General features: G+C 39.6%; 1 protein-coding gene and 1 non-coding gene across 2 annotated transcripts; both read right to left on the reverse strand.

The window, feature by feature from the left end:
• Nucleotides 1-16,370: 16,370 nt before the first annotated feature.
• Nucleotides 16,371-76,169, reverse strand: SLC5A8 (solute carrier family 5 member 8). Its single transcript, XM_031000869.3, has 15 exons — nt 75,429-76,169; nt 70,439-70,504; nt 68,102-68,153; nt 61,061-61,128; nt 59,591-59,745; nt 56,441-56,581; nt 53,119-53,248; nt 49,862-49,950; nt 48,537-48,649; nt 45,766-45,833; nt 33,832-33,918; nt 32,230-32,435; nt 23,124-23,227; nt 19,451-19,530; nt 16,371-18,641 (listed from the first exon to the last, which is right to left on the reverse strand). Exons 1-15 carry the CDS (start codon nt 75,777-75,779, stop codon nt 18,519-18,521), a joined length of 1,833 nt encoding a protein of 610 aa, XP_030856729.2. The 5' UTR covers nt 75,780-76,169; the 3' UTR covers nt 16,371-18,518.
• LOC115930247 (U6 spliceosomal RNA) lies at nt 65,234-65,340 on the reverse strand. Its single transcript, XR_004066900.1, has one exon. It is a non-coding gene; the product is annotated as a U6 spliceosomal RNA (small nuclear RNA).
• Nucleotides 76,170-136,801: the final 60,632 nt, after the last annotated feature.

Below are 136,801 nucleotides of genomic sequence, written 5' to 3' on the forward strand. Positions count from 1 at the left end.
ACCATATGACCCAGCCATTCCACTGCTAAATATATCTCCCAAAGAACTGAAAACATATGCTCGCATAGAAACTTGTACACAAATGTTCAGATCAACATGTTTCTTAATAACCAATAAGTGGAAACAACACAAATGGTCATCAACTGATTCATGCATAAATAAAATATAGGATAGCCATACAATGGAATACAATCATATGTCACTTAACAATTGGGATACATTCTAAGAATTTAATCGTTGAGTAATTTTATCATTGTGTGAACATCATAGAGTGTATTTACACAAACTTAGATGGTATAGCCTACTACACACTTAGGCTATATGCTATATAGCCTGCTGTCCCTAGGATACAAACGTGTATAGCATGTTACTATACTGAATACTGTAGGCAACTATAACACAATGGTAAATATGTATGTACCTAAACACAGAAAAGGTAATGAGTTGCTTTATGACTGTATGATATTACAATGGCTGTGATGTCACTAGGCAATAGGAATTTTTCAACTGCATTATAATCTTATGGGACCATTGTCAAGTGTGAGGTCTGTCATTGACCAAAAGGTCATTATGTGGTGCATGATTTTATTATTAGGCCATAAAAATGAATGAAATACTGATACATGCTACATAGATGAACCTTGAAAACATTATGCTACATGAAAGGAGCCAATCACAGAGGACCACACAGAATGTAATTTTATGTATATGAAGTGTTCAGAATAGACAAATCTACAGAGACAGAAAGTAGATTAGTGGTTGCCTAGGGCTAAAGGGAGTGAATAGGACAAAATGGAGACTGAATACAAATGGATATGGGGTTTCTTTTGGGGGTAATGAAAATTTTCTAAGATCGTGGTGATAATTGTACAACTCTGTAAATACAAAAACCACTAAGTTGCACATAAATGAGTGAGTTGTATGGCATGTTAATTATGTCTCAGTAAAGCTATTATGCAAAAACAAAAATCTCTCACTGTCCTTCAGCTTTCATGTGTTCTGCTTATATTATTGTATTTTGCATGTTGCTTTGAAATTGCCATGTGTGATGGATATCTCCTCATACCTCCACAACCCAGGATTGAACAAGTTAAAAGAATCATAACAGAGAACTAGACTTTCCTGGCTGCTACAAAACCATTGAAATTCTGGGTAAAATGTCACAAAATAAACATTTTAATGCATAGTCAAATTTATAAGAATAAAAGAAAAGCTCCAATCCCAGAATTGAAAAGGAAATCAAAGCAAAGAAATGAAGCCAGGAGATGTTGAGGAATAAGTGCAGGTGTAGATCTGCTGAGTTCTTATGTTTTCATGGGAGGAAAAATGAGGTTTCTGCCTACAGAATGTAAAGAAGCTAGAACTTGATTCCAGGTATCACCAAAAGCCTGATATCTTAAAGAACTGCCTGATCACTTAAAAGGGGATTTTAAAAAGCATACCAAAAGGCTTAATTAAGTATTAAGAAAGTTTGCTTCTAGCCAACTCTTTGGATGGAAAACAAACAAAAGTTACTTGAGGCATCAAAATTTAAGCCCTGGGCTTAAGTTTTGTGCCATGGGTCTAGGATGCAAATTTATATTACGAACCTAAGAGAAAAGCCCTAACCTGAGATGATAATGTAAAATTGTTTGAAGGCCATTGAAACAACTAGGGCACAGCAAAATCTAATTTAAAACTACATAGGGACTCTTTCATTAACCACAGCCCAAGGAACTGTCGCTAGAAAAAATGCAGCCTCTTCTGAAGATAAATTCCCAGATAAAAAAGATCAACTACATAAGAAAAGGAACCACCAAGACAGAGAGTGTGCAAATGAACAAATAAAAGAACTAGCACCCCAGTAATTTCAGATAATATAACAAAATTAAGAGGTCATAAATATGCTTAAAATTATTGAAGTAATAAAATAATGATTGAAAATAATAATGAAAAAATCCAATATTATGAATTAAAGAATAGCAAATTTTGAAACAGAAGCATAACCAACTCTAGAAATGAAAAAAAGTTAAGTCACTGAAATGGAGAACTGTATGGACAAATTAATAGCAGATTAGAAACAGCTGGGAAGGGGAATGAAAGAAAATATCTGAGAAAATTGTCCAGGATGCATCACATAAATACAAAAAGATGGAAAAGATGAACCAAATTAGGAGATATGAAGGACAGGATTTAAAAGGTACAACATACATCTAACAGGAATTAAAGAGGTACAGAATAGAAAAAATATGGGAAAGGGGAAATATTCAGGCATAATACCAAAAATATTTCCAATATTAAAGGTATGACTCTAGATTGAAGAAACAAAAGTCCTAAGGAGGAAATAAAAACAAATTCATACCTAGACTCATTGTGGCAAAACTAGAGAAAAAGCACAATAAAGAGTAAATTTTAAATGCTTTCACAAAGAAAAGAGAGATTACAGTTGCCCCTTGGAACAACACAGGTTTGAACTGGAAGGTTCCACTTTTACATGGATTTTTTTTCAAATGAATGCAGATCAAAAATACACCAAAAATGAAGTATTTGCAGGAGGTGAAACTTGCATATATGGAGAGTCAACTTTTTGTATACACGAGTTCTGCAGGGCTGAATACAGGACTTGAGTATACGCAAATTTTGGTTACGTTGGGAGACCTAGAACCAATTATCCATGTATATCGAAGGCTACTGTATCTCCAAGGGATAACAACTAGGCAGACAGCAAACATCTCAACATCAGGAATAGATACTAAAAGATAATGGAAGAATATTTAAAAATGTTGGGTGAACTCTCAAACTAAAATTTGTTAACCAGATAAATTGTCATATGAGAGTTAATCTAATATTTTCAGATTAACAAATGTTCTGAAAAATTTAGCATAAAATTTGAAGTTTCTGGAAAATATTTCAGAAAAATAATATTAACAAAAACTGCAATTACTTTTGTACCAACCTAATAAAAAAAAATTAGTTCTAAGACACTCAAATACCTTCCCTTCCCACAAATAATCAGCTACTAATAGTCTATGGAACCCCAACATGAATAAAACAATAGTAGAAGGAGAAGGAGATGAGGACAATGATGAAGAAGGAGCAGAAGAAGGAGAAGAAAAGGATAAACGGAATGGTTACAAATTGCTTATGATTTTAGTATCACTAATAACTCACAGATTTAATTTATTTTATTTTTAAGAACTTCCCTAGGTTGAGAATTGCTGCTGGAACCCAGTAGGTCTGAAACTGAGCATCCTATCCTACACCAAGTTTTCTATGGTAACTACGTTTTGAATGGCTCCATGTCCACCCAAAATGCTGAAGCAGAAAAACATAAGTAATTTCTGACATCTTTCTTTCCAATAATGTACCAAGTCCTGTCAATTCAATCCTCTCACATGTATCTATCTTTCTTCATCCTCATTACCACCATCATAATCTAGGCCACCATTTTCTCTCACAAAGACTACAACACAGACTCCTAAATAGTCTCCTGATCCTCAGGCCTACTCCCTTCCACCCATCCATTCTTCACTTTATAGCTATGGTGAACTGAACTTTCAGAAATCCAAATTTGATCATATCGTACGTCTCTTCTTAACAACTCTTCAATGGTTTCTTATCCCCATAAGGATAAAGTCTAAAACCTCAAGCATGACTTCCCACAGTCTGGCTGGTGCCCATGTTATCATTCACTGTACCCTATATACATACTCTTCTTATGCACCATGATCCCTCAGTCCTCTAGGCTTTAGAACATGTGGTTCCCTTTGCCTAAACCACTTCTTCTTTTCCTTTCCTTTGCTTAGCTAATGACTATACATCTTTCAAATCTGAGCTTATTCCTCACCTAGTCAGGAAAGTATTCTATAGCTGGATTTGGTCCCTTTTTGTCCATCCCTGTTACTCCCTCGTTCGATACTTATGTCACTTAGCACTTGTTTGGATTATAGCACATGCAATGCTCCAATTGCAATACTTACCACACTGTAACAGTGAAACAGCAAAAGAACTAACATATCTAACTCCATTTTTGTTTAAGGAGCCTTTACCCATTCCTGCATGTAGGTTAGGATCATTTTAGAGCAGTGAGATAATATGCTGAATTAGTCCGTTCTCGCATTGCTATTAAATGTAAGAAACTACCTGAGACTGGGTAATTTACAAAGCAAAGAGGTTTAATCAGCTCATGATTCTGCAGGCTGTACAGAAAGCATGGCTGAGGAGGCCTCAGGAAACTCACAATCATGGCAGAAGGCAAAGAGGAAGGAGGCACATCTTACATGGCTGGAGCAGGAGGCAAAAGAGCAAAAGGGGAGGTGCTACACACTTTTAAACAACCGGATCTCATGAGAACTCATTCATTATCACAAGAACAGCAATGAGGAAGTCAGCCTCATGATCCAATCAACTTCCAGCAGGCCTCTTCTCCAACAGTAGGGATTACAATTCCACATGAAATTTGAGTGGGGACATAAATACAAACCATATCATACGCAAAGAAACAATCATGTAGTTTTTGAAACTAACTCTGTGATTAAAGGAAAAGTATGTAAACAACTATGTTTTGTTAAATATTTATAAGAGCATTGTGACCTGACCAAGGAAATAGAAGTTCTCAACCTCCTCAGACCCTTGTTGGTGCCCAGATGTCTGCAGTTGTCAGTCACCTCTTGATCCCACCCACCTTTCCTTCCCCCTGCTCTTAACATAAAAATAATCTGCAATTTGTACTGACTTAAGATGGTACTTTAGGACAACAGTTTACCATCTTCTTGGTCTGCTGGTTCTCCAAATAAACCTGCATTTCCTCCCACCAACTCTCTTCTCTCTTTATTTTAGTTTTCAAGTGGCGAGCAGGCACATCTGTGTTCAGGTTACAACACTTTACTGTAACTACTTGTATTTTGCCCATTTTCTGTATTAGACAATAAACTCAGTGATGGTAGAGATGAGTCTCTTATTTATTACAATATTACTAATATTATTGGTAATGGATGATTGGAAGACTCGACTAACTACAAGTCAACAAAGTTTCCCTAACATGAAATCTGAGAATTACACACATCTAGTCACAGGCTGGTGTCAAGACCCCAAGCATCCCTATGGAAGCAGGCTATTTTTATCACTAACCCTTATCTCATGACCAAAAGCATGTATTCCAATTTGTATTGAGTGCCTTCCATGTTCTACATCTGCTAGAGAAATTACTAAACAGAACCAGCAAAAATCCTCACCTCTTGGAGTTTTTATTTTATTGGGGAATGACATACAACAAACAAGTAAAATATTTTGTGTTCAATGATAATAGAGATGGGAGAGAAATAAAGCAAGCAAGGGGGATAGCGTGCATGGCAGAGGAAAGTTGCAATTTTAAATAGAGATCAGAGAATACCTCACCTAGAAAATGACATCTGAATAAAGACCTGTAGGAGCTGAGTGAGCCAAATGGATATTGAGTAGGGTGTTGTAAGCAATGCACATGACCATGAGGTGGGAACATGTTTTTAAGGAATGGCAAGACCTGGCGTGGAGTAATAGAGGTCAAAGAGATCATGGGACCAAGGAGTTGTAAGGCATAGATCATGCATATTCTTTAAGCAGGCAGATGCCAAAAAGAAATGGAAGTGGAAAGGACTAAGATATACATGTCTGATTCCTCTCTCTGACTTACTGATCACAAAAGTCACTTCCTGTTTACATAGGGAGAATAAGCAGGAAAGGGGCAGAGAGAGATCCAGAAAGTTACTCTAATGGACAGTTCATCCACCCGGATGGAAACATCAGGAATAGAGACTATGTGCCACCTAAGAGATAGCTGTGTACATTAATACATGTACAGTACAACAAAATGACTAGAGCCGGCGGTAAGTATAAGATCATGATCACCCATGGAATGTGTCAAGAGTTAGAGAAGTGATAGGTAAGCTGGGTTCTAACAACTGAGCAGGTGTTTTTCAAAGATCTGAGAAGTAGACAGAGGATGGGTAGCCTAGACAAAAAGGATAGCATGTAAAATAACAAGAAGGCAAGAAAATGGTGGTATATTTAGCACATATGAGAAGCTCAATGTGACAAGCCTATGTAACATGTGAAGGAGGGTACCAATAAATACTTCTGAGAAGCCCATCAGGCTAAGGGATGGGGCTTTTATTCTGTAGTCATAGAGATCTTCAAGCAGAGGAATGAATCATCAGATTCAGTTTCCAAAGAGACAACTGTGGACTGGAACAGTAGTTTTCAAAGTGTGACTCCCAGACCAGAAGCACCATCATCCTCAGGAAAATTTTGAGAAAGGTAAATTCTCAGGACCCACCTGAGAGCTGTTAAATCAGACACTCTGGGGTGAAGCCCAGCAATCTGTGTTTTAACCAGCCCCTCCAGGTGCTTCTGATGAACACTGAAGTTTAAGAAGCTCTAGAATAGAATGAGAAAAGCCCAGTGACAGACCAGATCCTAATACAGAAGAGAATAAAGATCTGGCTTTGGAAAGTTGAGGAAAGCAGGAATGGAGAGAATCCTGAATCCTTGATGCACATGTCTGAGTGGGTCTGGAGCTCCAGGAGTGAATCCCATCCATTGATATCCAGTGACCTTTGGTGGTGCAGCCTAAACAAGGGTAAGGGGTAAAAGAAGCCTTTTTAAATGAAGAAGGGAATAACAATACGTGATTGCAAAATGGGAATGAGTAACAAAGTCAACAACTTCAAAATATTCTTTCTTTGATGAATTTAAATGATGGAGACCTGATTTGACCTTCAAAGTGAAAGGTTATGCCAAATTTCCTGTATATGGAAAATCTGCATTTTGCTTAATCAAGACTTGAATAGGTAGGAAGTAAGTAGGTGCTTTAAATGAGCTGACAGACAGACAGGTGCTTTAAATGAGAGAAGTGGAAACTTCATGCTAGGGGGAACACTGGCAACTGCTTCTTTGATGATGTGGCTCCAAATTGGGTGATTGAGTATAAACATGGTCATCTTTGGCACCTAAGTTCTCTGTCTTAGTTGTCCACTTAATTTTATACTCCACAAGCAAAACTATAGCTTTGAGATATAAAATAGAAATTTAAAACTTCAAATTGATATTTTTTCAAAAGAAAGAAAAAACACTCAGGTTAAGAACTTCTGTTTCTCTTTTAAAGTCCTGATATTATCAACAATTAACTTGGACCAACTTTTAAAAGATTAAATTACCCCAATTAAAAATTGGATTGGAACAACTATTGGGTATCTGCCTAAAGGAAAAGAAGTCACTATGTCAAAAAGACACCTGTACACACATGTTTATCGCAGCACGATTCACAATTGCAAAGATATGGAATCAACCTAAGTGCCTATCAACTGATGAGTGGATAAAAAATGTGAGATATATATATGAAATGTGAGATACATATATATATATACACACATACCATGGAGTACTACTCAGGGATAAAAAAGAATGAAATAATGTCTATTGCAGCAACGTAGATGGAACCAGAGGCTATTATTCTAAGTGACGTAAGTCAGGAATGGAAAAGCAAATACCACATGTTTTCATTTGTAAGTGGGAGCTAAGCTATGAGTACACAAAGGCATACAGAGTGGTATAATGGACATTAGAGACTCAGAAGGTGGGGAGGCTGAGGAAGAGGAATGAAAAACTATCTATGCGGCACCATGTACACTACTCAGGTGACCAGTGCACTGAACCTTCACACTTCACCACTATACAATTCACCCATGTAACCAAAAACTGTACCTCTAAGGCTATTAAAATAAAATATTTTCTAATGTATTGGGACAGAAAAGTTTGTACTTTTTTGTACTTTTTATTTTTCAATACGGTGTTAATTCATTAAAAAATAAAATAGTCTTCTGTGACAAAAATTCTACATGTTTATACTTTTTGTAATCTACAGACAGCACTTAGGAATAGTCCTTTATGTTGTAAATAGGGTGGAAGTATCTTTTTGTAAAGGCTGATAAAATTAACTGTATTCAATTTGACATTTATCCCCCCAAAACAGACAACTGCAAAGAAACTTGTAGGGAGTTTAATCAGCAAGTTGAAAATTCAGATTCACAACCATGTTTTTACATTGAAATGTTCAACTTTCTCAAGCATTTCATAAACAATAAGCTCAAAACTTAGAAAAGCATACAGTGAATTTTCAGTAACTAAATGCTCATGTACTCAATAAACTCTTTGTCTATGGAAAAACTCAGAATTTCCTATAAGAATCAATACAGAGTTACTTCCCCCATCTCAACCCCCTCCCTGTTCCTTGTATTTATATCATGGATGCTCAGTTGAAAAAAAATTCAAAATCTTTACATGTATGTATTTAATATTTCCTTCATCCTAATGTGTGTCAATATCAGAAGCCATGTGGAGAATCTAAACTGTCTTAAGACTTCTTTAAATAATTATTCACAATTCTATGGTCCTTAATAATTTCATAATGCTGTGAAAATACATGGTCATTGTTCTGCATCATAACATTAGATATGCCAGTGGCATTTTCATCCTTACCTGTAGATGAGAACATTCAGATAGAATTTTCAGGCCGTTTCCCTATAGAAACACAACCAGGCTGTGTGACTTCAAGAAAATCAACCTTATTCTCCAGGGCAAGGTTTCTCAAACTCTACACTATGGACATCTTAGGCTGGATAATTTTTTGTTGTGGAGGAGGAGAGCACCCTTGCAGACCTCAGGAGATGTTTACCAGTTTCCCTAAATTCTACCTACTAGATACCACTAGCGCCATCCAAAAAGTCTCCAGACATTTCCAAACATCCCCTGAGAGGCAAAATTGTCCCCTTTGAGAACCAATGATCTGGAGAGAAAATGACTGCATAAGCAACTAATTAGATGAATGTGAATTTATGCTGTTTTACATCTTTCCTATAAAATTTTCATTTTCTATGGGGTGAATATTACTGACATATATATATTATATATGTCAAAAAATATATATATTTTTTGAGATGGAATCTCGCTCTGTTGCCCAGGCTGGAGTGCAGTGGTGTGATCTCGGCTCACCACAACCTCCACCTCCCAGGTTCAAGCGATTCTCCTGCCTCAGCCTTCCGAGTAGCTGGGACTACAGGTGTGTGCCACCATGCCCAGCTAATTTTTGTATTTTTAGTAGAGACGGGATTTCACTATGTTGGCCAGGCTGGTCTTGAACTCCTGACCTCATGATCCACCCACCTCAGCCTCCCAAATCATATTTTTCTTTAAAGTTTACATTCCCTCTATTGGAATAATCCTGCTGACTCCTGAATATATTTTACTATTTCCATGACACACATTTTTAAGAGAAGGCACTATCTCTACATCATGATATTGCAAATTAACAGCTCTATTTTTTAAAACTGGCAAATGACTTTTGTCTCAAACTTTGATTCCCAATCATATTGAAATATTAAGCAACACTATTTGAGTTAGTAAAGTGCTATTCTGGCAAAGAACTCAACCTGATCTTTTCTACTGACATTATTTCTGTGAGGTAGGTAGGAGCTTAGTGCTATGTACCGTTGTTAGAGGAGATTAGGGGTCAATTCAAGGGTATACAACTTGTCAACAGCAAAACAGACATTGACAACTTGTATGGCTTTTCCCCCACTGGTGTTTTTGTCATTCAAAATAACTAAGAGCAGCAGATTATGTAATTTAAGTGACAATGGATTAACATTTAACCCTTATTTGGTTTTATCTAAAAATTTAGAAATTAAGATAAATTATTTTGAGCTAATAATATTACATTGCTTTCTTAAGAATTCTATCAGGCATTCTCCTGTGTTTATAAAACTAAAATATTGATAGTTCTAAATGTCACAAAAATATATTCTGTCTAAAGGAAAGTGAACAAGAATGGAAACATCATGTTTCTCATTAAGAATACATGGTGTAACTCCCTGGCAATCAGGTAAGACAAAAAAATGACCTGACTTTGATTTCCAAAACTGAAGCATTTTACACACATATGCATTTAGAATTATTAAACAAATAACCATAGTTCAAAACACATTCATGTAAAACAAACATATCTTTCTACTTATTAAAACATTGTAGAAAGACTTCCCTAAATTTGATATTTGCTTACAAATACAGTGATTTAAAAATAACATATATCGAATCTGGCCACTGGGCCAAGGAATGCCCGCAGCCTGGGATTCCTCCTAAGCCGTGTCCCATCTGTGTGGGACCCCACTGAAAATCGGACTGTTCAACTCACCTGGCAGCCACTCCCAGAGCCCCTGGAACTCTGGCCCAAGGCTCTCTGACCGACTCCTTCCCAGATCTTCTCGGCTTAGCGGCTGAAGACTGACACTGCCCGATCGCCTCGGAAGCCCCCTAGACCCTCAGGGACGCCGAGCTTCGGGTAACTCTCACAGTGGAAGAAAAGCAGGAATACGAGGGGAGGAGCCAAGATGGCCGAATAGGAACAGCTCCTGTCTACAGCTCCCAGCGTGAGGGGCGCATAAGACGGGTGATTTCTGCATTTCCATCTGAGGTACCGGGTTCATCTCACTAGGGAGTGCCAGACAGTGGGCGCAGGTCAGTGGGTGCGCGCACCGTGCGCGAGCCGAAGCAGGGAGAGGCATTGCCTCACTTGGGAAGCGCAAGTGGTCAGGGAGTTCCCTTTCCGAGTCAAAGAAAGGGGTGACGGACGCACCTGGATAATCGGGCCACTCCCACCTGAATATTGCGCTTTTCCGACCGGCTTAAAAAACGGCGCACCACGAGATTATATCGCGCACCTGGCTCGGAGGGTCCTACGCCCACGGAGTCTTGCTGATTGCTAGCACAGCAGTCTGAGATCAAACTGCAAGGCGGCAGCGAGGCTGGGGGAGGGGCGCCCGCCATTGCCCAGGCTTGCTTAGGTAAACAAAGCAGCCCAGAAGCTCGAACTGGGTGGAGCCCACCACAGCTCAAGGAGGCCTGCCTGCCTCTGTAGGCTCCACCTCTGGGGGCAGGGCACAGACAAACAAAAAGACAGCAGTAACCTCTACAGACTTAAATGTCCCTGTCTGACAGCTTTGTAGAGAGCAGTGGTTCTCCCAGCACGCAGCTGGAGATCTGAGAACGGGCAGACTGCCTCCTCAAGTGGGTCCCTGACCCCCAAGCAGCCTAACTGGGAGGCACCCCCCAGCAGGGGCACACTGACACCTCACACAGCAGGGTATTCCAACAGACCTGCAGCTGAGGGTCCTGTCTGTTAGAAGGAAAACTAACAAACAGAAAGGACATCCACACCGAAAACCCATCTGTACATCACCATCATCAAAGACCAAAAGTAGATAAAACAACAAAGATGGGGAAAAAACAGAACAGAAAAACTGGAAACTCTAAAATGCAGAGCGCCTCTCCTCCTCCAAAGGAACACAGTTCCTCACCAGCAACAGAACAAAGCTGGATGGAGAATGACTTTGACGAGCTGAGAGAAGAAGGCTTCAGATCATCAAATTACTCTGAGCTATGGGAGGACATTCAAACCAAAGGCAAAGAAGTTGAAAACTTTGAAAAAAATTTAGAAGAATGTATAACTAGAATAACCAATACAGAGAAGTGCTTAAAGGAGCTGATGGAGCTGAAAACCAAGGCTCGAGAACTACGTGAAGAATGCAGAAGCCTCAGGAGCCGATGCGATCAACTGGAAGAAAGGGTATCAGCGATGGAAGATGAAATGAATGAAATGAAGCGAGAAGGGAAGTTTAGAGAAAAAAGAACAAAAAGAAATGAGCAAAGCCTCCAAGAAATATGGGACTATGTGAAAAGACCAAATCTATGTCTGATCGGTGTGCCTGAAAGTGATGGGGAGAACGGAACCAAGTTGGAAAACACTCTGCAGGATATTATCCAGGAGAACTTCCCCAATCTAGCAAGGCAGGCCAATGTTCAGATTCAGGAAATACAGAGAACGCCACAAAGATACTCCTCGAGAAGAGCAACTCCAAGACACATAATTGTCAGATTCACCAAAGTTGAAATGAAGGAAAAAATGTTAAGGGCAGCCAGAGAGAAAGGTCGGGTTACCCTCAAAGGGAAGCCCATCAGACTAACAGCGGATCTCTCGGCAGAAACCCTACAAGCCAGAAGACAGTGGGGGCCAATATGCAACATTCTTAAAGAAAAGAATTTTCAACCCAGAATTTCATATCCAGCCAAACTAAGCTTCATAAGTGAAGGAGAAATAAAATACTTTACAGACAAGCAAATGCTGAGAGATTTTGTCACCACCAGGCCTGCCCTAAAAGAGCTCCTGAAGGAAGCACTAAACATGGAAAGGAACAACCGGTACCAGCCACTGCAAAATCATGTCAAAATATAAAGACCATCGAGACTAGGAAGAAACTGCATCAACTAACGAGCAAAATCACCAGCTAACATCATAATGACAGGATCAAATTCACACATAACAATATTAACTTTAAATGTAAATGGATTAAATGCTCCAATTAAAAGACACAGACTGGCAAATTGGATAAAGAGTCAAGACCCATCAGTGTGCTGTATTCAGGAAACCCATCTCACGTGCAGAGACACACATAGGCTCAAAATAAAAGGATGGAGGAAGATCTACCAAGCAAATGGAAAACAAAAAAAGGCAGGGGTTGCAATCCTAGTCTCTGATAAAACAGACTTTAAACCAACAAAGATCAAAAGAGACAAAGAAGGCCATTACATAATGGTAAAGGGATCAATTCAACAAGAAGAGCTAACTATCCTAAATATATATGCACCCAATACAGGAGCACCCAGATTCATAAAGCAAGTCCTGAGTGACCTACAAAGAGACTTAGATCCACACATTAATAATGGGAGACTTTAACACCCCACTGTCAACATTAGACAGATCAATGAGACAGAAAGTTAACAAGGATACCCAGGAATTGAACTCAGCTCTGCACCAAACGGACCTAATAGACATCTACAGAACTCTCCACCCCAAATCAATAGAATATACATTTTTTTCAGCATCACACCACACCTATTCCAAAATTGACCACATACTTGGAAGTAAAGCTCTCCTCAGCAAATGTACAAGAACAGAGATTATAACAAACTATCTCTCAGACCACAGTGCAATCAAACTAGAACTCAGGATTAAGAATCTCACTCAAAACCCCTCAACTACATGGAAACTGAACAACCTGCTCTTGAATGACTACTGGATACATAACGAAATGAAGGCAGAAATAAAGATGTTCTTTGAAACCAACGAGAACAAAGACACAACATACCAGAATCTCTGGGACGCATTCAAAGCAGTGTGTAGAGAGAAATTTATAGCACTAAATGCCCACAAGAGAAAGCAGGAAAGATCCAAAATTGACACCCTAACATCACAATTAAAAGAACTAGAAAAGCAAGAGCAAACACATTCAAAAGCTAGCAGAAGGCAAGAAATAACTAAAATCAGAGCAGAACTGAAGGAAATAGAGACACAAAAAACCCTTCAAAAAATTAATGAATCCAGGAGCTGGTTTTTTGAAAGGATCAACAAAATTGATAGACCGCTAGCAAGACTAATAAAGAAAAAAAGAGAGAAGAATCAAATAGACGCAATAAAAAATGATAAAGGGGATATCACCACCGATCCCACAGAAATATAAACTACCATCAGAGAATACTACAAACACCTCTACGCAAATAAACTAGAAAATCTAGAAGAAATGGAGACATTCCTCAACACACACACTCTCCCAAGACTAAACCAGGAAGAAGTTGAATCTCTGAATAGACCAATAACAGGAGCTGAAATTGTGGCAATAATCAATAGTTTACCAACCAAAAAGAGTCCAGGACCAGATGGATTCACAGCCGAATTCTACCAGAGGTACAAGGAGGAACTGGTACCATTCCTTCTGAAACTATTCCAATCAATAGAAAAAGAGGGAATCCTCCCTAACTCATTTTATGAGGCCAGCATCATTCTGATACCAAAGCCGGGCAGAGACACAACCAAAAAAGATAATTTTAGACCAATATCCTTGATGAACATTGATGCAAAAATCCTCAATAAAATACTGGCAAACCGAATCCAGCAGCACATCAAAAAGCTTATCCACCATGATCAAGTGGGCTTCATCCCTGGGATGCAAGGCTGGTTCAATATACGCAAATCAATAAATGTAATCCAGCATATAAACAGAGCCAAAGACAAAAACCACATGATTATCTCAATAGATGCAGAAAAAGCCTTTGACAAAATTCAACAACGCTTCATGCTAAAAACTCTCAATAAATTAGGTATTGATGGGGCGTATTTCAAAATAATAAGAGCTATCTATGACAAACCCACAGCCAATATCATACTGAATGGGCAAAAACTGGAAGCATTCCCTTTGAAAACTGGCACAAGACAGGGATGCCCTCTCTCACCACTCCTATTCAACATAGTGTTGGAAGTTCTGGCCAGGGCAATTAGGCAGGAGAAGGAAATAAAGGGTATTCAATTAGGAAAAGAGGAAGTCAAATTGTCCCTGTTTGCAGACGACATGATTGTTTATCTAGAAAACCCCATTGTCTCAGCCCAAAATCTCCTTAAGCTGATAAGCAACTTCAGCAAAGTCTCAGGATACAAAATCAATGTACAAAAATCACAAGCATTCTTATACACCAACAACAGACAAACAGAGAGCCAAATCATGAGTGAACTCCCATTCGCAATTGCTTCAAAGAGAATAAAATACCTAGGAATCCAACTTACAAGGGATGTGAAGGACCTCTTCAAGGAGAACTACAAACCACTGCTCAAGGAAATAAAAGAGGATACAAACAAATGGAAGAAAATTCCATGCTCATGGGTAGGAAGAATCAATATCGTGAAAATGGCCATACTGCCCAAGGTAATTTACAGATTCAACGCTATCCCCATAAAGCTACCAATGACTTTCTTCACAGAATTGTAAAAAACTACTTTAAAGTTCATATGGAACCAAAAAAGAGCCCGCATCGCCAAGGCAATCCTAAGCCAAAAGAACAAAGCTGGAGGCATCACACTACCTGACTTCAAACTATACTACAAGGCTACAGTAACCAAAACAGCATGGTACTGGTACCAAAACAGAGATACAGATCAATGGAACAGAACAGAGCCCTCAGAAATAATGCCTCATATCTACAACTATCTGATCTTTGACAAACCTGAGAAAAACAAGCAATGGGGAAAGGATTCCCTATTTAATAAATGGTGCTGGGAAAACTGGCTAGCCATATGTAGAAAGCTGAAACTGGATCCCTTCCTTACACTTTATACAAAAATCAATTCAAGATGGATTAAAGACTTAAACGTTAGACCTAAAACCATAAAAACCCTAGAAGAAAACCTAGGCATTACCATTCAGGACATAGGCATGGGCAAGGACTTCATGTCCAAAACACCAAAAGCAATGGCAACAAAAGACAAAATTGACAAATGGGATCTAATTAAACTAAAGAGCTTCTGCACAGCAAAAGAAACTACCATCAGAGTGAACAGGCAACCTACAACATGGGAGAAAATTTTCGCAACCTACTCATCTGACAAAGGGCTAATATCCAGAATCTACAATGAACTCAAACAAATTTACAAGAAAAAAACAAACAACCCTATCAAAAAGTGGGCGAAGGACATGAACAGACACTTCTCAAAAGAAGACATTTATGCAGCCAAAAAACACATGAAAAAATGCTCATTATCACTGGCCATCAGAGAAATGCAAATCAAAACCACAATGAGATACCATCTCACACCAGTTAGAATGGCAATCATTAAAAAGTCAGGAAACAACAGGTGCTGGAGAGGATGTGGAGAAATAGGAACACTTTTACGCTGTTGGTGGGACTGTAAACTAGTTCAACCATTGTGGAAGTCAGTGTGGCAATTCCTCAGGGATCTAGAACTAGAAATACCATTTGACCCAGCCATCCCATTACTGGTATATACCCAAAGCACTATAAATCATGCTGCTATAAAGACACATGCACACGTATGTTTATTGCGGCATTATTCACAATAGCAAAGACTTGGAACCAACCCAAATGTCCAACGATGATAGACTGGATTAAGAAAATGTGGCACATATACACCATGGAATACTATGCAGCCATAAAAAATGATGAGTTCATGTCCTTTGTAGGGACATGGATGAAATTGGAAATCATCATTCTTAGGAAACTATCACAAGAACAGAAAACCAAACACCGCATATTCTCACTCATAGGTGGGAATTGAACAATGAGATCACATGGACACAGGAAGGGGAATATCACACTCTGGGGACTGTGGTAGGGTGGGGGGAGGGGGGAGGGATAGCATTGGGAGATATACCTAATGCTAGATGACAAGTAAGTGGGTGCAGCGCACCAGCATGGCACATGTATACATATGTAACTAACCTGCACAATGTGCACATGTACCCTAAAGCTTAAAGTATAATAAAAAAAAAAACCAGGAAAAAAAAACATATATCCACATAAGAAATATATGAATATATATAGTTAATTTATTTGTTTTATTTATTTATTTATTGAGTCAGGGCTTCATCACCCAGGGTGGAGTACAGTAGCGCAATCACAGCTCACTGCAGCCTCGACCTCCTGGCTCTAGCAATCTTCTCACCTCAGCCTCCTAAGTAGCTGAGACTACAGACACACACCACCGTGCCTGTCTAATTCTTGTATTTTTTTGTAGAGATGGAGTTTTGACACACTGCCCAGGTTTATGTAGTTAATTTTAATGTTATATAAATCTCCCTCTCTCTCTCTCTCTCTTTTTTTTTTTTTTTTCCAGAGACAAGATTTCACTCTGTTACCCAGGCTGGAGTGCAGTGGTGTAATCATAGCTCAATGCAGCCTTGAAATCCTGGACTCAAGCTATCCTCCCACCTCAGCTTCCCTAATAACTGCGACTACAAGTATGTGGCAACATGCCTAGCTAAGTTTTTTTTATTTTTATTTTTTATTTTTGTAGAGATGAGGTCTAACTATGTTTCCAGGCTGGACTTAAACTCCGGGCCTCAAGCGATCTTCCTGCCTCAGCCTCCCAAATGTTGAGATTACAAGCATAAGCCATCATGCCCAGGCTTTTTTTTTTTTTAATTTCTTAACATTGTCAGTTAGCAACCTCTAAATGTACAGGGCATGATTACCTAAATAACACGTATCAGAAAATAAGCATAAAATTATTTAATCATAAAAACATTTCTATGTATCTAAATATTGCTCTTATATTTCTAAAAAAATTGAGTTTAAAAAAGAACTTTTAAACAGTATCTAATGTGGGAACTGTACAAAAAATAAGTTATTGATGAACTCCTATAACCAAACTCTTAGCTAGGAACATAGCAAAATAAACAGCTAAGCAACTTTGAGACTGCTACTTAAAAATTTTAAAACACGGAACAAAGCATTTTTTGAGTCCAGACATTTAAAAAAACAGTAATGTTTGCTTATATAATTTAGCTCTTTAACTGGATAAATATACCAAAATTTCAAAATTTCTAGGCATATGTATCTTTAATTGACTGCAAATTAGTTGACATTCAAAAGTTCAACTTAATAGCATTAAATGTAGTCATCTAACTCCATGGAGCTTAACCATTTTGAAGAATATAATATTCTTGGATCATCAAGTCCATAAATACCTATATCAAGTATATGTTAGTACCAAGCTAATGGGAGTTCATAATTTATAGTCTGGGACTTGATAAGCCAGGATTTGGGGTGGCATGATTCACATGAGTGTCTTGAGACGTATCCAAGCCCAGGGCAATAAACAGAAAATTATGAAGACAAGCTCAGTTAGAGTGCACAACAAAACCCAAGTTGATAGGTCAGAAACTGGGCATGCAGATAAAAATTGCAGTCTAAGAAAGGCAGTATCAGCAGCCAAAGTCCAGAAACTCTAGAAAACAAGCCAAAAGGCACAAGAATTAATGAACAGCACCAAGAAGACTTTGATCATTGGGCCCATGGTCTTTCCCAGGCAGAATACTTATTGATTACCACCTTCCTGATTCAGAATCAGTTTGCAGGTTAGTATATGCCCTGGGCTGATAGGGTGATAAAAAGGAAAGATCTAGACAACACAGACCTGTTACCTCGTTGCTCCCTAAGAATGGTGTATGTGGTAGGAGGGAAAAAAGCTCTTTTCAAGATGAATTATGATTTTGGCAAACTTCCAAACTTATGTGCTAGCACCTAGGCATGGAAAATATTTTCAATAATACCCAAATTTAAGAATATACCTTTGACAATCAAATACATGTGCACATGTGTGTATTAGCCTTTCAGCATCTATGTAGTTACAATTTTCACAATTATAGCTTCATCGAAATAAAGGAAAGAGAGGGAAATGTCAATGCCAGAATTCTAAACTCCAGAGTAACATCAATTAATGATGTAGTAAATGAAGATAGTCCATACTTTGTTTTAACAAAAACTTATCCCCCAAACACTCATGATACAACACACACACACACACAAAGAAAACCTGATCCAATTGTCTTAGAAAACATATAAAATTGAAACATCATTTAAGGGTATCTAGTATCAGAACAGCTTCACAAACGAGTCCCATTGCTCTTGCCACTCTGATCTGAGTTCAATTCAATGTGGTTGAAAGCAGGATTATCAGTTCCACCATCTTCCACTGGATGCGATTTATAGCTCAAAACATGCTTCTTCTAAAAGAAAATGTTAACATGGTGATTAGGGGGAAAAAAAGAAGCTCTTCATTCATGTAATTCTAAATAATTGTTTCTACTATTTTTATTTCTCTGCATCAGCTTTCTAATCTACTGAGGGAGAGAAATATATAACAGGTATACTTCCTCAGAGGATAGAGACATATTCAACAGATACAGGTTATCAGAAGATAGATACAAAATAGCCCATCAGACAATAGATATACAACAGATTTATAATATCAGAGGATAGACAGATATAGAGAGATATACAACAGATACAGGTTATCAGAGGATAGACAGATATAGAGAGAGATACAATAGATATAGATTATCAGAAGATAGACAGATATAGAGAGATATACAACAGGTATAGCTCATCAGAGAATAGAGGGATATACAACAGATATAGGTTATCAGAGGATAAAGAGAGATAGAGAGATATACAACAGGTGTAGCTCATCAGAGAATAGAGGGATATACAACAGATATAGGTTATCAGAGGATAGAGAGATATACAGCAGATAAAGATCATCAAAGGAAAGAGGATATACAACAGATATAGCTCATCAGAGGATAGACAGATAAGCAATAGGTATAGCGTATCAGAGGATATGGAGCTATAAAACAGATATAGATCATCATAGGATAGAGAGCTATCCAACATATATAGATCATCAGATTATACAGGGTCTATACCTTCCTTGTCCATCACTTTTCCATCGAGAAACAGGTTGAGAACTAATTAGTGTTCTATCCAGGTAATAAAGCCCAGTTTCCTAACTCAAGGTAAATGAAAGCCAACTCACTTTCTTAAAAATATCAAAATTGGATAAAAAGTCCTCTTTGGTTAGTATATATCTGGGGTCTAAGTTCTGTTTTCTTCCTCCTGGAAAAAAAAATGTACATGACTTACGTTGTTAAAAAGGACACCAGTAACTACACAGAGACATTCCATTATACAGGCATTTAACTTGTTCACGTTCAACTCCACACATTCAAAAAACACAAAGAGAAAGGGAAACTTAAAAGCACTGATCACTTAGCCCGCAATTCCCCTTTCCTTAGTTAGCCCCAGGTCTTGAAAGCCTCTCACTATAAATATGAGTCTTTATATATATATATATTCTTTATATATATATATGTATCATATATATGTGTGTGAGATAGAGCTTAAATGCAAGCCAACTGCTTCATCTGGTACTCAACTAGAGAAACAGTCATCTGGCCCAATGCTGGTAGGAAAACTGGTTTAAAAGCACCCTCCATGCCATCAGTAAAATATCAAACCATCTGCCCCTGCTTCAGACAATGGAGCTGCTTTTCCCCACTTTGTTGGCTACAAATATACATGTCTATGAAGAAACGCAGGCAATTCGGAACTGCTGAATAAATTATTTAAATGAAAATTAGTATGCTGACTGAAGTTTGATCCAAATCCTCTTCTCTAAGGTTTTCTTTACAAAAAAAAAAAAAATTCTATTTTGCTTTGGTATTTTTTGTGGATCAAAGAGGATGCTTTTAAAAATTGTGTATCTCAAAGAGTGGTCCTCAAACTACCCTTCCCCAGATCATTCAAGGAATGTACTTAAAATGCAGATTCCCAGACTCTAGCCTGGACTGACCAAATTAGGACCTCTGCAGGTAGGACCCCTGAAGCCTGATTTTTATAAAATTTCCAAGAGGATCCTTATGCCCTCTAAAGTTTAAGAACCACTACTTTAGTACAAATACTAGACTTTTAATTATGGGAACCTCTGCTGTTCTGGAGATAGAATCAATTTTAAATGAATTCGTTCAATGTTATTGAGTACCTACTGTGTGCTGGAGATGCTGCTAGGTGCTAGAGAAACAGAGAAACAAAACAATCTCTGTGCCCACAGTTTGTGATCTACTTAGGAAACTATTTGCCCCCATTTTCCTGATGAAAACATAGCCTTCTGCATAGTAAAAATCAGGGGAGTGCTGAAACGCCAACCAAGTCTGTAAGGCCTGAACTCTTATGGGAGTTTTGGTATACTACGATAGGTTTTAAAGTCTGTTTCCCAGGGAGCATCAAAATTGTGTGCTTCTCATAGTTTTCAAGGTACTCACTGCTTCTGTGAAGTAGGAATAAGTTATTTGTGAAGTTAATGAAGCTGAAGTGTTTTCTATTACTGGATCCCAGTCACTGAGGTAGAGTGTTACTTATTGAAACAAAAGATATAGCTGTATATGGTTTTTCAGAATCAAAGCATTTAAAAGAAAAAAAGGAGTACTCAAAGGAGCTACTCTGATACTCCACTTTCTTTTAAAAAATGAGCTAAATAAGGACCAAAGGGCAAATAGTACAGGGAGACTGGTTAGGTGTATTCCAGATCTGAACAACTGAATAACTGCTGGGAAAAGATGAAAATCTGTCTTAAGACTGGGCATGGTGGCTCACGCCTGTAATCCCTACAATTTGGGAGACCAAGGTGGGCAGATCACCTGAGGTCAGGAGTTCGAGACCAGCCTGGCCAATATGGTGAAACCCCATCTCTATTAAAAATACAAAAATTAGCCGGGCGTGGTGGTGCGTGCCTGTAGTCCCAGCTACTCGGGAAGCTGAGGCAGAAGAATCCCTTGAACGCAGGAGGCAGAGGTTGCAGTGAGCCGAGATTGCACCACTGTACTCCAGCCTGGGCAAAAGAGCGAGATTCCATCTCAACAACAACAACAACAACAACAACAAAAATCTGTCTGAAAATATATCAAACTGGACCAAAAAAATTAATAAACCTACTGTACTGGGAATTTTATTTTTGAGAAAGAGCACAGTCCTTTTGGAAAAGAAAGAATATTTTCCAACAACTGAGAAATAATGAATAGCAACAAATTTTATAATTATAAATACAAGTGTCACAGAAGTTTGAGAGACGGTGATATCTCAGTCCCAAAAAACAGAAAATGATAGCAGGATTCTGTAAAGTGGCACAGTGCTGGCAGCTTTGTAGCATGGAGCAAACAAAGACATCAGATATCCTTGAACACGACTAGTTGTAACACATGTTGAAGGAGGCAGTTGCACCCTTCCCCTGGCGTGGCTGCTATGGATGCATACATGTGAGGGGATGTAGGGAGTCAGGGAGCCCAGCATGTTTCACCAACTCCGCGCTACCCCGGCCCCAGCACTGTGATCTCTCACCTGGGTTACTGCAATAGCCTCTTCCCTGCCCTCGTTCCCCTACAGACTATTCTCAAAATTGGATCAGAGCACTCCTTTGAGAATTATTGGAAAAGTAAGTGAAAAAATATTTCACATAGTAGACCTAAAAGACACGGAGAGGAAAAATAAGAGAGAAAAAAACGAGAAAATTAGAGGAACTGTCCATGATTCTGATTCAAATGTTTGACTAATAGGAGTTCTCAGAGAGAGAACACAGAAAATTATTAAAAATAGAAATAAAAAGGAAGAAAAGAAAACAAAAAAGAAAATGTCCAGAACTGAAGGGCATGGATCTTCAGATTGAATGGGCCCTACTGAAGGCCTAGGCCAAGGCAGTCATTGTGAAAATGGGACACACGCAAAGTGTCAGCTGGTAGCAGAGCACTGTCACAACAGCAACATAGCAAGCTAGAAAAAAATTCAGACATACTCTCAGAAAAAAGAAAAGTTCTTTTCAACCCTAGGAATTTCTACTCAAACAATCAATCAAGCATAAGATAGATTAAATAATTTTTTTCAGACACACAAAGTTTCCAAAACCTCTTCTTTTGTCTACTCATTCTTGAGAATATGCTATAGGATGTGTTTCATTCAATTAAGGGAGTAAATGAGAATGAGAAGTAATGAATATAGGCAGTAGAAAACCCAACACAGGAACAGGGGCTAAGAGAATTCATAGAATGAGGACAAAATGGAGTCCCAAGACAACCGTTCTATAGCAATCCCAGAGAGCAATTTATATACCATGTGTATCAATTTGATTTTTTAAAAATGAACACACTTTTTTAAAAAATGATAAATATCTGAAAAAAAAGCCTCCACACTATGTTTAGATATAACCTATGTATGCTTCTTTACAGTTCACAAAGAATGAATACTGGACCATGTAAAGATCACAGCATATTGGGTTATTGTAAAAATGTGTGTAAAATCCCTAACATCATAGTAGTTATGAAGTTCTTTTCAAGCATCTTATTTTTGTCTTACAGCAACTTGTGAGATGGGCAGGTCGATTATTATTGTCCTCATTTTATACATAAGAAAGCTGAGGCTCAGTGTAGCTATGTGACTTGCCCAAGTTCATGCAGCCCCTAAAGGGCAGAACCAAGATTCAAATAGAAATAAGTCTTCTGCTTTCAAGTCTAGGCCTTCAGATTTCCCATGAGTAAAATAGAAGAAATAATTAAACTAGTTGTCAATAGGATCATAGTAAAATAACATAAATAGCTATAAAACAGATACAGTAAAAACTGATATAGAGGTAAATACAACAATACTAATGTTTAGATAGTTACCTGTTGATAAACTGACAAGTATCCCCACTAATAATGTTACCAAAGTTCCAACAGTGCTGAAGTACAGATATGATAAAGAATACCAGTTATCCATCAGTGGAGTCCTAAGAGAGCAAAAACACAATGGTAAGATTTCATGTAATGCCACTAGCAACTACCAGTATATACCAGTGATTCTCGTGGCAAGGTCAAAATATAACACTTAATAATGTTTTTAATGTCATAACCTGCTGTCCTAATTTTATCTTATCAGATCAGGAATCGAAAGCAAAACTTCACCTTGACTATATACTGAAATACTTGAAGGTCATGTTTATTCATTCAATTCTGCATGATGTCCCAGGCACTGCTCTTGTGATTGGACAGTCAGCCATAAATAAGGTAGATAAACCATTTGACCCAGCAATCCCATTACTGGGTATATATCCAAAGGAAAATAAATTGTTCTACCAAAAAGACACGTGCACTTATATGTTCATCGCAGCACTATTCACAACAGCAAAGACATGCAATCAACCTAGGTGCCCATCAATGGTGGACTGGATAAAGAAAATGTGGTACATATACACCATGGAATACCATGCAGCCATGAAAAAAGAACAAAATCATGTCCTTTTCAGCAACATGGATGCAGCTGGAGGCCATTATCCAAGCAAATTAATGCAGGCACAGAAAACCAAATACCACATGTTCTCATTTATAAGTAGGAGCTAAATGTTGGGTACTTATGGACACAAAGAAGAGAACAATAGACACTGGGGACTACCAGAGGGTGAAGGGAGACAGGCAAGAGTTTACCCAAGTAAGAAACCTGCACAGGTATCTAAAATAAAAGTTGAAATTATTTTTTAAAAATAAAGTAGATAAGATTCCTGCTCACATAAAGTTTATACTCTAATGGAGAGATAAATACGATAAACAAATTAATAAATATAATAATTTCCACTAGTAGAAAGCGCTGTAAGGAAAGTAAAACAAGATGATGTGCTATTAACAGGGTGAAGAGGAAGGAACTACACTACGAGTGGTCAGAGAAAACCTTTGGGAATAAACGACATTTGAACTGAGATCTGAGAACAAAATGTTCTTGAGGAAAACATCTCAGAGACTAAACACCAGCTGACTGAGGCACAGTGAGCAAGACAGTGATTACAAGATGAAAGATAGGCAGGGGGCTTTTTGTGGGACCGGGCATGAGTTGGAATTTTACTCTACAGGCAATGGCACTCATTGCAATGTTTTAAGTGAAAGAGTAACATGAACATTCTGTGATCATTTCTACAATGATTGCTCTAGGATTCCACTTTCAGTTTTGATAGCTGCTTGATTTAGACCAATCATTCTGCTGAGAACAATGTATAAAACCTGGGGCATGGGGAGGGAGGCAGGTTTTTGAAGCTATCAGAGAGATCAAGACAATGAGAACTTGGCTGGGGCGGTGGCTCACACCTATAATCCCAGCACTTTGGGAGACCAAGGCAGGTGGATAACCTGAGGTCAGGAGTTCAAGACCAGTCTGGCCAACCTGGTGAAACCCCATCTCTACTAAAGATACAAAAATTGGCCAGGTGTGGTGGCACATGCCTGTAATCCCAGCTACTTGGGAGGCTGAGGCACAAAAATCACTTGAACCCAGAGGTGGAGGTTGCATTGAACTCGAGCCTGGGCAACAGACTGAGACTCCGTCTCAAACAAAAACAAAAACAAAATAATGAGAACTTGAGGTGACAAGAACCCAGAAAGAAGGGGAACACGTTGAGGTGAGCTAATGAAATTAAGAGAGTGTGATATTGAGCCAAAGACAGACAAAATAGAACAGAGTAGAGAATTGAGAAATAGACCCACAGAAAAATAGTTACTTGCTTAACATCGTTTTCATCGCCAGTGCATTCAATGGGGCAAAAGGGGAGTCTTTTCAATAAATGGTGTTTAGTTAACTGAGTATCCACATGGGGAAAAATAATCTTGATCACACCACCCACAGAAATCAATTCCAAAGTGGATTACACTTCCCCAATGGAAATGGTTAACAATAAAGCTTTTAAATAAAAAATTAGTGGAATATCTTTATGATTGCAGGGTAGAGACAAGGATTTCTTAAACAAGACACATAAAGGACTAACCATATAGGAAAAAACTGAGAAACAGAAATAAATTAAAATTAAGAAATTTTGACTGACAAAAAAAGTATCATTAAAAGAGTAAAAAGGTAACCCATAGAATGGGAGAAAAACATTTTCAAAACATATCTCATATCTAGAATATGTCATGAACTCCTATGTAAGTAAGAAAAAGACAGAGAATCCATTTCAAATGGACTAAAGACTTCAATAACTAAGTCGCAAAAGTAAATATCCAAATGGCCAACAAACAAATGAAAATGTATTTGACTTCATTAATCTTAAGGGAAATACAAATTAAAACCACAGCAAGCTACCAATGTAACCATCAAATATTGTAAACTTAAAAAAATCAAAACTGAATCTAGGCAATTGAAACAATTTGTATCTAGGCAACCAAAGCATCACACATTCAACCTTCAGCTGGGTGGCTCACAACCCTTGTGCTCCAGCCATAAGGAACTAGGATGATTTCCTAAGATGCCCTGATTCTTCAGTCCTTCGTGCTTTTGCACCGGTCGTTTCTTCATTCTGCGACACATACTCCTCCTTCCTTGCGACACAGATTGTGTCACTGTGCTCAGTCCTGCCACCTGACTAACTCCAGCCCATGCAATTCTCCTCTAAAAAGGTTTCCTTGACTCCAGTCAGGCAGACTTCCTCCTTCTGGCTCCCATGATATCCTGTGAATATTACTTACCACAGTGCATGTTTTAATTTATTTTCTTGTCCAATTTCCCTTCTGGTCATTTTCTTTTTTTTTTTTTTTCTTATTATACTTTAAGTTTTAGGGTACATGTGCACATTGTGCAGGTTAGTTACATATGTATACACGTGCCATGCTGGTGCGCTGCACCCACCAACTCGTCATCTAGCATTAGGTATATCTCCCAGTGCCATCCCTCCCCCCTCCCCCCACCCCACAACAGTCCCCAGAGTGTGATATTCCCCTTCCTGTGTCCATGTGATCTCATTGTTCAATTCCCACCTATGAGTGAGAATATGCGGTGTTTGGTTTTTTGTTCTTGCGATAGTTTACTGAGAATGATGGTTTCCAATTTCATCCATGTCCCTACAAAGGACATGAACTCATCATTTTTTATGGCTGCATAGTATTCCATGGTGTATATGTGCCACATTTTCTTAATCCAGTCTATCATTGTTGGACATTTGGGTTGGTTCCAAGTCTTTGCTATTGTGAATAATGCCGCAATAAACATACGTGTGCATGTGTCTTTATAGCAGCATGATTTATAGTCCTTTGGGTATATACCCAGTAATGGGATGGCTGGGTCAAATGGTATTTCTAGTTCTAGATCCCTGAGGAATCGCCACACTGACTTCCACAATGGTTGAACTAGTTTACAGTCCCACCAACAGTGTAAAAGTGTTCCTACTTCTCCACATCCTCTCCAGCACCTGTTGTTTCCTGACTTTTTAATGATTGCCATTCTAACTGGTGTGAGATGATATCTCATAGTGGTTTTGATTTGCATTTCTCTGATGGCCAGTGATGATGAGCATTTTTTCATGTGTTTTTTGGCTGCATAAATGTCTTCTTTTGAGAAGTGTCTGTTCATGTCCTTCGCCCACTTTTTGATGGGGTTGTTTGTTTTTTTCTCGTAAATTTGTTTGAGTTCATTGTAGATTCTGGATATTAGCGCTTTGTCAGATGAGTAGGTTGCGAAAATTTTCTCCCATGTTGTAGGTTGCCTGTTCACTCTGATGGTAGTTTCTTTTGCTGTGCAGAAGCTCTTTAGTTTAATTAGATCCCATTTGTCAATTTTGTCTTTTGTTGCCATTGCTTTTGGTGTTTTGGACATGAAGTCCTTGCCCACGCCTATGTCCTGAATGGTAATGCCTAGGTTTTCTTCTAGGGTTTTTATGGTTTTAGGTCTAACGTTTAAATCTTTAATCCATCTTGAATTGATTTTTGTATAAGGTGTAAGGAAGGGATCCAGTTTCAGCTTTCTACATATGGCTAGCCAGTTTTCCCAGCACCATTTATTAAATAGGGAATCCTTTCCCCATTGCTTGTTTTTCTCAGGTTTGTCAAAGATCAGATAGTTGTAGGTATGCGGCATTATTTCTGAGGGCTCTGTTCTGTTCCATTGATCTATATCTCTGTTTTGGTACCAGTACCATGCTGTTTTGGTTACTGTAGCCTTGTAGTATAGTTTGAAGTCAGGTAGTGTGATGCCTCCAGCTTTGTTCTTTTGGCTTAGGATTGACTTGGCGATGCGGGCTCTTTTTTGGTTCCATATGAACTTTAAAGTAGTTTTTTCCAATTCTGTGAAGAAAGATATTGGTAGCTTGATGGGGATGGCATTGAATCTGTAAATTACCTTGGGCAGTATGGCCATTTTCACGATATTGATTCTTCCTACCCATGAGCATGGAATGTTCTTCCATTTGTTTGTATCCTCTTTTATTTCCTTGAGCAGTGGTTTGTAGTTCTCCTTGAAGAGGTCCTTCACATCCCTTGTAAGTTGGATTCCTAGGTATTTTATTCTCTTTGAAGCAATTGTGAATGGGAGTTCACTCATGATTTGGCTCTCTGTTTGTCTGTTGTTGGTGTATAAGAATGCTTGTGATTTTTGTACATTGATTTTGTATCCTGAGACTTTGCTGAAGTTGCTTATCAGCTTAAGGAGATTTTGGGCTGAGACAATGGGGTTTTCTAGATAAACAATCATGTCGTCTGCAAACAGGGACAATTTGACTTCCTCTTTTCCTAATTGAATACCCTTTATTTCCTTCTCCTGCCTAATTGCCCTGGCCAGAACTTCCAACACTATGTTGAATAGGAGTGGTGAGAGAGGGCATCCCTGTCTTGTGCCAGTTTTCAAAGGGAATGCTTCCAGTTTTTGCCCATTCAGTATGATATTGGCTGTGGGTTTGTCATAGATAGCTCTTATTATTTTGAGATACGTCCCATCAATACCTAATTTATTGAGAGTTTTTAGCATGAAGCATTGTTGAATTTTGTCAAAGGCTTTTTCTGCATCTATTGAGATAATCATGTGGTTTTTGTCTTTGGCTCTGTTTATATGCTGGATTACATTTATTGATTTGCGTATATTGAACCAGCCTTGCATCCCAGGGATGAAGCCCACTTGATCATGGTGGATAAGCTTTTTGATGTGCTGCTGGATTCGGTTTGCCAGTATTTTATTGAGGATTTTTGCATCAATGTTCATCAAGGATATTGGTCTAAAATTCTCTTTTTTGGTTGTGTCTCTGCCCGGCTTTGGTATCAGAATGATGCTGGCCTCATAAAATGAGTTAGGGAGGATTCCCTCTTTTTCTATTGATTGGAATAGTTTCAGAAGGAATGGTACCAGTTCCTCCTTGTACCTCTGGTAGAATTCGGCTGTGAATCCATCTGGTCCTGGACTCTTTTTGGTTGGTAAACTATTGATTATTGCCACAATTTCAGCTCCTGTTATTGGTCTATTCAGAGATTCAACTTCTTCCTGGTTTAGTCTTGGGAGAGTGTATGTGTTGAGGAATGTATCCATTTCTTCTAGATTTTCTAGTTTATTTGCGTAGAGGTGTTTGTAGTATTCTCTGATGGTAGTTTGTATTTCTGTGGGATCGGTGGTGATATCCCCTTTATCATTTTTTATTGTGTCTATTTGATTCTTCTCTCTTTTTTTCGTTATTAGTCTTGCTAGCGGTCTATCAATTTTGTTGATCCTTTCAAAAAACCAGCTCCTGGATTCACTGATTTTTTGAAGGGTTTTTTGTGTCTCTATTTCCTTCAGTTCTGCTCTGATTTTAGTTATTTCTTGCCTTCTGCTAGCTTTTGAATGTGTTTGCTCTTGCTTTTCTAGTTCTTTTAATTGTGATGTTAGGGTGTCAATTTTGGATCTTTCCTGCTTTCTCTTGTGGGCATTTAGTGCTATAAATTTCCCTCTACACACTGCTTTGAATGTGTCCCAGAGATTCTGGTATGTTGTGTCTTTGTTCTCGTTGGTTTCAAAGAACATCTTTATTTCTGCCTTCATTTCGTTATGTACCCAGTAGTCATTCAGGAGCAGGTTGTTCAGTTTCCATGTAGTTGAGCGGCTTTGAGTGAGATTTTTAATCCTGAGTTCTAGTTTGATTGCACTGTGGTCTGAGAGATAGTTTGTTATAATTTCTGTTCTTTTACATTTGCTGAGGAGAGCTTTACTTCCCAGTATGTAGTCAATTTTGGAATAGGTGTGGTGTGGTGCTGAAAAAAATGTATATTCTGTTGATTTGGGGTGGAGAGTTCTGTAGATGTCTATTAGGTCTGCTTGGTGCAGAGCTGAGTTCAATTCCTGGGTATCCTTGTTGACTTTCTGTCTCGTTGATCTGTCTAATGTTGAGAGTGGGGTGTTAAAGTCTCCCATTATTAATGTGTGGGAGTCTAAGTCTCTTTGTAGGTCACTCAGGACTTGCTTTATGAATCTGGGTGCTCCTGTATTGGGTGCATATATATTTAGGATAGTTAGCTCCTCTTGTTGAATTGATCCCTTTACCATTATGTAATGGCCTTCTTTGTCTCTTTTGATCTTTGTTGGTTTAAAGTCTGTTTTATCAGAGACTAGGATTGCAACCCCTGCCTTTTTTTGTTTTCCATTTGCTTGGTAGATCTTCCTCCATCCTTTTATTTTGAGCCTATGTGTGTCTCTGCATGTGAGATGGGTTTCCTGAATACAGCACACTGATGGGTCTTGACTCTTTATCCAACTTGCCAGTCTGTGTCTTTTAATTGGAGCATTTAGTCCATTTACATTTAAAGTTAATATTGTTATGTGTGAATTTGATCCTGTCATTATGATGTTAGCTGGTGATTTTGCTCATTAGTTGATGCAGTTTCTTCCTAGTCTCGATGGTCTTTACATTTTGGCATGATTTTGCAGCAGCTGGTACCGGTTGTTCCTTTCCATGTTTAGTGCTTCCTTCAGGAGCTCTTTTAGGGCAGGCCTGGTGGTGACAAAATCTCTCAGCATTTGCTTGTCTGTAAAGTATTTTATTCCTCCTTCACTTATGAAGCTTAGTTTGGCTGGATATGAAATTCTGGGTTGAAAATTCTTTTCTTTAAGAATGTTGAATATTGGCCCCCACTGTCTTCTGGCTTGTAGGGTTTCTGCCGAGAAATCCGCTGTTAGTCTGATGGGCTTCCCTTTGAGGGTAACCCGACCTTTCTCTCTGGCTGCCCTTAACATTTTTTCCTTCATTTCATCTTTGGTGAATCTGACAATTATGTGTCTTGGAGTTGCTCTTCTCGAGGAGTATCTTTGTGGCGTTCTCTGTATTTCCTGAATCTGAATGTTGGCCTGCCTTCCTTCTGGTCATTTTCTGTGACAAGAATGACTTTCCAGATCTTCCCCTTCATCTAGCCAAACCTATGCATTCTTGAAGTAGTAGTACATCTCTGAAGTCTTCATGCTAACTTACACTCCAACTTTGTACTCACTCTTTTAACAAAAATGTATCAAGTATTTTTTATTTACTATGTCTTAGTTTTTATACTTAGCATGCTTACTGAGTTTATTGTTTTGCGTATATTTGCACATTCCCTCCTGCTAGATTAGAATTTTCTGGAAGGCAGGAAACAGTGGCTGGGAGGGAAGATTTTCTTCCATGGATACTAAATAAATGGCCAGCACAGTGCTGGGTACATAGTCCATGCTCAAAAATTCTTGTTTATTAGCTGAAATATTTGATAAGTAAACTAACATATAAAACTAATTATTACGGTACCAGGCATAGAATAAACTTCAGCTAATTTATTTGTTTCAGGAATCCAAATAACCATTTTGCCTTAGACTTTTAAGGGCAAATATTTACATAATTAGGAAAACGCTAAGCAAAATCATAAAACAAGAAGAACATCCTGTGTCTTCTCACTTAACCTTCAATTAATCTTTTCTCCCTTTCTGACTCTGATGACTCTCCCAGTCCCCTCCCATTAGTGCTTTCATGCCTGTCCAGACTGCTCTCCACATGTCCTTGCCCCTCTCTCCACAGCACCTCACCTAGTAAAACTTCCCTCAAATACGCGTCAGGCTCTGGAACTACCTTTCCATTCTACCATACACAGCTTACCTGCCTGGAACGCCCCTGGAAGTCCCACTGGCTAGCTTTCTCATAGCTGAATTCTCTCCAGAACACAAATTGCTAATAATGGCTATATGTATGATCACGTTCCTTCTCTCAGGAGTGTGTCCATTTTAAGAGGGGTATGCCATGTCTTGACCCCAAAGGTATGACTATATTGATGTCATTCCAGATAAGCTGGCACTGGGGCAATACTCTAGGGGCAATGGCATCATCTTTGCATTCCTTGAACATATTCATAGGGTTTGTGCTTTAAAGCTGGACACTTATATATCCACTAAAGAAAGTCTTGACCTCACATTCACTGTACAATAAAGCATGCCTCTGCCCACTATTTCAGTACGTTAAATCAGACAACTTTAGCATCTAGAGGCTCCAAAGTGTACTGCATGACTGAAATCTGTAGCATGAAGATCACAGCTGCAATCACTTCTAATGCTTTAAAGATTTGGAATCTTCAACTGAACAAATGGCAGTTATTTAATATGTTTAAATAATTGTAGCTTTTGGTCAGTAAAATCTATCTTTCAAAGACTATATAAGCAATATTTATTGTATAATTATGCTTTCCATTTTAAAATTTTTCCAAGACAAAGATAATTCTTCATGCATCTAAGAGCTGGTGTTTAGGAGAGTTTACACATAACAGAATTTTCTCATTAATATTTAAGTTTTCTTAGCTCTGTAGACAAGGCAGAAATTTCTAGAGAAATTATGAAAATATGACATTTTTTGTTACTGCTGCAGAAAATACTATAGCTAACCACATGGGTTTTACTCATTTCAGAATTAGGCAAAATCACAGTGTTGTAAGCAAGACAAAAAGCAAGTGGGGTTCTCTACTTGTTGCGTAAGTTTTTTAAAGTATAATATAATAAAACTTAATTCAATACCTTTGAACACTGTATATTTGAAAAACACTAGTAGTAAATGGCATTTCTGTGGTTGTCATCAAATTTGTCTCATTGTAGGTGCTGTTACAGCCTTGGATATCAAGGTGCAATGGCAATGTTCTCTCAGGAAGTGGAGGATATATTTGAGCTCCAATTCCAACCCATAGAGAAATGGCAAATCCAGCCATCAGACCAACAAGTGCTCCCTGTAAAACAAGAATGCCTTTAAAAGAAAAATAATACAATTTGCTTTGATGTCAAAATTAATACTAGAAAGCCAAGTTCAACATGGCACAAAATTATAAAACTCACAAGGGCAGAAACATTCAACGCTCTCTCCTCCCAAGATAGTGCTCAGCCCATAAAAATCTATTGAATAAATGAACAAGTGAATAAATGAATGAAAGGTATTGAGGCAGGGAGAGAAAAAGGAGTGAGAAAGGCCACTTCTAAGGAAGGCAGATAATCTGCTGGTGAAAAACCTGGACATGGTTTAAAAAAAAAAAAGATACTGTTTATGGCAGGAAGACTAGTATGTTATTCTTCTGTTACCACCCCCAGAAAAGGACATGTTAGCTTAGTCAGCTACAGCTCTTCCGGAGGAAATACACGCTGGCAACAAATGCCAAATATCAAAAGTTGATTTTTAAATACATTTTTCTAATACTTAACAAACTAATGCATTTCATCACGCAAAGAATCTAATCCAAGCTTCAACATTCTGAGGTGGACACAAACAAATCTCTTTCATTGTGATTAATTCCTACAAAAGCAGCTTTTCATATGACATTTCATTGAGGATAATAAATAATAACGACAATAGTCCTTATTGATATCTGCCTTACCAATTCCTAATGCCTTATAAGGAAAATAGAATTCCAAATGTGAAGTCAGAGTTCTATGGCTATTCTATATCTGAAGCAACTGCACATACATTATCAGTTTTTCCTGAACTACATCTTATAGCCAGACTGAACCAGTGGACTTTCTTCTGGGTTTCAGAGAAATAATTTCTAGCTCATTTATTCCAAACAAAAGTTAGCACTTCTAAGCACAGATATGTCTAGGTAGAAGAACAGAGATATTACGTCTTTCTGGAAAATATTCCCAATTATGATCACCCCTTTGGGGCTAAATCATGTTGTAGGAGCTACAGCTTTAAATGTCAGAAGTAGAAAATTCCTGGCCAAGGTGGTAAGATTGTGTTGCTTCTCTTTGCTGTTCTATGGCTATTCACAGAAATCCTAAGTCTTCTGCCCTTAAATCTCTCATCTCTGAGCCTATTGATCTCTTTTAAATCCTAGCTATTAATTTTTGAGAAGGGCAAGTAGGTAAGTGCATAAAAATGTTGCTCCTTTAGTTATATTATGAATATTTAAAATTGCCCTATATGGTTCTGGAAGTTTCCATTGAGCTTCACACATTTAGGGTCCCCATACATAGTACTTCCTTGTACACTCCACCAAAGTCAACAGAAATAATTTAAGTCATCAAGACAAGTAGCTAATGACAAATCTCAAAGGAACCAACTGAGAAAAAAGTGTAGAGCTGCTAGTATAGTTCAAAAAGTAATCCTCAAGCATATTCATTCTTTGTACTTACAATTGAGTTGGCAAAGGGAACCAAAATGCCCAAAGCGAACAGGCCCATAAGTGGTCCACCAACCATACCAAATACGCTGAGTGCTGCCTACAAAAATAATACAACGTCAGCAATTAGCAATCTCAAATCGAAACTGAAATATTTCAAAGTCATTTCATCAGGATAATGACTTAAAGTATTCAGCCTCCTCCTGAAAATCATAGTTTCAGTCATGATAGCCTTGTCACTGGAAAATAAGTCATTAGAACTTACAAGTTTCTGTATCTCAGTCTCAAGTACCCGTCTGTTTCTGCAAGTAGCCTCGAAAAAGGCCACACAACACAAAGAAGATAGAGAGGTCTGCGACAGTGGCAGTGCCTATGTGAATGTGTAAATCATGAATGATACCTCTCCTCTTAGCATTGCTCTTGCAGGTGTTTATAAATCACAGCACTCCTTCGTGCTTTGATAATCTCAAAATCCTCTCATAACTGCGGACGAGTACTGCTATGTGACCAGAGAGGAGGATGAAACCGAAACCCATCTGCCATTCCTGATTTGATTCCCTAAGGATGAAACTAGAATGAGAAATATGATTTTAAAAAGACTGATCAAATCATGTAGAAATAGATTTAAAATCTAATTAGATAACTGCAACCTTTGCTTTGATGTAGAGATACCAAATCCATGATAGTAAAAATGATTTACAGTGCAAACATCACATGAGGCAAAGCAACTAAATGAAGCTTCCAAGAGATATATGTTCCCAATAATCTAATGCCCAGTTCTTAAGAATGGACAGAACCATAAAAGAAGAGCAGGGAATCACTGGTTTGTCCAGAGAGTAAAGGGGTTTAATAGAGCAGAATGAATGAATCAAAGAGAAAATACCAAGTCAGGGAAATATTAGAGGAAATAGTGCTTCTTGTTGTCGTTGTTGTTTTAAATAGGCCTACTTCATGGAAGAAGAAAAGGATGTGGTACTGAGTAGAGAGGAGAACTAGTGTTTAAAAGGATGTGGACTCAAGGATGTGATCCTGAGTCAGTTTACACACAGTCCAGTCAGAAGGGAGATAGACTTCACTGCAAGACGTCATATGACCCACAAAGCAAGTGATGACTGTGTGATCTGTGAGCAGTTTTGGAGACATAACAAAGATACCCAAAAAAGATTTACAAGAGGAAATAAGACCTTGGCTAGAGATGAAGCAAGGATGAACTGGCTTGGAGTTATGATGACTTTGCTAGAACATGTCATTGTATATAATCAGGCCATAGCTGATATATGGAAAAAGGGGAATCAACCACAATAAGAGCTCCAGGCACTAATGCAGACTATGAAGAAAGCAAATTCTGTATGACTGGCTGTGGTTAAGGAGTGCTGGGCAGGCTTGGAGCTTCTGGATCTAATTAATTCATTCATATAATCAGGGATGAGGTCAAACTATTTTAACAACTGCTATGTCATAAACAACAACCAACCAGAATGGCCCCAAGCCTTAGGACTGAAGAAAGATCCTGGAGGACCCCTGCTTTGCCAGTATTAGCCTTTAAGTTTCTAGGTCAAGGGGAGGTCCAGGATCCCAGGGGAGCAGCCCAAGTGGCCAAGGAAATTTCAGGGAGCACTTGGGGTCATCAGATAATAGGATATTTATGAGCCTAACTACATTATTAGTTAACATTCAAGCTAAAGTTGTTAATGTCTTGCTTTGTCCTGGGCACTGCAGTAGGAACCAGATATTTGATACAGGGTTGAACAACGAAGTCATCTTCCCCACCTTCATGAATTACCGGCTATTCAGTAAAACAGACATTAAATAAATAACTGTAATACAGTTTGATAATGGAGATGATAAAGAAAGTACAAGGTGCTCTAGAAACATTTAGCAGAAAGGAATGCAAATGTATCCAGGTAATAGGAAAAGTCTCTTTAAATAACTAATGTGTTAAAATGAAAACTGAAGAATAACTAAGGCTTAGGCAGTGGACGAGGTAGAGAGGAAGGTGTTGCAGGCAGAAGGAGAAAGTCTATGCCAAGGCCTGCGTGCTGAAGACAGTGAGGTGCCCGCAGGGTTCAGGAAGAAGACACTGTTGTAAACTTTGGTCTGTCCTCTCCAGGCCCACAGCTCCACAGGAACAGGAGGGAGCTTTCCAACACAAAAATGCTCTCTAATCAGAAGAGCAAACGCCACAGGAGGTGAAAGACCCTTCAGGTAAATAAACAAATTTTTTTTAATGAAGTATTTCTACTTCTGAGAAGATAAACATAGGTTTCTCTATTGCTCCTACTAATAAAATTAAAAATCCTGACATTCCATATAAAATAAACATAAGAAGACTCTGGAAGGTGCAAAGAAGGCAGCCCGCTAGGGACCCTGGACCTGAAGAGTGGTACAGGGTGAGTTCCCTAAGTTTTCTTTTTGCTTCATGTATCCCAGCCTGAGAACTGAAGAAGCCAGCCAGCCTGGAAATGGCAACAGACACAAGCAAAAAAATAAAAAAAGATAAAAAGCCCTCACAAAATCCTGTTCTCTCTCTAGACACAGGGCCAGGAAAGGAGCAGCCTAGGCAGATAGAAAACTCTTAGACCCCAACCGCTCCATTCCATCCGAACACCACAGAATAATCTGTTCACCCCACCCACACCCATGCCAGCCTAGATTCCATCCCCCCAGACTGTCACCAGGCACCCTTTGCCTCCCTGCTGGCAATGACATGGGAGGCCTAGTGGAGAATCGGGACTTTCACCATGGCCCAGCAGTGACAAAGCCACCTCCTCCATGATGTCAGTGAATTCCACCCTGTGGTGCTCGCGTGTTTCGGGTGGTCCTAGTTAACCAGCTTCCCAGGGAAGCCTCTTCCCTTGAGTTCGCTTTGCAGCATCGTTGAGTCTTGTACACCGTCTGATGCTCATGCATTTTATTCTGGCAGTGCTCTTACCAGAAGGATAGCAGGAGCAGGATGGTGTTGTGAGCCAGATTTAGTCACAGGTCAGATGACTGACAGACCAGGAGGGTTTTCATCTAGAGACCATTCTCAGAGTTTAGGGGATCCTTCCTCCTTTCTTATACCTGTATTCAATCCAGGTCAGTTACCAGGTGTTATGTTCACAAAGAGAGATTAAGCTATGCTTGTAAGGGTAAGCTTTGTTCCAAGGTTTGTGAAAATTGCATCGTGCTGAGGTGACCTGGTCTCCTGGAAATCTGGTTGGAAATCCCCGGCCAGGTTGCTTCATACTGCTAAGTTTGACAGATAGGACTGACCCTCTGAGTTGCTTGAGTGGCCTTATGCCTATCATTAATCTTATAGCCATAATATATCTCACTGTATACCACACTCCACCCCTGACCCTGAGGGGGTCAATAATTGAGAGGCTGCCCAAGTTTGAAAGTGCGCTCCATGGTCAGTCAAATCCTGAGAAATGGATCTCTGTAGGACGGTGAGTAGGAGTTGGTGGCGCCCTTGGAAAAATCTGGAATTGAACTGTATCATCACAGAGAGGATACAGTAGATCTAGTGTCCAGCTGAGCAGTTAGGGGAGATCATGAGAATAGGGTTCGGCTGTGGCTTTGGGGCAGACTCACCAATGACGAGGGAAGAGTGGAGGACAGGTAGCGACCAAGTCTGGACGGGAAGCAATGGATGTGTGGCAGGCCAATGAAGGCGTGCCCAGCAGGCTGGAAGGTTGGCTGCTCAGTGGGTGGCCAAAATGTGGTGGAGGCTGTCAGTGACCTCAGTGCCGAGTAATCGGTGAATAGGTCTGGAGAAGCCACAGTTGGATGTGGAAAGTCAGGCCACCCGGAGTAGCAGCAAAAGAACACGGGCACACTGGGGCTTGGAAACACGATTACATGAGCAGGTAAAAGGTGCTGAATGGACTCAGTGGTAGCAGGCTTAGAGTTGCTTGATTACAGAGCAATGACAGGTGAAAATGGAACAGAAGGATAAGGAGGACACAGAACTAAGCAATTAGGTCTGGGGACACTGTGTGTGCTGAGGTGCTGTCAAAGATCCAATATCGTGATCTTGAACACGGCCCGATGAAGCCAAAGTTCAAGGTGTTGTCCATTCCAGATGGCTGTCAGGCACAGCTGGGGCACCAAGTGTCTCTACGAGGCACTGGCTGCAGAAACAGTGGTGGCCCAAGAGACCCCTAGGCAAATATACCAGTAAAGGTCTTGCCAGGGAGGGATATAGGTAGGGTGGGTGGGACATTCCAGGTGGGTCATCCTGGACACAGGGCATGAATGTTAGCAGTGAAGACATCTTCCCGAAGGTGGAAGTTGATGCTCAGCCATCCAGATGGGTGGTGGGTCAGTGGGTAGGATGACTGGGCAATATTGGTATTAAGGAGAGTTTGCAGGAATTCATGAGGCTTGCCAGACAGGAGCCAATTTGGAAGCACCCTTCAGCGTATCTGCCAGTAGAGGTCACTCTGCCCTTGTGAACAGCTGGACTGGGCCTCATCCTGTGGGTGATGGGTGTGAGAAGGCCAGGGAGAGCAGAGCCCAGTGTGAGACCTCTGGCTGCAAGGTCCTGGGTGGTGGGTAGGGAGCGAGGTGCTGTTGCGAACACTGTTGGATGGTTCTGTCTGAAAGGTGCAAAGAAGGCAGCCCGCTAGGGACCCTGGACCTGAAGAGTGGTATAGGGTGAGTTGCCTAAGTTTTCTTAGGGATTCTTAGCTATTCTTCAGCATTTTCCAGGGTGGTGAGGACCTACAGAGCTCAATTAACTTCAGGGACTTTGGCCATCAGGGCCAGGAGAGTTGGTTTGGCTTATGATGGGCTCTCCTTAAAAACATCTGTAAGCCATCGGGTGCAAGGTGGCCTGTTCCAAGGTCTCCCAGTTGTGGCCCTGTCCCATGGGAGTGGCGGCTGTGCAAACTCACTGGAGCATGCCTAAGTGCCACAGTAGCTCCCCTTCTTCCTCAGTGTACACCAGCCACCTTCAGCCCTTGATGAAAAGAGGCACATGCTGGGGGTGCTATTCGTCAGGCCTGAATAGCCGCTGCAGCGGACTGCAGGGACAGTTATGTCTACCTGCTCCACTCTGTGCCTGGATAAGCTCGACAGGGTCTTGAAATAAGGAAATGATCTTATTATCTTTAAAGATAGCCGCTGGCTGTTGTATTTGTATTTCTCGGCCCGTGAGTTGCAAAGCACTTCCTGTCAGGTACACACAGCACAGCCAGGTGGTGCATCTCTCTTTGGGTTCCTGCACCAGGTCTTTGAGCAGGCTTTGAATTTCTGTCCACATCAGGGGTGAACCTCTTCATGGACCGTATGGTGTCTAGGACACACTTCCTCATCTCAGCCAGCTGTGGAGGTGGCAGCGGCTTTCTCAGCCCAGGTGATGACTGGTGACACCTGTGGTGTGGCCAGCGGTAAGCCACCACACTCAGGATCATCATTCCACAGCTCACAGGGCTCTGGATCGACCAGGCAGAATGACACGACTCTGAGGTGAGCCTGCGTGACTTGGGCATGTTGCCTGTGGGCTGCTGCCAGCAACACTCAGCAGGCATCACAGGCTGGGGCACACCCCTTGAGAAGCCACGCTGTCTCAGCTGGAGTGCATGGTGGGCTGGGAACAGCTGCGACATGCCCTTTGATGATTCTTGTGGACTTCACTGGTGGTGTTAGTCCAAGGATCTATTGGGAAATATGCTTCTAAGTCCCTAGCTGGTGGGCAACAGCACATAACCCTTCAGCAGGTAAGCTTCACCTTTGCCTTCTTGGTCTGTGGCATCACAATGCCAAGATCCTTGGGGGCAAGGAGCAACCCTCCCACAGCAGGAGCCAGAGACACACCAGCCAGTGGTTAGCTCTTCAAGCCAGGGCATCCTCCACCTCTGCTTCCTCCTCCTTAGAGCCTGTCCCCAGTTACTGGGGACCAGAGTGGTCTTAAGAATAATTTTGGCAGGTTTTTCATGGTGGCAATTTCACAACAGAGGCACAGACAAAGTATGTAGAAGGCAGCAACAGGCCACAAAGTAAAATAAAAACTACCAGACACACTACGGAGTGTTCCAGAGGGCTTCATTTGACTTCTTGATCAGAACCAGTCCCCAGTCACCCTTTCCCAGTCCTTCCTTAGAAATGGGTGCCATTACTTACTTGCTCACTTACTTATCCTATCCTCAATGCCAGTTGTGTTCAGAGGTTGTAGGTGGACCTAGTTAACCAGCTTCCCCAGGGGCGATGTCTCCTCTTCTGTTCACTTCACATCAAAGACGAGTCTTAGGCACCATGTAATGCTTAACTGGTTTATTCTGGCAGCACTCTTAGAAGATGGATAGTGAGAATAAGCTGGTGTCATGGGCCAGATACAGTCAGGGGGTCAGATCATGAACTGACCAGAGAGTCTTCATCCAGAGACCATTGTCAGACCTTGGGGAGTCCTTCTCCCTTTCTTATATCTGTATTTAGTCCAGGTTAGTTAGCAGGTATTTCTTTCATAAAGGGTATTTAAGCTATTATTGTAAAAGTAAGCTTTGTTCTAAGGTTTATGAAAGCTGCGTCTGTGCTGAGGTGGCTTTTTTTTCCTGGAAATCCCTGAGCCAGGGTTGTAAATTCCTACATGACATGTAGTATCAGCCCTGCAAGATATTTCAGTGGGACTTATGCACTATCATTAATCTTATAGCCACAATATGTCTCATAGTATACTACACACCCCTATCCAGCATAACAAGGAGCTCCTCCCTCTGGACTTCTACCTCCACCTGAAGTGATGAGGCAGCACCCTCCTTTATGCTACTGACGTAGTGTCAGAGAAAGCTGGCTAAAACAGAAGGTAAGATTCAAAGTTTCATCACATAATATTGAAATGCCCAGGTTTCAACAGAAATTAACTTTTCATAGAAAGAACCAGGAAGATCTCAAACTAAATATAAAGATTACAGAAACTGAATTATTTGATAAAAATTTAAAACAGCCATGATTTAAAAAATGCTTTAACAATTAGAATTCACTTGAAACTAATGAAAAAATAGAGGGAAAAAATATATATACAGAGAAAAATCTCAGGGAAAAAAAGAAGATATTAGGAAGAACCAAATGAAACTGTTACTCTGAACAAATACAATAACTGAAATTAAAAATTTTAAATGAATGGGCACGACAGCAGTATAGAGGGAACAGAGAAAAAGATCAGTGAACTGAATGACAGAACAACAGAAATAACCCAAACTGAACAATAGAGAGAAATGAAATGAAGAAATATAAAATAAACTTCAGGGATCTGTAGAACTATAACAAAAAAATTTAACATTCATGTCATGAGAGTCCCAGAGGAAAAGAGAAAGAAGATGGTGTGGAAAAGTACTCAAAGAATTAATGTCTGAACTTCTCAAATTTGATAAGAGACATAAATCTCTTTCAGACTTATGAAAGAAGCTGATTCAAGATTCAAGAAGCTGAGTAACCCTAAAAAAATAGGAAAAGAAAGAAACACATGCCAAGACACATCAAAAACTCAAAAGAAGGAAATACACACCAAGATACATCATAATTAAACTTCTGAAAACTAAAGAAAAAACAAAACAAAACAAAACAAAAAAACCTGAGAGCATTCAGAAAGAGATGACTCCTTACCTGTAAGGGAAAACAATTAGAATAGTAGCAGATTTATCATCAGAAATGATAGAGACAAGAAGAAAGTAGCAAAATATTTTTTTAACTCCTGGGGAAAAAATACTAGCAACTCAGAATCATATACCCAACAAAAATATCCTTTGGGGATAAAGGGGAAACTCTAGACATTCTCAGGTGAAGGAACGCTAAAAGAATGGCTAAAAGAAGTTTTCTAAACAGAAAGGAAATGGTAGAAAGAAGGAACCACAGAACAACTCACAGGAAGGCAGAAAACAAAAAACAGAAATACCAAACAGAAAACCAAAAACTGACTCTTAAGCCCTAACATAACATACCAATAATTATATTAAATGTGAATGGTCTAAGTACACCAATGAAAAGACAGAGATTGACAGGATGGATTTTTAAAAAAGACTCAACTATGTGCTGTCTACAAAAAAACTCACTTCAAATATAGCAACATAGGTGGTTCAAAGTGACAAAATGGAAAAATATACTATGCAACCATTAATCAATGGAAAGTAGAAGTAACTATATTAATATCAAATAAATACACTTCACAGCAAAAAAATTTCTCAGAGACAGATAGGGACATTATATAATAACAAAAAGGTTAATCCTTCATTAAGACCCAATGCAGGAAGCAAAGCAAAAACTGATAGAACTAAAAGGGAAATAGACAAGTACACAATTATAGTTGAAGAATTCACCACCCCTCTCTCAACAATTGATAAAACAACCAAACAGAAAATCAGCAACCATCAACAAACAGAATGTAATTGATATTTATGGAACACTCTACCTAATAAAAAAAGAATACACATTCTTTTCAAGTGCTCATGGAACATATACCAAAATACCATATCCTAGGTTATAAAACAGACCTCAACAAGTTTAAAAGTACTGAAATCATAAAGAGTGTGTTCTCTGATCACAATAGAATCAAACTAGAAATCAATAACAGAAAGATAACAGGAAAATCTTTGAATACTTGCAAACTAAGTACCATACTTCTAAATAATCCATAAATCAAAAGAATATCTCAAAGAAAACATAAAAATACATTCAGCTGAATGTAAACAAACATACACGATGTCAAAAGTTGTGGAACACAGCTAAACTGGTGCCAAGAAGGAAATTTTCAGCAATAAATGCACATGTTAGAAAAGAGGAGGAGATTCAAATCAATAATCTAAGATCCCACCTCAAAAACAGCAAATTAAAACCCAAAGCAAGGAGAAAAGAAATCATAAAGATAAAAGTTAAAAATCAATGAGTGAAAACAGAAAAACAACACAGAAAAATCAATGAAAAAAAGAAGCTGGTTCTTTGAAAACATCAATGAAATTGACAAACCTGTAGCAAGACTGAAAAAAATAAGATACAAATTACCAATATTAGGAATGGAACAGGGGCTATCACTACAGGTCCTGCAGATATCAAAAGGATAGTACAGAACTACTATGAACAACTATACATGTATAAATTTGCAAACTTAGATAAAATGGAACAATTCCTCAAAAACATAAATTGTCACAATTCATCGAATATGAAATGGATAATTTGAATAGCTCTGTAACTATTAAGGAAATTAAATTCATAATTTTGAAACTAAAAAAAAATCCAGGCCCAGATGCTTTCCCTAGAGAATTCTACCAAATAATTAAGGAAGAATTAGCACTAATTTTAGACAATCTCTCCTAGAAAACAGAAAACAGAATCTTTCCCAATTTATTTTATGAAGCTAGTATAACCCTGCTATCAAAACCAAAGGCAGTACACACACACACACACACACACACACGCATGCATGCACACACACACACACACCACTACAGATCAATATCCTTCATGAACATAGATGTAAAAATTCTTAATAAAATATTAGCACATATAATTCAGCAATATATAAAAATAACTACACACCATGACCAAACAAGGTTTATTCCCGGTATGCAAGGCTGGTTCTGCATTGAAAAACCAATCAATGTAATCCATCCTGTAAGCAGGCTAAAGAAGAAGATCACATGATCATATAAATTGATTACAGAAAAAGCATTTGAAAAAATTCAACTCCCATTTATGGTGAAAACTCTCAGAAAAAAATAGGAATAGAGAATAGGAATAGAGAGATTCCTGTTCACATTGGGGAACTGGGTAAGGATTTCCACTCTCACTACTTCTATTCAACATGATATGGAAGTTGAAGCCAGTGCAATAAGGAAATAAAAGGCATTCATACAGATCAGAAGGAAAGAAATAAAACTGCCCCACTGGAAGATGATATGACTGTTTATGTAGAATATCTCAAGGAATATACCAAAACAAACCAAAACATAAAACAAAGAAACAAAAAATTCTCAGAACTAATAAGTGAGCTCAGCAAGGTCACAAGATTGAAGATAAATATAAACACATCAATTTTATTTCTATATTTTAGCATTGAACACATAGACATCAACATAAAAAATATGATTTGCATAGAAAAGCTAAATAAATGAAGAGACATACCATGTTCATGTTTTAGAAAATTCAACATGGTAAAGATGTCATTTCTTCTCAAATGGATAAACAGCTTTCAGGCCATCAATATTTAAGCAAGATTTTTTTTGTAGATACAGACAAGATTATCCTAGACTTCATATGGAAAGGCAAAAGAACTAGAATAGCTAAAACAATTTTGAAAAATAAGAATACAGTGGGAGGAATCGATCGACCTGATCTTGAAACTTATTTTAAAGCTGCAGTAATCAAAATAATTAAATTATAAAGCTGTGTGGTATTGGCAGAAGTACAGACACATAAATAAGTGAAAGAAAACAGATAATTCAGAAATAGACTCACACAAATATGCCTAATGGACGTTTTACGAAGGTGTAAAGGCAGGTCAATGGAAGAAAGACAGCCTTTTCAACAAATGGGGCTGGTTGCACATCCATAGAGGAAAAGAGAATGTCAACCTAAGTCTCACATTTTATACAAAATTAACTCCAAAGGGATTGTAGACTTAAATATAAAATGTAAAACTCTAAAACTCTTTGAAAAGAAACATAGAAGAAAATCTTCAAAAGCTGGGGCTAGGTAAAGTTCTTAGACTTTACACCAGAAACACAATCCATGAAAGGACAAATTGATAAACTAGACTTTATCCAAACTAAAAAAAAAAATGCACTTTGACAGACCCTGTTATGAGGATAAAAAGACAAACTACAGTGTAAGAAAATATTTGTAAACCACATCTGACCAAGAGCTAGTATACAGAATACATAAAGAACACTCAAAACTCACCAGTAAAAAAGCAAACAATTGAATTAGAACATGAGCAAAAGACATTATGAGATAATGTATGAAAGAAGATATATAGATGAAAAATAAGTCGCTGAAAAACATTTTCAACATCATTAGCCATTAGGGAAATGCAAATTAACACTACAATGAGATATCACTATATGCCTATCAGAATGGCTAATATAACAAAAAAGACACCATTAAATGCTGGAAAGAATGAGGTTTAAACTGGGCCATTTGTCTATGCTAGTGATATAAAAATGACATGCTCTGGAAAATAGTTTGGCAGTTTCTTTTAAAAGTAGACATTTAGCAATCACCTGACAGTTGCACTCCTGGGTAGTTATCCCAGGGAAATGAAGACTTATGCTCACACAAAAACCTTTATGTAATGTTTGTAACAGATTTGTTTGTAATACTCAAAAACTGGAAACAATTTAGATGTCCTTCATCAGCTGAGTAGGTAAACAAACTGTGATACATGCCTACCAGAGAATACTATCTGATAATAAAACAGGACAGATTATTGACATATGCAACAACCTGGATGAATCTCCAGGGAATTATGCCAAGTGAAAAAGGTTACATTCTATGTAATTCCATGTATGTAGCATTCTTGACCTGGTAAAATTATAGAAATGGAAAACAGATTAGTTGTTGCCAGGGATTAAGGAGGGAGTGGGGGCAGAAGGGAAGTGGTTGTGGCTACAAATGGGCAACAGCAAGGATTCTTGTAGTGATAGAAATGTTTTGTATCTTGGCTATATCAATGTCAATATATGAGTTTGATATTGTACTATCAAGATGTTACCACTGCAAGATGTTATCACTGAGGGAAACTGAGTAAAGAGTATGAGATCTGTCTGTATTATATCTCACAATTGCATGTAAATCCACAATTATCTCAAAACACAAAGTTTAATAAAAAAAAAATCAAAAAGTGTAGCCATCCCTGCCACTTGATATGTCCAGGTGTCGAGATACATTGAGAGAAGTCTGGAAGGATGGTCACATCAACATTGAAAAAAGATTTAGTGATTTATGACTTAAACCTCCAGGGGCCAGCTCTCACCTGCAACAAAGCTCCCATAAGTGACGCCAGCGCAGCCATTCCAATACACAGGGCTCCATACACCACACCTAAATGGACAACATAAAAGCCAGTGTAAAATCCACACCCAGAAGAATTAGAATTCTCAATAGAATAATCCACCACACCTTTGATTCAAAGTGGATAATATGACTGTGGTGAAGAATGGCCACACACATCAGAGCCAGTGAATAAAGGAAATGGCTATTTTCCTCTAGGATCAGCAGTGTTGCAAGAGGACAAAGCCCTTACATTGTGTCCCAGGATTAGTTACAACCGTAGGTTATATAAGTGAAGAATTCCTGGAACAAACTATAGGGATTTAAAACTAAGAACTATATTGTGTTATTAATCTAATCATCCATAAACATTTGTATATAAAGAAAGGTTCAGGTCTCTGTTTTCAGCTTGCCAAAAATAGAATACTATTCAGCTCTGCTCTGTACAAGGTGAGAGAGGGAGTAATAAACAGAAATTAGACTCTTCTGACTTTAAGCATTCATTTCCCTTGGGAAGTGGCAATGGACACTATGGGGTGTTGGACGACTTTTATCCCCCTCATAATCTCCATCAGTATCCTCAAGCCCTTCCTATTAAACTAGCAAAGAAAGGCAACTTCTGGATAAGTAGCACATCTGCCCTAATGCTAAGTTGTTTTCCCCAAACTTCTTTAAAAAAATTTTTTTTTCATAGAGACGGGGTGTCGCTATGTTGCCCAGGCTGGCCTCAAACTCCTGGGCTCAAGTGATCCTCCCACCTTGGCCTCCCAAAGTGCTAGGATTACAGGAGTGAGCCACCACGCTCAGCCCAAACTTCTTTATAAAAGTTTTCAAACCACCACTGGTGGTCAGATTGTGGAATATTTTTTTCTATTGACTTTCAGTATTTTCTAAATTTTCTCCAGGTACATGTATTACCTTTTAAATTATAGGAAATATCATGCAAAAAAACCCCTTTGTTTTAATACTGCCATTCAGCAAAAGTCACCTGAAATCAGTTGATATAATTTCCCAAATGCAAAACTCAATACACAGAAAAAAAATGAATGGGAAATTTGTCCATCATAAAATTTATGTATTCCTTATGTTATTTCTATCTTATTTTAGCATTCATGCCTTTGTTAAATGTATTCAGTAAATAATGCATCCGAATGAAAAATTTTAAATTGATTTTTTTGAAGAGTTCTCATTGCTATGATTTTTACGCCTCTCAATTTTAATGTAAATAATATTTTCAATATATTTGGTTTGATTCTCCATTTGGTAGGTTATGAATAGTCACCATTATAATTTTGGGAATTCAAAGTTATTGGAAACACATTCAAATCACCTGCCACATTCTTCTCTATGTCCTTACTGCATATACTTCAAGATTGTGATTTCATAGTACCCTTTAAAATGAATGAAAGTCTCATCTATATTAGCAGAGCTGATTTGTCATTCATCAACATCATTCCATGAGCACCAGCCAGTGCCTCCCGTTTTGTATGCATTATCTCAAAACCCAATTCTGCAAAGCATTTGTGTGCCCATTTCCTATATAGAGAAATAGAGGCTTGTATGGGTAACTGGATTTTCTCAAGGTTAACAGCTAGTATATTAACAAAGCAAGATTGGGTTTGTCTGGCTTCAAAAGCATCTATTCATCTATTCATTCTACTAAACCACACAGCTTCAATAATCCCATAATGAACCAGTCTAAAAACCCTTTAGGAAGCATTGCATCATTCTGAAATTATGTTCCAGGATTAAAATTGGGTACATAATAAAATGATGCATTGCTATTTAAATTTAGGGAAGACTGAAGGATATAAATTAAGGACTCATTCCAGGCTACAGTTGTGGCAATTTTACATAGAATTATGGCTCCTAATAGGGTATAATTTACTATTTCTTTGACAGTCTATTAATGTTATTGTGTTGAGGTTAAAGATTCTTTCTCGAAAAGGAATTTGTTAGTCATGCATTTCAAGGTGTCAAAATGAAGAATGCAGTACATTGGCAAGATTCCTTTGAGTTGGATATTACATTTGAGACATCTGGGAACTGAAGATGCTTAAACCACTCTATTCAAGCTGGTATTTAACCCCTAATGAGGCTCTACAATTGAACAGAACAGAAGTTGAGAATTTCTTGCACAAATTTATAGTTCATCTCCAGGACAGTGTACATAAGCAGACAGAACAGACAACTAAGACGAGTCAAAATTCATAACACTCTGTTTCTTTATCTTCAATTCATCTAATCTATTAATCTAATTTAATGTAATCCTCTGTAAACATTTGGGAAGTGTTTATGGGAAGACTACATAACTGAAACTGACAGTGCCTTCTTAGGTAACAGAAAAAGTGTGGCTCTTGGTTACAAACTAGGGATATTTCTTGGAACTTTGGACTACAGTTGAAAAGGAAAATAGTTGAATTTTTTTGTGTGTGTGGCTAAGAATTTTAACACAAATTTAGGATAGGACGAAGGCACAGGAAAAACGGACAGCTAAATCGGTCCCCTGGAAATTGTCCTTTGTGGTTCATTGACAATTAATTGTTTGAAGTGTCTCCCAAATCTTGATTATAGATATGGTAACATTAAACATTGATACAAACATTTTTTAAAAATCTGCATTGTCATAGGCATACATATGTGGATATCCAGTCATATTCAGAGGTCCTCTGTAGCTTCAGTGGAAAAGAATTTTTTGTGTCTCAAACAATCATCTCTCTGAGCTAAAATGGAATTATGAAAACAGAAACTTACTCATTCCTTGGGAAATCCAAGACAGAGACCTTTCTGAGAGCGATCTGAAGTAAGGTTTGATTAGATCTTCCACAGTTACTGCTGCTAAGGCATTAATACTGGAGGACACTGTGCTGTAAGGGAAAATAAAACATTTGATTTATAATATTTTACCTTTAATAATACTTTAAGTGGGAATGAGAAAGGGGGAAACAAATTGTCGCTTCTAAAACATAACCCAATTTCTACTATGCCTTTTTTTTTTTTTTTTTTTTGAGACGGAGTCTCGCACTGTCGCCCAGGCTGCAGTGCAATGGCATGATCTCGGCTCACTGCAAGCTCTGCCTCCCGGGTTCACGCCGTTCTCCTGCCTCAGCCTCCCAAGTAGCTGGGACTACAGGCGCCCACCAACACGCCTGGCTAATTTTTTGTATTTTTAGTAGAGACAGGGTTTCACTGTGTTAGCCAGGATGGTCTCAATCTCCTGACCTCATGATCCACCCGCCTCGACCTCCCAAAGTGCTGGGATTACAGGTGTGAGCCACTGCGCCAGGCTCTACTATGCTATTTTTAATAATCACAGCACTGTCTTTCTTGAAACTGTTATCATCCAAAAATGATATTCAGGCAATATCTACAGGCTTGACAGTAAAAGAGAAAGGATATGTTAGTGTTGCTTCCACTTGCAGTTAATCCTCAGTGTCTAAAAGAATCTACATAGATTACTCCCTATTCCTATGCATAACAACTTTAAAACGTATTTTTCTTTGTGCATAGAAAGGACTGTCGTAAGTCCTCCCTACCACGTGCTGTAAATATCAACAATATTAATTTCCTGAATCCCCACTAACACACACTGTACATGTTGATAATAACAATTCTCTGGAACAAACACAAGGAGAAAGGGCAATGATAGATCACAAAATGTAAGATTCTTTGGGCAGTATATATTATTCAACATGTAAATGGAAGATTTCATTCTAATTTTCCAGTTGACCACGCTTTAGCGCCATGTGTGTTTTCAATCAAGACTGTGGCACCCATTTTTGATCACCAGTGAAAGCTACCATCAACCGATCGTCATTATTGTGACCATAGAGTATCACATCATAGGAGGTATGGTGGTGTATTAGAGAGCAGGGACCTAGTTAAAAGTGGAGCCGATGACAACAGGACGCTAGTCCACAGAGATAAGTCAGACCACAGAGAGGACACATGCAGCAGATTGCCTACTTTGGGCCATCTGTGTCCGTGCCCAGAACTCCACATTATCCTGCTAAAGTATCTAATAATAAAAGAAATATCCCAACAGGAAAATCATGTGTTATTAGAGTCATAGTTCATACCTTAACGTCCCACTGTAAGCACAGGCCACAAAAAGTCCAGGAAGTCCTGGATAATCTTGCAGAATGTCCAGTACCAAATAAGGCATGAGCTGAAAAATTCCAAAATTTATTTCCAAGTACTTTCGCTACTGAATAAAATTAATGAATGCCTAGTTTATCATTTATCTTGTCTCCTTCAGTAACTGAAAGGAGTTATTCCACACAACTGAAATTTTCAAATACCTAAAATTAAACTGTTTAACTACTAACACTTAGAGAAACGAATAGCACAGTAGTTAAGTAAAGAGGCTTTGGATTCACACAGATACGGCTTTTGTAACTGAAGTTCTGAGCCTCAGTTTCCTGATCTATAAAATAGTTGTAATAATACTAACCTCATAGAGTTGCTGTAAAAGTTAATTTAGATAATTTATGTAAAACTCATAGTATAGTATACGGAATACAATAAATGCTCAAAACAAAGTAGTTGTTATTCTTGAGAATAATAAGTTGTCTCTAAGGAAATATTTGACACACCTCTGTGCTTAAGTAAGCAGCATCCACTTAACTTTACTTGATGACTCAAGGCCATTTTGTGAACTTCAGTCACTGCCCAGGACAGAAGACGTAATTTTAGGTGCATCAGGTACGAGACATAATGATGGGTGGAGAATGACTTCAGGAAATCCCTTAAACTTGCTTCTTTTAAAAAACTTCCTGATACTAACTTGCTTTTTGATAACTTATATTTTAAAAAATAAATATCAAATTAGGATAATCAAGTGTGTGACTTCAGGACTCTGTTGCATGGCAGTTTTTCTACAAAATCAGTTTCCGAATCAAAAGAGTCCTAAGTGGACAATTTTCTCGAAGAGTGTCCTCTCATTTGCTCTAAAACCTTATTGATTACTTCTCCCACAGTACAGAGTAGATGACACGTCCTATTTTATTGGCTTCCATAGCCTCTTCAATTTCATTTAACAATAGTGTGCTCATGGGATATGGAAGAACTTCCTCCACTGTTGAAAAGAAATGTTTCAACAGTAGGATTGTTTCAGTTCTTTTAGGACTGTGTTCTCCACTTTTCCAAAGCTTACTCAATCTTTATTCTCAGAAAAACGGAATAGCATTTATCCCTATATGAGATCAAGACTCAATTTTTCCAAGATATCATAAAGGTTTAACTTTAAACAATGTCCCACAAATAGCAAAAGTAGGTTCCATCTATAGTGTTATAAAAAGGTCCAAAATCCTCTATCCTATCTTCAACTTTCTCAAAAATCTGTGGTGTAATTATTTCGTATCTGAGTGGCCCCCTCAAGTATAGGTAGAACCAATGAAATAGGATTGATGGAGAGGAAAAGAGTAAAACTATATCTAGAAACCGGCCTGCTTCCTCTGGGCAAATGCCAGCAGAGCATAGAGAAACATATCCTTGCTCTCTTGAGGATCAGGGTTTTTTTTGTATTTTTTGTTTGTTTGTTTTAAGGCAGTCTCCCTCTCTCACCCAGGTTGGAGTGCAGTGGCTCGATCTCGGCTCACTGCAATCTCCACCTCCCAGGTTCAAGCAATTCTCCTGCCTCAGCCTCCTGTGTAGCTGGGATTATGGGAGCCCACCACTACGCCCGGCTAATTTTTGTATTTTTAATAGAGACGGATTTTACCATGTTGACCAGGCTGGTCTCGAACTCCTGACCTCAAGTGATTTGCCTGCCTCAGCCTTCCCAAGTGTTAAGATTACAGGCGTGAGCCACCACGACTGGGCGAGGATAAGGTTTTGACACAATCTTCCACTGTCTTATTTGCATGGTATCCCCAGTGAAGTGTTAATTGAATTAACTTGTTAACTAACACAGTCCTGGAAATATATCAGTTGGGGAGAAATCTTCACGGACTCTCTAAGCGTATGCAAGCAAGACACCCTGAATGTATTCTACAAGATGTCTCAAAGGTAGGAAGCCATTGGGATTTTTTTTTTTTTTTTGCCCAGGGTAAAGGCAAAGTATATTAAAAACTTTTTTTTAAAGTCGTTATTGTCTTCATGATACAAACTACAGACAATACAGATTGATAACAGTCACAAAATATTCTTTATTAGAGGGGATGTAACAGAAGTGTGCCTCCATCTTCATGGTAAACGTGATTCTTACCTTCTCTGAGAGAACAGAGAGGGTCTGTTTATCAAAAGGAGGGCATAAGTTAAGATAGGGTTGAGAAACAGCTCCAGGGTGTTTTTATTTTCTCGGCCCACCAAGTTGTATTTTTCTGGGAGGATGAGATGCATTTGCATCAACAGAAATTCAATCTATTTTCATTCTAATGAATCCCCTAGGAACTTGTTCCGCAAGCGAGTCTTAGAAAATAATTTTGGCAAGAACTCAGGCTTTAGGGTTGGGCAATCCTGTGTTTGAATTCTAGTTCCCCTTTTTGAAAGACAATAAATGGCACAGAGGTTCAAAGTTAGGACTCTGGTGGCAGCTTGCTTGGTTTTAAATCCTGGCTCCAGGTTACTAGCTAGTTATTCACTTAACTTCTCTAGGCCTGAGTTCTCTCATCTTTGAAAGGCAGATAATCATAGAACCTACATCAGAGGGTGACTGTGAAGATTAAAAGTTGAAATTTATATGAAGCATTATGGTAGTGCCTGGCCCATGGTGGGTATTTGATAACTGCTCATAGTTATTCTTACTTATTAGCAATGTGACCTTGGGTAAGTTATATAACCTCTCTGAGAAGCATTTCCTCATCTGTAAAATCAGGATTGCAGGGTTGTGAGAATTAAATGAAGCATGTTAAGCTCTTGGAACAGAATCTCACCACATAGTTGGTACTCAGTAAATATTCACTTGTTAGATCCATCTCTCCATCATTTAAAAAATTGGAAGATAAATTGCTTATAAATGAATGCTCTAACAAACACCCACAAAATGTTCTATAGTACAATGGTTTGTGTAGTTTAAAAAACAAACAAACAAACAAACAACAACAACAACAACAAAAAACTGTGTTCACATTCCTACTCCCAACCTTGAGCTATTCCTATTTAACACTCTACTTGATTTTTTCCTGGTATTTCCATATTTTCATTTTAGATGCAGTACTCTTCATTCTTGCTATATCTGCTGAAATAAATTCTTAACAAAGTTTTATAGAAATGTAAGATGATGACGGCATGTCCACTTTCCGTTTCTCTACAAGAATATGAATGCTCTTTCCTCTCAACTAATAAGCTTTTTGAATATTATTAATACACCTGTAAGAAAGACATGGTACTGAACCTGGTCTGGTGCAGACACTTTCTTGGCTGTCCAAGGATCACAGTCACGGTACCTGGAATATAGGGCGAGCCCACAAAACACTGAGCATGTGAGGATTGCCCAGAGTCCCACAAGATTGATGTAGAGAGACCTAAAGAAGTGAAAACAAACCAGCAAAAGACAACTGTAATTTCTGTCCCAAAGATTAGGAAACCTGTTACATGAACAAAAGAGACCCTCATGATTAGACTCAATAAATGTAGATTATCTTTTGATTATCGAAAACACTACTTATTTAATTCTAGCCTAATATTCTGCTTATGATACCAATCAATCGACAGTGTATTTGGAAATATTTGAATGGATGGGCTTTCCCCATGAAAGAGTGTATGCTCGTGGTCGGAGCTCCAGGGGCATTGTTAGCTTTAGAAAGGTACCTAGTTATGCTACTTCAGGTCTTTTTGTCATGAAATAAAGATTTTACATATGTATACATGTGCCATGCTGGTGGTATATCTCCCAATGCTATCCCTCCCCCCTCCCCCCACCCCACAACAGTCCCCAGAGTGTGATATTCCCCTTCCTGTGTCCATGTGATCTCATTGTTCAATTCCCACCTATGAGTGAGAATATGCGGTCTAACCTGCACAATGTGCACATGTACCCTAAAACTTAAAGTATAATTAAAAAAAAAAAAAAAAAAAAAAAAGAAATAAAGATTTTAATAGTCAATCGAGCATTAACTATTACTCATTTTCCTTTTAAAAGTAATGCAATTGTGAACTGCTAAACATTGTTAACATTTACACAGTAACTCATGAAACTTGTTTAAATGTTGTTTATAAGACCACACATTAAGTAGGAATGCAAATCTGTATTCCTTGGACAGGTATCTTCTCAAACAATGTTCAGCATTGTAATATACTGTGTGTGCTCCAGTAGAGAATAAAGGTTTACACACAGCACTGGAGCCAGTCCTGAGCATAAATCCTGGCTGTACCATAAGTGACCTTGGGCAAGTAATTCAACCTCTCTGATCTTCAGTTTCTTCACTGAAGTGTAGGATAGCAATGCCTATGTCACAAAGTTATAAAACTAAACGAAACAGCATATATCATATAGCATGGTACTTACACATAATAAACCCCTGTTAAATACTAGTTATTGATATTAGTGTTAATGTTATTGAATCCTATGTCTTAATAATCAGTTGAATAGTAAACATTTCTCTTGCTAAGATGGCTACATATTTTTTCCACTGGTGCTGTAGTGGACAGTGATGAGCTGCCCTAGGTGGAAAAGAGGTACCATCCCTGAAGTCATGCCTCCTTCTTCCCAACCCCCACAGGAAGTCTGCATCCAATGACAAACGGATTCAGAGGTTTAAAGGCCCAGTCCCCTCACCCTAATATGGGACTAGTCTGAAGAGCCACCCTAGCTCTAGAGCTCCCTTTGAGGCCTCTGTTCAGACTGCATTACAGTCCAGCGTCTCCCTCTCGTCAATCCTGTTTCCTTTTCTTCCCTTCTACATATAGCGATTCTCTGATAAACTCTTCCATTTAACCTCAACCTCAGAGTCTGCTTCCGGAAGAATCAAAGGTGGGTTTATCAGATTTATCCTTCTCCCTTGAATTGACTAACATTGCAGTATGTTTTGCTATTGCTAGCTCATCTCCAAATCACCAGAAAATTATGCCCAGATACTCTCTTGCCCAAACACCTCCTCTCTCTTATATATGAGTTTAATATATTGTTTTATTTCACTTTGATGCTATTCGGATTGACCACTTATTAACATCTCTTACTGTCTTTTGTCAATCAATGTCAGTAGGTCTTGGTTTTTTAGCAGGGATTCATTCTTACCATAGCATAAGTGTGAGAAGGCAGATGAAAATGAGTCCCCTGGGTTTCGAGAGTCTGCTTCATGCAGGAGATCCACTATGCTTATGGGAATTGATTTTTATCAAGAAAGCTCTAATGCTGCTATTTAAGTTATCAAGTCGGGCTTTTTGGGTTTCATGTTCCCAAGGGAAGAGAAGAAGAGCTTGTCCACAATTACTCTGGGAGAGGTATCAGCTCTAGTATAGATTTAAAAGTACAATAGACTACTCTATCTATAAATTACATTCCTCCAATATTCTGTAAAATACCAGAATTCCTAAGTTCATTTTGGGGGGATCCCATATCTGGTTATTATATCCATATTCATATAGATTTTTCACGGTGAGTTCTTCAAAGATTTAGGTAATCTCTAAACCAATTTACTCTCAATATATTGAGTTCTGACATATGACATCACAATATTTTCATTTTCTCCTTTAAATAGAAATAGAATTGTCCCTCCTTCCCTCACCCTATCCACCCTGGACTCTTATTCAATCTCCTTAGAGCTTTAAAGCCCCTAAAAGCATGTGAGCAGAGTCAGCCTATTTATCAGCACAGGGAGTGGTGAGCACTGCAGTGATGTGAGGCCTCCAGAGAAGGAACCAGCCACCATTCCACACTCTTTGCTCAAGCCAAGATGGGCTTGAGAGTTCTGGACCATCCTGTCCTTCCTACCTCTGTGCGTTCATCCAAATCATTCCACCTACCTAGAATGCCTTCCTACTCTTCTCCACCTGCCCAAATTATGATCTTTCTTTATATCCATTCTGCCAGTTCAATAGGAATCTCTCATCCATCCTCCACCTTCACATCACATCAGTTGAAGTGGAGAAAGGAACTTACATATACTAGGCCTTTACCATGCGTATGCCAAACACAGTATTTTACGACACCTCCCATGAGGTGTATAGTATTTCTTATGCTCCTTTTACAAGTTTAGAAACTGCAGCTCAAAGAGACTGCAGAATGTGCCCGGGATCACTCAAGTGGCAAATATTAGAGCAGGGTTATAAATCCATGACTGTGTCTGAAAATGAAATATAAAGCACTACATATACTCTGGAACATTTTCTCTATTGCTATATCGTTTCATGAAACTGTTACATATCTCCAGTATTATTTTATTTTTTCACATACTTGCATGTATTTTCCTAATTTGAGGTTAATTTTCTTCAGACAAAGGCCATATATATTTATCCCCCATGGGTTCTTATGCAAACAGATGTACAATAAATGCTGATTTGTTTTCATTAATAATTCCTATAAATATTTTCAAATAGCTGATTTAAAACATACAGTAACAATTTGTTCTTGGTCCTTTTGTAACCAAATATATCATTTATTTCTTGGAATTTCATGACACAAAAGACATAAAGGAGCTAAACGTGACTTATGAAAGAGTTTCCATAAAGACAACTGATGGTTATTAATGATTCATATACCACGGTGTATGACTTACAATTTTGCCTGGAATCTGCTTTTACAAGAAATATATCTCTGCACCTGGGATTGGTTGACACCGTAGATGCTGGTCCATGTGAAGGTCCCTCCTATAATAATTGTCCAGAAGGTGTGTCTTTGCAAAGGGTTAGGATTAAAACTAAATGACAAGAAACAGAAAACAAATCTGAACTATTAGCAGAGACTAAAAAAAATTCTCTTAGACTATATTTGGAAGCAAGCAATGCACATTTATATATACAACACATACATAAATATGTAAAAATTTATTAATTAATTTAAAAGGTAGAAATATTTCCAACTTAAGTTCAATGAAATAAAAAATACTATTTTCAGAGATCTGGAAATACTAGAAGAGACTGGGGGAAATGAATGTTGCAATCATTCTGAGCATTTATATAAATTGTTCTTCTGTGATCTAAGGAAACTGTCATTTAAACAAATCTGACATGATATAATCAGAGAAGAACATGAAACATAGAGAAAGAGAAAGAGAAAAACATTCCTAAGTGCACCACAGCAGAAGAGATGGCACTAAAATGAACACGAAATCAACACATTTTGTGTATAGAATTCCTCTCTTAGCACATGTAATCATAGTTCTAATCTATATTCACGTTCAACAAATCAGTCAATTAATGCAGTTTAAAGTTTTGCATTTTCTAAAAACTGCATGTCATTGTAATCGTGCTTTATTAAAATGCTGTGTGTGCAAGCTAAATACTAATAGTTTAAAGCCACTTTATGACATCATGTACGTAAGTCCAAAACACTGTCACAGAGAAAGCTCAACTTCCATGTTTGAAAGATCTTTTAATCTTTTTTACTGGAAGGAATGATTTTGTTCATCTCTGATATACAATATGAGCTAGAAAACTTTCTGCAAAGTTAGCTTTCATGGAGACTTCCTTAAAATTACGAAATTTTGCAAATTCATTTCAAATCTTATATTTGAGATCAGTTAAGTGCTCTAATTGTATGTGTATTCTGGCATTCTTACGGAAATGTGAGAGACTCTATTTCATGTCTAACACTTCATATCAAAGTGTAAGAGTTTCAAGACTGTTGACCCTTTCTCCCCAAGAGAGAGAAGCTACTATATTAGCTAACTGAAGAGACAAAAGGAGTCAGTAAGCTATCTGAGGGAAGTAGGGCAAGATTTAAAACACTCACTTTAGTGGTTTAGGCCATACAGAATACATAGGCCAATGGCAGACAACACAGAAAATACCAATACAATATCCTTCTTCTCTTCATTTATCTTAACTTGAGCAATACTTTGTCTATCATATTCTCAAAACATATCAGAATAACAAGGATACTCTTGAAAAGTATGAAACACAAATAAGGCTTTTTATTGTTACTTAATGACTTTCAAAACTAAGGTCATAAAAATGTCTAATCTTTTTTTAAAAATCTCTTACTAATGTATATAAGCTATCACTTCTGTGCTCCAATATATGTATCCTTCATATAAAGTGACAGCTATCTTGCAGAAAAATGATTGGTTCCATACCCTCTCTCCTCAGCCTGGCCTACCAGGAAGAGATTTGGGAGCAATCAAGAGTAGTCATTGGTTGTTTCCACTTCCTGGACTTCCCCTCTCCCTGTTCTGGTAAAAGCAACCCAGGTTTGCTTTGGGGAAACTACCATTTCTCCATTAAATAGCCTCAATTGATGATCAGTCAAAATATCTTGTTCTGCCCTGGCCAAGGGGTGGAACCATGGTCCAAGCTAGGCAACTAGAGACTCTTTTCCTTAGAATCTGAATCTTGAGCTAAAAGAAGGAAAGAAATATTGAAAATACTTGAAGTTGATTCACTAAAAGTTATTCCTGCAAATTAACACATTGACCCTGTCCAATTTCTGAAAAAGCTTTTTCTCAAACTTTGGTGCTTATTTTCAGAAGACCAGAAAAGAGCCACCAAGTGCAAAATGGGTTTTTTTTCTTCAAACTGCCTATTTTAAAGCGGGGCTGCGATCTCAAATAGAAGATAGGCTAGTTCAAGACAACATGGGTCCCTTTCCATATTGCAAAAGGACAACACTATTGATCCAAAACGGAAGGTGTTTTCAATATTCTTTTGAATTGTGTGATATACTTGGGATGAAATATCTAGTCTCTTCATTGTTCTTTCTTTAGGAAAACTGAATAACTGTTTAAAACATGTTACATCATGTGCTGTACTGTCATTTGAAGCATAGACTGTAACTTTCCTAGTCAATTCTCTAGAAATAATACTTCATATTAGATAATGTTCATTATATAATACATACACATACATAGAATTATAATACATAATCATAAGCTACTATGTGAATATACTATAGATTACCAGGGCAATATCAAAAGAGAAACTCTCAAAGTTGCTTAAAACAAAGAATTGTCAAAATGAAATCATTGTCTTTCAGTGTCTGTCTCTGTCTCTTTTTTTTTTTTATGGCAGGTGCTAATCCAATATGCTAGTGTTTGTCTCTTAAGAGGCTACCTTTTCTCTTTTTTTTTTTTTTTTTGAGACAGAGTCTCACTCTGTTGCACAGGCTGAGTGCAGTGGCGTGATCTCGGCTCACTGCAACCTCTGCCTCCTGGGTTCAAGCAATTATCCTGCCTCAGCTTCCCAAGCAACTGGGATTACAGGTGCCTGCCACCACACCTGGCTAATTTTTTGTATTTTTAGTAGAGATGGGGTTTCACCATGTTGGCCAGGCTGGTCTCGAACTCCTGGCCTCAGGTGATCCACCCACCTTGGCCTCCCAAAGTGCTGGGATTACAGGTGTAAGCCACTGTGCCTGGCCAGAAGCTGCCTTTTCTTAACTTTCCACTGTCTCTTTCCTTATCACCCTGTCCCATTTTTCAGCCTATTCTGGACTTTAATACCCGGAAGAAAATACTTTTTTTGCTTTAAGTCCCTTCTCAGAAGGAAACATTGCTCTAAGCACCAGGTAGCTAAGTACCATCTGACAGGTTTAATCCCTTAAAGAACAGAGGGAGGCTCCTTACATATTTACTTCTCTGCTTCAATTTGCTCTACCACATCCTTAGCAATTTGTTGGTTTGTTTTTTAATGTAAATCTACTATTTCAATAAAGAGATTATTTTTATAGAATACAAAAGATGTGTTCAGTTACCCAAGTACTAGACACTTACTTCCAGAAATTTAATCTTCCACCATCATAGGCATCATTTAAAATAGTGCTGATTCCACCTTGCATCACCACAGCCTGTATAATCACGGATGCAAATCCAGCCACCATGATCCCAACTTGAAAAACATCTGTCCAGATAACTGCTTTAAGACCACCCTTTGAGGGGAAAGTATATTAGGATTAACGCTTCTATTAGACATTATTAAGCATCTACACACTTATACACTATACTGGACAAAAATGATATAAACATGAATGTTGGCCAAGAAGTGCACTCAAGGGAAACAGTCAGGTTGGGAGAATCTTCATACAGAAGGATATATTTAAATCAAGTCTTCAAACATAAGCAGAGGCAAAGATGGAGGCTCCGCCCAGCAGAGAAAACAGCATGGGCAAAAGCATAAAGGAGTGAAACTACATGGCATGCTGAATGTGGCCAGATACATTCCACAGAATGAAGTGGAGTGGTGTTGGGAGATTGTTGGGAAGAAAAATCCGAGTCAAATTACTAGTAAATAATATGAATTTTATCCTACAGGCAGAGCTGATATTTAATTGGTTTTCACTCAGATGGTCATATCCACTGTTATATACTATAAGTGATCTGTACTAGCCACCACAAGAAATTTCCCAAGTTTCTCTATGACCTAAGCAGAACCAGCACCTGGCTGAGGGCCCCATCTTCTACAAGATCCAGCACCTAAAGGGTTAAGACATAGAGTGTCAAGGATTCCATAAGATTTTCTCACTGCTGAGGACCAGCACACATAATAATATCAGTGCCATGCCATACTGATTTTGCATATTTTGTCACCCCTACCTATAAGCAAGGGGAAGTTATCACAGATTTGTTTTTGTTTTGAGACAGGGTTTTCTTTGCCACCCAAGCTGGAGTGCAGTGGTGCAATCACAGCTCACTGCAGCCTCAAATTCCTGGGCTCAGGCGATCCTCCCACCTCAGCCTCCCGAGTAGCTGGGACTACAGGTGTATGCCACCATGCCTCTTAATTTAAAAAATTTTTTTTTGTTTTTTTGTAGAGACAGAGTCTCACTTTGTCGCCCAGGCTGGTCTCAAATTCCTGGGCTCCAGTGATCCTTCCACCTCGGCCTCCCAAGTTGCTGGTATTACAGGCGGGAGCCACTGTGCCTATGATCTATGATAGGTTTTTAAGCTGAGGAATAGTATGAGCACAAATATAATAACTTGGCAACAGTACAGATGAATCAAGAGACAAGATTAGGAACCATTGCAATGGATCAGATAAAAGAAAAAATTTCAGTTATGCTCCATTTTCTACAAAGGATCAAATTATACTACAGATTATTTCTCACACAAAAAAAGTTACACTGCAGGAGGTCGGGAATAGGAGAGTAGGTGTGGACAAACGAGATTGCAGTATACAACAACTGGAATTTTCAATTTTGCAAAGCAAGTGGGTAGAGTGAAAAGGGAAATATGTCCTGGACGTACCAGTGTGCAGTAGAATGTGCAGACCACCCCCGTTGCCACTACCGCGCCCCACAGATCAAATCCTGTGACTGTAGAAAAAAATAGAATGCATATATAATTGTGAAATATGCACAATAAAAATAATCCTCAAAAATCATCAGAGAAGGAAGCTATATCATTTATCAGGCACCTTCCTCTATACCCACTTGCCTAAAGCTAAAACTAGCTCCAGATCTCATAAATGTCTCAAAAACAAATGGAGTTTAAAATTGTATTTGATAATTTTCTACTCTCAGACACACAGATCTGACACTGGCTTAATTCAATACATGGAAAGGCGTTTATATTGTAATTAAGCTAAGAAACTCCTTGATACTGTGATGGGTATTTCTTATCTCTCTCCCGATTAGACACGGTTCAAATAAACACTCTATTTTTATGTAATGTTGCAAATACCTGAATTTGAAGATAATGTATCATACTGACAACATAATGACAATATCAAATTGCTATCACGTATAGATTCAAATGAAGACAACACGAAAGGATTCAAATGTAATCTTTATAACATTGCAGATTGCGGATCTGATTTCAGAAATTTAATAAAGGTAATGGTAATTCCTTTTTTTTTTTTTTTTTTTTTGACGAAGTCTTGCTTTGTTACCAGGCTGGAGTGCAGTGGTGTGATCTCAGCTCACTGCAATGTCCACCTCCTGGGTTCAAGCAATTCACCTGACTCAGCCTCCCGAGTAGCTGGGACTACAGGCGCACAGCACCATGCCCAGCTAATTTTTTGTATTTTTAGTAGAGACGGGTTTCACCATGTTGGACAGGATGGTCTCAATCGCCTGACTTCATGATCCACCTGCCTCAGCCTCCCAAAGTGCTGGGATTACAAGCGTGAGCCACCGCGCCTGGCTGGTAATGCTTTTTAAAAAACTTTTCAGTTCAGATGTACATGTGGAGGTTTGTTACATAGGTGAACTTGTGTCATGGGGGTTCCTTGTACAGATTATTTCATCACCCAGGTAGCAAGCCTAGTACCCATTAACCCATTTGTTGTTTTTCCTGATCCTCTCCCTCCTCCCACCTTCCACCCTCCAATAGGCCCCACTGTGTGTTGTTCTCTGTGTGTCCATGTAAACACACAATTTCCCCAGTCCTTGAAGAAGGTGTTACTAAGATATGTGCTACCAAAATGGGATCTAGATGGAGAAAAGTCTTTATAATTTGCTCCTATTTATCTAAGAAGTGGGGACTTTATTTCATTTTTTTAAAAGAAAAGAATTGTGCTTGTTTCAGCAGTACATATACTAAAATTAAAGGATAAATCAAAGCCAAAAAATTACTCCTAGGAGAGGGAGAAAACAGGGTAGAGAAGACAGAGATACAAGTCAGGCTACTTTAAACATATTTTGATGTATAGATTTCACTTTGGAACACATAAATATTCCACATAATTATAAAGTTAAATTAGAAAAAAAAACTCCTCAAAATCAATTGCAAAATGAAATAAATGGAACCTAACTGTACATCAAGTTTGTGACATTACCACACAGAGGAAACATGTCACAAAATATTTAACACAGTAATTTAACATACATTCCTACTGAGATACACCCAAGAAAAAAGAACAACAAAGAATAATATTTTTAACTGTGTTAGGCCATTATATTATTCATTATGGCTTAGAGTTGCTATTTTAAAACTATCACATCCGTGGCTCTCAATTGTGACTGCACATTAAAATCAACAGAGGAAATTTATGAAATCCTGATAACTGGGCCACTCAACAGCCTAATTAACTCAGAGTTCTGGTGATGGGGACCGAGGTATTGGTATTTTTGAAAGCCCCCCGCGCAAGTGAGTCCAATATGCAGCCAAGGCTAAAATCAGGAGGAACTTCAGGGGGCTCCGGCTGGATAAAAATGGGACAATTTGAGCATCAATAATAATACTAACGATAATGCTATGAAATAACAGCAAACCTTTAAATCCATGAGTTCTTAAGAATTTTTTAAAAATCTCAGTCACCCTTGGGGGATAGTAGGAAACCAATTTATTATTTTTAAAATTCATAAGGGGAAAAATCTGACATTTATCCTCCCTTTCCTATACAAACTATTTTTCAGAGAAAGCAAATAGTTGATAAGAGGAAGTTTCTCTTTATAGCAGTATTCCATCTAACTAATGAAGAAGAATTCACAGAACTAGAATACTCCATTTTATAAGCCTCAATGAAATAATGAATCTAGAATGATCATCAATAGCTGCTGATAATTTTTCAAATGACATTCTGGGACTCCTGAAGGAAATAAACTTATAGATACTGCCTATGAAATATGATTTCCAAAAAGTTGAAGTGGAGTCTGAAAAAGAGTCTAGATCTAACTACTACTAGTAAACTACTACCAGTTTACAAGAAATACAGAGGAATGGTGAACATTAAATGACCCCATACAGATGTAATTGTTAAACCTAGAATCTGGAAAACTGGACAGAACAAATAACCCAGTTTCTTCTGCAAATATGTTGCAATTTAAATGAAAAGGAATAGAAGGGAGATTGTAAATTTAAAAAGAGACTTTAAAAGAGCCTCACAATACATTCAGTAAAAATTGACAGAGAAATAGCAGCAATAGAAAAATCGATAATTATATTTGGAGATTTTAGCATCCTTCTCTCAGCAATTGATAGAACAAGTAAAAAAAATTCCATAAAGATATCGAAGATGTGATAACACTATTAGCCAACTAAACCTTTGACCTTATAGAACATTACATCCAAAAAGCACACAATATACATTCTTTTTGAAAGCATATGGAATGTTCAAGATAGACCTGATCCTGGGCCATAAAACAAATCCATAAATTTCAAATGATTAAAATCATATTAGTTCTCTGACCAAAGCAGTATTAATTTAGGAATAAATAACAAAAAGACATGAAAGAAAATCCTCAAATATTGAAAATTAAGCAATACACTTCTAAATAACCCATGGGCAAAAGGAATCACAGGAGAAGTTAGAAAATATTTTGAGAACTAAATAAAAACACAAGGTATCAAAATATATGGGCTGCAGATAAAGCAGTGTTTCAAAAAAATTAATAACTTTAAATGTTTGCTTTATGAAATAAGAAATATTTAAAATCAATGACCTAAGCACCTACCTTAAGAAGCTAGAAAACCCAAAGTGATTAGAAGAAAAGAAACAATGAATAGCACAAATTAATGAAATAGAAAACAAAGAAAATCAACGAGCCAAAACATTGATTCTTAGAAGAGATTTAAAACATCAATAGAATACTGGAAAGATATATCAAGATAAGAAGATAGAAAACTTATCGATATTAGGAATAATTAGAAGGGATGTCACTATAGATACTATAAACATTAAAAGCATAACAAGAGGGTATTATAGGCATCTTTATACTAATGAATTTGATAAGTTAGACCAAATGGAAGCATTCCCTAAAAAATACAATTTACCAAAACTGACCCAACAAGACTTTTAAAATATGAATAACTCTATATTTATGAAATAAACTGAGTCCATAAACCAAAATCTTTCTACAAAAACAAAGAGTAGGCCCAGATGCCTTCAGGGTGATTTCTACCAAGCATGTAAGAAATAAATACACAATTTTATATAAACTATTTCAGAAAATGGAGGAGGGAACACTTTTCAATTCATTTATGAAGCCTTATCAAAATGTTAGCAAATCGAATTCGGTAATATATAAAAAGGATAATACATTATGAGCAAGCAGCGTTTATCCCAAGAATGCAAAAATTGGTTTAATATTCAAAATTCAGTCAATGTAACTTTCCACATTAACATTACAATAAGACGGGAAAGAGAACTAAGAGCTATAAGGATTAGAAAAGAAGTAAAATTGTCACTATTCATAAACAACATGAAAATCCTAAGGGATCACCAAAAATCTGCTTGATTTAGAAAGTAAATTCAGCAAGTTCTCAGGATGGAATATCAACATATAAAAATCAGTTGTATTTTTATATACTTGCAACGAATAATTGAAAAATGAAACAATGACATTTGCAATAGCATAAAAAACATCAATTATCTAGGAATAAATCTAAGAAATAGTAAAAGACCTCAACACCCAAAGCTACAAAACATTACTAAGAGACATTTTATTTTATTTTATTATTTCTTTTCTTCCTTTTTTAAAAAATATGGAATGCTTCACAAATTTGCATATCATTTTTGTGCAAGGGCCATGCTAATATTCTCTGTATTGTTCCAGTTTTAGTATACATGCTGCCAAAGTGAGCACTAAGAGAAATTTTTAAAGGCCTAGGTAAATGAATAGATATATCATGTAATGTATTGGAAGAATATCTGCTTTTGTGAAGTGTTCAAGTCTTTGGCTCACTTTTTATTAGGTTATTTGTCTTTATTCACTTTATTATTTCAGAAGCCAATAAGCTAAGTCATAATAGTCTAATAATAAGCTAAGCCATAATAGTCATATAGAAAGTGAAAACTGAAACAACAATAAAATAATAGATAATACCCACTAGAATGACTGAAATAAAAAAGAATAATATCAAATGCTGGCAAGGATGTGGAATGACTAGAATTCTCACATATTGCATAGTGGACATGTAAAACGATATAGCCACTTGGAAAAACTGTTTGGCAATTTCTCGTAAATTTGCACATATTTCTATCCTCAGCTGGGTCCAAATAGAATTATATTTTTAATTTTATACTACATCCATGTATTTCATTTCCAATGGAAGTGAAAACAGGTGTGAAAAAGAAAAACAAAATGCACAAAACCTTTAGAAGAATGTTCTTGGCACCCTTACTTCACTATAGCCTAAAACTGGAAACAACCCAAGTCTATAACAAGAGAATGGATAAAAAAATGTTGGTAGAGGCATAAAATGAAGTACTACCAGCAAAAAAAAAAAAAAAAAAGGAATGAACTCCTGATATATATGTAGCAGCATGAATGAATCTCAAAACATTTTGCTGAGCAAAAGAAACCAGACACGAAAAGGCTCTATATGATTCCACTTATATAAAATCTAACAACAGGGAAAACTAGTTTATGGTAGCATAAGTCAGAAAATGATTTCTTGGGCCCATAGGAGATTTGTTAGAAAGACATGCAAGGAAAATTTCTGAGAGTGGATGACGGAAATAGTCTATATCTTGAGCTGGGTGGTAGTCACACAAGCTATTAGGCAACTATTAAAACTCATCCAACTGTACACTTCCCCATGCTCTGTGCATTTTATTGTATGTTAACTATACCTCAATAAAAACTAGTTTTCTCAACAGGCATCAGGTGGTCAGGAAAAAAAGAAAGAAAGAAAAACTGGTTTTCAATTTTAAAAAGCAGAAAAGGGAAACTTAAGAGACATCAACTGATTGCAATCACATAAGCTTATTTGGATCCTGATTCTTACAAACACTGAAAAAAAATCAGGGAAATGTAAACACTGACTTGATATGAAATTAAGAAATTAATATTAATATTTTAGGTACAATGATGGTATGATTATGGTTTTTAAAGTCTTTATTTCTAAAGGACATACTGAAATACAGATGAAATGACATAACATATTTGCAGCAAAATAATCTATTAGAGGTAAGGGGGAGTGAATTAAAATGGACCATGAGTTGATAAATATTAACATAGAGTGATGAATGAGCACATTAAGGGGCTCTATTCTCTCTTAGTATTTGTTTGAGGTTTTCCAAAATTTAAAAAAGAAAAAAAGAGGTTAGACCTAGAGAATGTTAATTTTCAATTCAGTTAAATAAGCTTTTTTGAGCATCTATTGCACACTAAGTTCTGTGTCTATGCCTGTACCTACAGCTTTGGTCACAGCAAAACACACAACTGACACTCTAGTCATCAAAACACCTTCACTTTCATTCTAATTTACTCTCAGGGAGTGGTTTGAGCCTGATAAGAACAGAATGCTTGATTTCTTCACAGATTAAAGTCAGTCCTCTGGTAATTCCCAGAACTGCACTTTAAAACCATAATATGTTCAATTACACTAAAGTCCTAAATAGGTAACTTATGAAGTTTATAACTCAGTTCTCGACAAATGAGATGATCCACTTGTGATGTTGGTAATACCGATGTGGAACATGCCCAGAATTCAGAGTTCAAGAGCACCTTACACATGAAGTTCCTCTTGGTAATAATACTGTTGACTTCAGAAACTTAGGTGGTAACTACTGTCATGTCTATCATAAAATCAAGAAAACGGAGTGTGGAATTAGTAGGTTTTCTTCATGTCATTTTAACCCCAGGAATTGTACCACATTCTTCCCATCACAGAGTCCACATGTCCATTTTACAAGGACGTTTTAGAGAAATTCACTTAGAATAGATAAGAATTCAAAGGGCATGGCGTTTCCCCAAAGCCTTTTGAAACTATGACTAGCATGAACGTTTGCTTCAATAAACTATCCCAGCCTCACTGCATTTATCTTCCCAAATCTAGAGAGTATAGATACTTTGTTGAGCAGCACAATCTTCCTAAATTTATTTGTAAGGGCACTACAGACATCTGTCCTTTTGTCACTAGGAGCAGTCTGATCATTCAAATCACATGGCTCTCTTTCTCTTTCATTTTGGGCCTTATTAGAAGTGTGGAGAAGAAAAGCTTTTCTCCCTGCCAGATTTTACAACAGGCCTGAGCAGAATTACAGGGAAGCTTCCTGGAGATGGGCTCCAGGTTATAGATTCACAGGAGCGGATGCCGTCAATCCTGACTTTGGCTACAGGGAGCTTTAATTCTAAAGGAGTGAATGAGCTGATGGGCACATCCCAGAGAAGTACCACCTGGAGAAGTCCACCTCTGTGGTCTACAGACACTTTGGAGCTGTCCATCCAAAAACCCAAAGAAGCTAGTGTAGACACTGAACCCATCCTGCCCCGCTAAGTAAAGCTGATGCAGGTTACTAGAAGCATTCCTCCATCTCCCCATCTCCCCAAGGAGAAAATAAGGCTTGTTGAAAGTGAACCCCAAAATGTGAGTTACCTAACTGGCAACTCTAAAATGTACCTTGATTCAAAGCCAGGGCAGGGGCATAAATAACAATTCCAGTATATAGAATCTAGGGGGGAGAAAGAAAGCCAAATGAATTATATGAATTATAAAATTCATGAATTACGTCTGAGTTATAAAATATTGATTGTTTTCCCATAACTTCAATTATGACTTAAAACAACAGTTTCAAAACACCTAATAAAATTTGTTTGTAACTTGCAATATATTTAAGTAAAGTTGACTCTTCTGTTTACGGTATGACCGGTCATAAGTTACAAATATTTTTTTGTGACCGGCTTATGTAAAAATACAGACTTTTATATGGTGCTTAGTGCAAATGGTCACTGATCCACCAACTCAAGCTTGAAATAAAATTTCCTACATCTAAAATAATTAGAAAAAAATAAAGAATAATAATATAAAAGAGGATGACCCCTCAATTATGTCTTCAAACGGTTAATCCCTGCATAATTAATCAGGAAAATAGTAAAAATTTGGAAAACCTATTTCTAAACTTTTACTGTTCATAAATTAAACAAAAGTATAAATTTGCACTAAAAAAATCCTGAAAGCCAATGAAAACCACATTCAATCTTTTTAATGTTATTCATTATTTTCATTCATACACTTAACTATTTATTGATCTGGGGTACAGTAGTGAGTAAGATAAATACAGTCTTTTTCTCAAAATATAATTTTGATTGCACTTGATCTTTCAAATATATCCCATAAAAGCAAATTCCATGATTATTCCATAAAAGCATATTATGAAAATAAAAATCTATTCAGTACCTTTGAATGTTTGATTATATTACATGAGTAGAGCTATGAAGTCCTTCAAATGGGAGGTGGTAAAGCTCCCCTCTTTTTGCAAAAATGAACTAACTTTCCACAGTCATTATTCTGTCCAAGTTGAAGATTTAAAAACATGACCACAGGGACACCTTCCTAACACTTATCCCTACTTCTGATTTCTGTTGGCATCTCTAACAAAGATCCAATGAGGTTCTGAACAGTTGGTGAATGCAAGCTACCAGGCTCAAGTCTCTAAGAGACACCAAAGGATTCCTTCCTTTTACACTGCAGTTGTTAAGGACTGATAAAATTTAAGTTATATAATTTGCAAAGATATAAAATGGAGTCAAGTTACATAATTTACAAAGGCACTCTGTCTCACTGCAGCAAATCCTAAGGTAGCTTTTTTTTCTTTTTTTTTTTGAAACAGAGTCTTGCCCTGTCGCCCAGGCTGGGGTGCAATGGCATGATCTCGGCTCACTACAACTTCTGCCTCCTGGGTTCAAGCGATTCTCCCACCTTAGCCTCCCCAGTAGCTGGGATTACAGGCACTTGCCCTCATGCCTGGCTAATTTTTGTATTTTTGTAGAGATGGGGTTTCACCATGTTGGCCAGGCTGGTCTTGAACTCCTGACCTCAGGTGATCCACTTGCCTTGGCCTCCCAAAGTGCTGGGATTACAGGCATGAGCCACCGTGGCTGGCCCTTATGTAGCTTTTGATTGGAGAAGTGGAATTACAATTAGAGACAAGAATGCAAATCTCTTCCACAACCTCCATTAGCAAACCCAGCCCTAAAGTGCTTAACTGACAAGAGGAAAATGTGTATATAAATAGTCGTGACGATGATCATTACAATCTTCCAGAAGCACGGTGAACAGTGGAAAGCATTCTCTGCCACTGACCACTTGGCAAATCCTTGCTTTCCCTTTGTGTCAATCAGTAGGTCTATAAGTGCATGTTCTTGAATTACTGGATTGAGTATTTGGCTTTAAAGAGTCCTCCAGAGTTTATGATTCTGTTGTTTTACACTGTAAGGACTGCTTTAGTTGGTTCTTGTAGTCTAATTTTTAAAAGAGAACTGACTTTTAAAGTACGATTTCAAAGAAAATCATTTCCTACTGTCTTCCTATGGAAGTTAATTTTTTCATCCTATTAATATGTTACAGAAATACTGTGAACATGCTACTTGTTTTCCTTTTGTTAGAATTCCCACTGTCAGCAACAAATATCTTTGTCATGTAGTAATGCCCTTCCTGTCACCTTGGTGGAGGTGAAGGGAGGTCAGATAAAGGGAAGCATATTTTCCGACTGTTGCTTTATCAGTATAATATTTAACATTCACTTAAATCCCAGGAAGTAAAGCATTTACTGAAACACTGTTTGATGATCTTAAGGGTTGATGCTGTACAGTGACAAGTGTTTTTCCTTTTTTGTTCCCTCATTTTTTCAACATCTCTTTTTTGTCTTTTATGTGATTCCCAGGTAAGCTTAATCCAGATGCCATGGTTAAAAACATTTTAGCTGACAAAAGATAAAATAAATGGAGAGCTACTTACTGTTTGAACAATGAAGAGGACTGTTCCACAGAGACGAACACATTTGTTAAATCGAAGTTCTAAATACTGTTGCAAAAAAAAAAAAATATGTGAATCCTCTGGATGCCTTTTTTAAAATCAGCAGCTCAAGAAGAAAATGTAAATTTAGAAATGTAAAGCAACTTCATAACTGATTTGTATTCTGCATTTTTATTTTAGTATTATTTTTATCTATACACAGCAAAATTGACTCTTTTGTTTTAGAGTACAGTTCAATGGGTTTTAACACACACTGATTCATGTAACACCTGTCACAATCAGGACACAAGACAGTTCCATCACCCAGAAAACTCCCTCGGGCTTCCCCTTCATGATCAAGCCCTCTTCTCCCCTGCCAAACCCTAGCAATCACTGATCTGCTCTCCCTCTCTAGTTTGGCCTTTTCCAGAATGTCATATAAATGAAATTACTTTCTGTGTTTTTAGAGCGAGCAATCTGTTGTTCTCTTTCTCTTGGTATCTACTCCATACATTTTTCTTGGCTCACCTGGGGCATCAACCCTTTCTGACTGCAGACTATTGTGATGGAATAGTCAGCCAATTGCCCTGCCTCTTCTGACCAAGAGGAAATCACATGATCCCAGCTCAGCCAATCAGCTTTTCCTTCCATTGGGTATTTGAATCTTAAAGGCAGGATACAAAGACAAAAAATGACTGATCCTGACAGAGTGGCCTGAAAAGGCTGCCCTGGTTTCTGTCCTTTCCAAGGCTTGCCTACTCAGCTTGTCCCTCTGTTCTATGAGCTACCCCCATGTCCTTCTAACAATTGTTTTTTTAAACTTAAATCACCCAAGTCAGTTTCTGTTCAGTGCCAATGACCATGCCAATTTTTCCTATTCTACTTGAAATCTGCCATGTCTTATAACATAGTCTGCTTGTCTACTATGTTATATAATGTATTATAATATACATATTACAGAGTTAGGATCATAGAATTTCAGAGCTGGGAGCTAAGATTTTCTTTAACTTGAATATAATTACTAAGAAGTTTAAGGCTGACAACAATCTTCATAGAGTAGAAAAGAAGAGGAAGGAAAAACTGGCATTAGGTAATAATCAGAGGAAAAGACATCTGATATTTTTGCCCCGTGATCACGGCTAACACATACAGAGTACTTGCTGTGTGCACGATCCTCCCAACAACTCTATGAGCCAGGTACTGTGTATAAACCCATGTTAGAGACAAGAACACTGGGCCTCAGATAGAACATCAAGTTGAAAACCTTGCAAAATTGCCAGGGCCACAGTACACATTTAAAACCTTTGATGCCAAAATCTGTGCACATTATTCTGCGTATATAAGTAAATAATCTGACTACATATTTAAGACTCAATAAGTGAATGGGTGAAACTAACACAGAGTAAGACCCACTCCCAGATCACTGATCAGTGAGAAATACACAGTGCCTCGTAGTACACTGGAGGAAGAGTTCCAGCCCTTGACCCAGTCCCACGCCTGACTCCATCAGCTTGTGGCAATCATTCTCCAAATGTCAGGTTCTTTCTCTTTAAAATGAGGGGCATAATAATAATTTGTTTCCCTCTCATTTTGCAGGGTTTGGAGACTATTCAGTGACATAAATGGATGGGGAAATGTAAACTCAAAAAGTAAGGTATTAAGAACTTAGTGGTATCCAAATCAATGGGCCTGGAGAAAATTGAATCTCAATAAATTACATGTGTCAAAATCATTCAGGGATATTTTGGAAGCCTTTTTAGAAGACTGGAGAAGTTTATTAAGCCTGGGAACAAGGCAGTATTATTATATTTCTTTAGAAGTTTATTTTTGGTTTGTTTGTTTTGTAAATCTCTATGAATCACTACACATGTGAATGGAGATCAATAGAAGAGAAGTCTTTGTTTTTTCTAGGTACGTGAATCCAAATTGCTGGAGACCCAAATAAATTGAACCAAACTGAAGCAAGTAAGTTGATCAACTGATCCAGGGAAACCTGTGATTTAAGCCCAAGGACCAACTCAAGACAGAACCAAGAAGTCTATTACGATCTCAGCCATCAATTACTAGGCTGCTGAAGAAATACCCGGAGACTGGACCAGATGCCCAAGTCACTGTGCAGCAGCCTTAGGGAATACTTGTAAGATTTCTAGACATAATTACAGAGTAATGATATGTGCCTAAATTAATCAAGATCTCTCGTGGTCCTCAGAACTTTGAATCGCTTCTGTTGATATGAATAAATATATAAATAACAAACAAACATAAGGTCTAAGCAACTCAATTTAAACACAGATTTAGTTGGCTCCAGAAGGATCTTGAAGAATTGGTGGATTAAATTGGATTCCTGCATTATACTTGGGTCTGGAAGTTGCTAAACACCTATCAGGACTACATTTTGAAGGCAGTGATGGATGAAAAAAAATGCTTGTGAACAGCTAATTTTCACTAAAGAAATGTCAACCGGGAGAGATTTCATACTTGAGCAAGAATGCCAGGGTATCAATCACTCAACACTGTACTGCATATTCTGTATAGATTCTGTACCTCTCAGCATAAAACAATAAACAATATACTCCACAGGAAAGTCTTTGCCATGACCAATTGGGAGGGTCTTAGCATGTTGCCTAACTTCCCTGTTCCCAACTGCCTGGCACCCTGGAGGTGGATGCCTGCAGTGTGCCCACAACTTCACGCGTCCTGTATTGCTTCCCTTGTTCTCTCTGCACTGGCGTAAGCATTGCTTGGGGTTATAACAGACTCATCAGAGCCTTCAGAAGCAGCCAGTATGCTGCTAGGCATATGTCTACACTGCTTCACATTCCTAGTAGCTTAACTTACTCTGAGTCTCTGTCCACAAAATGGGGCTCTCGATAGTACTTCCCTCACAAGGATTGTTCTGAATGTGAGTCAGATAATGTATGTAAAACATGCAATGCAGCCCAGTGCCTGGCATGTGTTCAGCATTCAATGAACTTTTGCTTTTTGACATTTTTAGGTGGAACCCCTGCTAACTTAGCCTCTACCACTGCAAGCATGAGGGAAATCTGTTTCTGGTTGAGTTAATGTTGTAGCCCCGAAGAGGCATGGGTCAGTGGTTATGAGAGCAGCATTCATGTGTGGGGACTGAAGTCCTCCTGCCAGATTCTTCAAACCCTTTCCAAGTTTGGGAATTGGTTAGCTATAGATCACAGCTCACAGACTCAGATGCCTCCAGGTTCCATCAGGTAACATACATAAGTGACAGTGGCCAGGTGTTCACATATTAACATGTTGGAATATTCCTCCCACCCACTAAGATATATGTTTTCTTACATCTCCCTGGAAACAAGAGATCCCTTTACCCCTGTCCATTTTGCCTTTCACATTTTTTGATAAAGACATAAATGCAGATAAAAATTTCTCTACCAAAAAAACAGTAACCATGAAAACACAAAGATAAGACCTCAATATAGAAGTTTAATAGAGAGTGAGAGCAATAGCTATAAACTTGATTTCCTGTGGCCACAGGGAGCATGGGCCCAGTGTCACCCGCCTTTTAAGTTCTCGAAAGAAGTCATAGTCTGAAATTATATTTTATTTCTTCTCACTATAAGGAGAAGTAAAAATAAAAAAATGACTGAGAACTGAATTTGGTCTGGGGAATTTCGCCAGTTTGTCACTTCTGAGCAAACCTGAGAAACTGAATCCTGCTCACTTCTGGGATAATTATTGAGCTCTCCCAAACACAGCCCCAGAGTGAATGGAAGGCAATGCTGCCCAGGGGTGCCTCGCCCTGGAAGATGTCACTAGAGCCCAGGCAGAGTGTGTCACCAATGTTTGTTGTGCCATTAAGGCCCTGTCCCCAGCACCAGTTGAACCAGCCTCACTAGGAAACCATCTGCCAGAATCTCGGGATTGGAGTCCTCTGGGTAATGGCCTAATAGAGAGGAAACTTCTGCAGGCTTGTCCCATGTAGCTCAAAGACCAGTGCTGGGTGAGGGAGACCACTGAAGGCACTGAACTGGGCCCCGCCACTCCCCTGAGCTTTGATCTCGCCCCCACCTCCCATTCAACAGCTCTTTAAACTAAACGTGCATCATCTTTTCAAAGCCCTTTCTTGCAGACAACTTGAGAAAACCTATAGCCAGGGGACCTGTGCAATAGAGGAAAGACAGTTTTCCTTAATTGTCTTTCCATAGAAAAGGCAGAGCTGTTTGAGAACCTTGCTGCCTAATTTTCCTACTGATCCCAAGATAACTACCACCATCACAACTAGCACCACCACAGTAATTATGGCCAATACCTATCTGGCACTTACTCTGTGTCAAACACTATTCTAAATGCTATGCCTTGCATCATCTCATTTAATCCTCCCAACTGGATGAGGTAGGTGATATTATTTTATTTTTGAGGAATAGGCACAAAAGGTTGGGTAAGTCACCCAAGGTCACCCAGCTAGTAAGTGGTAGAATCTGGTCCGAAATACAGGTACTGGTACACCTTAGCCACTTGGGTGCCTGTTTCAGTGGAAAGGGGGTGGGTGTGGAAGGGGAAGGAAGGGGAGTACAAATTTTTTACCAACTATCTTGGAAGAGTGAATGGGGCTGAGGACCTGGAACAAGAGTATTCCTTTCAAGAAGCAGGGCCTGAGACCTGAAGAACTTACCTTCCCCAAAAATCTTTCCTCTTGCCTGGGAATCAAAGATGCTAAAGGTAGAAAGGACCATAGCGAGCACTACTGTTGCAATCCGTTCACTTTGGAAGCCTCTTCTTTTCACTAAGCCCAGAAGACTAAATCCCAAGAATGTTTTCACCCTTAGAGGACACCTCTCAGTAGAAGGGAAAGATGCGAGGTGAAGATCAGGGGACGGGGAGGAGTGGAGGGAGGGTGATGATGGACGGGGAGAGATTTCGATGTGGCAGCGACAGTCTGCCCCCAAGAAAACGCCTCCAGAGGTCTGCAGAGTCCCCTTTCCCCGCGCCCTGCATGGTCCCAGCCCACCCTGCCCCTTACCTCGTAGGTGCTGGTAATTCCCAGTTTGTAGAACACCGGAAGGAAGACCTCCGCGCTGATGACCACCACAAAGAAGTAGGTGAAGGCAAAGATGCTAAAAATGGCCCCAAAACGGTAGACCTCGGAGGGGGTGCCCAGGACAGTGACGGCTGACATGAAGCTAGCGGTGAGGGACAGCGCCACCGGCACTGCGGTCATTCTGCGGCCGCCCATCAGGAAGTCCTTGGAGGTCTGCTGGCCGCCCCCAGCGAAGGCGTAGTAGATGCCGATGGCGGCCGAGATGACCAGCATGCCCGCGAACACCACGTAGTCCCACACCACGAAGGTGCCGATGCCCCGTGGCGTGTCCATGGCCGCACGGTCGCCTGAGCCCTGCGCGCAAACTGGTGGCCCCGCGGCGCGCAGCCGGAGCCCGGCGCGCACTTCTTATCCCCGATCCCTGGCGCGCAGGCGTGGCGTCCCGCGAGGACTGGAGGCGTCCTCCAGGTGTCGGCCTCCGAACGCACCCCGAGGCAGGGTGAGAGCTGGCAGTCGCCCCTGCACCCGCCGCTGCGAGCCGCGCCCCTCAAACCCAGGTATGGGACCTCGGAAAATCGACCCGCTGCCCTGAGTGCTCACCAGGTGAGGAACTGGAGTGGCCGAGTTCGCCAAGGCGCCGGGGACACCTGAGCAGATGAGAACTGGAGCCTCCAGCTGCTTCCAGCGAATCTACACAGGGAGCGCTCTGGGCAGGTTTTGTTCAAGTGGTACCCGAGGGGACGGGACGCACCATTTAAATAAGCAGGCGACCGGTGGAGGAATGTGGGACAAAGGGCAATTGTCACGCCTTGAATTTTAGCTTTCCAGTTCAATAGTCCGGGTCCTTACGGAAAGGGACGCCTGGAGTTTTTAGACTGCCTTATTTGATAGGTTAATGGGTGACAGTAGATTAATGCAGGTGACAATCTGTGGTGAACAGAGATCACAGTCCTTAGACAGGTCATCGATCATAAAGGAGAGCAGGAAATCTGTGCTACTGTTTCCTTGTGTTTTTACTCAACAAACGTTTCTGAGCCCCTTCAGCCTGTTGTTGGAAATAGTAGTTATTGGAAGATTAACAGTAATACCCACTTTTTAATGAGCCTTCATGTGACACATACATGCTTGGCACGTTTTATATTAGTCAGTGTAATTCTTTTGGTGAACCAGTGTAATTCTCATTACCCTTGAGATAGGCATTTTCAAATGCAGAAATTACTGTAGAATGATTAAGTCACTTGCCCAATCAACTGGCAGAGATTAAGATCTTTAATCTAGGTCTGATTTCAGAGTTCGCTCTCTTAATCACAATGTGTAGATACGTGTTATAGGTAGGCAAAATGTGTACACTTAAATGAAGACACTTGAAAGCACTGAAGAAAAGATCATTTCCAGTATCACCACTCAGGACATATTTTAAGTGGCTTGTCTTGAAATACTATTAACACATGAATCACACTCAAATAATATGATTCTCAGGTTTTCCTTCTAAAATAGACGCTCCAGCCAAATGTGCTCAGCTATCAGTCTATTTCAGGCAGTCCTTGTTCATTTGTATACAACTTTATAATATACCAGCTGGTCCTAGGTAAACAATCCACAGAATGCATTTAGTCTAGCCTAGTGTATGATAAAAAAGCTATATCAGATTTTACTTTTTGTAAACTGATGTTATTTGTATAATATTTTCGGAAGGAAATAAAGAGGGAAATAGAAGCTAAATCCAAGTAATTCAATTGGTTAAACAAATATGTGGTTTGGAATTATGTCCTACCAGTGTGAAATGTACTATATTTATATATTACATATGATGTTATACGTATTTATATATAATACATAAATTATATGTGTATATTATATAAATTATATATATATATAAAGCAACCTGTTAGAATAACACACAAAAGAATCCAGCTTGATCCTTCTGGGAATTGGATTCACTTCTGGGAACTTCTTTAAAGCCAACAGCCCTAGATATGGGAAAATGCTATCTAAACAAAATTCATCTTCTTTTGGACACCTAGAGTTAAGAACAGAACTTCAGGCAGCTAATGATCAATACATTTCTATAGTCATGTTAGAAGCAGAATAGTCTGAGGTTAAATCTGTAGACTGCAAACTGACCTCTTGACTGCCACCTACGAGCCATGATATCTTAGCCAAGTGCTTTCTTCTACGTCTTAGTTTCCCATATCTTAGATGGGGATATTGGTTTTTATCTCAAGGAATTAAAATGGGTTAAATGAGATTATATGTGAATAGGCCCTGACACTATAAAATACTAGCACTGTATGATTGTTTAGCTGCCTTCCAATTTATTGAGAATTGGGCTACTATAAGTTATGGCTTGGAAGTACTGCTATTAGACACAGCTTCTGTTTTCCCAAGCTATGTCATCTTGCTTTATAACATTTACATAATGCCATGAGCTATGTGTAATCCATACCCTATTCTTCTTTCACATCTTTCGGGTGTCTGATGTATGTCTCCAAATAATATTTTCATGAAGAATACATGAATGCTGTATTTCCTGAGCCTTTGAATATATGGGATTGTTCATTTGTTGTCTTCATATATGAGAAAAAAAATTCAGCTGAGAAAATTCTTAGGTCATAGTCTTTTTCTTCAAAAAATTTTAAGTATTTTTTCTGTTGTCTTCTGGCATTTCTTACTGGAGAGCTATCGTAGAACAGCTAGATTTTTGTTTCCTCATAAATTACTTGCTTTATGACAGAATACTAATAGATGTGATTTTTTTCTTTATACTTGCATTCCCAAACCTTTGCCAGGGTATTTCTAGAATAGCCCTCTTTTCATTACTATCATCTAGAATGGTGAGTCCTTTCAATTTGAATAGTCAGGTCTTGTTTTTTAAAGTGATATCTTTAATTATTGTTGTTCTAATTCTTCTAGTACCTTCCTCAGAAATGTATAATTCTTAAATAAATCTATCCAGTCCTCTATATTCTTCTTCTTTTTTTTTTTTTTTTTGAGATGGAGTCTCACTCTGTGGCCCAGGCTGGAGTGCAGCGGCGTAAGCTTGGCTCATTACAACCTCCACCTCCCAGGTTCAAGCAATCCTCCTGCCTCAGCCTCCTGAGTAGCTGAGACTACAGGTGCACACCACCACGCCCGGCTAATTTTTGTATTTTCAGTAGAGACAGGGTTTCACCATGTTGGCCAGGATGGTCTCTATCTCCTGACCTCGTGATCCGCCCGCCTTGGCCTCCCAAAGTGCTGGGATTACAGACGTGAGCCACCATGCCCAGCCCCAGTCCTCTACATGATTCACTTGAATCCTTTTTTCTTTTACCCACATACCTGAAGAGATCTTAAGTTTGTCTTTCATGTCATTGACTCTGGTGTCTGTCATAGTAATGCTACAGGAGTCTACATTCCTACTCCCGATGTAGATTTTACTTCTGTCATTACATTTTTAATGTCGCTGAATTTTTAAAAGTAATCTTCTCCCTTTTATCTCATTCTAAAGTCTTTTCACCTTTAGAATGCCAAGCAGTTTTCTTAAAATATTTTTTAAATTCTAGGAGCAAATAATTTTTATAGTGATTTTCTTTCTCTGAGTCTTTGAAGCATTGATCCCATTCCTCTGCCCCTCAGGAGTTTTTCATAGGATATATATTGATGATTTTTCTGGCAATCATCTCAAATGGAAGGGTAATTTCCAGACTTAGTGTTAGCCAAAAGATCAGTTGTGTTGTTTTCTATCTTATTATTCTCTTCTTTGGGGCTCTAGGTTTTACAACTGGATGGCATAGCAAAGTTTAGTACCTAACTCAATAGCATGATAAGCAGATTTGCATTTACTATGACTCTTTTGGACAGAGACAATATCGTCACCTGTTCCCTCTGTCTGGCGTTCTCACACTATCACCATGAAATACCATCATAAAAGCCATCGTTTACAGCATCCACTGCATCTGAATTTCTTCCATCTCTACCAAACTATAGTGCTTTATTTGTAAGGATGACCCCTCCCAAGATTCACTGCACATTGCCAGTTTACTCTATCCCCATAAGCATCCAGCCAGAGGATTAAGATAATACATTCTCTGGAGGTGGCAGCCTCTGATTGTACAGAGAAAGATGCACTTTGGTAAAAATCACCCAACAACAGACGGCTGGCTGCCCAACTGATATGGTTGGGCTCTGTCCCCACCCAAATCTCATTTTGAATTGTAGCTCCCATAATTCCCACATGTTGCGGGAGGGACCTAGTGGGAGATAATTGAATCATTGAGGTGGTTTCCCCCATACTGTTCTCCTTCTGATTGTGAGGTCTCCCCAGCCGTGTGGAACTGTGAGTCCATTAAACCTCTTTTTCTTTATAAATTACCCAGTCTCGAGTTTGTCTTTATTAGCAGTGTGAAAATGGACTAATACAGTAAGTTTGTACTGGTACAGTGTAGTGCTGCTGTAAAAATACCCGAAAATGTGGAACAGACTTTGGAACTTGGCAACAGACAGAGGTTGGAACAGTTTGGAGGACTCAGAAGACAGGAAAATGTGCGGAAATTTGGAACTTCCTAGAGACTTGTTGAACGGCTTTGACAAAAATGCTGATAATGATATGGACAATGAAATCCAGGCTGAGGTGGTCTCGGATGGAGATGAGAAACTTGTTGGGAACTGAAGCAAAGGTGACTCTTCCTGTGTTTTAGCAAAGAGACTGATGGCATTTTGCCCCTGCCCTGGAGATTTGTGGAACTTTGAACTTGAGGAAGATGATCTAGGGTATCTGGTAGAAGAAATATCTAAGCAGCAAAGCATTCAAGAGGTGACTTGGGTGACATTGAAAGCATTCAGTTTTAAAAAGGAAGCGGAGCATCAAAGTTTGGAAAATTTACAGCCTGATGATGCAATAGAAAGGAAAAACCCATTTTCTGGGGAGAAACTCAAGCCTGCTGCAGAAATTTGCATAAGTAATGAGGAGCCAAATGTTAATCTCCAAGACAATGGGGAAAATGTCTCCAGGCCATGTCAGAGACCTTTGCAGCAGCCTTTCCCATCACAGGCCCAGAGGCCTAGGAGGAAAAATGGTTTGTGGGCCAGGCCCAGGACCCCCTGCTGTGTCGAGCCTAGGGACTTGGTGTCTTGTGTTCTAGCTGCTCCAGCCATGGCTAGAAGGGACCAAGGTACAGCTTGGGCTATGGCTTCAGAGGGTGCAAGCCCCAAGCTTTGGCAGCTTCCATGTGGTGTTGTGCCTGCTTGTGCACAGAAGTCAAGAATTGAGGTTTGGGAACCTCTGCCTAGATTTCAGAGATGCATGAAAACATCTGGATGTCCAGGCAGAAGTTTGCTGCAGGGGCAGGGCCCTCATGGAGAACACCTGCTAGGGCAGTGCAGAAGGGAAATGTGGGGTTGATGCCATCACACAGAGTCCCCACGGGGGCACTGCCCAGTGGAACTGTGAGAAAAGGGCCGCCGTCCTGCAGACCCCAGAATTTTAGATCCACCAACAACTTGCGCCATGTGCCTGAGAAAGCCACAGATAATGCCAGCCTATGAAAGCAGCCAGGAGAGAGGCTGTACCCTGCAAAGCCACAGAGGTGGAGCTGCCCAAGACCATGGGAACCCACCTCTTGCACCAGTGTGACCTGCATGTGAAACATGGAGTCAAAAAAGATCATTTGGGAGTTTTAAGATTTGACAGCCCCACTGGATTTTGGACTTGCATGGGGCCTTTAGCTCCTTTATTTGGTCAATTTCTCCCATTTGGAATGGGTATATTTATCCAATGCCAGTACCCCCATTGTATCTAGGAAGTAACTGACTTGCTTCTTGATTTTACAGGCTCACAGGCAGAAGGGACTTGCCTTGTCTCAGATGACACTTTGGACAGTGGACTTTTGAGTTAATGCTGAAATAAGACTTTGAGGGACTGTCGGGAAGGCATGACTGGTTTTGAAATGTGAGGACATGAGATTTGGGAGGGGCCAGGAGTAGAATGATATGGTTTGGCTGTGTCCTCTCCCAAATCTCATTTTGAATTATAGCTCCCATAATTCCCATGTGTTATGGGAGGGACCCAGTAGGAGATAATTGAATCAAGGGGGTGGTTTCCCCCATACAGTTCTTGTGGTGGTGAATAAGTCTCATGAGATCTGATGGTTTTATAAGGGGAAACCCCTTTCACTTGGCTCTCATTCTCTCTTGTCTGCTACCATGTAAGACACGCCTTTTACCTTCCACCGTGATTGAGAGGCTTCCCTAGCCACATGGAACTGTGAGTCCATTAAACCTCTTTTTCTTTACAAATTACCCAGTCTCAAGTACGTCTTTATCAGCAGCATGAAAATGGACTAATACTCCATCTCTCTCATGAGAGTAGGTGTTATGATTCTGAACCCAGTGTAGATTGTAATGGAGGGACAAGAGGTCTTCCCATCATTTCACAACATTTTCTTTTCAGAGTGGACACAAAGTATGATTTTTAATCAACTTATCTCCTGTCAATTTATCCTACACTGTCTGTCCCCTGACAAGCTCTGACATCTCTTCTTACCACTTCTTTTCCTCCACTTACTCTTCTCTAAGCACATCATCTTCCTTACCATTTCTGGAATCTGCCAAGCCTGTTTCTGTCTCAGGGCCTTTGCACGTGTTGTTCTCGCTGTTTTGAATGCTCTTCTTCCAGATATCACCAGAACTCCCACTGTCATTTCATTCAGGGGTCTGCTCAGATGTCACCCTCCTCCAAGAGGCCCTCTCTGACCACTCAATTCACAATTTGTGTCTATCATTTTCTACTCCTTTCTTTTGCTTTGTTTTTCTTCATCTACATATACAAACTGACATTATATTTATGTTTTTTATCTTGATGGTGGTCTCTGTTCTCCCACTAGAATAGAAGGTCCATGAAGACAAGAACTTTATCTGTTTTGTTCACCACTATATTCCCTGGGCCTAGAACAGCCTAGCACATGAGGGGTACTTTTTAATAAACATGCTGAACAAATGAATAGACAAAAGAAAGAATTATTAGAAAATTCTCTCAACTAAGTTGCACTGGTCCTAATTTCTAATGTTGTAAATTTCCTCTTTTTCTGTGTTTTCATAGACATTTTGGAGGAAAAACAGAGAACCCACATAAGGAAGTACTTTTTATTTTAAAGCTTCATTAGACATAAAGCAGTTTTCTAATTTATCATTTTTTTTTTTTACCAATTTTATCAAGTAGTATTGAGTTTGGCTGAGTGACAGAAACCAAAATAACAATAGCTTAAACAAGATGCAAATGTATTCTCTTTCAATTTAAAGTACAGAAATAGGTAGCCCAGGATTGGAGTAGGTCAGGGGATGAGGCCATAGAAAGTTGTTTGGGATTAAAACTCCTCTCTTAACAGTTCTGCTATCCTCACATTGGAATTCCACTGTAGTATGAAAAAGGAAAGGGCTGATGGGGCATAGCTATGCCCTTTAAGGACTTTTATCATCAATTTTACAAGGCAGTTCCACTTACATCCCATTGGACAAAACTTAGTCACATGACCACATGTAGTTGCAAGGGAGACTGGGAAATGTAGCCTTTGTACCAGAGGACCACATGCTGAACTAAAAACTGAAGGTCCTATTTCTAAAGAAGAAGGAGAGAACGGAACCTAGGGGATAGTAGCAGTCTCTGCCGCATCCATCTCACCCACAACCTCCACCGAACAAATTTCTTTCTCAGAGACCTGTTTCCCAGATATTTTACTCTTTCCCCATCAATCATCCTTAGTTGGCAAAGTTAAAAGTTCTCAGATTTAAAAACACTATGACAATAACCAGTTCCTACTGTTACCTTCTCTACTTCAAGTTGATAGTCTCCAGTTTTTCCCTTGTTGTGGCAAACAGCTGTCCTCTTCTAGGGAGCTAGTCCGAAGACCACTGGCACCAGGACCACTGAGGCAGAAGCATGGTGAAGTGGAAGGCAGAGGCAGACCCAGAATGGAGAGACACACAGCGCACCAGAATGGTATGGCATCTTGACACAGTGGACTGCCCCTTACTTGGTTGCTCAGATCCTTTGAAGAAAATATTTCTTGAGTATATTTTGAAATATGACTTACTTTCCCCCCCCCCCTTTTTTTTTTTGAGATGGAGTCTCTCTCTCTGTCACCCAGGCTGGAGTGCAGTGGTGCGATCCTGGGTCACTACAACCTTCGCCTCTCGGGGTCAAGCCATTCTCCTGCCTCAGCCTCCCAAATAGCTGGGACTACAGGCGCCTGCCACCATGCCTGGCTAATTTTTGTATTTTTAGTAGAGATGGGGTTTCACCATGTTGGCCAGGCTGGTCTCAAACTCCTGACCTCAGGTGATCCACACACCTCGGCCTCCCAAAGTGCTGGGATTATAGGCGTGAGCCACCGCACCTGGCCTTCCCAATATTTTTCACTGTGGTAAATACACATAAGATGAAATCTACTATCTTAACCATTTTAAAGTGTACAGTTCAGTAGCATTAAACACATTCATAATGTCATGCAACCATCACCAACGTCCAACTCCATAACTCTTCATCTTGTAAAACTTAAATTCTATATCCATTAAACACTAACTCTCCATTGCCCCATCCCCTAACCCCCTACAACCACCATTCTACTTTGTCTCTGTGGTTTTGAATACTCAAAATACCTCATATAAGTGGAATCATACAGCATTTGTCTTCTTGTGACTAGTTTATTTAACTTAGCATAATACTCTCAAGATTCATCCACATTGTAGCATAGGTCAGAATCTCCTTCCTTTTTAAGACTGAGTTATATTCCATTGTATGGATATACCACATTTTGCTTATCCATTCATCTGTCAGTGGACACTTCGGTTACTTCCATGTTTTTGCTATTGAGAATAATGCTGCTAGAACATGAATGTACAAATGTTTCATAAATCCTTACTTTCTATTCTTTTGAGCATATACTTAAAAGTGAAATTGCTGGATCATACACTAATTCTATTTTTTTTTCAAGAACTGCCATACTGTTTTCCACAGTGGCTGTAACATTTGACATTCCCACCAACACTGCACAAGCATTCTAATTTCTCCACACCCTTGTCAGCACTTGTTATTTTCTTTTAAAAAAAAAATAGTAGCCATCCTATGGGTGTGAGGTGGTATCTTGTAGTTTTGATTTGCATTTCACTAATAATTAGTGATGTTGGGCACCTTTTCATGTGCTTATTGCCATTTGCATATCTTCTTTGGAGAAGTGTTTATTAAGTATTTTGCCCATTTTAAATTGTTTTTTGTTGAATTGTAAGATTTCTCTACATATTCTGGATATTAATTGCTTATCAGGTATATGGCTGGTGAATATTTTCTCCCATTTTGTGGGTTATCATTTTCCTCTGTTGATAGTGTCTTTTGATGCACAAAATTTTTAAATCATTATGCAATCCAATTTATTGACTTTTGTGCCCTGTTCCTTTGGTGTCATATCCAAGAAATCATTGCCAACTCTAATATCTTCAAGACTTGACCTATGTTTTCTTCTAAGAATTGTATCATTTTGGTCCATTTTGAGTTAATTTTTGTATACGGTGTTAGGTAAGGGTCCAACTTGATTCTTCTGCGTGTGGATATTCAGTTTTCCTAGCACTATTTGCTTAAAATACTACCCTTTGTCCATTGAAAAGTCTTGTCACCCTTGTCAAGAATCATTTGAGTTGCCTTTGAATTTAAAATTTCATTGGCTTGTTGTCTAAAAGGATTATAGTATAAAAACAAGATCCTTCTCTAAATAAGGTAGATAATGTTAGCTACAAGGTGAAAATCCTCACTTTTTTGTTTCTCTCCAAAACTTTTCTACTGAGTTCAGTTTTATTCCTCTCGCTAATCAATGAACTTAAAAACATATAAAAATACCTAATATGCCTATTTTTATAATGCTTTATAACTGCATAGTTCTTTCAAGTTTTGGAAGATATTCACATTTAGTATTTTATGAAAAATGTTAGTTTAAACAATAGGGCAAGTCACCAGTAATCCAAGCATTTTGTGAGGCCGAGGCAGGAGGATCCCTTAAGACCAAGAGTTCGAGGCTGCAGTGAACTATGATCAGACCACTGCACTCAATAGATATATATGCACTATTTTTCAGTCCCATATTTTGGTGTGTTTTCAAAGTTTGGCAAAATGTCTTTTTTTCCCAGAAAAGTGGTTGCTGGCCCTTTGCTATATCTGAAGATTATAGATAGATATTGAGAAGTGGGTCAAGAAAAGTAAGCAGGCTTCCCTAGGGCGAAAATAAGTTTGTATTTTCTGTTACTCATGTCACATTACTAGGCAATATTTACTTACCACTTATCCTGTAACAAGGAAACAAAGATGAAGTTTATATCAAAAATTACAGTATTGCATTATAAGTCATTTCACATCTTTTTGAGTAGATTTCTTTTATAGAACTATAGGAATAAATGAACTTTTCATTTTTTTTGAAGCAAAGTAGTTAGAGGGAAGCCAATGGAAATGGACTGATAATTGGCAGTAATTCTTTCCAAGTGCAGAAAGGACCTAGAATATGCTGACTTGTGTCATAGCTGATGCAAAGATAGAATCTACTCCAAGAGCTATTTAATTTTCATCATAAAACCTAACCACCCCCAGGCACCTTGGAACATACACACCTGGTTTCTCTCTCCCCCATATGGTTCTTTCACTAATTAATGCTCTCAACCGATCTCCTCCTGTTAGAATCTTACCCATCATTTAAGGTGAACTCAGTTATCAAAATTTTTCATGTAATATTTCACTATTTCTTTTTTTTTTTTTTTTTTTTTGAGACGGAGTCTGGCTCTGTCGCCCAGGCTGGAGTGCAGTGGTGCAATCTCAGCTCACTGCAAGCTCCGCCTCCCAGGTTCACGCCATTCTCCTGCCTCAGCCTCCCGAGTAGCTGGGACTACAGGCGCCTGCCACCACGCCCGGCTAATTTTTTGTATTTTTAGTAGAGACGGGGTTTCACCATGTTAGCCAGGATGGTCTCGATCTCCTGACCTCGTGATCCGCCCGCCTCGGCCTCCCAAAGTGCTGGGATTACAGGCGTGAGCCACCGCGCCTGGCCGTAATATTTCACTATTTCTAATCCCACCTGCTCCACAATAATATGTGCTTTCCCTCCCTCTTTGAGCCCCCTTAGCATATATTTCGTAGTCTTCACAGTAGTATTGTATTACAGTTGTTTGAATCAAAACTTTTAATATGGGAGTATCTCATGGATCCCATGAGGCCAAAAGCAGGACTGGAAAGCCACTCTGCATGCCTCTTTCTCTCCAGATGTGTTTTCTCTGCATTGCCACTGGTGCCTGGTCAGAAATATCCAAGCCAGTGCTTCTACGCCCTTAAATCAGTGGACAGCAGAGACTGATTAGCACCTTTGAATTCTAATTTTAAATCTTTTGGAGAGGAAATCCAATTGGTTTTCCTTAGGTCACGTATCTCTTGACCTCTAATTTAATCAGCTGCAGTTAGAAGGGCAGGGTTCCTGTTTGTGGCTTCCCAGATTCACCTTGTGGGTGGGAGAAGGGGACTGGGTCTCCATGTAGGCAGGTGGCTAGACATGTGTAGCTGGCTAGACATTCTGAAGCTCTCTCCTCTATTAATCACTTGTGTCATTTTATTATCTCCTGTGAGACACTGTAAGCTCCTTGGGAAAAGGGACTGTTGCTTGCTCATCTTTGTAAAGCCCCAGAGCCCTGCACGGTTTATTGCATAAAGAAAATGCTAAACCTGCAATTGTATTGATACTATTTCACAATGCCTTTTGGCATCAAGAATTTCCCCCAAAATTTCTAAAACTGTAATTTGAAAATCTGAGCATGATCTTATTGGGCCCTGAATCTAGGCTTACTCATACACTTTCTTATCAGGAAAAAAAAAAGCCTATTTTCTCTCTTTTTGAGAGGAAAAGTAAAGGAATATATACTCCTAACATAATTCCCTACTGCCTGTTTACTTCTTGCCTTGAAATCACAGTCACAGTTGCTAGAGGGCTCTGAGAATATCCTGTTGAAATGGAAAAGAAAGAGAAGACTATAAGAATTCCTCTACAGGGTACTTTCTTAATGTCCTTCCACCTAGAAACCCTGAGTAAATTGGGAATATAGAGTGAGTAACAACAGATGGTGTCATCACAGTGCCTCAGTTGGGAAAGATGCCAATCAATCAAGACTTAGCATCCCTACCCCTCACATCTATCTTTATTTATTTATTTTTCTTATCTGGGTCTCACTCTAATCTCTTCAGTAGGATCAATTCCAAGTTGGAGCACCAATAACTTTTATTCAGTTACAGAATCAACTCACTCAGTAAACTTAGCAGAAGTTTTATCTGATGCCCTGGAGTGCTTCCTGTTAGATAATGAGGGCTGAGAAATTCCTCCTGTTCCTCCTTTTAGCAGAACTGCCAAGGTGTTTAGTAAGGGCCAACCTTTGTACAGTCACGGCCTATATCCTTAGCCTAGATTTCTGCCACAGGTGTTTCCTTTCTTTTGCTACTTGATATTTTTCACTTTTCCCAAATTTCAACCTTTTTTGCATATGTATATTTTTTTGCAACAAGCTCAAATCCTCTTTTGGATATAGAAAGTTATGAATGAAGAAAGAAAAATACCTAGGAAAATGTATGGATTGTATATACTCCACTAAAATGTCATTAAAGGAATAAAAAAGGTGTTTAGCTTATAGGGACAAAGAGAAGGAGACAAGGGGTGACTGCAGATAAATACAATTTATCGACTGTGTTCAATACAATTTTGAAAGAATGAATGCAGACAAACAAGTGGAAATTGACTTCAATTTTAGCTTTCTTCATTTGTTAAATACCGTAAAAGATGAAAGGCAACAAGAACAAAACAATCTGTGCTATAGTGCTCCCTGATATGGTTTGGCTGCGTCCCCACCCAAATCTCATCTTGAATTGCAGCTCTGATAATTCCCACATGTTGTGGGAGGGACCTGGTGAGAGATAATTGAATCATAGGGACAGTTCCCCCATACTGTTCTCATGTTAGTGAATAAGTCTCAAGAAATCTGATGGTTTTATAAGGGGAAACCCCTTTTGCTTGATTCTCTCTCTCTCTCTTTCTCTCTCATTCTCCCTGGGGCCATGTAAGACCTGCCTTTCACCTTCCACCATGATTGTGAGGCCTCCCCAGCCACTTGGAACTGTGAGCCCATTAAGTCTCTTTTTCTGTATAAATTACCCAGTCTAGGGTATGTCTTTATCAGCAGCGTGAAAATGGACTAATACACCCCCTAAGAAATATCCAAAATCAGATATGCTGTACACCTCTAAAGGCAGAGGTATTAGGTAGAATGAAAAACCTGAGGACTCATATATGGAGTTCTTAGAGACCACATCCTTTCCCCTCTCCTAGACTGGGCAGCCACGTAACTGCTCCTCACTTCTTGACAGAAAACTAAAGATACCCTTTCTGGAGAGGTTAAACTAAACAAAAACCAAAAAACTCTGGCTTAAGGGCACCAGTCACAGCTAAGGGCTAGAGCAAGGCATTTTACTGGAAAATAAAAATTAGAGAAGTTTGCCTAATGAAGAGTGAGACAACACTCCTCCATCCCTGACCCATCCACCCTTTCCCCTACCAGGCTCCCAGCATGCTAAATACCAGACTTACACTATTTTAGGCAGGATTGGAGAGAATTCCTTTCTAGAAAAACCAAGCAGCCCAAAAGAATAGACAAAAAACAAAACAAAACAAAAACTGGCGTTTAGAGGCTATAAAAAGACAGGGCTCCCACCTGGTTATCCTAAAGTGAGACCCTCTAATCTGTATGTCCCCCCTCCGCATAAGTTTCTGATTAGCTCATGGTGCCTCTCCCCTTCACATGAATTGCTCAGTTAGGGATCACTAGCCACTTGGAAAAAACCTTTCACATAGGAGACAGAGTCCAAAATAAACTGTAAAAGAAACATTGAGAAAACAGTAAATGCAGAGGCAAAAGAAAACCTTTTAAAACTAGTTATCATTTTCTAAAAAAGGAGGACAATTTTGCTTTCATTAAATGTGAAGAGTTTCCTATTAAAATGTCACATATAAAGAATAAGAAGGAGCTCTTGGAAACTAAAAAATATAGGAGCAGAATTAGTGGAAGGGTTAGGAGATAAAATTGAGGAAACCTTCTATAAAGTGGAACAAAACTACCCAGAGATGAAAAATAAAAGTGGAAAGAAAAGAAAATTAGAGGTTTAATGCTGGAGGTTGAAAACATGACTCTAGGAATTCTAGAGAAAGAGTGGAGGGAAGGCAATTATCAAAGGACAATTCAGGAAAATTTCCAAAAATCTTAAGAACATATTCTTCATACTGAAAGTGCTCACCAAGTGTGTAGTGAATTTAACAATTCACTTCTGTTGTGAAATGTCAGAAACACAGAGACAATCCTAAAAGCTTCCATAGAGAGGGAAAAAAAATAGGTCATATACAAAGATCAGAAATCAGAATGGCATCAGACTTCTCAACAGCAACATTGAAAGCTAGAGGAAAATAAAAATGCCTTCAAAGTTTTTTATGAAAAATTATTTCCAACCTAAAATTCTCTACCCAAACTATTTACTATGAGTGGAGAATAAAGATATTTTCAAATATGCAAGGTCTCAGAAATAGTATTTCCTTACACATCATTTCTCATGAAGCTTCTGGAAGATGTGCTCTATGAAAACAGGGGAAAAATGCAGAAAAAAAAAAAAGACATGAGATTCAGGAAACGGATGATCGAGGCAGAATTAGTGAGCAGCTAGTCCCGATTGGAGCAGGTTGTCAGAAGCTTTACCTGAAATCTTCTCTAAGAAAAAACAGTGGAACATGTAGGTTGCCTTATGGGTCTGCCCTCTATAAGAAAGGAGTTTTAGAAGCTCTTTCTAAAAGTGCGGTGATGAAGCGATAGAAGGTACATGGAAAACTTAACAAGTTATTTCCAGCTGAACACGTTAGGTTGTACAGCCACCATATTGGCAAACACTGAAGTCAGACAATACCAATGTTGGCACAAACGTGGAGCACTGGGAACTTGCATAGACTGCAGGTACAAGCACTGTGGAAAACAATGGATAATATCTAGAAGGATGAAGATGTTTATGCACTGTGCCACAGAATTTCCACTTCTTGTGGCATACCAAATGAAACTTGTGTATATGTGCACAAAGAGTGTGTACAAGAATATTCATAGCATTAAGATTTACTCCAAACTAGAAACAACTCAAAAGTACATCCGCAGTAACATGGATAGTCTGTGGTATCCATGTATAACCAAAGTGGATGTATGTAATGATGATGTGGTTGAATTTTACAGAGCTGAGTAAAAGAAACCAAACACAAAAGAATATGCACCATATGTCTCTATTTACATAAAATTCAAAAGCAGGCAAAGCTAAACTCAGTTGTTTCACAATGGATACATAGGTGGTAAAACTATAAAGGAAAAGAAGGAAGCAGTAATCATAAAAGGTAGGATGGTGTCACGTCTGAAGGGAGAGAACTAGTTGTAATCAGGTGGGGACATATGGGGGGCTTTAGGGAAGCTAGCAATGTTTATTTCTTGATTTGAGTGTTGGTTAATGATAATTCACTTTATAATATATATTAAACTGTATGCATATATTTGGTAATTTAAAAAGAAAACCACTTTTTAAACAGTGTGGCAGATTGAGCACATATTTTACCTTTTGTTCCCTTCCAAACTTCACGAAAATGACTCTAGTCATAAGGATAAAGAGAGTAAGAGACAAAAAACAAAACACTTATATAATTCTGGGATCCAAAAAGCAGGTGAATAAGAAGAGACCCACTTAGAAAAGCAGAGAAAGCTGAAATTCAAGACAGCAGCATGAGAAGGTCTTAGAAGCAGGCTTATTTGTATCTCAGAAGCCCCAAAAGGAGCAGGAATTGGATGTTGTGATAGCTCTTGAAGCAGGGCCTATGTTGGGATAGAGACTTAAAAAACAGAGTTGGTTGCAAATCTGTATGAAGGGACATTTCACCTATCCCCTTGCCTACCCTGTGCAGCTGGGCAACTGTCCCTCCCCTAGCCTAGCAGAAGACTGAAGTCTTACTCACAGAACTTAACAGGGAGACTCCGGACAGAGAACACTGATGTAACTGTGAGGCAGCCTCTGTATTGAACACTGGGGAACTAAGGGAATGTCTACATACTCAGAAACAAAATCAAAAATGAAACACCCCCTGCAACCTTCCCCCATAATCTCCTTCCCAAACTCTTCCCCAAGAGCGTAAACCTCCACTTAATATGTTTTGAAAATCAGGCAATCAATGTGGACCGATTGTTATCTAGACCTGGTGCACAGTGGTTGTCTTGGGATCTCAGTTTAAAATAAGGTGGGAATTATTCTGGCCTGTATCCTACTGATTCTTTATTGCCTGAATCTCATGTTTCTTCTTCGGACACTCCCTTGTCTTGGCCGTGCACATCATCCAGTAGTGTCCTGAGAAAGCATGCACAGGAGATCATTATTTTGAGAATGAGCATGTGTGAAAAAACCTTTATTCTCCCCCCAGTACTTTATGGCCTATTAAGTGGAGGTGTGTCAACCATTGGGCTTTTCTATGGGGTGTTCTGGCTGAGTTCATTAGGCAACCTCCAAATGTTAATATCATTAATATTATCATGGTATTCTTCTTTCTCCACTTCTTCCTCCTCCCTTCTCCCTTTCCTTCTCCCTCTCCTCTCCTTTCCCCTCCTCCCCAGCACCCCTCCTCATCATTCTCCTCCTCCTATTTTCCCTCCCCTCCTCCTTCTCATTGCTTAGTCCATTGTCTAGAGCAAGAACCCTCCCAGCATAGTGACTCACGCCTATAATCCCAGCACATTGGGAGGCCAAGGTGGGAAAATCACTTGAGGCCAGGAGTTAGAGACCAGCCTGGGCCACATGGCAAGACCCCATCTCTACAAAAAATAAAATAAATACCCATGCGGTGGCATGTACCTATAATCCCAGCTACTTGGGAGGCTTAGGTGGGAAGATTGCTTGAGCCCCAGGAGATAGAAGTTGCCGTGAACCGTGATTGCCACTGTATTCCAGCCTGGGTGACAGAGCGAGACCTTGTCTAAAAAAAAAAAAAAAAAAAAGCAAGAACTCTGTGATTCACTTACCCCTGAATCTCTGTGGCCTAGTACCATACCTGACACCCAATAAATATTTAAACTGAATTCAAATTAACAACTTCACGTTGAAGTTAGATGAGCTCTATTCCTCTACTTTGTGAGCTATATGTGAAGGGGTTGAAAATGCAAGAGTAGACAAAAAGAGAATTCTTCCACTTGAAGAAGTTGTATGCAACAATTAAACTGAGCATCATGACATCTGGCAGCATCCTCCCTTTGCTGGACTTCTCAGCAGCATTTCACAGAGTGGATCATTCCCTCCTAGAAATTTTTTACCTTCCAGCACACTCTCCTGGTTTCCTCCAGCCTCACAGGTCACTCCTTCCCAATCTCTTTTGCTGGAGCTCCTCCTATTTCTGGACTGTAAATGCTGGAGTGACCAGGACTTAGTCTTCCTCAGTACTTTCATCCTGTCCTGCAGCTTTAAGTTCTGTTTATGAGCTGATCATTCCATATAGCTCAGCTATCTCCAGTTCTGGCTCCTTTCCTAAACTCCAGATTCGTCACACCCTATGGCCACACAACATTTCCACTTAGAGGTCTAACAGGCATCCCAAACTTAGCATGGCCAAAAACCCAGGCCTTCGCTATCCACTCCCCCAAACCTGCTCTGCCTCAGGTATTCCTGTCTCGGTCGATAGCAACATCACCCACTCAGCTGCTCAGACCAAAACCTTGTGACCATGGAATGCGGTGTTTCCAGTGATTATGAATCTCAACTCTGCAGCCAGAATGTCTGGGGTCTGAAATCAGCTCCAGCATTTCCAGTGTGCATTACCCTTCCTGTCTGTGCCTCAGTTTCTCATCAGAAAATGGAAATGATAATAGTGCCTACCCTATGGGATTGCTGTAAGGGTGACGTGGGTGAAAGTAGATTAAAGCATATAGAATCTGGCATAGGGAAGGTATTAGAAAGGCATTTGATATTATTGTTATTGTTATGAATATATGTAAAACATAGGAACAAGGCCTGACATAGAGTATGCATTAAGATTGATTCCTCTTTTTTCCTACGTATCATATTCAATTCAAAGGGAATCCAGTTGGTTTTATATTCAAACTACAGATAAACTATAACTATTTCTGTCTGTCTGCACCATTGTAACCCTGACCCATGCTTTTACCTCCTCTTTCAGTTGAACCCCACAATAGTCACCTAACTTATCTCCCTCACCCACAGTCTCCTTCTCACATATGAGTCTGATTGTGTCACTCCTTGCTCAGAAGTTTCCACTGGCTTTCAAAGTACTTAGGTCTTCAGTGTGGCTAGCAAGGTACTCTCTAATCTAGCACCTAGCTACCTGGCCAGCATTAGCTTCTACCACCTAGCCCTCCCTCAGTGGGCTCCCTCACACCAGACTCCTTGTCATTCCCCCATCTCCACCTAACATCATTCCCTGTCCTCCCCATCCTATCTGTCCTACCACATATCACACCCTGCTATTACGCTAGTCAATGCTGCTCTGGATAGAACTGTGATAGGGGGTGGGAGGTGTCATAAGACAGAGACTTAATCAGTTTATTTAGTTCCTCAACTTTAGCTTATGAGACATTCTTCACATTGAAGGAATGTGATTTAGATTTGGGGGCTGTGGGAAGCTACTGAGCAGATTCAGCATAAGTTACCACATGTCAGCTCTGCAGTCTTAAAAATTATACAAGTTGCTTTAAGTTTCTCCTTTAAAGTACTTATGGAAGTCATCATCTTCTCTATCATTTTCGTCAATGTCCTTAGTCTTTATTGATTATTTTGCTGGGGGTGGTATGATCTTATTTGTTAAGTAAGTCAAAAAATCTTATTTTTGACTAGACTCAGAAGTAGAAGCTCACAGAGGGGACAACCTGTGTCTCTGGCAATCTGTTCCTGGAGTTTTTCTTTAGTCTCCTTCGTTCTCTTGGCCAAAAGTTTAACATATTTTGTGGCTCTTTCTTATTTTTCTTAGCATGCTGTTTCTTCTGAGCAATACCAGCGTTTGTATTGCAGGACATGTAGAGTAACAAGATGCTGAATCTTGGGTGCTTTGGTCCTCAGTATCTTACTCTCTTTGTTTAAGGGCTTTCTGGCAACATATGGGTGGGGGGCATTGTCTTCTTTAGAGAGACTGAAAAGTTTGCATTTCTGTTAGCTTTTTTGGGCCCCCAGCAACATGACACCATAGTATCAGTCAGTCAAGGAGTGTCCTTCCCTCCTTTTTTTTTTAAGATAACCAACTGGAGAATGCTCAGATTGGCATGCACAATGAAACCCCAAACAGATTCGCACTTTCTTTCTCCAGTTCTCCTTGGTCTATAACAGGAATGCCCCTACTCAGTAGCAGTAGGCAGACCCAGCCATGGGTCAGGACACACTGCTTCATGAGGAAACCTTGTTCGTTGGTCCCACCACTGACTCGGACCACATAACTCTTCCAGAGCGTCGGCAGCAACCTCTGTGCCATATGCTTCTCATAAGAAGTACAAAATTGCCATTCGTTGTCCAATCCAATGAGTGTCTGTCAGCCAGTGGCTGGGGAAGAGATATTTAGCTTCATCCTGAAGCAGCTAATTGCCTCCAAGGTGCCACAAAAAAGAGCTCATGTTTTTGTTTTTGTTTTTTCATTTAACATTTAATTACATAAACGCAGAGAATCATATGGTTGCTTTGATGCTTTATGAGCACAGACATCAGTCCTATGATAACCATTTACCTTTGAGATAATTGTACCTGTTTTAATGGGATTGATGTTATTTTAACATAAATAGGTGTTAATTTGGGGGCTTAAGAGAAAAGAGTGTCTTTTCTGTCAAAATGAATGTTAGGTACATTTTCAGCCTATGAGAATTCACCCACAAGGACCTTTATTTAGGAACAAATTATCTTCATCATGGTGGAATGCTGTACATTACTTGGTTATGTACTTATTCTATGTTGACCCCTCCAGAATCTTCATTATGTGAGGACAGCAACATTGTTTTATTTAGAATAGTGCCTGGTGAATGTAAACATTTAATAAATAAATATGAATCAACATTAAACATTTACGTAAATTGTAGGTAAAAAAAACACTTCGTTTTGGTCAGGAGTTTGAGACCGGTCTGAGCAATATGGTGAAATCTCGTCTCCGCTAAAAATACAAAAATTAGCCAGGCATGGTGGCAGGCGCCTGTAGTCCCGACTACTTGGGAGGCTGAGACAGGAGAATTGCTTGAACCCGTTGAACCTGAGAGTCCGAGGTTGCAGTAAGCCAAAATCACGCCACCGCACTCCAGCCTGGGCAACAGAGCGAGACTCCGTCTCAAAAAAAAAAAAAAAAACAGAAACACATATGGTTAATGGCTATGATTATGTTAATTGTATGAAAATAATGTTGGAAGGAAACATACAAGAATGATAATAGTTATCAGAAGGTTATGATTATAGGTGACTTTTAACCAAAATTTTAAATTTTATTTAAACATTACATTGTTCTTTTAAAAAAAAAAAAAAAAAGTAATGTCACAAATGAAAGCACATGGAATTGGTAGTCCAAGTCCCGGATTCCAGTACTTACTGTGTGGTGTGGCATTAGGTAAGTCTCGTGAGCACTCTTGCTGTGCTTCTGTTTCCTCTTCAGTAAATGGAAGGTCATAGGACTTTGCAGTTCCATAATTCTGATTCTCACTTCTGCCAACATTAGCCACTCCAACTCCTTCCCTCTGTAGTTTCTATTCTTCACTCAAGGCCAGAGGGATGAAATGTTCTAAAATATTAAGAGGCCAATTTAGAAAGGTGGAACTGGGTCGGGCACGGTGGCTTACGCTGGTAATCCCAGCACTTTGAAAGGCCGAAGTGGGCTGATCCCTTGAGATCAGCAGTTCGAGACCACCCTGACCAACATGGTTGAAACCCCGTCTCTACCAAAAAATACAAAAATTACCCAGACATGGTGATGCGTACCTGTAGTCCCAACTACTCAGGAGGTTGAGACAGGAGAATTGCTTGAATGGGGAGGCAGAGGTTGCAGTGAGCAGAGATTGTGCCACTGTACTCCAGCCTGGGTGACAGAGTGAGACCCTGTCTCAAAAACAAAGAAAGGCATAACTGTTTTCATTACTAATTGTCTTTATGATAATTGTTTTCTTTAAAGCAATATATTTTGTTGTACTTGCAATGACTGGCAGTGGCAAAGTAACATGCTTTCCTGATTCCATTAGCTCTTGTTCCAGGAACACATCAGGAAACCCCGAGCCTGGCTGGCCATAGGAAGAAGCACAGCACATTTCATGAATTAGGCTCCTGCCCTTCTGGTTTGGGTGGGGTGATGGCTGGCCCCGGGCTGGTACTGACTTTGCTTTGTTTTCATTACGCGTGATTTGTTGCCCTGGAAATACGAGAGAATCTCAGACAGAGTAAGTTTCCTTCCTCTGCCCATCTGCTGGGGGAATCTACAGTGCTATGAGGCCAACCTTGAAAACTTGGTGTGTTACAGCCTGAATTTACTTTACATACAGTCATTTCAGGGGCATGTGTGATCACTCTGTGCTTCATAAGATTAATGAGTCAGGCAGGATGGTACTTGGAGAATTCCCGTGTGGTGAGTGAGTTCACACAGCAGTGACTTGGGATCCAGTGGACTCTCTGTTTCAAAATCTCTACTCATAGAAACAATTTCTTTAGTTCATCCACACCTCTTCTTGTAACACATACAAGTCCTAATTTCATGACAGAGTTGAGGCACCACACCTCTGTGCCAATATAGTAACTATTTCCCTAAAGTCTTTCAAATGAATGTATGAGTGTCACTTTATCATGCTGACTAGGATTGTAGAGTATGTCAACCTGATTCTGTAAAATTGGAAAATAATCCAGCTTTTGAACACAGGATGAGTTTCTTTAGACAATGTGGAGGCATGTGATTAGAATAATTATTTTTAGGATTGAATAAGCTAACACATGTAAAGTGCTTTAAGCAGATCCTGGCATACAGTAAGTGCCCAGTGAAAATTAGCTTCTGTTGTTGTTGCATTTGTTGCTATTGTGAGAAACAAACTCACCATCCAAGCCCAAAGAATAGACTCAGAGACCCAGAGAACAGTAAAAGTGAGATTTTTCCTGATGGTCTTGCAAGATTGGGTGTCTGGTGGGCAGGCACACCCAGCACAGTTACAAAAAGCAATTTATTCCCTAATGCACAGGTCCCTTCCCCCGGTTCCTCACAGGCTGAGTACTATAGGGTCACAGTCTTCCTGGACATTGCCTATCGGTTGTTGGGAAGTGGCTTTAGGTGTTTTCTTTAGGGTTGTCCTGCTGCATTTTGTTGCAGCCCACAATACATTGCAATCCTAGTTAGCTTAGGGACTCAAGTATTTGACTTATGACCTAAGTAGCTGGGTAGGCTAATAAGAACAGAAAAAATGAGCTATTTTGCAGGCTAGTAAGCTTTCATTTCAGACTAAACTTCTTTGGTTTGGGTGAGGGCAACTAAGGGGAAGTGGTGACAAGCAGGCGTTGGCTATCCAAGCAGGGGCCTAGTATATCCTATTTCTTCTGTGGTTTGCTGACCTAAACCGATTCAAGGCACTTTGTCTTGGAAACGGACCACAGCATACATTATTTCCTTCACTATTATTATATTCAAATACATTTGTAGTTTCATTTCCCTCTAGGTGGGAAGAGTGTTGTTGAGGGCAGAGATTATCTCTACCCGCAATCATTATAGAAAAATTAGAATATGTTTATCTTTTTGCAGATAGACAAAAATACCCTTACTTTAACCCAGGTTTTTCTGATGGAGGTATTATTCAACATTTTGTAGAAAGAGAGGAAGTAATTTGTGAATATCATCAACACACAGTGTACATTGAATACCTATTATGTGTAAGATCTGGGCTAAGGACTGTATTAGTCTGTTCTTGCATTGCTAATATAAATAATTGAGACTGAGTAATTAAGAAGAAAAGAGGTTTAATTGGCTCATGCTTCTGCAGGCTGTACAGAAAGCATAGCTTCTGCATCAGCTTCTGGGAAAGCTTCAGGAAACTTACAATCATGGCAGAAGGCAAATACAGGAAGCATAGCTTCTGGGAAGGCTTCAGGAAAGTTAGAATCATGGCGGAAGGCAAAGTGGAAGCAGGCATATCACATGAGGAAATCAGGACCAAGAGAGTTGGGGAGAGATGCCACTCACTTTTAAACAACCAGATCTTGTGAGCACTTACTCACTATCACGAGAACAGTACAAAGGGGAAAGTACTAAATCATTCATGAGAGATCGGCCCCCATCATTCATCCAATCACCTCCCAACAGGCCCCACCTTCAACACTGGGGATTACATTTCAATATGAGATTTGGGTGGGATAACATCCAAACTATATCAGGGACTAAGATAAAAAGAAATGTGTCACACCAGTCTTGACTTCATGGATCTTATATTCTAATCACGCAGACAAGGCTCATGAGAAAAGTAAATTATGTGTGTGTGTATATATATATATATATGTGTGTGTGTATATATATATGTGTGTGTGTGTGTATATATATATATAAAATAGCTGTAATCCCAGCACTTTGGGAGGCTTGAGGTAGGAGGATCACTTGAGTCCAGAAGTTTGAGACCAGCCTGGGCAACATAGTGAGACCCCATCTCTAAAATAAAATTAAAAAATCAGCTGGGCGTGGTGGTGCATGCTTTTGGTTCTAGCTACTTGTGTTGTTGTTGCTAACAGTTATACCCAGTCTTAGCACTTTTGTTTTATATAATACGCTTCTGAAAAAGATGTATCGTAAATTGATTTTTTGATCAATCTAATAATCTAAGCAGTCTTTGGTGAACCCTTTTGTAAAGATCATACTTCAAAACAGATACTCATTCTTTAATTTACTTTATCACTCAGTTTTTGCATGTCAGGTTTAAGATAAGGTGGGCTTCTTCTACTGCAAGGACTAAAGAATGCCTAAGGGAGATGTCATACCAATGTGGCACCAGAGTAGCAAGGGTATTCTTAACTCTTGGGCTCTGTATGGCATGGGCACTTGTCTCTGGAGATTCTGGCAAGGATCTGGTCCAGCCCTTTCTGTGACTGAACCAGCATAGAACTATCTTTATACTGAAGCAAATGGGCTCAGAACCCCTAAGATGAGAAGAAGGAACAACAGCAGAAAGCAAATGTTCGGAATTTCCTTTCCTCTAAAGGTGCAAGAAGTATCTCTTCACATTGCAAGAGCTCTGCTCAAAGGCACTGTGGGGGTCTTTCCCCCTACCCCCTACTTTCTTCTCCTAAGTGTAGCCACCTGGACCAGGTGGTTATGTTGGAACTGTCATTGGCTAATGGGAGTTTGATGCCAAAAGAAGGATAATTGATTCCTGAGAAGCTTGGCCTATCACAGATGGGAGAAATGCTCCCAGCTCAGCCCTGGCTGCTCTTCGAATTCTAGAAGTTGGAGGGATTTTACTATTCAAGTGGAAAACATGGACAGACCAACCTAAACCCAGTAAATTAAGAGCTTTCACTTTTCCCTGGAAATTTGAAGCTTGACTGAAGAATTTGGAAAGTTTGCAAAGTCTCATTAAGCTGAATCTATTGTCAATTTAATTTACCTTCCATGGCACCCTGTGTGCTTAATCTGACAAATCTCCTCGCTTACAACATCACAAACCCCTTCACCTGGAAAGGAGCAGCCCAGAGAAAGGAAGGAGAGCTGAGCTTTCCAACTCATTCTCAGATTAGGAAACGGACCGTTAGGCCTCAAAACTTAACTCTCAACTTTATGTCTAGGAAAATGGAGTTACATGGACCTAAAAACATTAGCTCTGTTCAGGCCATTGCTTTACAAGCATCCGAGAGGATGCTGTTCACCCCCAGCATGATGAGAAACAGTCAAACAGTGGGGCAAGTTGGCGGAAAGAAAGGCTGTATCTAGAATCTCCTAAGGCAAATATTCTACCATTACTGGGTTTGAAATGTGGAAAGTCCATCCTTATGAACAGGTTATGTTCCTAAAGTCCATTTATTTAAAAACTGGCTTGGAACTAGGAGTAGTACCCTACCCTGGCCCCAGACAATTGTTTCCTCTTGTTTTATTATTTTTTTTTATTTTTGATATTTGTTTTTTTGAATATTAGTTTCTTGGAAGGGTCTCTGATTTTATTAAAATTTTAATTGTATTAGGCTAATACGTGTATATCAGCAAAGCAGCCAAATAAGGCTATAAGGCTTTTAACCAAAACAGCAATAGTGTCCCTACCTCTGATTTCCACTCACCAGCAAAAAAAAAAAAGTACATTATATTATTTTAGTTGTTTCTTTTTAATATTGACCACTATATGTCTACGTAGCTATGTATGATAGCTATTTCCTGATGTTTTAAAGCTTAGGTATTTTCTGTTAATTTCCTGCTAGGGAAATTTAGCTCTCTTACCTAGCCCCCTCCTTTCCCTACCTTCACACACATATACACACACTTCTTGTTCCATAATTCCCCAAGAGAGATATGTCATAATTTTTTGTTAGAGAAATGGTCAACACATATTTTATTTTTGATTATATAAATATTATTCACAGCTAAGTCACACGATGTGCTAAGAAGAAATTGGCTTTTTTATGTAATCTTGTGCTTTTCTTAGAATTAATAGTTGTTTATCTTTCTTTTCTTTTTTCTTTTCTTGATTTTTTTTTAATCTCTTAGAAATTTTTTCATCTTCAATGTTCCAATTACTCTCCACTCTCAGGCCAAAACTCAAGATTTGCAAATAAGTAACAATTCTCAACCTTCTTTCAAGTTTCTTTATTTCAAGTTTTTCTTTCTTTCTTTCTTTCTCACTGTGAGATACAACTCTTGAATAAAAAAACTGTACTCAGTGAGATACAACTCTTGGGGAAAAAAATTGACTAATCAAAGAAAGCCTGTGTATTTTTTTAAAAAGACATTTCCATTGACAGAATGAGAAAATACTCTGTATTGCCTTTCTTTCTTTCTGGCAAAATTCTTCTATTGATGTTCTTTTACAGAAAGGTGAGTTCTCCCTTTTAAAAATAAAACAGGAAGGGGAACAGCACACTCTGGGGACTGTTGTGGGGTGGGGGGAGGCGGGAGGGATAGCATTAGGAGATATACCTAATGCTAAATGATGAGTTAATGGGTGCAGCACACCAGCATGGCACATGTATACATATGTAACTAACCTGCACATTGTGCACATGTACCCTAAAACTTAAAGTATAATAATAATAAAATAAATAGAAAATAAATAAATAAATAAATAAATAAATAAAAATAAAACTGGAAACTATCGAAAGCACAAAGAAAAGTGACTCTAAGGAAATTCATGTTGAGAATAGAAGGCATACTGTGTCAGGAAGACACTGACTATATAATAAGCACTACTGAAATATTTGAAAGGATACAAAAATACCTGTTCCCATGCCTGACAGCCTCAGCCCTCTCAGTTCTATACGCCTTCCATGTGTTGGCAGTGTTTCACTGCTTGGGTTTTTTAATGACAGGTGGCTATTACTAGATGATGGTTAAACCACAGAGTTATGAGGCACTAGGGTGCTCCCTTAGAAATTTGCATACCTCTCTACCAATGGAGTCAGAGGAAGCAAAGTTAAGACCAGGAAGTGGTCCTCACAGACCAATCTTCAATGGGGAATTTCCCTTTTTGTTTGTTGTTGTGGTAGTATAACTTTTCTATTTGTTTTATTCATTATTCCTTACGATATTTGAGTAAAACCAGTTGATCTGACTCAACTTAAATAAACATAGGTAGATTTTGGAAAGGTTATAAGGAACTGCTTATTTGCTAATTTAAGAGACTGGTCAAGGTGTAACAAACAATGAACACTAATGAAATTCACATACTTTTTTGCTTGCTGCCTGCTAATGTGTCCTTTTCTTGACTACAATGTAATGAAGTCTTACAGAAAGATCAGGTGATCCCCTTTCTTAAAAAAGGATCTCATAATTTAGATGTGTAAATGAGGGCTGTTGCCTTGAGAGACTATATTCTAGTCTCATAATGCTGCCATTAACAAAGCAGTTTCAGAAACTCTTCTTCTAGAATTATTTTCAGCCCTGGGTCGGGCTGCCAGACAAAATACAAGTGCCCAGTTAATTTGAATTTGGTATAAGCATGGGACATAAATTATAATGGAAAATTATTCACTGTTTATCTGAAATTCAAATTTAACTGGGTGTCCTGGAATTTGGTGGAAGAGGGGGATGGTTTGGTTGGTTGTTTGGTTTTTTTTTAACTCCAGAAACCCTATGTCTTTGTACTTGTATGTAAACAACTTGACTGACGCCAACCTTGCTTGGATGGTGGCTGTGATTTTAGACACAGTCTAAAGTCTTTCAAAGTGAAGTCTGATGTCAAGAAGGATAATGCCACTTTTGGTTAAAAATAACACTATAAAGTAAACAGACAGGTTTTCTCATGGGTCTTGTAAACTGTCTCTCACAGAAATGCTTAAAGAATTTTTGAAAATGGGTTTAATCAGTGGCAGAATTTTATTATTTTTCTTTTTATTTTGAGACAGACTCTCACTCTGTTGCCCAGGCTGGAGTGCAGTAGTGCAATCCTAGCTCACTGCAGTCTCCTGGGCTCAAGTGATCCTCCCACCTCAGCCTCCAGAGTAGGTGAGGTAACAGGCATGAGCCACTGCACCTGGTCCAAAGGCAGGATTTGAAAGAGTAGTTAGCTTTCCAAAATAATCAGTGAAAAAGGTAGTCAGATTCTGAGCAGGAACTAACAAAACAGAGCCATAGGTTTGTGTACAGTATAAATGTTAGTATCATATTAAAGATTGACATTCACCTGCTGAACCTTTTACAGATTTGGTTGTGTGATTTTATTATTTGCATATAAACTTATAAAGCCTTTGGCTGTGCTTTGGAAGAACGGTACAAGAAGGAACACTTCTCCAGAGATAATCAAAAGAGTTAATCTCTGGTAGATTAACTTTCTCCCTGAAAATTTTGGTTATGGTACCCTCCTGTCACCACGATAGGCTATAAGCCTCAGACTCTGTGTTACAGTCACTCTTATTCACCAACATTCTTGGCAGTGCGCTACTTCATAAAGTATCACTGCATCGCAGGCACTTTTTCATCCTATTGTTATTGCTGTTATTTTCATAACAGCACGGCAATATTGACATAGCAGGAATTATTCTTTAACTTTTGCAGACGTGGTTACTATGGTTAGGAGACAGTAAGTGATTTGCTATTAAATAGCATCAGACACAAGCCCATTGTACTAAATGGGTGCTTTTTTCTTTAGGCCAAGCTGTCTCTGAAAGAAAAGGAAAAGTTGAGTAAAGAACATTTTGAGTTTTCCTCTAAACTTGACAGTTAAGCTGTGACTCAAAAAAATAAGTAAGGTGAAAGCAATATTTTACTGACATGTGACATCCCAAGACATATTTGTTGGCTATTGGGTTCTATATGGAAATTTAAAAAGTAAGCCTCTTTCAAAGGTAACTGAACTATCAACCTGTCTTATTGTCTATGATTGATGTCGCCTGAACATGTGGCCCTTAAAATATCACTTAGATATGATAAAACATCACTGGAATTAAATTCGCAGTTGGCAACATTTTCTTAGAAAGGATGCAATAAAACACTAAATATAAAAGGTAAAAAAAGTATAGATTATATTAAAATTGAGAACTCTGTTCATCAAAAGCCATCAAGATGAAAAAGCAACCATAAAGTTGCAGACAATATTTGCAATAATTATATTAGATGAGTCACTCCTAACCAGAATTTATAAAGAGTTTCTACAAATCAATAAGAAAAAAGACACTCAGTAGAACAATTACCAAAAGATTTACAAAAAAACAAGAGGATATTCAAATAGCTAAAATGTTTATTAAAAAGTGTTCATCTTCATCAGTCATCAGGGAATTGCAAATTAAAACCATAATGGGATGATATTAGTACTTACCCACCAGAATGGTTAAAATAAAAAAGATGTAAAATGCCAAGTCTTGACAAAGATGTGCAGCAACCAGAATCCACATATGCTATCGGTAGCATTGTAAGTTAATACAGCCTCTTGGGAAAACAGCTTGGCAGCATCTACTAAAGCTGAACATATGCCATCCCTAAGACCCAGAAATTCTCATATGTGTATACCAATGCATACATGTGTTCACAGAAAGACAAGCACTAACGTGTTTGTAGCAGCACTTTAAATAATAGTCCCCAAGTGGAAATTTCCCAAGTGCCCATAGACGGTAGAATGGATAAATAAATTGTCATATATTCACACAATGGAATTCTATGCAGAAATGTGAACAAATCTAGAACTACAACAATATGGATGAAACTTAGAAACATAATGTTAAGCAAAAAAGCCAAATACAAAACAGAGAATGTGGTATTGTTCCCTTCACATAAAATATAAAAGTAGGAAACACTAATCAATGTTGGTAGAAGTCAGGACAGTGGTTGTCCTGGAATGGGGGAGAGGGATGTGGATAAGAACAGAAAAGAAGCATAAAGCAGGGCTTCTGTGGTGTCAGTAATGATAGCAGTGGCCACTCCAGATGGCTTACTGCTGCCATCACACTGGCTGCAGATGGCAGGCAGCCTGGGGCTGCATGTTCCATGGAGTCGGCAGGAGCCGGGGACAAGCAAGAGCCCCACCCCTTGCAAGTTAGGGCAGGAGCTCCTGATGTACCGCTGCAGCCACCCAAACCACCGCTGCAGACCCAAGCCTCCAACTCCACAGAGCAGGTGGGAGCCCCACCCTCCTGGGCCAGGCTGCAGCCTCAGGCATCCCTGCACTATTGTGGGCCTAGGAAGGCCCCCTGCCCTTGCAGGCTCCAAAGCACCTGTCCTGCTGCCTGGTTTTTCCCTGCTGTTGGTGCTGGCTCCAGTCTTGGAACAACGTTGGGGCTGAGCCTGGGCAGCCATGAACAGCAGCAGGAGGCAGACAGGTTCCTGGGCAGAAGGAGATGGGTCCTCCATAAGGCTCCACCTTCAGACCAGGGAGGTCCCAAAGCCTGAGGGCAGGGCTTCCAGACCCACGTACCAGAGTGGGGACCTGTGGTGCCTTTTCTGGCCCATCCATGGTTGCCCATGGACCAGTTGCTGTGCACTTCCTCCCCTCTGAGGTCCATAAAAACCCCAGGCTCAGCCAGAGCAGGGCAGAGAATAGAGAGATGATGGCATGACCATTCTGCAGAGATGAGCTACTGTCTCTGCTGATAGCGGGATATGATGAGGTGACCAGATGCACCGAGGAGCTACCCTCTCTGCTAAGAGCTGCAGAGGTGACAGGATGACCTGCTGGCAGAGAGAGGCCACCCTCTCCAGGGCCTCCTTTCTGCTGAGAGCCGATTACTCGGTGGGACAGCCTGCCTACAGAGAGGTGCTACCCACTGCAGGTCTCCTCTGAGCTATTCTCACACTCAATAAAGCTCCTCTTTATCTTGTTCACCCTCCACTTGTCTGCATACTTCATTCTTCCTGGATGCAGGACAAGGACTCAGGCAAAGGCACCAACGGCCACAGAGGTTTCCAGCCAGAAAAGCGACATCCCAAAGATCCCATAACGGTAATGTGCCTTCATCTGGATGCTGGTTTAAGATGAACTCAGTTTGTGAAAATTCATCTATTTGTACTCTTAGGATATGTGAATATTATATAATTCAATAAAAAATGTCTAAAATCGCTGGAATTCTAAAGAGACCCAATATTCCACATTTACCAGAATGTCTTTGGAAGAGAAGTTTGTATGTGATGGGAAGCAATATTTTCATGAGATGCTGATGTTCCGTGAAAGGGTCATATATACAAATTGGCCCTCAAGTGCCAAAGGAGCTGAGAAACCAAAGAACAAGACAGACAAATCCAGTTCGTTGGCAAAGAATGTTTTATTGGGGGAACTTACAGATAGAAGTGTGGTCTTAGGCAGCCACAAGACAGGTAAATCTTTGCACTGTTACTCTGCCGACCCAAGGCTTATATACGAATATGACAGGAAAATGGTATGCATGCTCCAGCAAGACAATTAAAGGTGACCTTCCCAAACAGGCAAAAATGTGTGTGATAACATCAAGGTTGACATGTTCTTACTCACAAACAGTAAATAAAGTAGGAATCAGGAGATATTCACAGGATTGTGGCTAATCAGAAGTCAACATGACAGGTTAGCATCCAAGATGGAGTCACTTTGCCTCCCAGCTGGGTAGTAAGCAGTATAGTAGACAGCTGTTGTTTTGCCTGCCTGCCCTGTGTACATTCTTGCCTTTTTAGAGAAAAAAAAAAATTTCTTTGGATAACTATCTGTATATTACACGATAAGGCTTTCAAATGTAATGTTCTTCTCCCCTTCTCCACTGCAAGGGTAGGCATGAAACCCAAGCCAACCACTCAGAGAACTCTATCCAACTAGACACAATGATTGGTCCTAATATTGGCATGTATCTAAAAAGGGCCAGTCAGAGTCCTTTTTAGTAGATCTGAAATTGAGGGTGCTTGGTACACCCTTAGCCTCTCAGGTATGTAAGTCAACAAATCCCTTTTTTAATTAAGCTAATTAGAATGGATTTCTGTCACTTGAAGCCCATAGAGCTCTGACTCATGCAAGTGATGGGGTCTCTGAAGGGTGTGTTCAGGTAACACAGTCATTCATTAAATTATCTTGTAATTAGGGTGGTTCTAGTTAACAAGAGAGCTTTGGCTGAATGGTATATGCAACCTTCCCCACTCAGTACTTGTCTTAATCTGTCACTGTGTAACAAATTACCACAAACTTTGTGGTGTAAAACAACACACATTTGTTGCCTCCCAGTTTGTGTGGGTCATGAATCCAGGTACAGCTTAGCTTGCTCCACTGCCTACAGGGCCCTCACAAGACACCATTAAGTGTCAGCAGGGGCTGAGGTTGCATTCGAAAGCTTGACTGGGGAAGGATCTGCTTCCAAGCTTGCATGCTTGTTGGCAGGATTCAGTTACTCATGGGCTGTCAGACTGAGAGCCTCAGTTGTTTGCTGGTTCTTGATGGAGGCTGCCCTCATTTCCTTGCCACATGGACATCTCTTAACCCAGCTGCTTGTTTCATCAAAGTATGCAAGCTGAGAAGGCATTGAGAGGGTCTGTTAATAAAACAGAAGTAAAACTCTTATGTAACACCATCACAGAAATGACAGCCCATCACTGTTGCTATTTTATAGTAGTTAAAAGCAAGTTGCTAGGTCAGCCCACACTCATGGGGAGGAGATTACACAGGGCATAACTACCAAGAGGCATGGATTATTGGGGTTCATTTTAGGATCAGCCTATGACAGTGTTCAAGTGTTAAATACAAATTTAAATAATATCAGTTTGAAGGGGCAGCAAGTTATTAACCTGCCCAGGCCATGTGTTTTGGCCAGTTTATATTATACATATTCACAGCTGGTGTCAGTATCCATTAGGGCAGGTGGTGGTGGGGATCCAGAAAAGGTCAAGGAGCTTGGAAATGATGCGTAGTAAATTAAACCTTTAAATGAAAGAGGAAAAATACTCTATAATAAGATACGCCTGTACCCTTAAAACCTTAAGAAATCAAAGAAGTGTCATAAACTTTATGAAACTTTTGCTATAAGAACACTGGCAGTCAAGCACTTTAAATTGTCTTTATATTAGTGATCTATTTGAATTCCCCATAAGTTCTTAGTCATGCATCAGAAAAGGCAAGATAAATTGGTTAAGATCACAGATAGGCCGGGCGCGGTGGCTCATGCCTGTAATCCCAGCACTTTCGGGGGCCGAGGCGGGTGGATCACAAGGTCAGGAGATCGAGACCATCCTGGCTAACATGGTGAAACCCCATCTCTACTAAAAACACAAAAAATTAGCCGGGCGTGGTGGCGGGTGCCTATAGTCCCAGCTATTCTGGAGGCTGAGGCAGGAGAATGGCGTGAACCCAGGAGGTGGAGCTTGCAGTGAGCCGAGATCAAGCCACTGCCCTGCAGCCTGGATGACAGAGCTAGACTCTGTCTCAAAAAAAAAAAAAAAAAAAAGATCACAGGTACTTAAACCTCAAGTTAAAAACGTGAAAATATATATATATGTAACATATATAATTATTATATTTATAATTTTTTGTATTTCCATAAAAATTACATATAACATACAATGGATTATATGTTACATGTATTTTATACAGATTATATATTATATATGCTATATATAATATATAGTACACAATATTTTCCTTTTAGTTGTAAATTCTTTTTTTTTCTTTTTGATCCATCCAAAGCATTGATTAGAAGAACTTAGGCACAGAGAAGGCTGTAGCAATCTTTGCAACAAACAGCAAGAGACAACGGTGTTCTATCTAGCTATGTCTGCAGTGAGGAGGTCAGGGCATGGAGTTTATATAAAGGTTTAAGGATTTGGGCTCAAGGCTAGGACCAGTTTCTTCCTCGTAAACCTTGATACCTGTATGAGGGCCTGGGAATGTTCAAAGCCCTGGTGTCAAGCCTGCTGGGAAAAGCCTGCTGCTGGTTGTGTCATAGTGTGATCAAGGTACTCTGTGATTTTTGGTCAAGACACAGGGAAAAAGCAGGGGGTGGAGGGGACTGGGGGAATTCCACAAGTAGTTTGTAAGTACTTTATCTCCTCCTTACCTCCAGTCCAAATTGCAAACTTTTGAGGTTATAAATAGGAAGGGGAGAAGACTTCTGTATCCACATTTGAGTGGTGTAGGGAGAGGAATTTGTCTCAGTCAAACACAGGGATAAGGAAACAAAACCCTGTTGATTAATGACCAGTAAGTATGTCTGGTCAGCTTACGGCTGGCACACATTCCCAAATTCACAGATAATTTCAAGCTTATGAATAGGCAGTGTTCTTACTTGTAAACATTCACTAAACGATGACTATTGTTACCAGTGGTACACGTGACCTATGATTAATATGAACTAATTCAGAAGATAAAGGTAGTAGCAGCCTTCCCTGTCAGAGGAAGCACACGTATGTCTGGAAGTTCTGAATCAACAGCATGAGGATCTTGGCACTAGGATCTGTGTGCTGGGACTCACCAGTAGTGTGACCTATTTGAAGTCCCAGTATGGAATCTCTATGGAAGCTATGCATTAAGTCATGTCTTCCCTCCCTTAGCTGAAACCTGATACAACCAGAAGTTGGAGAAATCGTGGTAGCAGAAAGAGAGGGGGGAAGACAGAGCACTGCACAAATCCAGGGTCTCTATTTTCATCACAGTCTAAGTAAATGCCACCCTTGGGGCAGGCGCTAAGTTCACACAGAGTTACAAATACAGAAAAAATGAGTGAGGTTACATTTTGGAGATCTTTCCTGTAATGGACATCTGCTGTTTTGCCTACTCAGCCTCACTTCCTCACTTTTTTAGTAACAGTGCATCAGTTTTTCTTGGGTCTCAGTCTGTGCTGTTCAGGTGAGCTGACCACAAGACAGCTGGGGCGGACAGACCAGTGACTCAGGCCTAGTAAATTGGTCACAGCAATTGATTCATGGATGGGCCTGTGACCAAATTTGGATCAATGAGAGTCAGCCCTGGGATTTTTGCTGGAAAAATTACAAAAGACATATTCACTTTTGGGCTTGCTAACATGGTAGGCTGTGGAGCCAGCCTGAGAATTGAGCTCTCCTGGGACAAGACTGAAACAACATTTGGGCAGCAAATCCCAGCGTTGTGCCAAAAACTATTGCCAGTAGTAAATCAATGCCTTGGGTATTTGAACTTTCTCTTGTCTTGGGGTAACTCTCAGTGTCCTGTGGATTCCTAAATAGGCAGAGCATGGCCTTCATCTCATCTCTTGTGAAGAGTCTGGACCTTATTGCCCCTGGATCTAACCTCTGTTCTCCAAAATCCTTTCCAATATTTGTTCCAGATGGCCAGCTGTGTCCTTATACATTGGAATTCCTGGTAACTTGCCTTGATATACCAGTAGAGACTATGTATGCACCCCAAACCTAATATAGGTAAATGCCATTATTTAAGAAAGAGCTTTCCAATGGAGACCCCCAAAATAGAATGGGATGTTTTATAAATTTGCATGTCACTGGAGATGTTCTGTATCACTAAGACTCAGTAAGGCTAAGCAATTTTCAAGATAACACAGCCGATAAATGGCAAAGCCAAATTATAACCAAATCTTCTGATCCCAAAGACCATGCTCCCTCCACCAAGCCAAGCTACATTGCTTTCGTAGTCTCTCTAGAATATATAGATTTGCAATGGTGTTTAGGATTTCCTCTGCCTCCCACTCCCCTTCAATAATAAGGGATGTGCATTTTCAAGGTGGATACTGTGAGGGTTATCTGCGTATATCAACTTGTATGGGTCATGAAATAGCCAGATATTTGGCTGAATATTACTGCTGGGTGTGTCTGTGAGGGTGTTTCTGGATGAGATTAACACTTGAATAGGTAGACTGAGTAAAGCAGATGGCCATCCCCAATGTGGGTGGGCCTCATCCAATTCATTGAAGGCATAAATAGATTAAAAGATTGAGTAAGAAAGAATTATTTCTCTTTGCCTGACTGTCTTCAAGCTGGGACATCAATTTTCTCCTGCCTTTGGACTCTGACTGGAACTTATACCATTAACTCCCCTGGGTCTCTGTCTTGCTGAATGCAGATCTTGGACTTCTCAGGCTCCTTAATCATGTGAGCTAATTCCTTATAGTAAATCAGTGTGTGTGTGTGTGTGTGTGTGTGTGTGTGTATTTCCTATTGCTTCTACTTCTCCAAGACCACAGTATAGTGCAGTGTGGGGCTAAGTTTCACAGAGAAGTACTGCACTAAAGTCATGCCTGACACAATGCATGATATCCTAGAATCTCAGTTTCTTCATTGGTAAAATGGGTATAATAAGGAATCTGACTCCATTTTTTGACTTTTGACTACTGCCAGCTTTTAAGCCTTACCCCTCCCTCTTCCTCATCTGCCCATATCCGGGAGAACTGATAAGAAAGCCAGGATATTCCCTCCTTTGCTGCTAGGAAGCTGCATGGCAAGTTCAAACCATGTGTGGGAACCCTCACCCTGGCCCCACCTCAACCACCAACAAAACAAACCCTAAGCCAGTCTCCTTTCTGTGCTCTCTCTCAAGCCATTTTTTTTTTATCTGCTTGGAAACCACCCTGCTATCCCCAGAAAGCCTCATTATGCGAATAATAGTTTTCATACCTATGTGAGGTGAATGTGTGGCATCATCAGTTTTGACATCCAAATCAAATTTGGATGAGGGTCCCTCCTGCTTCTGAAGAGTGGTCATTCATAACAATGGGAGTACTAACTACCTTCAAGGATGATTTTAAGAATTAGAGCTAATGTAATAAAGTACAGTGCTTTACAGTCACATAGGAGGTGCTCATAAGGTTGTAATAGAGTTGAAATGAATTAGGAATTATAAAGCAACTTAGAACAATTAGAAAGTATATAGTGTTTCCTAATTGTTTAATAAATACAATTAAAATAAAAAAACTCTTACTGCTGTCATTTCTGCTAGTGTGTAATCAAAGTTTTAATTTTTGTACGTGAAGGAAAATCCAGAGTTTGTACCTAAAATTACATCTAAAAAGCATTTCCTTGGAATACAATATACTCCCAATCTACTGACAAGCCCATTTAAGTAAAACAACATTTCTGATTCTTAGCTGTCATATTTACAAGCTCAGGTGTAAATATATATTGTAAGAGTGTGCCTTTGTGTTCCCTTGAGGTAATAGACTGGAGCTATGTAGGGGGCCTGGCATTACCAGCACAGGTGGAGTTTCAGTCTTCTGAGGAAGGGAAATTCCCACTGGGATTCTGATGATGATGGCAGTGGAGCTGGAATGAGGCCCAACTCACCGTACCTGAGGAAGAATTCAATTGCAGATTCCCACATACACCCCTCACAAATTGTCCACTAGACAGAATTTAAGAAGAGATGAGATGTCATTGTATTTTTAAAAGTCCTCAAGAATTTCCAGAGGTAATAGATCTGAGAGCAGCCTCCAAAGAAGCCTTGAAAGAGACCCACCATGGCAATTTTGATAACTTTCCAATTTGTGCTCTCCCTCATGCAAGCTAAATGTGCACTTAATGCAACTCCACTTTCAGCATCTAGCTGTGACTAATCTGTCATCCTTTATCAAGTGAATATTTGTGACCCTTGACCTGAAGCATAAATGAACTGCAGGGAGATGTGGGACCTGAGTCAATTCAAGGACTGCTACCAGGCCCCATCTGGAGAATGCCCTGACAGCTGCAGAGGACAGCTGAGAAGATCTCTAAGAAAAACCCTCTAAGTCAGAAACCGCATCGGGACTGTGAGCAGATGTCTGGAAGAGGTTAATCTATCCATTCCTGCTCTTCTCCCCAAGAGATGGTAGATTCCACCATGAAAGATGTCCTCCTTCGAAAACAGTAAGTGATATTAGGACTACGATGGGCCATTGGTCCCTTGCCTCCATTGACTTTGATAGTATTGACTGCTAATAAGGCCCTTCCTCCCCTTTTCAGTGTTAAAGAGAAGATGAAACATTGTGGTCAATGTGCTTTTAACTGGAAAATCTTTACCAGAGACATTAAATTGAAATGTCCAAACTTCTGCATGGAAGACTACTTCATCCATTTTTCATGAATGATATTTCTAACAAAAAAACTTGTATATGTGGTGAAGGTCAAAATCATGAGATGTCAGTTTCTCTTCTCGTGAAGTGTTTTGCCATGTGTGAGATAATGTATATTATGGAAGATGATATAATCTTCCATAGTATTACAGTGGCTCAACCAGGCATTAAAATACACCGAATTATATGGGGAGAAAGTTATTCCCCTTAAAATTTTTTTTCCTTCTGATTACCTCCAACGTAAACTCTCAGTTTGCTGCTGGTCTTTTAGCAACCCTCTGACAGGGAGCACAACTTAGGCTTCAAGTCCAAGAAAAATAAGGCTTGGCTAAAATTTTGTCTAACATTTTCTTTGCTTTTCTTGGATTGAATTTTATAGTTACATTCAGATTTAACAAGTGATGCCTGTTTTCAGTTTTATAATAATGATATAATTAGAACATGTGGAAAAAGAGATTTTTTAAAAGTAATAATATGAGGTCCCCTTCCCAAAAAAGAAAAGTATTTAATTTTAAGAAAGTGAGATGATTAAAAACTCAAGTCAATGCGAGTACAGGTGATTCAAAGGTATAGCAAAATTCGTGAAGGCAATACACAAATGACTGAACTTCGGAAATCATTGCGTTAATGCATTTTTAAAGTGTTAAGAGGCACAAACAATTCCCAGAAGATGATATCTCCAATTAGTCCCTGTTAATTCTGACATGAAATATCTAAGAATGATAGAGAGGGGTGAAAGCTGGGATGCCAATCTGTTGCCCACTGTGGCTTCCCTGGCCCCACTCTCTCTTCTCTTTCAACTTACCAAGATGCATCCTTCATCTTCAACTGCTCTTCAATGCCAAAATTTTACCATAAGAAGACAGAGGAGTTCTGTTTCATGCGTAATGGAAATAAAGGCAATGTAACTATTGCAATTAAAAGTTACTTTCGGCCGGGCACAGTGGCTCATGCCTGTAATCTCTGCACTGCGGGAGGCCGAGATCGGGGAATCACCTGAGGTCGGGACTTCGAGACCATCTTGGCCAACATGGTGAAACCCTGTCTCTACTAAAAATACAAAAAATTAGCCGAGCCTGGTGGCGGGCGCCTGTAATCCCAGCTACTTAGGAGGCTGAGGCAGGAGAATCGCTTGAACCCAGGAGGCAGAGGTTGCAGTGAGCCAAGATTGCACCACTGCACTCCAGCCTGGGAAACGAGTGAAACTCCATCTCATAAAAAAAAAAAAAAAAAAAAAAAAAAGTTAATTTCATCAAACCCATAGATATATTCAATCCACACTACTGAAAACATCTTTAAGTTCAAAGGACTTGAATAATAAATTAGTTAATTCTGCAGTTATGAAATAGAAAACACAAAATCAATTGTTTCACATAGAAATTATGGGATGGTATTCAACTGAGACCAAGGCAATTGTAATTTTAAATAGCATGAGCTTTAGCTAAGATTCAATAAGTGATAGACAAGTAGATGATACACAGATAGATAGGTGGTGGATATGCACACATAACATGTGTATAATCATATCATTCAACAACATGGACCACTGACAATATACATGGTAATGTGCTCATTGCCATAGTAGACGTATTGACAAAAACATGGCCCCTGGCCTCTCAGATTTTCGTTTCAGTTCCCCCAAAAACGATAATTATTGAGCACTTACTCTGTGCCAGGAACATGTACAAAGTACCTGGCACAGAGTAAGTGCTCAATAATTGTTAGTTCTCTTACCCCACCCTCCCCTTTCCACACTCTCATCATTAATGGAAGATGAAAGAGTCCCACAGATCCCTTTTACAGAAAATGAAAAGGAATGCACTGCAGGGGCCCCTTGGCCCTTCTAATAATGCAAACCATGTAACATGTACAGGAAATTAACTCTAGAATAGACTCAGAATTTTCAGAGCAAATAATTTGTAGCGTCATCCTGACTTTAGACTAGCTGCGGGAAAGTTTCTGGGAAGTAGGATAAAATCACCTAGTGTGAGGTCAACAGGGCAAATTCCAGGAACTGCAGGCTCCCACCCCAAGCCCTGTCCTGATGTCCCCATCCATTGCCTGTGTCGGCAGCTCTGACAGTGGCAGGTTTGACAAAGGTGCATGTTCAGGAAGAGTTGGTGTTAGGGAATCCCAATACGCTCTGCACTTCATTCATTCCTGATAAGTGACTGAGTTCTTTGCAGGTGAGCCAGTCTCGTCCTCCTTCCAGGAAGCCTACTCTAGATAAAAAGACCTGCACAACCTCAGCCACAAAGCTTCTTGAGAAGACACAAATAGTCAGTTTTTACTTTTCAAGGATATAGAATATTGGCATTATTTTTCAGTTGCCCAGAGCCTAGCATAGTGCCTAACCATATATAGACATCCAGGATACCGTGTTGTTTGAGTAATGAACGAATTAAAAGTAGCTCACGCCTGTAATCCTAGCACTTTGGGAGGCTGAGGTGGGCAGATCACTTGAGGTCAGGAGTTGGAGACCAGCCTGGACAACATGGTGAAACCCCCATCTCTACTAAAAATACAATAATTAGCTGGGCGTGTTGGCGTGTGCTTGTAATTCCAGCTACCCTGGAGGCTGAGGCAGGAGAATGGCTTGAACCCAGGAGGTAGAGGTTGCAGTTAGCCAAGATCACACCACTGCATTCCAGCCTGGGCAACAGAGCAACACTCTGTCTCAGGGGGAAAAAAAAAAAAAAGTATCACTCAGGAAATTGCCAGTTCTGTTGGACTGACCTGTTAAAACTCTAATAAAATGGCAATAGCTAACACATACTTCTTATTATATACTAGGCACTGTTCTAAATGCTGAAAGTTGTTACTTACTAAAATATTTTTCAAATCCTTCAACAACCCTATGAGGTGGATATACTTATTAATAGGAGCAACTTTTATTATACCCATAAGGAAGCTTCCAGCACGGCATAATAGAAAGGAGACCTAGTTTTACTCATGACCATCCATAGCAACTTGCACAACAAGCCCTCAATCATGGCTGCACCTAAATGTACATAAGTCATGTTCCTTTCTTTTCTTTTCTTTTCTTTTTTTTTTTTTTTTTTTGAGACAGAGTTTCGCTGTGTCACCCAAGCTGAAAGGCAGTGGCACGATCTCGGCTCACTGCAACCTCTGCCTCCCGGGTTCATGCCATTCTCCTGCCTCAGCCTCCCAGCACCCGCCACCATGCCCAGCTAATTTGTTTTTTCTTTTTTCTTTTTTTTTTTTTTTACTTTTACTTTCAGTAGAGATGGGGTTTCACCGTGTTGGCCAGGCTGATCTTGAACTTGTGATCCGCCCGCCTAAACCTCCCAAAGTGCTGGGATTACAGGCATGAGCCACCGCTCCTGGCCATCAAGTTCCTTTCTTACAGGTCAAGGAAAATAGAGACTCAGAAAGAGTAACTAACTTGCCCAAGATTGCCTAGCTAACAGTTGGTGAAGCTGAATTCAAGACTGGGTAGTCTTGCTCTTCAATCAGTGCTTCTAACCACTAAGTTACACTGCCTCACAAGAATAACAGAAGCAATTTTTCCACTTAAACACTACACCCTTCTTATAACAAGATACTTGAACATGTGCATAGCCATGTGTGTTTTGGTAAAGATATACCTACATCCTGTGAAAGTAGCACAATCTGAAATCCTGAACTCTTTTCTTTCTAGTTAGGCCTACAGAACTTGAAAACATACAGTCCCTTTTCATTAATTAGGAAGAAAATCCTGACACTAAAACTAAGCATTTGTTTGCAAATATCCACCTTCATATACCAACCCATATATAAACATTCATGGACTAGACATTGGTTTGAGGTCCTGCTATGATGAACCAGTGGCCGGTGGCCCACCTCACACTTTTGTCATTCTGTACTGCTTCCGTCTCTCAACCAACCAAACAGTAACCTGGTCACCCATCTAAGCCCCTGTCAAGCCAATCCAGTTGTTTTTTTTTCCAGCAAGGTGAATTATAGAGCATAGAAGTATTTTACCTTTTTTTATTACCTTCTCTGCAACAGAAGTCATGAGCCCATAACAATATCCAATCAGAAATTTCTTTTGCCTTGTTCTAAACACAAAGGGATAAGTTTCCTCCTAGATTTTATAGAACTCTTAAAAGAAAATGCATGATTTTTAAACGAAGGCACTTCAAAAAGAGGATTTGAAGGTATTACTGGTCCTTGTCCCTTATAGCAGTTATGTGGCCTTCATCTGGGAAAGGGGCACCAAAATTTTGTCGTGACTTTCTTAATAATAGATAGTTGTCACAGTATGTTAATCGAAACTACTTCCCATACTTCCCATAATTGTTAGCTGGCCTTTTCATGAGAGAGATTTTTTCAAAGATTTCCCATAATGATGTAACGTATAAAAACAAAGCAGGTTATAAAATAATATGTATTGTATAAGTATATTTTTAATAATACATGTGTATTAACAGGCATAAAAGTGTCCTGGAAGGATACACCCAAGGGTGTTAACATATTAGAATTATTTGTAATTTTGAATTTTTTTCTTATCTAAATATTCTAATTCTTGCCGGGCGTGGTGGCTCACCCCTGTAATCCCAGCACTTTGGGAGGCTGAGGCGGGTGGATCACTTGAGGTCAGGAGTTCAAGACCAGCCTGGCCAACATGGTGAAACCCTGGCTCTATTAAAAATATACAAAATTAGCCGGGCATGGTGGTGCACGCCTGTAATCTCAGCTATTCAGGAGGCTGAGGCAGAAGAATCCCTTGAACCCAGGAGGTGGAGGTTGCAGTGAGCTGAGATTGCACCACTGAACTCCAGCCTGTGCAACAGAGTGAGACTTGGTTTCAAAAATAAATAAATAAATATATAAATAAATATTCTAATTCTTGTGCTACAAATATGTATTGCTTCTGTATTAAGACAAAATGTTTCAACTACTAAAAAAGTAAGATTCAAATGAGCTACATAAACAGTTTCTGAGAGTACCAAGATTGCACTAAGATTCTATGCCTCCAGAAGGGGGTAAGAAAGTTAATATTTATTAAGAACTTGCTATATTTCAGACACTTTGTCTTTTTTTTCCCATTTAATCCTCTCTGTGATTCTGTAAGATGGGTAGTATTATTACCATTTTACAGATGAGGAAACTTGAGGCTCAAGAAGGTTACATAAACGTCTAAATCATATGCTGAGCACAGAGCCAGGATTCCACCAGATTCATCTGATCCCAAAGGCCACACTCCCTTCACTTCCCAAGGAAGCTTCCAGCACAGCATAATAGAAAGGAGACCTGGTTTTACTCATCACCATCCATAGCACCTTGCACAACAAGCCCTCAATGATGGCTGCACCTAAGCGTATATAAGTCAAGTTCCTTTCTTTTCTTTTTTTTTTTTTTTTTTTTTTGAGACAGAGTTTCGCTGTGTCTCGCAGGCTGGAGTGCAGTGGCACGATCTCAGCTCGCTGCAACCTCTGCCTCCCGGGTTCATGCCATTCTCCTGCCTCAGCCTCCCAAGTAGCTGGAACTACAGGCGTCCGCCACCATGCCCGGCTAATTTTTTTTTCTTTTACTTTTAGTAGAAACGGGGTTTCACTGTGTTGGCCAGGCTGATCTTGAACTCTTGACCTCGTGATCCACCTGCCTCAGCCTCCCAAAGTGCTGGGATTACAGGCATGAGCCACTGCGCCTGGCCATCAAGTTCCTTTCTTACAGGTCAAGGAAGAAGTGCCGTGTTGCACACAGACACTCCACTTAGCCCCTTCACTCATCCCCAGTTAATGCAAATGACTCTGAGATTCTTGTTACAGCTGCAGTGCAATTTGCTGTGTCTTTTAAGACAAAATGTGGGTTGCATTCTCTCTGTTTGTGGTACAGGCCCATTATTAGGATGACTTAGAGCCCTTTGATAATTCTGAGATACATATTACACATGCTCTTAAAGGAAGCGTCTTTACATCACAGTCAGCTGACAATTGGCCTCTTATGTTAACATCTGGCAAAACATCACAGCTTTGCCTCAATTACCTTTTGTTTTCCTGTCCTGTTGCTTGTTTTGTTAAGTATTAATATGACTTTGGTTTCCCCTTCACACCAACAAGCTTCAGGCGATTCATTTATGATCTCTGTTTGCTGTCACATCACTTCTGTGAAGAACATAATCGCTAGACATTGTTTTCCCATTATGAAAAAGGACGCAGTGAGGAAGTGCAGATGCACCTTATGGAATAAGGCTGGCAAAATGGCAAGTGGGGAGTGATTGGCAAGAAACTGACATTATAGGAAAAGAAGCAAACTCTGAGCAGACGTGGATGGGCATTGACATTTAGGCAGTGGGAGAAAGAATATGTGGATATGTGATAATGGAGGGAAAGTACTTCCACTGACAACAGCAAGGACTATTTCTGAGGCTTTACAATGGGCCAGACTCAAGAATAAGTGTTTTACACGTGATTCATCCTCACAAGCAGGAGCAGATCCAAGGTTTGTGCAGCTCTGAAGATGACACATTTTGGGAAGAGGGCAGGGGTCTTTAGACTAGAAAATTACAAATACAGCGTACCTAAAGCCCTCCTGTGAGAAGCCTGTACAAGTGAGGTGTCTTGAGCCTTAAGCTCCCTGAGCTTCATGACAAACCCATAAACCCTCTGAAGTGGTCTCATCCATTCCACATATAAGGGAAGCTCAGCAAGGTTGGCTGGGCACAGTGGCTTATTCCTGCAATCCAAGCACTTTGGGAGGCCAGCGTAGGAGAATCATTTGAGTTCAGGAGTTTGAGGCCAGGCTGGGCAACATAGTGAGACTCCATCTCTACAAAAAATTTTTTTAAGTTAGCCAGGCATGGTGATGCATGCCTGTGGTCCCAGCTACTCGGGAGGCTGAGGTGGAAGGATCACTTAAGCCTGGGTGGTTGAGGCTGCAGTGAGCCGTGATAAGCCAGAGCACTCCAGCCTGGGCAACAGAGCGAGATCCTGTCTCAAGCATGTGCACCATACTTGAACATATACAAGTATGCAAGTGCAAGGGAGTTGGCATCTCATGGGGCAACTTAACCACTACAGGGCATGAACTAGTGGATAAACGCTCCCCTCTTCTGACTCTTAGGCAGATGATTCTGAAAGGGTGACGAACTCATCCTGGCTTTCCAGGGACCTGAGTTTTCCCTGGGTTAGCACTGGAAATCCCATGTTGCTGTTGGTTATCCTAATTCCGAAATGCATTCTGCAGGACTGCTTAGAGAGTCCAGGGGGATCAAGTCCCAGTTTCCCACGGCTTAATAACACACGCTGTTTTGCCTTTCCCTGCTTTCCTGAGATTACTTCCCAGGATCAGCAAGGTTAACTAACTTGTCTAGTAACACAACTAGCAAGTAACAGAACAGGCTTCCAAAATCCTAAAAAAAATTTCCAAAGCCCCCAAATAGGCAAACTCCTATTTGTCTTGAGGACAAACTCTTAAAGCAGCAGCACAAACACCTTGATGTGGTTCTGTGAGTTTTCCTGGCAGGGCCCAGCCTATCCTTTGTCAGAACCTGCAGAGCTTGGGGCTGTGGAACACTACCAAGACCTCTGGTGGAACTTGTATCTTTCAGATTCATAGAATCTATAAAGAAAGCCACTGTTGAGGTGGAGAGAAAAACAAGTTTCAATGATTCAGCTCTTTGTATCCACAAACCAAAAAGCAGGGAAAAAAATCTTTTTAAGACACACATATTTAATTTAGCCATAGTCCTGTATAAAAACTTCCAGTGTTAAGAGCTGGATGCGGGGAATTGCTGGTAAACTGGCTCAGGGAGGGGTGGATGTGGAGAGAACATGGATTTGTAGCATCTGTCAATTTCTGTGGTGTCAATACTCTCCCCATGACTGATTTCAAGCTACCAGTGGTTGTTTGGCTTGAAACATTCCTGAATACGTAGCAACTGGCTTTTACAAGCAGGTAGGAGCAGCACACCACTGGTTGTGATGATCATGACCTCAAGTTCTACAGTAATTAGAAAGACCTTTCTTACATCTCAGAGCCAAATATTTTTGGCCCTGATATCTTGTCTAGTTGGCACTGCGGAAGGAAGATTTGAGATTGTTAAATCTCGAGAATCTTGTCAGGGGTCTGGGTGCAGTGGCTCATGCCTGTAATCTCAGCACTCTGGGAGGCGGAGGTGGGTGGATCGCTTGAAGTCAGGAGTTCGAGACCAGCCTGGTCAACATGGTGAAACCCCATCTCTACTAAAATACAAAAAAAAAAAATAGCCAGGCATGGTGGCACATGCCTGTAGTCCCAGCTACTTGGGAGGCTGAAGCAGGAGAACTGTTTGAACCAGGGAGGCGGAGGTTGCAGTGAGCCGAAATCATGCCACTGCACTCCAGCCTGGGCAACAAAGCAAGACTGTCTCAAAGGAAAAAAAAGAATGTTGTCAGGGAAATAAGTTGGGAGTTCTTCATGGTCCACTATGACCCATATATAAAATCTTTCTTCAATATGTGCTCAACTAGTGAAATGGACATGAAACAGGCCACCAGGCCTATTAACCCTAGTGGCACTAGGAAGGGACAAGGCCCCTGACACCCCACAAGCCTTTGCCCATCATGTATAACTGCACCTGCTGCAATAGAACAACTGGTAAAAGCAAAATCTAGCCTAACCTCCTAATTTTGTACACTTGATCTTAGCAGAGTAGCAGCCAAGAATTTGGAGATGAAGAAACTGAGGCCCAAGGAGAAGCGTGTCAAAGGTCACATAGGATTTTAAATACTAAAAGTGGGACTAAAAGTTAAGTTTCCTGACTATCTGTCTGCAGTCCTTTCTATATCTGGCTGTTCAAGCAATTAAACCTTATAATAAATATTTCATTACACTGTCTTTGAACAGTGCCATATCTTCCAGATTAATTTTGTAACAACATCAGGAAAGTGATAATTTGGCTGTTTGGGGCCCTGACTTATTTCACTTGCCTCTGTCTTTTTAAGTTTCCTAAAGTTGGAAACACTCATCACTGCACAGACAAGCTAAGCATTGCCCAATTCAAAGACCAGCTAGATTCCCCATAGAAAACAGAGCCGAAGACACAAGCTTGTGTGAAGGCAGTATATATTGGGAAGTAATCCCAGAAATGCAGGAAAAGGCAAAACGATCTGTGTTATTAAGCTGTGGGAAACTGGAACTTGATCTCACTGGGACCCCCTAAGGAGTCCTGCAGAATGCATTTCAGAATTAAGGTAACCAACAGCAACATGGGATTTCCAGTGCTAACTCAGAGAAAACTCAGATCCGTGGAAAGCCAGGATGAGTTCATCACCCTTTCAGAATCATCTGCTCAAGAGTCAGAAGAGACGAATATTTATCAACTAGTTCATGTCCTGCAGTGGTTACATTGCCCCATGAGATGCCAACTCCCTTGCACTTGCATACTTGCATATGTGACAGTCAAAATACATTTCTAACAATGTCCAAGGAAGCTGAGCAAGAGCAGCCCCAGGGCAGAATGAGATGCAGGGCAGCCACGTTGTGACTGAATGCAAGTCTGGCTGCTCGTGACTTGAGAGCCAAAATATGAGAAGCAAGTAAAAGGAAAGCAACTTTATTCAAATGCTAGCAATTGGGAAATGGCCAAGCTTGTGCCTCCAAAAGACCATTTCAAGTGTTAGACCGAAGGAAGGGATTTTAAAGGGGGAGACTTGGCCAGGTGCAGTGGCTCATGCCTGTAATCCCAGCACTTTGTGAGGCCGAGGCTGTCCGATTGCTTGAACCGAGGAGTTTGAGACTAGCCTGGGAAACATGGTGAAAACCCATCTCTACAAAAAATATATTAAAAAATTAGCCAGATGTGGTGGTGCACACCTGTAGTCCCAGCTACTCTGGAGGCTAAGAGTTGGGAGGACTGCTTGAGCCTGGGAGTTGAGGCTGCAGTGAGCCATGTTCACACCACTGCACTCCAGCCTGAGCAACAGAGAGAGACTCTGTTTCAAAAAATATATTAAAAATAAATAAAAAATAAAAAGGGGAGACTTAGTATGAGAACCATGCCAGAGTAACACAAGATACAGGCCTGCATGTCTTCTTCCAAGGGTTATTTTGAGTTGTTGTCCACTTGGAGTGCTGGCTGGTGCCATCTCAGTTGCAGTCAGGTTATAGATGTCTGTCATGAGGTAATCTCCAAGCAGGGGAGAATTCTGCAGCTGGGTCTCCTTGCCTGGCTGTTGTGTAAAATCAGCCCCTGGAATTTATTAACAAGTGTACAGTTAGATACGTGTCCATGGTGCAAGGGAGAGTCTGGTGGGAAAGAGAGGGAAGCAGAGTTTCAAAGTACATTTCAAGGTATATTTTAAGACTAAGGAAAAGAGAGTTTCTACACTCAGTTTCAAGGTTACATCTTAAGACTAGAAAGAGAGGAAAAAAGTTTTAAAATGCATTCAAAGTTGAAAGACTCAGTTACAAGGTGAGGGAATGTAGATTCACTTCTCTGGGTGCTGGATGCTGCAGCAGGGACTGGAGAAAAGGTAGGTTGAGAGGACGTGAGGCAGTGCAGAAGCGGTGTCTCACACAGGGCATGAAGGGCAGGCAGCCTTGGTCCCTAGGCTGATAAGACTTCAGTACCAAGTGACCCTCTGGGACCTGGAAGATGGTGACTACAATCCATGAAGGGACAGTTTATCAAACTGTCCTTTCACAGATCTCCCCATGACAAGATACTGATCCACTTTGTGGCTTTCCTTCTCGCCTTTATCACTTTCTCCTTTACTCCCTCAACAAATATTTAGTGAGTACCTATCATGTGCCAGAGACTATGTTAGTTACTTAAAACGTAGCTAAACATAATCCTTATCCTCAAGAAGCATAGAGGGGAGGGACCAACCAGAAAACAGACAGCTGTAATACAATATGATGCTGCTAGAGAGAATGGGCCAGAGGGGAAAGGGAGAAGAAAGATTTCATGTAAGGAAGTAGTATCAAAGCAGAGTCCCTAAGGATTACAAGAATAATAACAGTAGTAGATAACTTTTATGGGATGCTTACAAAAAGCCAGGCAATGTTCTAAGGTCTTCACAGTACTAATGTAATTAATCCTTACAATAGCCCTGTGAAGGAGGTGCCACGATGATCCTCAACTTTGAAATGACAAAGCTGAACTATAGGAAAATCAAATAAGCATGCCAAGGTTTAAGGCACAATGGCACACACTGCTAGCTGGTCATTCACCAAAACTCATTTTCTCTTCTTCCTGGGCACACAGTTAGATGACATTTCCCAGCCTCCCTTGCAGCTAGATGTAGCCTTGTGACTGAATTCTAGCTAGTGGAATGGGAGCAGAAGTGATGTGTACCATGTCCAGGGCTAACCCATAAAAGCCTCTCACATATACCTTCTGTATGCTTCCCCGTTAATGGAGAAACTAAACTCCATAAAAAATTTTTCCTTTCTTTCTTTCCTTTCTTTCCTTCTTTTTCTTTTCTTTCTTTCTTTCTTTCTTTCTTTCTTTCTTTCTTTCTTTCTTTCTTTCTTTCTTTCTACCTTTCTCTCTCTCTTTCTTACTTTCTTTCTTTCTCTCTCTCTTTCTTTTGTTTTCTTTCTTTCTTTTTCTTTTTTTCTTTTCCTTAAACAAGGTCTTGCTCTGTTACCCAGGCTGGAGTGCAGTGGAATGATCATAATCATAGCTCACTGCAGCCTCAAACTCCGGGCTCAAGCAATCCTCCCACTTCAGCCTCCTGAGCAGCTAGGACTGCAGGTATGTGCTACCATACCCAGCTAATTTTTTTTTTTTTTTTTTGTAGAGATAGGATCTTGCTATGTTCTTCAGGCTGGGCATTAAACTCCTGGCCTCAAGCTAACCTCTAGCCATGGTCTCCCAAAGTGCTGGGATTATGAGTGTTAGCCACCACACCTGGCTAAAATATTTTAAAGAGGTTATTCTGAGTCAATATGAGTGACCATGGCCTGGGGAACACAGTTTCAAGAGGTCCTGAGAAAGTGCACCCTTGGTAGTAGGATTACAGTACAGTTTTACACATTTTAGGGAGGCAGGCGTTACAGGCAAAGATATAAATCAATCACATGGAAGGTATTTACACTGATTCAGCCTGAAAAGGTGGGATATCTTGAGGCAGGTGCTTACAGGGTATAAGTAAATTCAGAGACTGTTTAATTTACAATTGGTTAAAGAAATAAAGCTTTGTCTAAAAATTCGGAGGCAGCAAAAAAGGAATATTTCATATTAAGATATTGTTTTCCAGTACACTGGGTTACAGTGAATTATAAGAATGTGTGACTCAACCCTTCTTGTGTCGTGTTAGGTCCTATTTGTAATTTGGCATCTTATTGTGACAATAAGTCCATTTTGTTAGCTTTACGATCTCTATTTTAACACTAATGCTGTTCAGTTGTGCCTAAACTCCAAAAGGGAGGGAGGATAACAAAGCATATTAGACCTTCCCTTCTTGTAGGCCAGGAATTCAGTTTTTAAGTTTTTCTTGAGGTCTCCTTGGCCAAGAGGGGGTCTGTTCAGTTGGTTGGGGGGCTTAGGATTTTATTTTTAGTTTACATTCTCTTCTGAATGTCTGGAAAGGGTGACCTTGGAAAGCAAATGTTGAAAATGGTTGTCTCAGGCTAGGCGCAGTGGCTCACGCCTGTAATCCCAGCACTTTGGGAAGCCAAGGCGGGCAGATCACCTGAGGTTAGGACTTTGAGACCAGCCTGGCCAATGTGGCGAAACCCTGTCTCTACTAAAAAATACAAAAATTAGTCGAGCGTGGTGGTGGGCGCCTATAATCCCAGGTGCTCAGGAGGCTGAGGCAGGAGAATCGCTTGAACCCGGGCGGCGGAGGTTGCAGCGAGCCTAGATCGCGCCACTGCACTCCAGCCTGGGTGACAGAGCAAGACTCCATCAAAAAAAAAAAAAAAAAAAAAAAAGAAAGGAAGAAAGAAAGAGAGAGAGAGGGAGGGAGGGAGGGAAGGAAATGGTTGCCTCTCTATTAGTTTAAGTCCCTACATAGAGAAGGGCATATGCCACTGATTATTTGCTTGCCTATAATTGTTATTTGAGCAAGAAATAAACTTTTACAGGGTTTAGGCCATTGTAGACCTTTGGGTCTTTCTGTTGCAGCAATAATTCCACCCATTTTATGAGTCTATTTGGTAAAGCAGTTAGTCAACCATAATTAACATGGGCACATATAAAAAGATGGCAGAAAATCAGGTTGAAAAGATAAATGAAGGGTGCCATGCATCGTATTTAAAAGTTTACCTTTTTCCCAAAAGTATTGATGAATTTTTCTTCTAAGATGGAGCAGAAGGGGGAAAAACAGACAGATACAGTTCCAGTTGGATAGAAAGGATAATTGAGGTTCATATAACTTGCATTCCTTTTGTGCGCACTAAGAGGCAGTGTCATCTTCTTAGGGCATGCTGGATGTGTGAGTGTGTGTGGGTTGTAAAGGAGCAGGCCAGGAGCACCAGAAAGGTTTAGAACAATGCAAGAGGCAGTTAGGAGGGCAGACTTTGGAGCTTGAATCAGTCAGACTCCAGTAGAAAAAACAGGTATCACTCTAAGCATTTTCAAGAAGAAGGAATTTGATACAGGAAATTGAGTGTTCACAGAACTTATGGAAAGACCTGAGAAGGCAAAATTCAGGCAACTCTCCACTAGCTTTCAGTTTTGTTGCCTCAGAGCTGGAGAGCTGCTGCCATCCAACTTAGAATCCTGCAGGAAACAACTGCCAACTTCAGAGACCTCCACCATCCCAAGGCAGGTAAACTGGCAGGGAAATGTAGTGTCTGCTGTAAAAACTCATGCTTGTGAACTCTACTGGGATGTTTTTAAAACATAACTGCACATTCTTTCATGTTCTTTTCATCAAGAGATGTGGCCTGTGTCCCTTTCCCTGGAATCTGAATGGGCTGTGACTGCTTCAACCCATGGGGTATGGAAATAAAGCTATGTGACTTCTTTTTTTAATATAATTTTTATTTTTATTTATTTATTTTTATTTTTTATTTATTTTAAGATCTGGGATACATGTGAAGAACACGCAGGTTTCTTACATAGCTATACATGTGCCATGGTGGTTTGCTGCACCTATCAACCCGTCATCTAGGTTTTTTTTTTATTATACTTTAAGTTTTAGGGTACATGTGCACAATGTGCAGGTTTGTTACATATGTATACATGTGCCATGTTGGTGTGCTGCACCCATGAACTCGTCATTTAGCATTAGGTATATCTCCCAATGCTAATTCTCCCCCCTCCCCCCACCCCACAACAGGCCCCGGAGTGTGATGTTCCCCTTCCTGTGTCCATGTGTTCTCATTGTTCAATTCCCACTTATGAGTGAGAATATGCGGTGTTTGGTTTTTTGTCCTTGCGATAGTTTGCTGAGAATGATGGTTTCCAGCTTCATCCATGTCCCTACAAAGGACATGAACTCATCCTTTTTTATGGCTGCATAGTATTCCATGGTGTATATGTGCCACATTTTCTTAATCCAGTCTATCATTGTTGGACATTTGGGTTGGTTCCAAGTCTTTGCTATTGTGAATAGTGCTGCAATAAACATACATGTGCATGTGTCTTTATAGTAGCATGATTTATAATCCTTTGGGTATATACCCAGTAATGGGATGGCTGGGTCAAATGGTATTTCTAGTTCTAGATCCCTGAGGAATCGCCATGCTGACTTCCACAATGGTTAAACTAGTTTACAGTCCCACCAACAGTGTAAAAGTGTTCCTATTTCTCCACATCCTCTCCAGCACCTGTTGTTTCCTCACTTTTTAATGATTGCCATTCTAACTGGTGTGAGATGGTATCTCATTGTGGTTTTGATTTGTATTTCTCTGATGGCCAGTGATGATGAGCGTTTTTTCATGTGTTTTTTGGCTGCATAAATGTCTTCTTTTGAGAAGTGTCTGTTCATATCCTTTGCCCACTTTTTGATGGGGTTGTTTGTTTTTTTCTTGTGAATTTGTTTGAGTTCATTGTAGATTCTGGATATTAGCCCTTTGTCAGATGAGTAGGTTGCGAAAATTTTCTACCATTTTGTAGGTTGCCTGTTCACTCTGATGGTAGTTTCTTTTGCTGTGCAGAAGCTCTTTAGTTTAATTAGATCCCATTTGTCAATTTTGGCTTTTGTTGCCATTGCTTTTGGTGTTTTAGACATGAAGTCCCTGCCCATGCCTATGTCCTGAATGGTATTGCCTAGGTTTTCTTCTAGGATTTTTATGGTTTTAGGTCTAACATGTTAAGTCTTTAATCCATCTTGAATTAATTTTTGTATAAGGTGTAAGGAAGGGATCCAGTTTCAGCTTTCTACAAATGGCTAGCCAGTTTTCCCAGCATCATTTATTAAATAGGGAATCCTTTCCCCATTGCTTGTTTTTGTCAGGTTTGTCAAAGATCAGATGGTTGTAGATATGCAGCATTATTTCTGAGGGCTCTGTTCTGTTCCACCGATCTGTATCTCTGTTTTAGTACCAGTACCATGCTGTTTTGGTTACTGTAGCCTTGTAGTATAGTTTGAAGTCAGGTAGCATGATGCCTCCAGCTTTGTTCTTTTGGCTTAGGATTGACTTGGCAATACAGGCTCTTTTTTGGTTCCATATGAACTTTAAAGTAGTTTTTTCCAATTCTGTGAAGAAAGTCATTGGTAGCTTGATGGGGATGGCATTGAATCTATAAATTACTTTGGGCAGTATGGCCATTTTCATGATATTGATTCTTCCTACCCATGAGCATGGAATGTTCTTGCATTTGTTTATATCCTCTTTTATTTCACTGAGCAGTGGTTTGTATTTCTCCTTGAAGAGGTCCTTCACATCCCTTGTAAGTTGGATTCCCAGGTATTTTATTCTCTTTGAAGCAATTGTGAATGGGAGTTCACTCATGATTTGGCTCTCTGTTTGTCTGTTATTGGTGTATAAGAATGCTTATGATTTTTGTACATTGAGTTTGTATCCTGAGACTTTGCTGAAGTTGCTTATCAGCTTAAGGAGATTTTGGGCTGAGACAATGGGGTTTTCTAGATATACGATCATGTCATCTGCAAACAGGGACAATTTGACTTCCTCTTTTCCTAATTGAATACCCTTTATTTCCTTCTCCTGCCTAATTGCCCTGGCCAGAACTTCCAACACTATGTTCAACAGGAGTGGTGAGAGAGGGCATCCCTGTCTTGTGCCAGTTTTCAAAGGGAATGCTTCCAGTTTTTGCCCATTCAGTATGATATTGGCTGTGGGTTTGTCATAGATAGCTCTTATTATTTTGAGATACGTCCCATCAATATCTAATTCATTGAGAGTTTTTAGCATGAAGGGTTGTTGAATTTTGTCAAAGGCCTTTTCTGCATCTATTGAGATAATCATGTGGTTTTTGTCTTTGGTTCTGTTTATATGCTGGATTACATTGATTGATTTGCATATGTTGAACCAGCCTTGCATCCCAGGGATGAAGCCCACTTGATCATGGTGGATAAGCTTTTTGACGTGCTGCTGGATTTGGTTTGCCAGTATTTTATTGAGGATTTTTGCATCAATGTTCATCAAGGATATTGGTCTAAAATTCTCTTTTTTGGTTGTGTCTCTGCCAGGCTTTGGTATCAGGATGATGCTGGCCTCATAAAATGAGTTAGGGAGGATTCCCTCTTTTTCTATTGATTGGAATAGTTTCAGAAGGAATGGTACCAGTTCCTCCTTGTACCTCTGGTAGAATTCAGCTGTGAATCCGTCTGGTCCTGGACTTTTTTTGGTTGGTAAGCTATTGATTATTGCCACAATTTCAGCTCCTGCTATTGGTCTATTCAGAGATTCAACTTCTTCCTGGTTTAGTCTTGGGAGGGTGTATGTGTTGAGGAATTTTTCCATTTCTTCTAGATTTTCTAGTTTATTTGCATAGAGATGTTTGTAGTATTCTCTGATGGTAGTTTGTATTTCTGTGGGATCGGTGGTGATATCCCCTTTATCATTTTTTATTGCATCTATTTGATTCTTCTCTTTTTTCTTCTTTATTAGTCTTGCTAGCGCTCTATTAATCTTGTTGATCCTTTCAAAAAACCAGCTCCTGGATTCATTAATTTTTTGAAGGGTTTTTTGTGTCTCTATTTCCTTCAGTTCTGCTCTGATTTTAGTTATTTCTTGCCTTCTGCTAGCTTTTGAATGTGTTTGCTCTTGCTTTTCTAGTTCTTTTAATTGTGATGTTAGGGTGTCAATTTTGGATCTTTCCTGCTTTCTCTTGTGGGCATTTAGTGCTATAAGTTTCCCTCTACACACTGCTTTGAATGTGTCCCAGAGATTCTGGTATGTTGTGTCTTTGTTCTCGTTGGTTTCAAAGAACATCTTTATTTCTGCCTTCATTTCATTATGTACCCAGTAGTCATTCAGGAGCAGGTTGTTCAGTTTCCATGTATTTGAGCAGTTTTGAGTGAGTTTCTTAATCCTGAGTTCTAGTTTGATGGCACTGTGGTCTGAGAGACAGTTTCTTATAATTTCTGTTCTTTTACTTTTGCTGAGGAGTGCCTTACTTCCAACTATGTGGTTAATTTTGGAATAGGTGTGGTGTGGTACTGAAAAAAATGTATATTCTGTTGATTTGGGGTGGAGAGTTCTGTAGATGTCTATTAGGTCTGCTTGGTGCAGAGCTGAGTTCAATTCCTGGGTATCCTTTTTAAGTTTCTGTCTCGTTGATCTGTCTAATGTTGACAGTGGGATGTTAAAGTCTCCCATTATTATTGTGTGGGAGTCTAAGTCTCTTTGTAGGTCACTAAGGACTTGCTTTATGAATCTTGGTGCTCCTGTATTGGGTGCATATATATTTAGGATAGTTAGCTCTTCTTGTTGAATTGATCGCTTTACCATTATGTAATGGCCTTCTTTGTCTCTTTGATCTTTGTTGATTTAAAGTCTGTTTTATCTGAGACTAGGATTGCAACCCCTGCCTTTTTTTGTTTTCCATTTCCTTGGTAGATCTTCCTCCATCCCTTTATTTTGAGCCTATGTGTGTCTCTGCACGTGAGATGGGTTTCCTGAATACAGCACACTGATGGGTCTTGACTCTTTATCCAATTTGCCAGTCTGTGTCTTTTAATTGGAGCATTTAGTCCATTTACATTTAAAGTTAATATTGTTATGTGTGAATTTGGTCCTGTCATTATGATATTAGCTGGTTATTTTGCTCGTTAGTTGATGCAGTTTCTTCCTAGCCTCGTCATCTAGGTTTTAAGCCCTGCATGCATTAGGTATTTGTCCCTCCCCTCATCCCTCATCCCACAACAGGACCCAGAGTGTGTTGTTCCCCTCCCTGTGTCCATGACTTCTCATTCTTCAACTCCCACATGGAATACAAAGCTATGTGACTTCTAATGTGAATTCATAAAAGAGCAGGGAGCTTTTGTTTTGCTTGCTGAAAACACTCATTTTTGGAGACTTGAGCCACCATGTCTGACTACCCTGAGGCCACCATGCTGTAAGAAAGCACAATCCATATGGAGAGGCTGATAATGGACAGGCAAGAGTGTCAGAGAAGGCAATGAGACAATGGAGTCAAGGGAGAGGAGAGGTGATGGTGGAAGCAGAGATTGGAGTGAAACAGGCCATGATCCAAGGAATTCTGGTAGCCTCTAGAAGCTGGAAAAACCAAAGAAACAGATTGTCCCCTGGGGCCTGCATAAGGAACAGCCCAGATGATCCATTTCAGACTTCTGACCTCCAGAACATATGTTGTTTTAAGGCACTAAGTTTATGTTGCAGCAACAGCAAACTACTACAATGCCTGACTCGCAGTAGACTCTCAGTAAATGTTTGTTAGTAAGTAAACAAATAAACCAGATTATAAATATCTCTTCTTATGAGAAAATGCGAATTTATACTCCAGGTACTTTCAAAAGTTGAATTCATTCTTTGCCATCTAAATATTTAGTATTATGATATTTTCAGCTCTCTTGAATGCCTAAACCCAGACTAAATGCACACAACAACAAGCCAAATAGGAAAATGCTGTATTTTTAGAGGAAATATAATAGCTAAAATTTATTGAGCACTTGCTATGTGCTTTATTTTCTTTCTTTCATTTAATCTGCCCAACAACCCTATGAGGCCCAGTACTATTACCATCATTGATAGAGGGGTTAAATAATTTGCCCAAAGTCTCATAAGTAATAAGCAACAGGCCAGGTTGAAAACCCAGGCTGGCTGGGCGTGGTGGCTCACGCCTGTAATCCCACCACTTTGGGAGGCCGAGGTGGGCGGATCATCTCAGGTCAGGAGTTCGAGAGCAGCCTGACCAACATGGAGAAACCCTGTCTCTACTAAAAATACAAAATTAGCTGGGCGTGGTGGTGCATGCCTGTAATCCCAGCTACTCGGGAGGCTGAGGCAGGAGAATAGCTTGAATCCGGGAGGTGGAGGTTGCAGTGAGCAGAGATCACGCCATTGCACTCCAGCCTGAGCAACAAGAGCAAAACTCCGTCTCAAAAAAAAAAGAAGGAAAGGAAGAAAGAAAACCCAGGCTAACTGCCTCCAAAGTGCAAGCACGTGGCCACTGCTGTGTTCTGCCTTGGCGTGAGAAGAGAACAGCACAGGACCGTGGAAGGTCTGCTGTGCGGGGAGTCAGCAGGCAAACATCTAGACCCACGTGTGTCCCTCACTCACTGTGTGGCCCTGGGCACGTCCCCTAACTTTGGTGCCTGGTTCTTTTTTCTGAAAAAATATGGAGATTGGGCCAGATGACCCTTAAGGTCTCTTTCAAAACAGGGTCTCTCTGCCTATTTCCAACTTAAAAAAAAATCACATATGCTAAATGGGTGGAATCAGCATAGGACAGCTTCATCCCCTGCATATACTGAGGAATTTGTGCTTAGTAGGCACCCGGTTAAGCTCCAGTATCCAGTTGCTCCTTTTCTCTCTACCACCACTGTTTAATTATGGGAATAATTATGATAAATGTGGTAGACTGATTGCAAAAATGTCTCCAATTCTCCACCCCTCCCTGTGGTAGCCATGCCCTTTGCAATAGGAATTTGCAGCTTTTCGGAGTAGAGACTATTTCCTCCATCCTTAAATATGGACCTTCCTTGTGACTTACTGTATCCAACAAAATGCTATGGAAGTGGTACTGTGACCATTATGAGCTTAGACCTTGCATGCTGCCTGTCTGTCTCAGAACCCTGCTTTACCATGAAAAAAGCTCAGGATAGCCTGATGGATGATGAGAGATGCTGTGAAGCAGAGCCAGGTAGTTGGGTCATTTAAGCCAAAACTGTGCTAGATTAGCCAGCCCCCAGCCAGTCTGCCAGCTGACCACAGACACATGAATGAGCCCAGCCAAGATCAGCCAAGACCAATCCAGAATAGCAGAGCCACTCAGCCAACTGTAGACTTGTTGCATGCCACTGTGGTTGTTTTACAAGCAACTTCATTGTGGCAAGAGAGAACTGATACAGTGAGCTTCCAGGTTTCAAGGTGAGGCAGAAAGTCTAGTATATGAATTATTCTTGTACTAACTGGAACAATTAATTAATCAGAAAAAAATTAATCTAGGTTACAAGTGACAGAAAGCTGACTCAGCCTTGCCTATACACACAAGGGGATATATTGCCTTATGTTACTGAAAAGTCCAAGCGTTGGGGAAGTCTCAAAAAAAACAAAAAAAATTCCTCTCATGTAACAGCTAAGAATCGAACAGACTACAGCTGGGGTCTCTGCTGTCTTCCACTTTTGGCTTCCAAGGATTCTTCAATCATTATTTCCCAGCCAATAGGAGAAAGAAAGAAAGAATCCAAGGCGAGTAGCTTTATCTTTTAGCAAATGACCTGGAAGTTACGCAGAGCACTTCCCATGGGGCTGACCTTGGTCACAAGGCTGTATCTAGGTGCAAGGGGGCAGGAGAGTAGAATGGATCTGGGGAAATGAAGATTGTAATGTACAGATGCATAACCAAGTAAACTTTGAGATAAGGCTTCTTTTTCTAAAAGATTAATGGAACAGTGAATTCTACGGAACAATTAACAGCTTCTGCCACACACTACTCACCAGCTATATTATCTCCATGGCACTTATTGCATCTGACAGTCTATAAATTCACATGTTTTTTTCTTTTTGTCCCTCCAAACTAGAACCTGAGCCTCGTGACGGGAGAAACTTTGTTTACTGCTGTATCTTCAGCCCTTAGACCAGTGCCTTACACAGTAGGCACTCAATAAATATTCATTGAGAAAGTAAATAAATTTTTCTTTTCCAATTGGTGTCTGAGGCACTCACTTTTCTTTCTGATTCACTTTGGATGTCAGTGGATCCAAATTTTCCTGGTTTCTAGTACTCCTGAGGTTCCAGTCCTACTTCTTCTTGGGGCTCCCAGGATTCAAGAGTAAGGTGTTGTCTTTCCTGATTCCATTTCATAGAGGACTTCAGGATGAGAGGCAGAAGGAATTACAGAGAGACACATTTTTTAAAAAAATTAATAGACTTTATTTTTATAGTGGTTTTAGGTTTATAGAAAAATTGAACAGAAAGTACAGAGAGTTTCCATATGCCTACTTTCCCTCCCCGCACAATTTTCTTCATTAATAATATGTTGCATTAGTCATGTATCTATAATTACAGTGTCATAAAAGTAGTGTCACTGACCTAAGAATGCCCTGTGTTCCACCTAATGATCCCTCCCTTCTTTCCCCCACCTACTCTAGTACCACTGATATTTTTATTGTCTCTACAGTTTTAACTTTTCTAGAATGTCCTGGTTGGAGTCTTAAAGATGAAGCCTATGTAGCCTTTTCAGATTGGTTTCTTTCACTTTGCAATAGCCTGATAGTTAGCTCGTTTCTTTTTATCCCGGAGTAATATTCCATTGTCTAAATGTTCCATGGTTTGTTTATCCATTGAAGAACATCGTGGTCACTCCAATTTTTGGCAATTATGAATAAAGCTGCTATAAATATTTGTGTGCTGGTTTTTGTGTGGCTATAAGTTTTCAGTTCATTTGGATGAGTACTTAAGAGCACAATTGCTGGATCATATGGTAAGCCTATGTTTCGCTTTCTAAGAAATAGGTGTCTCCTAAAGCGGCCGTGCCATTTTGTATTCTTACCAGCAATGAATGAGAATTTCTGCTGCTCCACGTCCTTTCCAGCATTTAGTGTTGTCAGTATTTTGGAGTGGAGCCACTGTAATAGGTGTGTAGTGGTATCTTGTTATTTTAAATTTCAATTCTCTAATGACATATGATGTTGAGCATCTTTTCATACTGTATATATTCTGCAGTGAGGTGTCTGTTCAGATCTCTCATTCATTTTTTAATTGGGCTGTTTGTTTTTTATTGTGGAGTTTTAAGGGTGTTTGCATATTTTGAATACAAAACTTTTATTAGATATGTGTTTTGCAGATATTTTTCCCAGTCTGTGGCTTGTCTTATTCTCTTAAGATGCATTTTTAAGTGTATCTTTAAAGGTATTCTGTCACCCAGATCAGTGCATATGGTATATGAGAGACTGAGAAATGTCCACTCCTAGGTCTTTCCTTCACTAATATTGGAAATTAATTATTGGATATACAGAAGAAGTTCTGGGAGCAACTCTAATAATTACTTGACTTTATATCATGCAACATTCAAAATATGTATGTGTACATTACTTTTTTGTGGCAGGGTTAATTTTTCATATTTTACAGCGTTAGTTTCACACATTTTACAAAGTCACATGGCTAAGTGAACCTCCTAGGATCAGCACCCAGGTTTTCTGACTCCTAGTCTGAGACACTTTCCAATCCATCCCATTGACTGTTATCATCAAGACTTTGTATTTGACTTTTTTTATTCTTACTCACATATTTGTGTTCAGAGGAAGGCTTAGGTTTCCAATCTTATGAGCAACATACAAATCTTAAATTATCGGCATAAATTCTACATTGTTTTGGTTGCAAATGACAGAACCCAACTCAAATTGGCTTAAACACAAAAGAGGGAATTAATGAACTAAGGTTACTGAAAGTCCAAGGACTGGATGGATCCAATAAGCTAATCAATACTTATTATCAATTTCTCTCTCCCTGTCCCCTCTGTTTTCCTTTGATTATGCTTCATTCTCAGGCCCACCTCTCCATGAAGTGACAACGAGGACCACCAAAAACTTCAGGCTCCTAGCATCCTGGCAAATCTAAGAAAAAGAAGCACCTTCTTACCTATGTCTTAGCTCTGGTAAAAGTTCAGCTCAGGGGCTTGGCCCAGCTTGGGGTACCTGCCCATCTCTAAGCCAATGATGTTGTCAAAGAAATGCAGCCTAGGACACAGACCTTCCCTGGACCCTAGCTCGAACCTCAGACACTAAGAGTGAAGGCAGATTGATTCTTCAAAGGAAAATCAGGATGCTGTTTCCTGAAAAGGGGTCCCTAACCCCCGAGCCGCGGACTGGTACCGGTTCATGGCCTGTTAGGAACTGGGCTACGCAACAGGAGGTGAGAGATAGGCAAAAGAGCATTACAATCTGAGCTTCGCCTCCTGTCAGATCAGCAGCGGCATTAGATTCTCATAGGAGTGGAACCCCATTGTGAACTGCGCATACAGGGATCCAGCTTGCAGTGCTTCTTATGAGAATCTAACTAATGCTTGATGATCTGAGGCAGAACAGTTTCATCCTGAAACCACCCCCTCACTTGCAGCCCCCAGTCTGTGGAAAAATTGTCTTCCACGAAACCAGCCCCTGGTGCCAACAAGGTTGGGGACTGC

Source organism: Gorilla gorilla, chromosome 10, assembly GCF_029281585.2.
Source record: "Gorilla gorilla gorilla isolate KB3781 chromosome 10, NHGRI_mGorGor1-v2.1_pri, whole genome shotgun sequence".
NCBI lineage: Eukaryota > Metazoa > Chordata > Mammalia > Primates > Hominidae > Gorilla > Gorilla gorilla.

Coding starts and splice junctions, on each gene's coding strand:
- SLC5A8 (XM_031000869.3), bottom strand. CDS start 75,779: ATGGACACGCCACGGGGCATCGGCACCTTCGTGGTGTGGGACTACGTG. Junction 53,249..56,440: donor AGCAGATTCCAGGCAAAATT/GTAAGTCATACA, acceptor TCACTTCTTTAG/GTCTCTCTACATCAATCTTG. Junction 23,228..32,229: donor CAAATATACAGTGTTCAAAG/GTATTGAATTAA, acceptor TTGCTCTCTTAG/GACTCCACTGATGGATAACT.